Source organism: Leptopilina boulardi, unplaced genomic scaffold, assembly GCF_019393585.1.
Source record: "Leptopilina boulardi isolate dan_hultmark-lab unplaced genomic scaffold, ZJU_Lbou_2.1 LbouV2_310, whole genome shotgun sequence".
In the NCBI taxonomy this organism is placed as follows: domain Eukaryota; kingdom Metazoa; phylum Arthropoda; class Insecta; order Hymenoptera; family Figitidae; genus Leptopilina; species Leptopilina boulardi.
Window position 1 is genome coordinate 3,952 of NW_026137875.1, and position 131,322 is coordinate 135,273.

At 28.4% G+C, this 131,322-nt stretch overlaps 14 protein-coding genes across 26 annotated transcripts; 9 read left to right on the forward strand and 5 right to left on the reverse strand.

Moving 5' to 3' along the window:
- Positions 1-15,608: 15,608 nt before the first annotated feature.
- On the forward strand, positions 15,609-16,034 carry LOC127283703 (uncharacterized). The gene has a single exon (XM_051308723.1). The coding sequence runs from the start codon at positions 15,609-15,611 to the stop codon at positions 16,032-16,034; it is 426 nt and encodes a 141-aa protein (XP_051164680.1).
- A 1,868-nt stretch (positions 16,035-17,902) lies between these two features.
- On the forward strand, positions 17,903-19,637 carry LOC127283836 (glycine-rich protein 3-like). Of its 3 annotated transcripts, none has more exons than XM_051308943.1 (4): positions 17,903-18,041; positions 18,162-18,206; positions 18,243-18,395; positions 19,450-19,637. In XM_051308943.1, the coding sequence occupies exons 1-4, from the start codon at positions 17,978-17,980 to the stop codon at positions 19,461-19,463; spliced, it is 276 nt and encodes a 91-aa protein (XP_051164900.1). In that variant the 5' UTR covers positions 17,903-17,977; the 3' UTR covers positions 19,464-19,637. The 3 variants fall into 3 exon arrangements, with proteins under 3 accessions (XP_051164900.1, XP_051164901.1, XP_051164899.1); XM_051308944.1 differs by having other exon boundaries at positions 18,255-18,395; XM_051308942.1 differs by having other exon boundaries at positions 18,162-18,395.
- A 3,308-nt stretch (positions 19,638-22,945) lies between these two features.
- Positions 22,946-25,235, forward strand: LOC127283795 (protein starmaker-like). Its single transcript, XM_051308891.1, has 3 exons — positions 22,946-23,078; positions 23,360-25,168; positions 25,225-25,235. Exons 1-3 carry the CDS (start codon positions 23,006-23,008, stop codon positions 25,233-25,235), a joined length of 1,893 nt encoding a protein of 630 aa, XP_051164848.1. The 5' UTR covers positions 22,946-23,005.
- Positions 25,236-25,635: 400 nt separating this feature from the next.
- LOC127283796 (cell surface glycoprotein 1-like) lies at positions 25,636-31,410 on the forward strand. The gene is made up of 6 exons (XM_051308892.1): positions 25,636-27,853; positions 28,430-29,398; positions 29,494-29,622; positions 29,706-30,152; positions 30,842-30,928; positions 31,045-31,410. The coding sequence occupies exons 1-6, from the start codon at positions 25,636-25,638 to the stop codon at positions 31,086-31,088; spliced, it is 3,894 nt and encodes a 1,297-aa protein (XP_051164849.1). The 3' UTR covers positions 31,089-31,410.
- Positions 31,411-36,230: 4,820 nt separating this feature from the next.
- On the forward strand, positions 36,231-37,662 carry LOC127283619 (neuropeptide-like protein 31). Its single transcript, XM_051308607.1, has 3 exons — positions 36,231-36,397; positions 36,509-36,706; positions 37,521-37,662. Exons 1-3 carry the CDS (start codon positions 36,334-36,336, stop codon positions 37,532-37,534), a joined length of 276 nt encoding a protein of 91 aa, XP_051164564.1. The 5' UTR covers positions 36,231-36,333; the 3' UTR covers positions 37,535-37,662.
- Positions 37,663-41,441: 3,779 nt separating this feature from the next.
- LOC127283797 (uncharacterized) lies at positions 41,442-45,781 on the forward strand. Its single transcript, XM_051308893.1, has 5 exons — positions 41,442-41,824; positions 41,984-42,392; positions 43,223-43,323; positions 43,490-43,699; positions 45,637-45,781. Exons 1-5 carry the CDS (start codon positions 41,485-41,487, stop codon positions 45,648-45,650), a joined length of 1,074 nt encoding a protein of 357 aa, XP_051164850.1. The 5' UTR covers positions 41,442-41,484; the 3' UTR covers positions 45,651-45,781.
- A 241-nt stretch (positions 45,782-46,022) lies between these two features.
- Positions 46,023-46,936, forward strand: LOC127283618 (heterogeneous nuclear ribonucleoprotein A3-like). The gene is made up of 3 exons (XM_051308606.1): positions 46,023-46,121; positions 46,324-46,458; positions 46,822-46,936. The coding sequence occupies exons 1-3, from the start codon at positions 46,049-46,051 to the stop codon at positions 46,845-46,847; spliced, it is 234 nt and encodes a 77-aa protein (XP_051164563.1). The 5' UTR covers positions 46,023-46,048; the 3' UTR covers positions 46,848-46,936.
- Positions 46,937-48,605: 1,669 nt separating this feature from the next.
- LOC127283700 (circumsporozoite protein-like) lies at positions 48,606-52,268 on the forward strand. Its single transcript, XM_051308721.1, has 3 exons — positions 48,606-48,966; positions 49,164-49,242; positions 50,711-52,268. The coding sequence occupies exons 1-3, from the start codon at positions 48,915-48,917 to the stop codon at positions 51,516-51,518; spliced, it is 939 nt and encodes a 312-aa protein (XP_051164678.1). The 5' UTR covers positions 48,606-48,914; the 3' UTR covers positions 51,519-52,268.
- Positions 52,269-54,509: 2,241 nt separating this feature from the next.
- Positions 54,510-120,509, reverse strand: LOC127283830 (uncharacterized). Of its 11 annotated transcripts, none has more exons than XM_051308936.1 (8): positions 120,369-120,509; positions 114,950-115,141; positions 109,887-110,210; positions 108,761-108,781; positions 108,647-108,712; positions 108,411-108,494; positions 107,855-108,239; positions 54,510-55,024 (listed from the first exon to the last, which is right to left on the reverse strand). In XM_051308936.1, the coding sequence occupies exons 1-8, from the start codon at positions 120,505-120,507 to the stop codon at positions 54,733-54,735; spliced, it is 1,503 nt and encodes a 500-aa protein (XP_051164893.1). In that variant the 5' UTR covers positions 120,508-120,509; the 3' UTR covers positions 54,510-54,732. The 11 variants fall into 11 exon arrangements, with proteins under 11 accessions (XP_051164893.1, XP_051164885.1, XP_051164884.1 ...); XM_051308928.1 differs by having other exon boundaries at positions 109,728-110,210; XM_051308927.1 differs by having other exon boundaries at positions 107,855-107,933; positions 107,970-108,239; positions 108,647-108,781; positions 109,728-110,210.
- On the reverse strand, positions 77,849-86,358 carry LOC127283832 (uncharacterized protein DDB_G0283357-like). Its single transcript, XM_051308937.1, has 5 exons — positions 86,218-86,358; positions 84,698-85,135; positions 82,480-82,512; positions 79,830-79,896; positions 77,849-79,596 (listed from the first exon to the last, which is right to left on the reverse strand). The coding sequence occupies exons 1-5, from the start codon at positions 86,273-86,275 to the stop codon at positions 79,443-79,445; spliced, it is 750 nt and encodes a 249-aa protein (XP_051164894.1). The 5' UTR covers positions 86,276-86,358; the 3' UTR covers positions 77,849-79,442.
- LOC127283835 (circumsporozoite protein-like) lies at positions 87,080-88,295 on the reverse strand. The gene is made up of 2 exons (XM_051308941.1): positions 88,183-88,295; positions 87,080-87,823 (listed from the first exon to the last, which is right to left on the reverse strand). Exons 1-2 carry the CDS (start codon positions 88,250-88,252, stop codon positions 87,561-87,563), a joined length of 333 nt encoding a protein of 110 aa, XP_051164898.1. The 5' UTR covers positions 88,253-88,295; the 3' UTR covers positions 87,080-87,560.
- LOC127283833 (keratin, type I cytoskeletal 10-like) lies at positions 92,251-97,023 on the reverse strand. Its single transcript, XM_051308938.1, has 4 exons — positions 96,900-97,023; positions 96,300-96,452; positions 93,019-93,382; positions 92,251-92,894 (listed from the first exon to the last, which is right to left on the reverse strand). Exons 1-4 carry the CDS (start codon positions 96,961-96,963, stop codon positions 92,744-92,746), a joined length of 732 nt encoding a protein of 243 aa, XP_051164895.1. The 5' UTR covers positions 96,964-97,023; the 3' UTR covers positions 92,251-92,743.
- Positions 100,470-102,833, forward strand: LOC127283834 (keratin, type I cytoskeletal 9-like). Its single transcript, XM_051308940.1, has 3 exons — positions 100,470-100,785; positions 100,974-101,052; positions 102,298-102,833. Exons 1-3 carry the CDS (start codon positions 100,734-100,736, stop codon positions 102,794-102,796), a joined length of 630 nt encoding a protein of 209 aa, XP_051164897.1. The 5' UTR covers positions 100,470-100,733; the 3' UTR covers positions 102,797-102,833.
- A 3,590-nt stretch (positions 120,510-124,099) lies between the features above and the next one.
- Positions 124,100-128,932, reverse strand: LOC127283702 (uncharacterized). Its single transcript, XM_051308722.1, has 2 exons — positions 128,776-128,932; positions 124,100-127,392 (listed from the first exon to the last, which is right to left on the reverse strand). The coding sequence occupies exons 1-2, from the start codon at positions 128,831-128,833 to the stop codon at positions 125,807-125,809; spliced, it is 1,644 nt and encodes a 547-aa protein (XP_051164679.1). The 5' UTR covers positions 128,834-128,932; the 3' UTR covers positions 124,100-125,806.
- Between the last annotated feature and the right edge of the window lie 2,390 nt (positions 128,933-131,322).

Here is a 131,322-nt window from a genome sequence, read left to right on the forward strand (position 1 = left end):
AAAAAAAAATTTCCAAAAAAATTCAATTTTTCTTAGGCAGACGATTTTATTGCATATTCTTGCACAAAATACACCTAAAAGTGTAGAAAAAAATCGACAGCCAAATCCGAGTAGAGGAAGACCTCTATTACCACCAAAAAGTCATCCAGGTCCAAAAAAAAATTTCCAAAAAAATTCAATTTTTCTTAGGCAGACGATTTTATTGCATATTCTTGCACAAAATACACCTAAAAGTGTAGAAAAAAATCGACAGCCAAATCCGAGTAGAGGAAGACCTCTATTACCACCAAAAAGTCATCCAGGTCCAAAAAAAAATTTCCAAAAAAATTCAATTTTTCTTAGGCAGACGATTTTATTGCATATTCTTGCACAAAATACACCTAAAAGTGTAGAAAAAAATCGACAGCCAAATCCGAGTAGAGGAAGACCTCTATTACCACCAAAAAGTCATCCAGGTCCAAAAAAAAATTTCCAAAAAAATTCAATTTTTCTTAGGCAGACGATTTTATTGCATATTCTTGCACAAAATACACCTAAAAGTGTAGAAAAAAATCGACAGCCAAATCCGAGTAGAGGAAGACCTCTATTACCACCAAAAAGTCATCCAGGTCCAAAAAAAAATTTCCAAAAAAATTCAATTTTTCTTAGGCAGACGATTTTATTGCATATTCTTGCACAAAATACACCTAAAAGTGTAGAAAAAAATCGACAGCCAAATCCGAGTAGAGGAAGACCTCTATTACCACCAAAAAGTCATCCAGGTCCAAAAAAAAATTTCCAAAAAAATTCAATTTTTCTTAGGCAGACGATTTTATTGCATATTCTTGCACAAAATACACCTAAAAGTGTAGAAAAAAATCGACAGCCAAATCCGAGTAGAGGAAGACCTCTATTACCACCAAAAAGTCATCCAGGTCCAAAAAAAAATTTCCAAAAAAATTCAATTTTTCTTAGGCAGACGATTTTATTGCATATTCTTGCACAAAATACACCTAAAAGTGTAGAAAAAAATCGACAGCCAAATCCGAGTAGAGGAAGACCTCTATTACCACCAAAAAGTCATCCAGGTCCAAAAAAAAATTTCCAAAAAAATTCAATTTTTCTTAGGCAGACGATTTTATTGAGACGATTTTATTGCATATTCTTGCACAAAATACACCAAAAAGTGTAGAAAAAAATCGACAGCCAAATCCGAGTAGAGGAAGACCTCTATTACCACCAAAAAGTCATCCAGGTCCAAAAAAAAATTTCCAAAAAAATTCAATTTTTCTTAGGCAGACGATTTTATTGCATATTCTTGCACAAAATACACCTAAAAGTGTAGAAAAAAATCGACAGCCAAATCCGAGTAGAGGAAGACCTCTATTACCACCAAAAAGTCATCCAGGTCCAAAAAAAAATTTCCAAAAAAATTCATTTTTTCTTAGGCAGACGATTTTATTGCATATTCTTGCACAAAATACACCTAAAAGTGTAGAAAAAAATCGACAGCCAAATCCGAGTAGAGGAAGACCTCTATTACCACCAAAAAGTCATCCAGGTCCAAAAAAAAATTTCCAAAAAAATTCAATTTTTCTTAGGCAGACGATTTTATTGCATATTCTTGCACAAAATACACCTAAAAGTGTAGGAAAAAATCGACAGCCAAATCCGAGTAGAGGAAGACCTCTATTACCACCAAAAAGTCATCCAGGTCCAAAAAAAAATTTCCAAAAAAATTCAATTTTTCTTAGGCAGACGATTTTATTGCATATTCTTGCACAAAATACACCTAAAAGTGTAGAAAAAAATCGACAGCCAAATCCGAGTAGAGGAAGACCTCTATTACCACCAAAAAGTCATCCAGGTCCAAAAAAAAATTTCCAAAAAAATTCAATTTTTCTTAGGCAGACGATTTTATTGCATATTCTTGCACAAAATACACCTAAAAGTGTAGAAAAAAATCGACAGCCAAATCCGAGTAGAGGAAAACCTCTATTACCACCAAAAAATCATCCAGGTCCAAAAAAAAATTTCCAAAAAAATTCAATTTTTCTTAGGCAGACGATTTTATTGCATATTCTTGCACAAAATACACCTAAAAGTGTAGAAAAAAATCGACAGCCAAATCCGAGTAGAGGAAGACCTCTATTACCACCAAAAAGTCATCCAGGTCCGAAAAAAAATTTCCAAAAAAATTCAATTTTTCTTAGGCAGACGATTTTATTGCATATTCTTGCACAAAATACACCTAAAAGTGTAGGAAAAAATCGACAGCCAAATCCGAGTAGAGGAAGACCTCTATTACCACCAAAAAGTCATCCAGGTCCAAAAAAAAATTTCCAAAAAAATTCAATTTTTCTTAGGCAGACGATTTTATTGCATATTCTTGCACAAAATACACCTAAAAGTGTAGAAAAAAATCGACAGCCAAATCCGAGTAGAGGAAGACCTCTATTACCACCAAAAAGTCATCCAGGTCCAAAAAAAAATTTCCAAAAAAATTCAATTTTTCTTAGGCAGACGATTTTATTGCATATTCTTGCACAAAATACACCTAAAAGTGTAGAAAAAAATCGACAGCCAAATCCGAGTAGAGGAAGACCTCTATTACCACCAAAAAGTCATCCAGGTCCAAAAAAAAATTTCCAAAAAAATTCAATTTTTCTTAGGCAGACGATTTTATTGCATATTCTTGCACAAAATACACCTAAAAGTGTAGAAAAAAATCGACAGCCAAATCCGAGTAGAGGAAGACCTCTATTACCACCAAAAAGTCATCCAGGTCCAAAAAAAAATTTCCAAAAAAATTCAATTTTTCTTAGGCAGACGATTTTATTGCATATTCTTGCACAAAATACACCTAAAAGTGTAGAAAAAAATCGACAGCCAAATCCGAGTAGAGGAAGACCTCTATTACCACCAAAAAGTCATCCAGGTCCAAAAAAAAATTTCCAAAAAAATTCAATTTTTCTTAGGCAGACGATTTTATTGCATATTCTTGCACAAAATACACCTAAAAGTGTAGAAAAAAATCGACAGCCAAATCCGAGTAGAGGAAGACCTCTATTACCACCAAAAAGTCATCCAGGTCCAAAAAAAAATTTCCAAAAAAATTCAATTTTTCTTAGGCAGACGATTTTATTGCATATTCTTGCACAAAATACACCTAAAAGTGTAGAAAAAAATCGACAGCCAAATCCGAGTAGAGGAAGACCTCTATTACCACCAAAAAGTCATCCAGGTCCAAAAAAAAATTTCCAAAAAAATTCAATTTTTCTTAGGCAGACGATTTTATTGCATATTCTTGCACAAAATACACCTAAAAGTGTAGAAAAAAATCGACAGCCAAATCCGAGTAGAGGAAGGCCTCTATTACCACCAAAAAGTCATCCAGGTCCAAAAAAAAATTTCCAAAAAAATTCAATTTTTCTTAGGCAGACGATTTTATTGCATATTCTTGCACAAAATACACCTAAAAGTGTAGAAAAAAATCGACAGCCAAATCCGAGTAGAGGAAGACCTCTATTACCACCAAAAAGTCATCCAGGTCCAAAAAAAAATTTCCAAAAAAATTCAATTTTTCTTAGGCAGACGATTTTATTGCATATTCTTGCACAAAATACACCTAAAAGTGTAGAAAAAAATCGACAGCCAAATCCGAGTAGAGGAAGACCTCTATTACCACCAAAAAGTCATCCAGGTCCAAAAAAAAATTTCCAAAAAAATTCAATTTTTCTTAGGCAGACGATTTTATTGCATATTCTTGCACAAAATACACCTAAAAGTGTAGAAAAAAATCGACAGCCAAATCCGAGTAGAGGAAGACCTCTATTACCACCAAAAAGTCATCCAGGTCCAAAAAAAAATTTCCAAAAAAATTCAATTTTTCTTAGGCAGACGATTTTATTGCATATTCTTGCACAAAATACACCTAAAAGTGTAGAAAAAAATCGACAGCCAAATCCGAGTAGAGGAAGACCTCTATTACCACCAAAAAGTCATCCAGGTCCAAAAAAAAATTTACAAAAAAATTCAATTTTTCTTAGGCAGACGATTTTATTGCATATTCTTGCACAAAATACACCTAAAAGTGTAGAAAAAATCGACAGCCAAATCCGAGTAGAGGAAGACCTTTATTACCACCAAAAAGTCATCCAGGTCCAAAAAAAAATTTCCAAAAAAATTCAATTTTTCTTAGGCAGACGATTTTATTGCATATTCTTGCACAAAATACACCTAAAAGTGTAGGAAAAAATCGACAGCCAAATCCGAGTAGAGGAAGACCTCTATTACCACCAAAAAGTCATCCAGGTCCAAAAAAAAATTTCCAAAAAAATTCAATTTTTCTTAGGCAGACGATTTTATTGCATATTCTTGCACAAAATACACCTAAAAGTGTAGAAAAAAATCGACAGCCAAATCCGAGTAGAGGAAGACCTCTATTACCACCAAAAAGTCATCCAGGTCCAAAAAAAAATTTCCAAAAAAATTCAATTTTTCTTAGGCAGACGATTTTATTGCATATTCTTGCACAAAATACACCTAAAAGTGTAGAAAAAAATCGACAGCCAAATCCGAGTAGAGGAAGACCTCTATTACCACCAAAAAGTCATCCAGGTCCAAAAAAAAATTTCCAAAAAAATTCAATTTTTCTTAGGCAGACGATTTTATTGCATATTCTTGCACAAAATACACCTAAAAGTGTAGAAAAAAATCGACAGCCAAATCCGAGTAGAGGAAGACCTCTATTACCACCAAAAAGTCATCCAGGTCCAAAAAAAAATTTCCAAAAAAATTCAATTTTTCTTAGGCAGACGATTTTATTGCATATTCTTGCACAAAATACACCTAAAAGTGTAGAAAAAAATCGACAGCCAAATCCGAGTAGAGGAAGACCTCTATTACCACCAAAAAGTCATCCAGGTCCAAAAAAAAATTTCCAAAAAAATTCAATTTTTCTTAGGCAGACGATTTTATTGCATATTCTTGCACAAAATACACCTAAAAGTGTAGAAAAAAATCGACAGCCAAATCCGAGTAGAGGAAGACCTCTATTACCACCAAAAAGTCATCCAGGTCCAAAAAAAAATTTCCAAAAAAATTCAATTTTTCTTAGGCAGACGATTTTATTGCATATTCTTGCACAAAATACACCTAAAAGTGTAGAAAAAAATCGACAGCTAAATCCAAGTAGAGGAAGACCTCTATTACCACCAAAAAGTCATCCAGGTCCAAAAAAAAATTTCCAAAAAAATTCAATTTTTCTTAGGCAGACGATTTTATTGCATATTCTTGCACAAAATACACCTAAAAGTGTAGAAAAAAATCGACAGCCAAATCCGAGTAGAGGAAGGCCTCTATTACCACCAAAAAGTCATCCAGGTCCAAAAAAAAATTTCCAAAAAAATTCAATTTTTCTTAGGCAGACGATTTTATTGCATATTCTTGCACAAAATACACCTAAAAGTGTAGAAAAAAATCGACAGCCAAATCCGAGTAGAGGAAGACCTCTATTACCACCAAAAAGTCATCCAGGTCCAAAAAAAAATTTCCAAAAAAATTCAATTTTTCTTAGGCAGACGATTTTATTGCATATTCTTGCACAAAATACACCTAAAAGTGTAGAAAAAAATCGACAGCCAAATCCGAGTAGAGGAAGACCTCTATTACCACCAAAAAGTCATCCAGGTCCAAAAAAAAATTTCCAAAAAAATTCAATTTTTCTTAGGCAGACGATTTTATTGCATATTCTTGCACAAAATACACCTAAAAGTGTAGAAAAAAATCGACAGCCAAATCCGAGTAGAGGAAGACCTCTATTACCACCAAAAAGTCATCCAGGTCCAAAAAAAAATTTCCAAAAAAATTCAATTTTTCTTAGGCAGACGATTTTATTGCATATTCTTGCACAAAATACACCTAAAAGTGTAGAAAAAAATCGACAGCCAAATCCGAGTAGAGGAAGACCTCTATTACCACCAAAAAGTCATCCAGGTCCAAAAAAAAATTTCCAAAAAAATTCAATTTTTCTTAGGCAGACGATTTTATTGCATATTCTTGCACAAAATACACCTAAAAGTGTAGAAAAAAATCGACAGCCAAATCCGAGTAGAGGAAGACCTTTATTACCACCAAAAAGTCATCCAGGTCCAAAAAAAAATTTCCAAAAAAATTCAATTTTTCTTAGGCAGACGATTTTATTGCATATTCTTGCACAAAATACACCTAAAAGTGTAGGAAAAAATCGACAGCCAAATCCGAGTAGAGGAAGACCTCTATTACCACCAAAAAGTCATCCAGGTCCAAAAAAAAATTTCCAAAAAAATTCAATTTTTCTTAGGCAGACGATTTTATTGCATATTCTTGCACAAAATACACCTAAAAGTGTAGAAAAAAATCGACAGCCAAATCCGAGTAGAGGAAGACCTCTATTACCACCAAAAAGTCATCCAGGTCCAAAAAAAAATTTCCAAAAAAATTCAATTTTTCTTAGGCAGACGATTTTATTGCATATTCTTGCACAAAATACACCTAAAAGTGTAGAAAAAAATCGACAGCCAAATCCGAGTAGAGGAAGACCTCTATTACCACCAAAAAGTCATCCAGGTCCAAAAAAAAATTTCCAAAAAAATTCAATTTTTCTTAGGCAGACGATTTTATTGCATATTCTTGCACAAAATACACCTAAAAGTGTAGAAAAAAATCGACAGCCAAATCCGAGTAGAGGAAGACCTCTATTACCACCAAAAAGTCATCCAGGTCCAAAAAAAAATTTCCAAAAAAATTCAATTTTTCTTAGGCAGACGATTTTATTGCATATTCTTGCACAAAATACACCTAAAAGTGTAGAAAAAAATCGACAGCCAAATCCGAGTAGAGGAAGACCTCTATTACCACCAAAAAGTCATCCAGGTCCAAAAAAAAATTTCCAAAAAAATTCAATTTTTCTTAGGTAGACGATTTTATTGCATATTCTTGCACAAAATACACCTAAAAGTGTAGAAAAAAATCGACAGCCAAATCCGAGTAGAGGAAAACCTCTATTACCACCAAAAAGTCATCCAGGTCCAAAAAAAAATTTCCAAAAAAATTCAATTTTTCTTAGGCAGACGATTTTATTGCATATTCTTGCACAAAATACACCTAAAAGTGTAGAAAAAAATCGACAGCCAAATCCGAGTAGAGGAAGACCTCTATTACCACCAAAAAGTCATCCAGGTCCAAAAAAAAATTTCCAAAAAAATTCAATTTTTCTTAGGCAGACGATTTTATTGCATATTCTTGCACAAAATACACCTAAAAGTGTAGGAAAAAATCGACAGCCAAATCCGAGTAGAGGAAGACCTCTATTACCACCAAAAAGTCATCCAGGTCCAAAAAAAAATTTCCAAAAAAATTCAATTTTTCTTAGGCAGACGATTTTATTGCATATTCTTGCACAAAATACACCTAAAAGTGTAGAAAAAAATCGACAGCCAAATCCGAGTAGAGGAAGACCTCTATTACCACCAAAAAGTCATCCAGGTCCAAAAAAAAATTTCCAAAAAAATTCAATTTTTCTTAGGCAGACGATTTTATTGCATATTCTTGCACAAAATACACCTAAAAGTGTAGAAAAAAATCGACAGCCAAATCCGAGTAGAGGAAGACCTCTATTACCACCAAAAAGTCATCCAGGTCCAAAAAAAAATTTCCAAAAAAATTCAATTTTTCTTAGGCAGACGATTTTATTGCATATTCTTGCACAAAATACACCTAAAAGTGTAGAAAAAAATCGACAGCCAAATCCGAGTAGAGGAAGACCTCTATTACCACCAAAAAGTCATCCAGGTCCAAAAAAAAATTTCCAAAAAAATTCAATTTTTCTTAGGCAGACGATTTTATTGCATATTCTTGCACAAAATACACCTAAAAGTGTAGAAAAAAATCGACAGCCAAATCCGAGTAGAGGAAGACCTCTATTACCACCAAAAAGTCATCCAGGTCCAAAAAAAAATTTCCAAAAAAATTCAATTTTTCTTAGGCAGACGATTTTATTGCATATTCTTGCACAAAATACACCTAAAAGTGTAGAAAAAAATCGACAGCCAAATCCGAGTAGAGGAAGACCTCTATTACCACCAAAAAGTCATCCAGGTCCAAAAAAAAATTTCCAAAAAAATTCAATTTTTCTTAGGCAGACGATTTTATTGCATATTCTTGCACAAAATACACCTAAAAGTGTAGAAAAAAATCGACAGCCAAATCCGAGTAGAGGAAGACCTCTATTACCACCAAAAAGTCATCCAGGTCCAAAAAAAAATTTCCAAAAAAATTCAATTTTTCTTAGGCAGACGATTTTATTGCATATTCTTGCACAAAATACACCTAAAAGTGTAGAAAAAAATCGACAGCCAAATCCGAGTAGAGGAAGACCTCTATTACCACCAAAAAGTCATCCAGGTCCAAAAAAAAATTTCCAAAAAAATTCAATTTTTCTTAGGCAGACGATTTTATTGCATATTCTTGCACAAAATACACCTAAAAGTGTAGAAAAAAATCGACAGCCAAATCCGAGTAGAGGAAGACCTCTATTACCACCAAAAAGTCATCCAGGTCCAAAAAAAAATTTCCAAAAAAATTCAATTTTTCTTAGGCAGACGATTTTATTGCATATTCTTGCACAAAATACACCTAAAAGTGTAGAAAAAAATCGACAGCCAAATCCGAGTAGAGGAAGACCTCTATTACCACCAAAAAGTCATCCAGGTCCAAAAAAAAATTTCCAAAAAAATTCAATTTTTCTTAGGCAGACGATTTTATTGCATATTCTTGCACAAAATACACCTAAAAGTGTAGAAAAAAATCGACAGCCAAATCCGAGTAGAGGAAGACCTCTATTACCACCAAAAAGTCATCCAGGTCCAAAAAAAAATTTCCAAAAAAATTCAATTTTTCTTAGGCAGACGATTTTATTGCATATTCTTGCACAAAATACACCTAAAAGTGTAGAAAAAAATCGACAGCCAAATCCGAGTAGAGGAAGACCTCTATTACCACCAAAAAGTCATCCAGGTCCAAAAAAAAATTTCCAAAAAAATTCAATTTTTCTTAGGCAGACGATTTTATTGCATATTCTTGCACAAAATACACCTAAAAGTGTAGAAAAAAATCGACAGCCAAATCCGAGTAGAGGAAGACCTCTATTACCACCAAAAAGTCATCCAGGTCCAAAAAAAAATTTCCAAAAAAATTCAATTTTTCTTAGGCAGACGATTTTATTGCATATTCTTGCACAAAATACACCTAAAAGTGTAGAAAAAAATCGACAGCCAAATCCGAGTAGAGGAAGACCTCTATTACCACCAAAAAGTCATCCAGGTCCAAAAAAAAATTTCCAAAAAAATTCAATTTTTCTTAGGCAGACGATTTTATTGCATATTCTTGCACAAAATACACCTAAAAGTGTAGAAAAAAATCGACAGCCAAATCCGAGTAGAGGAAGACCTCTATTACCACCAAAAAGTCATCCAGGTCCAAAAAAAAATTTCCAAAAAAATTCAATTTTTCTTAGGCAGACGATTTTATTGCATATTCTTGCACAAAATACACCTAAAAGTGTAGAAAAAAATCGACAGCCAAATCCGAGTAGAGGAAGACCTCTATTACCACCAAAAAGTCATCCAGGTCCAAAAAAAAATTTCCAAAAAAATTCAATTTTTCTTAGGCAGACGATTTTATTGCATATTCTTGCACAAAATACACCTAAAAGTGTAGAAAAAAATCGACAGCCAAATCCGAGTAGAGGAAGACCTCTATTACCACCAAAAAGTCATCCAGGTCCAAAAAAAAATTTCCAAAAAAATTCATTTTTTCTTAGGCAGACGATTTTATTGCATATTCTTGCACAAAATACACCTAAAAGTGTAGAAAAAAATCGACAGCCAAATCCGAGTAGAGGAAGACCTCTATTACCACCAAAAAGTCATCCAGGTCCAAAAAAAAATTTCCAAAAAAATTCAATTTTTCTTAGGCAGACGATTTTATTGCATATTCTTGCACAAAATACACCTAAAAGTGTAGAAAAAAATCGACAGCCAAATCCGAGTAGAGGAAGACCTCTATTACCACCAAAAAGTCATCCAGGTCCAAAAAAAAATTTCCAAAAAAATTCAATTTTTCTTAGGCAGACGATTTTATTGCATATTCTTGCACAAAATACACCTAAAAGTGTAGGAAAAAATCGACAGCCAAATCCGAGTAGAGGAAGACCTCTATTACCACCAAAAAGTCATCCAGGTCCAAAAAAAAATTTCCAAAAAAATTCAATTTTTCTTAGGCAGACGATTTTATTGCATATTCTTGCACAAAATACACCTAAAAGTGTAGAAAAAAATCGACAGCCAAATCCGAGTAGAGGAAAACCTCTATTACCACCAAAAAGTCATCCAGGTCCAAAAAAAAATTTCCAAAAAAATTCAATTTTTCTTAGGCAGACGATTTTATTGCATATTCTTGCACAAAATACACCAAAAAGTGTAGAAAAAAATCGACAGCCAAATCCGAGTAGAGGAAGACCTCTATTACCACCAAAAAGTCATCCAGGCCAAAAAAAAATTTCCAAAAAAATTCAATTTTTCTTAGGCAGACGATTTTATTGCATATTCTTGCACAAAATACACCTAAAAGTGTAGAAAAAAATCGACAGCCAAATCCGAGTAGAGGAAGACCTCTATTACCACCAAAAAGTCATCCAGGTCCAAAAAAAAATTTCCAAAAAAATTCAATTTTTCTTAGGCAGACGATTTTATTGCATATTCTTGCACAAAATACACCAAAAAGTGTAGAAAAAAATCGACAGCCAAATCCGAGGAGAGGAAGACCTCTATTACCACCAAAAAGTCATCCAGGTCCAAAAAAAAATTTCCAAAAAAATTCAATTTTTCTTAGGCAGACGATTTTATTGCATATTCTTGCACAAAATACACCTAAAAGTGTAGAAAAAAATCGACAGCCAAATCCGAGTAGAGGAAGACCTCTATTACCACCAAAAAGTCATCCAGGTCCAAAAAAAAATTTCCAAAAAAATTCATTTTTTCTTAGGCAGACGATTTTATTGCATATTCTTGCACAAAATACACCTAAAAGTGTAGAAAAAAATCGACAGCCAAATCCGAGTAGAGGAAGACCTCTATTACCACCAAAAAGTCATCCAGGTCCAAAAAAAAATTTCCAAAAAAATTCATTTTTTCTTAGGCAGACGATTTTATTGCATATTCTTGCACAAAATACACCTAAAAGTGTAGAAAAAAATCGACAGCCAAATCCGAGTAGAGGAAGACCTCTATTACCACCAAAAAGTCATCCAGGTCCAAAAAAAAATTTCCAAAAAAATTCAATTTTTCTTAGGCAGACGATTTTATTGCATATTCTTGCACAAAATACACCTAAAAGTGTAGGAAAAAATCGACAGCCAAATCCGAGTAGAGGAAGACCTCTATTACCACCAAAAAGTCATCCAGGTCCAAAAAAAAATTTCCAAAAAAATTCAATTTTTCTTAGGCAGACGATTTTATTGCATATTCTTGCACAAAATACACCTAAAAGTGTAGAAAAAAATCGACAGCCAAATCCGAGTAGAGGAAGACCTCTATTACCACCAAAAAGTCATCCAGGTTCAAAAAAAAATTTCCAAAAAAATTCAATTTTTCTTAGGCAGACGATTTTATTGCATATTCTTGCACAAAATACACCTAAAAGTGTAGAAAAAAATCGACAGCCAAATCCGAGTAGAGGAAAACCTCTATTACCACCAAAAAATCATCCAGGTCCAAAAAAAAATTTCCAAAAAAATTCAATTTTTCTTAGGCAGACGATTTTATTGCATATTCTTGCACAAAATACACCTAAAAGTGTAGAAAAAAATCGACAGCCAAATCCGAGTAGAGGAAGACCTCTATTACCACCAAAAAGTCATCCAGGTCCAAAAAAAAATTTCCAAAAAAATTCAATTTTTCTTAGGCAGACGATTTTATTGCATATTCTTGCACAAAATACACCTAAAAGTGTAGGAAAAAATCGACAGCCAAATCCGAGTAGATGAAGACCTCTATTACCACCAAAAAGTCATCCAGGTCCAAAAAAAAATTTCCAAAAAAATTCAATTTTTCTTAGGCAGACGATTTTATTGCATATTCTTGCACAAAATACACCTAAAAGTGTAGAAAAAAATCGACAGCCAAATCCGAGTAGAGGAAGACCTCTATTACCACCAAAAAGTCATCCAGGTCCAAAAAAAAATTTCCAAAAAAATTCAATTTTTCTTAGGCAGACGATTTTATTGCATATTCTTGCACAAAATACACCTAAAAGTGTAGAAAAAAATCGACAGCCAAATCCGAGTAGAGGAAAACCTCTATTACCACCAAAAAATCATCCAGGTCCAAAAAAAAATTTCCAAAAAAATTCAATTTTTCTTAGGCAGACGATTTTATTGCATATTCTTGCACAAAATACACCTAAAAGTGTAGAAAAAAATCGACAGCCAAATCCGAGTAGAGGAAGACCTCTATTACCACCAAAAAGTCATCCAGGTCCAAAAAAAAATTTCCAAAAAAATTCAATTTTTCTTAGGCAGACGATTTTATTGCATATTCTTGCACAAAATACACCTAAAAGTGTAGGAAAAAATCGACAGCCAAATCCGAGTAGAGGAAGACCTCTATTACCACCAAAAAGTCATCCAGGTCCAAAAAAAAATTTCCAAAAAAATTCAATTTTTCTTAGGCAGACGATTTTATTGCATATTCTTGCACAAAATACACCTAAAAGTGTAGAAAAAAATCGACAGCCAAATCCGAGTAGAGGAAGACCTCTATTACCACCAAAAAGTCATCCAGGTCCAAAAAAAAATTTCCAAAAAAATTCAATTTTTCTTAGGCAGACGATTTTATTGCATATTCTTGCACAAAATACACCTAAAAGTGTAGAAAAAAATCGACAGCCAAATCCGAGTAGAGGAAAACCTCTATTACCACCAAAAAATCATCCAGGTCCAAAAAAAAATTTCCAAAAAAATTCAATTTTTCTTAGGCAGACGATTTTATTGCATATTCTTGCACAAAATACACCTAAAAGTGTGGAAAAAAATCGACAGCCAAATCCGAGTAGAGGAAGACCTCTATTACCACCAAAAAGTCATCCAGGTCCAAAAAAAAATTTCCAAAAAAATTCAATTTTTCTTAGGCAGACGATTTTATTGCATATTCTTGCACAAAATACACCTAAAAGTGTAGGAAAAAATCGACAGCCAAATCCGAGTAGAGGAAGACCTCTATTACCACCAAAAAGTCATCCAGGTCCAAAAAAAAATTTCCAAAAAAATTCAATTTTTCTTAGGCAGACGATTTTATTGCATATTCTTGCACAAAATACACCTAAAAGTGTAGAAAAAAATCGACAGCCAAATCCGAGTAGAGGAAGACCTCTATTACCACCAAAAAGTCATCCAGGTCCAAAAAAAAATTTCCAAAAAAATTTAATTTTTCTTAGGCAGACGATTTCATTGCATATTCTTGCACAAAATACACCTAAAAGTGTAGAAAAAAATCGACAGCCAAATCCGAGTAGAGGAAGACCTCTATTACCACCAAAAAGTCATCCAGGTCCAAAAAAAAATTTCCAAAAAAATTCAATTTTTCTTAGGCAGACGATTTTATTGCATATTCTTGCACAAAATACACCTAAAAGTGTAGAAAAAAATCGACAGCCAAATCCGAGTAGAGGAAGACCTCTATTACCACCAAAAAGTCATCCAGGTCCAAAAAAAAATTTCCAAAAAAATTCAATTTTTCTTAGGCAGACAATTTTATTGCATATTCTTGCACAAAATACACCTTAAAGTGTAGAAAAAAATCGACAGCCAAATCCGAGTAGAGGAAGACCTCTATTACCACCAAAAAGTCATCCAGGTCCAAAAAAAAATTTACAAAAAAATTCAATTTTTCTTAGGCAGACGATTTTATTGCATATTCTTGCACAAAATACACCTAAAAGTGTAGAAAAAAATCGACAGCCAAATCCGAGTAGAGGAAAACCTCTATTACCACCAAAAAGTCATCCAGGTCCAAAAAAAAATTTCCAAAAAAATTCAATTTTTCTTAGGCAGACGATTTTATTGCATATTCTTGCACAAAATACACCTAAAAGTGTAGAAAAAAATCGACAGCCAAATCCGAGTAGAGGAAGACCTCTATTACCACCAAAAAGTCATCCAGGTCCAAAAAAAAATTTCCAAAAAAATTCAATTTTTCTTAGGCAGACGATTTTATTGCATATTCTTGCACAAAATACACCTAAAAGTGTAGAAAAAAATCGACAGCCAAATCCGAGTAGAGGAAGACCTCTATTACCACCAAAAAGTCATCCAGGTCCAAAAAAAAATTTCCAAAAAAATTCAATTTTTCTTAGGCAGACGATTTTATTGCATATTCTTGCACAAAATACACCTAAAAGTGTAGGAAAAAATCGACAGCCAAATCCGAGTAGAGGAAGACCTCTATTACCACCAAAAAGTCATCCAGGTCCAAAAAAAAATTTCCAAAAAAATTCAATTTTTCTTAGGCAGACGATTTTATTGCATATTCTTGCACAAAATACACCTAAAAGTGTAGAAAAAAATCGACAGCCAAATCCGAGTAGAGGAAGACCTCTATTACCACCAAAAAGTCATCCAGGTCCAAAAAAAAATTTCCAAAAAAATTCAATTTTTCTTAGGCAGACGATTTTATTGCATATTCTTGCACAAAAACACCTAAAAGTGTAGAAAAAATCGACAGCCAAATCCGAGTAGAGGAAGACCTCTATTACCACCAAAAAGTCATCCAGGTCCAAAAAAAAATTTCCAAAAAAATTCAATTTTTCGTAGGCAGACGATTTTATTGCATATTCTTGCACAAAATACACCTAAAAGTGTAGGAAAAAATCGACAGCCAAATCCGAGTAGAGGAAGACCTCTATTACCACCAAAAAGTCATCCAGGTCCAAAAAAAAATTTCCAAAAAAATTCAATTTTTCTTAGGCAGACGATTTTATTGCATATTCTTGCACAAAATACACCTAAAAGTGTAGAAAAAAATCGACAGCCAAATCCGAGTAGAGGAAGACCTCTATTACCACCAAAAAGTCATCCAGGTCCAAAAAAAAATTTCCAAAAAAATTCAATTTTTCTTAGGCAGACGATTTTATTGCATATTCTTGCACAAAATACACCTAAAAGTGTAGAAAAAAATCGACAGCCAAATCCAAGTAGAGGAAGGCACCTTTTGCCACCCTTAAGCCAATCCATAAAATAAAAAAAATTGCTAAAAAAATTCAGTTTTTCTTAGGCTGACGATTTTATTGCAAATTTTTGCATAAAATACTCCAAAAAGTGATTATGATCTGATGATCTGAAGTAGATCTGACGATGATATGATAATCTAATGATGATCTGATGATGATATGATGATGATCTGAAGTTGATCTGACGATGATATGATAATCTAATGATGATCTGATGATGATCTGATGATGATCTGATGATGATCTGATGATGATCTGATGATGATCTGATGATGATCTGATGATGACCTGATGATGAGCTGATGATGATCAGATCACCTTCAGATCTTCAGATCAGCATCAGATCATCAGATCATCATCAGATTTCCTTCAGATCTTCAGATCATCATCAGATTATCATCAAATCATCATCAGATCATCTTCAGATCATCTTCAAATCACCTTCAGATCATCATCAGATCATGATCAAATTATCTTCAGATCATCAGATCTTCAGATCAACTTTAGATCTGATGATCATCAGATCATCTTCAGATCATCATCAGATCATCATCAGATCATCATCAGATCATCATCAGATCATCATCAGATCATCATCAGATCATCATCAGATCATCATCAGATCATCATCAGATCATCATCAGATCATCATCAGATCATCATCAGATCATCATCAGATCATCATCAGATCATCATCAGATCATCATCAGATCATCATCAGATCATCATAAGATCATTAAAACCCCAAATAGTTTATTCCATATATGGCCTTGTCAAAGGGCCTTTTTAGTTTTCCTGGTTTATAAAAAATTGAAACTAATTAAGTTTTTAAACTTAACATTTCGCAAAAATGTTATTTTACATTAGTCTAATGATTTCGATTTTAAATAATAATTTATTTCTTATTACTAAATTTTCTTATGGGTTCCTTTTAAATTTCCTAAGTATGAAACTCCCCATTGTTACCACGGTATTGTCACATTTTTCAGAATGATGGCACAAAAAAAAATTTTATGTAAAGTTTGAGAAGTATTAATTAAAAGAAGATAATAACTATTAAAAGTAGTAAATTTGACTACATTGGATAGTAAAATTAACTTTATAGTGACAAAAATGTCCTCAAATATCATGCAAGCCATCTTAGCGTGCGTGTGTGGTTAGATGGTTAAGTTGCCGGCTTGCGAATGTTAGGTTCGTGCGTTCAATCCTCAGCGTTTAGTGATTTTTCTCTGTTAGGTATATAAAAATTTAATTATTATAAGGAAAATGTAAACGAAAGTAGTAGGGGAGAGAATGAAAAAATGGATCTCAATACTAATATTAATAATAATAATTTTACTACTTTGAATAGTTTTTCTTACTAATTTTTACAGTTAATCTGACAATTTTTATATAGTTGTTTCTACTACTGTTTGTTATAGGCGCCTCCTGGAAGTAGGAGAAATGTAGTCAATGGCAATTAGATGCATGAATTAAATGTAGTGAAATTTACCAAGAATTTTTTTGAGTTTATATAATATAAAAAATAGGGTATTCGTATGGATAACTTTTAAGACCCTTACTAGTTTTCCTTACATGGGGCATTGGTGAGAAAAATCATTACACCCTTGTGAGGCTCTGATCCGTTTTCCCGACAAGGCCCTTATTAGAGATCGGGAAAACTGGTAAGTACCTCATGAGACCCACATCACGATTTCTTCACGGTTATGCTTAAATATAGGTAATTTTTTTGGCAGAAGGAATTTATGAAATATACGTCTCTGAAATTCACCGAGAGGAGAAATTTATTCGAAGCAAGGTACTCGAGTTTTATGGTCTCAAAAATTTCCGAAGAATGCACCCTACGCGGGAACTTACTATATATTGCGATTAATAGGAATTTATAAGTTTCTTTTTTTATTACTAAAAAATGATAAAATTGGTGTAAAACTATTCTTTTTAAAATTAAATAACCATATTTGTTTCTACAGCAACTAAACTATATAACAATATTAAATTTTATATCTAAACGTCAAATTTGCAGGTGGTCTTGAATAAAAGTTACATAATAATATTGTAAAATTGAATTTTCAATTTTCCATTCATCATTTACTTACATAAATTATTGTTTAAAAGTCTACTTACAATGTACTATGATTCTGAGTAATAGATTTAAAACTTAATTGTACATACTTACATAAAAATAATATTCAATAATTGTTTTTCTGAAGGAATTATTCTAAGAATTGTGACTATGACATATATATTTATCCATTAAGCTTTATGCGGTATCAATATTTAAAATGTTCGAAAAATTATTTTGTAAAACACGCATTATAATGTTATAAACTGAAAATCATGAGTAAATATTTTTTAATAGTGGTCAGAAATAATTTTATTTAAAAAATTTGAAGCAAAATTAAAATCTAAAATTTTTATTTCCATTATGTATATATATATATATATATATATATATATTCAAAAAGCAATTGAATTTGTAAGGAAAAATTATTTTTATAATTTTTATACTAGAATTTTTAATGATGATTAATTGTGATTCTTCGGTTCTTCCTCTGACAGTTTCAAGGTAATTATTATTTCTTGAAATAATTATTTTAAAAGACCTTTGTTGGTATATAAAAAGACTTCAATTTACTTTTGCTAATAGTTGTCGGCAACAATTTCACATTTAATAATGAAGTTCTTTTATGTTTTGCTTGTCATATTCGCTGCACTTGTCAGCTGTAGTTTAGTGCAGGGTATAATTTTTTTTTTTTTTAGTAATATACCAAAAAAAAAATAAACCACACTTTTTAATATTTTTAAATTTTGTTATTGATTATTGTCAATAAAATAATATATCAATTGTTTTTATACAGGCTATGGTGGTTATGGTGGTGGATATGGTGGAGGATATGGTGGAGGTTACGGTGGAGGATATGGTGGAGGATACGGTGGAGGATATGGTGGAGGATATGGTGGAGGATACGGTGGAGGATATGGTAGATATGGTGGAGGATATGGTAGACATGGTGGAGGTTATGGAGGATATGGTGGAGGAGGACGTGGAGGATATCGTGGTGGATTCATTGGAATTATTGGTTTCGGAAAAGGTTCGTATTTCTAGCTTCTCAATTAAAAACTTATACTTTAATTAAAAAACTTTTTTCTCTTTAAATTTTTTTACTGTTAATTATTAGATTTGCAAAAAAAAAAAAAAAATAATAAAATTACATATGATGCTTTCGACTCAAATTTTTTTAGGAAGCCGTTTACGAGATATGAATTTTTCAAAATAATAATGATTTTATATTTTTGAATGCTCAATAAAACTTTTGTGAAAATAAATATGAATTACTAAATCGTATATAGTAAAATTTTACTAAAAATTTGTGAAAATTTACAAAATTTTAATTACTGTATACGATTTTTCACTAATTTATACTTAGAAAGATATTAACCCTTAACTTGCACCATGGGTCCAGTATACCCGAGTATTTTTTCAAGCTCAAATTAATTGAATTTGTAGTTTTTTAATATTTTTTATATTTTAATATAATAGTTTGACATATTCTTAGTAATTTTTTTAAGTTTTTTGATACAACTAATTCGATACAAAAGAATAAATTAGCTTTAATCATTAATAATTAAAATTTTTTAATTTTAACCTAAAAAGTCACATTTGAATAAATGTACACATTCATATTTTTTTTGCAAAAAAAATAGTCCTGCTGTTGTGATAAATTTTTTCTTAAAGAATAATACATCATAACCTTACATTTTTAAATCATAATATTAAAATTTAAATAACTCATATATGAATTTTCAAGTAAAAACACGCAATTTTTCTTTTTTATTTTTCACAATTTTTTTTAACTACCTTAAAATAAATTAATCCCTGTAAAACTAATTATATTTTAAATACACATTATAAGCTAAATCAGATTAAATTTTTATGCAAAAATATTCAATACCGGCTGTACAATACACGTTTGAATACGTCGGGTCCAGCAGACCCGTTGTGTCATTTACGTTCGAACACGGAGTTGTGCCAGTTGAGGGTTAAATATTTAAAATATTACATTTTTTAATAACAAAATAAAGATTATAAATATATTGCACATTAACTATTACAATTAATTAATAATAACTAATTTTTTATTTCAGGTGGATATTATTAAAAATCATGAAATAAAAAATAAGGATATTTTCGCTAAACAGAATATCATCAAAACAAAGTATAATATTCACTACTATAAAAATACTCTTAAACTTTTACTAATAAGTTATTAATAGTAATATAGTATGTGTATTTTTATTATATTCAAATTATACAATAAATATTTTAACTTGAACAGTTTTTTTATGCAATAATTAATCCTTTGAGACAATTTATGCTACACAAGTTTCTGCACACAATCATACTCGGCAAACATGTTGTAACATGTATAATAGCAATTTTCTAGCAAACTTGCTTCAAAGCTATATGGGTAAGACGACTCCGTCAGAAAATAAGCGATTTGTGAGTGGTCTTCCGATTTTTTAGAAACTAGGGGAAATAATAGTCTTATAGGTAAGATATATTTTTAACCCCAAAATTATTTTGAAAAAAATTTTTAAATCAGTGCAGTATTTTATTAAAAAGTATATTTCCGAAACGTTGAGATCAAAATTCAAAATTTTGACCCAAAAAAATTTTTTAAATTTATAAAATTATTTTTTAATGGATTTGGTCCGTTTTTACTCCCTTTGAAGTCTAGTAGAAAAAGCGTTTGTGGGCCCAAAACGGTCCAAAATAAAAGTTTCCAAAAAAATATCATATCATCGTATTAAAAGTTTTTGGGGTCGCTGAATCCAAATTTGAGGTCAGATTTAAAACATTCAAAATGCCGGACCCAATATGGCAAAAAAATTTAAAATTGATTTAGCAAAACCGAAAACCCCCGAGTACCGAATTTGGAACAAATCAAATCAATTTAAAAATTTTCCACCATATTGGGTCGCCATATTAAGTCCGACATTTTGAATTTTTTAAATCTGACCTCAAATTTGGACCCGAAAAACCATAAAGTAACCATTTTTATGCAAAAAAAAAATTATTTATTAATCAGAAAGTAGAGTTTTTACAATTAATTAACGATACAAATAATTATTTCAAAAAATATTTTAAAAGACTGACTAATTATGTAATTGTAAAATTTAAGTCAGAAATGTTTATTTATTTACAAAAATCTATAAATATTACGATTGTTGGAAAAATATTTTGAATGTTTATAATAAAAATACTTATTACGAAGACTATATTTTAAGTGACTGACTAACTATGCAATTATAGAATATAAGTCAGAAAATGTTTATTTGTATTTACTAAAATGTAGAAATCTTAAGATTGTTCCTAAAAATCCTAATGCAATAGTAAATTATATATATGTCAATAATTATTTTATTTCTTACGCGTAACATCATTTGCTTCAACTGAAACAACTAAAAAAAATCTGAGCGGCACAACCGACCTCGGCGTCGGCACAACTCTCCTCAGCGCGGAGTTCAACGTGCCGTGTTGCCTCGCTGTACAAAATCAGTTTTTACAAAAAAAAAAACTGTTCAAAATTATCAAAAAGTAATAATGGATTTAAACACTACATTAAATTAAAAAAAAAATAGATAGACTATAGATTAAAACAAAAAGTTCTTATTTTACTAGCATTTTATTTAGTTTTCTCAAAATCGACACTTTCAGCCCCGGTCTCCCCTACTTATTTATTGTTATTTTTTTAATTTTCCGACATTGATGACATAATTACACGCAAATAAATGTATTGCATAAATTACTACTTTATTTAAACCAAAAATAATTATCATAAATTATTTTCTAATTTTAGAGAAAATAATTAATTTCTGAAATCTCTCATGTATAAGCCAGTTGAAATTTGACGGCACGGTGGTAATTGGTCTTCTTTCTGTGAAATTACCATCTGGGGTGACGTCCCGTTAGACATCTCTGTATATATGGACGATCTCTTACGTAGTTTTAGAAATTCTAATGAATTTAAATTTGTTTTAAATATTTAATATCTTCTATACCGACGTAAGATTTTCTAAAAATATTTATCTTCATGTGATAAAAGACTGTAAAAATCATAATTATCGACATACGATCATAAATTAATAAAGTTTCATTGTTATTCAAAGTTATTAAAATTAAAAAAAAATTGATGAATGTTAATTATAAATTTTCTCTCTATGTTTGAAAATGAAATTCATAAATACGCAAAACAAAATATTTATTTCTACCATTGATGTAATTTTAGAATTCCTTGACATATGCATATAATTTTTATATTAAATCCATGTTAAAATAGATAACGCATTTTCTTATCACAAACATTTTTAATTCAACAACTTTAATAAGCAGAAATACTTTTTAATTCATAATTAAATAATAAAGTTGAAATAAAGAAAAAATGCATTTGAATATTAAAAAATTATCTTTTTAGAAAAAGTGTCAAACTTAATTTAATTGTTCATTGTTTAGGAAATTTGTTTTTGTTGTTGTTGTTGTTCTTCTTCTTAGACTTATCAAACTCCTATTTCAAAATGACTAATAATATATTCCTGAATTACGTGCTGGAAATTTTAATTGGCAATATAATAGTAGGAGGATACTTGAATAAATTAAATAAAAGCTATTAATGCAAGATGCACTGTAATTGTTCATGTATCTTATTGTTAGGATCAGAAGGTGCCAGACAGCTAAAACCTCTTTGAAGCCTCATCGACACAAACGTCCGCCTCAACGATCTTATCAGGGCATTCGTCGTCGGAAAAGTCGTAATTGTTAGAAATATTGGTGTAAAGGTCACATTCTGAAAATTACACCACCTTGATGAATCATTTTCCAGATTAACTTGAATGACGTAATTTTCTTTTGATTTAACCCCACTGATTTTAATCTTGTTTTTTTAATATGAAAATAACAATAATTACAATAATAATCAGTCATACAAAATATTAGCGCTTTTCATATGATAATAATGAATAAATGAAATTAAAATTTTCAAAAAATTATAATCATTTGAAAAATCTTTATTAAAATTATTTGTATATATAATTAATCTACTATTATTGTTATTATTAATTATTATCTAATTATATTTCATTACTAATCATATAGTTATATAATAATAAACCCAATAAATAATAAAATTAATAATAAAAAAGTAATAAAATAATTTCATTTTAAACATTGATTCCTATAGATTAAAAAAATTAATAATGTTAATTAATAATGTTACAGCAGTGTCATATGAAGAAATAAATTTTATAAACCTGCAATCATGATTATTTTTTTCAATGACTTCTGCATTGTATATAATTTATTACAAAATTCATTTCTGATTGAACCCGCGGACAGTAAATCTTTCAAAGTTGCGTACTCACACTAATAGTAATTACAAGAAAACTAACAAACTGTTAGTAATAGCTGAAGTCATTGGTCTAGAGTAAGATTTTTTTAAATAAATTTATTCCAGTTTTCCAGAATCATCATTAAAGATCCTTTACCTGACGATGAAACAATCGCTATCTTCTTCCCGGATTTCATCAGTGGGGGAATTACGATATAAGCATTAAGTTTAGAAACGATTACGCATTAGTGAAGAAATTTTAATCAAATAAGATCCTTTATAAAATAACAAGACACATTGAAAAGTTAAATAATAAAATGGGCCGAATTATCAGGCCTTGTCTAACGTTCATTCTATTAGCTTTAATTTTTTCGACTTACGCCCGTCCAGGTATTGGATTTTTTAAAAATTTTAATTCATTATTTATGTGTTTTTCAGAAATTATTATTACTAACGGTAATGTTTTTTTCAGTTTGTAACTTTGTATTGAATAATAACAAGCAGTTGCAAATTATGCAGTTATCTTAATTATCATTTTCTTACAATTTGAAATTATTATTTAAAGTCACTACATAAAAACATTCATTTTTATTATTAAAAATAAATAACTGAAAATTTAATAAGCACAAAAATTTTTTTAATAAAAAATAATAGAAATATTTTTTCTTTAGCCAATTCACCGGATTCAAATGAAAGTCAGAGTCCAATAAAATTAAATTCTGATAACGTAAAACATAATGTAAAAACAAGCCCAAGAAAATCAGGATTATCAGGAAAACAAAAAGAACAGGAAAAAAATTCGTCTCCATTTGAAGGTTGTCTTGTGTGGGCTGACGGAAAAGCACCACATTTCAAAGATGTGCCTCGAGTTTCGGGAAAACCGTTTAAGGATAATAACAGTGGTGATAAAAAAAGTGATAACAGTGATAATCATAATAAACCTAGTGATAACAGTGATGATAATGAACACAATGACAGTGATAATGGTGAATATCCTGAAAATACGGATGGTGACGATGGAGAATATCATCCAGATCCCAACTTTGATGATGGAGAATATCATCCAGATAATAATTTTGATAAGGGAGAATATAATCCAGATTCTAAATTCGATGATGGAGAATATCATCCAGATTCAAATTTTGATGATGGAGAATATCATCCAGATCCTAATTTCAATACAGGAGAATATGACGAAAATCCAAAACAAAAGAACAATAGAAATAATGATAGAAAACCTAAATCAAAACCAAACAAACAAGATAATAATGATGAAGATACTGACAAACCAGAAGATCAGTCAGATGAAAATAATGACGACAATGATGATCCACTGAATCCGGAAATTTCTAAGCCTAAAGAAAAGAAACCCAAAGCTCAAAAACCAGCAGATGATAAAAAAGATCAGTCTGATGATGAAGATACTGACAAACCAGAGGATGAGCCGGAAGAGAAGAATGACGACAAAGATAGTCCACAGAAACCAGAAAACTCTAAGCCCAAGGAGAAGAAGCCCAAACCTCAAAAGCCAACAGATGATAAAAAGGATCAGCCTGATGATCAGGATACTGACAAACCAGAGGATGAGCCGGAAGAGAAGAATGACGACAAAGAAAGTCCACATAAACCAGAAAACTCTAAACCCAAGGAGAAGAAGCCTAAGCCTCAAAAACCAACAGATGATAAAAAAGATCAGCCTGATGATGAAGATACTGAGAAAGCGGAGGTTGAGCCGGAAGAGATGAATGACGACAAAGAGAGTCCACAGAAACCAGAAAACCCTAAGCCTAAAGAAATGAAACCTAAACCTCAAAAACCAACAGATGATAAAATGGATCAGCCTGATGATGAAGATACTGACAAACCGGAGGATAAGCCGGAAAAGGAGAATGATGACAAAGAGAGTCCACAGAAACCAGAAAACTCTAAGCCCAAGGAGAAGAAGCCCAAACCTCAAAAGCCAACAGATGATAAAAAGGATCAGCCTGATGATCAGGATACTGACAAACCAGAGGATGAGCCGGAAGAGAAGAATGACGACAAAGAAAGTCCACATAAACCAGAAAACTCTAAACCCAAGGAGAAGAAGCCTAAGCCTCAAAAACCAACAGATGATAAAAAAGATCAGCCTGATGATGAAGATACTGACAAAGCGGAGGATGAGCCGGAAGAGATGAATGACGACAAAGAGAGTCCACAGAAACCAGAAAACCCTAAGCCTAAAGAAATGAAACCTAAACCTCAAAAACCAACAGATGATAAAAAGGATCAGCCTGATGATGAAGATACTGACAAACCGGAGGATAAGCCAGAAGAGAAGAATAATGACAAAGAGAGTCCACAGAAACCAGAAAACACTAAGCCTAAAGAAATGAAACCGAAGCCTCAAAAACCAACAGATGATAAAAAGGATCTGCCTGATGATGAAGATACTGACAAACCGGAGGATAAGCCGGAAGAGAAGCATGATGACAAAGAGAGTCCACAGAAACCAGAAAACACTAAGCCTAAAGAAATGAAACCTAAACCTCAAAAGCCAACAGATGATAAAAAGGATCGGCCTGATGATGATGATACTGACAAACCGGAGGATGAGCCGGAAGAGAAGAATGATGACAAAGATAGTCCACAGAAACCAGAAAACTCTAAGCCCAAGGAGAAGAAGCCGAAACCTCAAAAGCCAACAGATGATAAAAAGGATCAGCCTGATGATGAAGATACTGACAAACCGGAAGACAAGCCGGAAAAGGAGAATGATGACAAAGAGAGTCCACAGAAACCAGAAAACACTAAGCCTAAAGAAATGAAACCTAAACCTCAAAAACCAACAGATGATAACAAGGATCAGCCTGATGAAGAAGATACTGACAAATCGGAGGATGAGCCGGAAGAGAAGAATGATGACAAAGAGAGTCCACAGAAACCAGAAAACACTAAGCCTAAAGAAATGAAACCTAAACCTCAAAAACCAACAGATGATAAAAATGATCAGCCTGATGAAGAAGATACTGACAAACCGGAGGATGAGCCGGAAGAGAAGAATGATGACAAAGATAGTCCACAGAAACCAGAAAACTCTGAGCCCAAGGAGAAGAAGCCCAAACCTCAAAAACCAACAGATGATAAAAAGGATCAGCCTGATGATGAAGATACTGACAAACCGGAAGACAAGCCGGAAGAAAAGAATGATGAAAAAGAAAGTCCACAGAAACCAGAAAAGCCTAAGCCTAAAGAAATGAAACCTAAACCTCAAAAACCAACAGATGACAAAGAGGATCAGCCTGATAATGAAGATACTGACAAAGCGGAGGATGAGCCGGAAGAGATGAATGACGACAAAGAGAGTCCACAGAAACCAGAAAACCCTAAGCCTAAAGAAATGAAACCTAAACCTCAAAAACCAACAGATGATAAAAAGGATCAGCCTGATGATGAAGATACTGACAAACCGGAGGATAAGCCAGAAGAGAAGAATAATGACAAAGAGAGTCCACAGAAACCAGAAAACACTGAGCCTAAAGAAATGAAACCGAAGCCTCAAAAACCAACAGATGATAAAAAGGATCTGCCTGATGATGAAGATACTGACAAACCGGAGGATAAGCCGGAAGAGAAGAATGATGACAAAGATAGTCCACAGAAACCAGAAAACTCTAAGCCCAAGGAGAAGAAGCCCAAACCTCAAAAGCCAACAGATGATAAAAAGGATCAGCCTGATGATGAAGATACTGACAAACCGGAAGACAAGCCGGAAAAGGAGAATGATGACAAAGAGAGTCCACAGAAACCAGAAAACACTAAGCCTAAAGAAATGAAACCTAAACCTCAAAAACCAACAGATGATAACAAGGATCAGCCTGATGAAGAAGATACTGACAAATCGGAGGATGAGCCGGAAGAGAAGAATGATGACAAAGAGAGTCCACAGAAACCAGAAAACACTAAGCCTAAAGAAATGAAACCTAAACCTCAAAAACCAACAGATGATAAAAATGATCAGCCTGATGAAGAAGATACTGACAAACCGGAGGATGAGCCGGAAGAGAAGAATGATGACAAAGATAGTCCACAGAAACCAGAAAACTCTGAGCCCAAGGAGAAGAAGCCCAAACCTCAAAAGCCAACAGATGATAAAAAGGATCAGCCTGATGATGAAGATACTGACAAACCGGAAGACAAGCCGGAAAAGGAGAATGATGACAAAGAGAGTTCACAGAAACCAAAAAACTCTAAGCCTAAAGGAATGAAACCTAAACCTCAAAAACCGACAGATGATAAAAAGGATCATCCTGATGATGAAGATACTGACAAACCGGAGGATAAGCCGGAAGAAAAGAATGATGAAAAAGAAAGTCCACAGAAACCAGAAAAGCCTAAGCCTAAAGAAATGAAACCTAAACCTCAAAAACCAACAGATGACAAAGAGGATCAGCCTGATAATGAAGATACTGACAAACCGGAGGATGAGCCGGAAGAGAAGTATAACGACAATGATAGTCCACAGAAACCAGAAAACTCTAAGCCCCAGGAGAAGAAGCCCAAACCTCAAAAGCCAACAGATGATAAAAAGGATCAGCCTGATGATGAAGATACTGACAAACCGGAGGATGAGCCGGAAGAGAAGAATGATGACAAAGATAGTCCACAGAAACCAGAAAACACTAAGCCTAAAGAAATGAAACCTAAACCTCAAAAACCAACAGATGATAAAAAAGATCAGCCTGATGATAAAGATACTAACAAACCGGAAGACAAGCCGGAAAAAAAGAATGATGACAAAGAGAGTCCACAGAAACCAGAAAACACTAAGCCTACAGAAATGAAACCTAAACCTCAAAAACCAACAGATGACAAAGAGGATCAGCCTGATGATAAAGATACTGACAAACCAGAGGATGAGCCGGAAGAGAAGAATGACGACAAAGATAGTCCACAGAAACCAGAAAACTCTAAGCCCAAGGAGAAGAAACCTAAACCTCAAAAGCCAACAGATGATAAAAAGGATCAGCCTGATGATGATGATACTGACAAACCGGAGGATGAGCCGGAAGAGAAGAATGATGACAAAGATAGTCCACAGAAACCAGAAAACTCTAAGCCCAAGGAGAAGAAGCCCAAACCTCAAAAGCCAACAGATGATAAAAAGGATCAGCCTGATGATGAAGGTACTGACAAACCGGAAGACAAGCCGGAAAAGGAGAATGATGACAAAGGTAGTCCACAGAAACCAGAAAACTCTAAGCCCAAGGAGAAGAAGCCCAAGCCTCAAAAACCAACAGATGACAAAGAGGATCAGCCTGATGATGAAGATACTGACAAACCGGAGGATGAGCCGGAAGATAAGAATGACGACAAAGATAGTCCACAAAAACCAGAAAACTCTAAACCCAAGGAGAAGAAGCCCAAACCTCAAAAGCCAACAGATGATAAAAAGGATCAGCCTGATGATGAAGATACTGACAAACCGGAGGATGAGCCGGAAGAGAAGAATGACGACAAAGATAGTCCACAGAAACCAGAAAACTCTGAGCCTAAAGAAATGAAACCTAAACCTCAAAAACCAACAGATGATAAAGAGGATCAGCCTGATGATGAAGATACTGACAAACCAGAGGATGAGCTGGAAGAGAAGAATGACGACAAAGATAGTCCACAGAAACCAGAAAACTCTAAGCCCAAGGAGAAGAAGCCTAAGCCTCAAAAACCAACAGATGACAAAAAGGATCAGCCTGATGATAAAGATACTGACAAACCGGAGGATAAGCCGGAAGAGAAGAATGACGACAAAGATAGTCCACAGAAACCAGAAAACTCAAAGCCAAAGGAGAAGAAGCCCAAACCTCAAAAGCCAACAGATGATAAAAAGGATCAGCCTGATGATGAAGATACTGACAAACCAGAGGATGAGCCGGAAGAGAAGAATGATGACAAAGGTAGTCCACAGAAACCAGAAAACTCTAAGCCCAAGGAGAAGAAGCCCAAGCCTCAAAAACCAACAGATGACAAAGAGGATCAGCCTGATGATGAAGATACTGACAAACCGGAGGATGAGCCGGAAGATAAGAATGACGACAAAGATAGTCCACAAAAACCAGAAAACTCTAAGCCTAAAGAAAAGAAACCTAAACCTCAAAAGCCAACAGATGAAAAAGAGGATCAGCCTGACAATGAGGATACTGACAAACCAGAGGATAAGGCGGAAAATAATAATGACGACAAATATGATTCGCAGCTTCCGGATAATTCTCAACTAGACGAAAGTAATAGAAAACCTAAAATGGAAGATAAGAAGGAGAATTTACCACAGGAGACTGATGAATTAAATCCGGAAGGTATGAGTGAAAAGCCTGATATGTTAAATGATCCTCTGAATGAAAAGGAGAAACCCGATATCGTATTTCCGGATGATAGGCAGGTACAAACTCCTTCTACTTATGATGATGACACGAACAATCCAGAATCATTTCCTTCAAAAAATGGGGCACCTTTTGATACTCGGAATAATATTCCCAAAGATGATAAAGATTTAAATGAAGAAGATGATAACTGTTCAGAGGATCCTTCTCAATCTGAAAACAGTGTTCCGTCAGATTTTGATTTTCAGAATCCAAATCTTCAACCAAATAATAATCAACAACCTCAACCTTACCCTTTTAATCCTAATAATCCTTTTCTTAATTCTGCTTTTGGAGGGAAACCACCAAATCAAGGTACAGTAAACTATCTTTCATTGTTATTTTGTTACTGGTTAATTTACCTTTCTTTAAAAAAATTAATTTTACGTTATTTATATGTAACATTTTAGAAAACCGAAACAATTTTGAGCCTGAAGTTTTTCATGGAGTTGGAGGATATAGAGGAGATGTCGAAAAAAATGGAGGAGAAAAGCCACCAAGATATCCAGATACACCATCAAATAGTCTTAATTCTGAAGGTACATGGTTATTTTTTGATAAATTTAAAGTCGTCGACTATAAACATGCAATACAAAAGTATTTGATTTTAATATTTTTTTAGGAGATCCTAAAAAGTCAAATGCTCCTTCTCCATCTGAAAATCCATATATGAATGGTCCACCTCCTGGAAATCCATTTCTTTCTGGATTATTTGGAAAAGGAAATAACAATTCGCCACCACCATCAGCACCTGAAAATAAAGGCAATTTTGATAATAATCCATCCGGAAAAACTCTTCCCAATATACCATTCTATCCTGGAAGTAATAGAAAAGTTGGAGAAGGAAATCCTTTCTTTTCCACATTTTTTAATAGAGGAAATGATGGGAATTCTCAAAATCGAATGGCTCGAAATGGTTTTTCTTCGTCAGAAGATAATAAAACTCCTAAAAATAATTTTGATCAACAAAGAAATGAGCCACTCAATAACTTTCCAACAATTGCAACATTTGGACCATTTAATATTGGAAGACCAACATCACCTCCAAATTTTGATCAATTAATACAAGGTAAAACAATAATATATAATAAATATTTTAATTTTGATCATTAGAGTGATAAAAAATTTTCTCCATTTAAAAAAAGTTTATCATACAAAAATTTTTATTCCTTTTATCAATGTAAAATGAATGTATACAATTAACTATATTATTGCACAACTATAAAATGAGAGTTCGGGAAAAATTATGTTTCCTTAAAGATAATTTTTTAATCGTGTTTATTTAAATTAAAATAAACATAATAAACTACATTTCTCCAAAGTTTCAATTTCAATAAAATAGTTTTTTATTGAAAATCTCATGGGGGATTCTAGAATATTTTACTAATTTAAAAAAGTTCTCATTATTTACATTGACAATAGAATAAAAAAATGATTGATGAACAATAGCAATTTAGAAGCATTGAGAAAATATTTCTAAAACGCCCCACAAGAGAAGAGACCTTACGTCAAAAAAAAATTTTAAGTTATGTTTGTGATTTTTTTAAGTGAAAATTATCAAAAATATCACTAAACATAACTTAAAATAAAATTATTCGGTTCTGTTTCCACCCGCTTTGATTCTTATATTTTCCTCGAATTTTCTTTTCGTTCCCCGCGAACTGGTCACATCGATTATTTTAAGGTGGCATATTATTACAATATAATACATATAATATAAATTTATTTATACCCAGGATTAATAATTTAATGTTCTAGATAATCAAGCTTATGATCAAATTGTTGGAGATTTTTCGTGGCCTGTAAACACTCATATTTATCCAAATTCACCACCACAAGTTGATAGTAAGCTATTAACTTTTGAATATTAATAAATATTTATACATATAATATAAATAATACATAATATAAAAATAATAATAAAAATGTTATCTGAAAAAATAAAAAAAAATTGATTTCAGGTTCCTGGCCGGAAATTTTTCACCTTACTTTGAAGAAACGGTAATGCAACAAAAACAGTATCATTGAAACTTGGAACCATTTTCAAAAATGACATTTACCTCTATAATTTATGTAATAATTTATATAATAGATGTAATATAATAATTTATAAAACTTCGATTAGTTAATATATTTACTTTTTTGTTATTCTACATTTAAATAGATATTATATTATAAGTAAAATAATTAAATAATTTTATTCGTTATTAAAACGAACACAAAATAATTTTTTGAAAGAAATATATTTTCAATAATAAATAAATATATATATGTATATATATATATATATTTACATGTATTTAATAATAAACATACACTTTGTGAGACTTGTATTTTTATACTGAAATATTTATTTTGAATCATACAATAAAATATTAAGAAAGAAAAAATGTTATTTTATCATATATGTGACAGTCCCCGAGAGAAGGGACCTTAGCTCACCAAAACGAATTTCACAGGGCAAGCGTCTGAAGAAGAAGCAGAAACGCGGAACTCGAAGAGTGGGGCGGAACTTCTGAAAAGTCCCCCCACCACACTAACACAACGTTGTGTTTCTGTATACGTGAGCTTCGTCTACTTCGTGTATCTTCGGGTCTCAGTCAGCACGAATCGAGCGAAGCTCACGTACGCGAGACTATAGTTGTGTAAGTAAAGTAGTGGGGCTGATTTCTTGAGTGCCACAATCCGCCTCGAAATGCGCTTGACATACCCATCTTCAAAATGTTATTGTGTCAAAAGCAATTATCCTAATCAGTTTTTGACTTTTGCATGTGAAAAAGCAATTCAAAATCTATCATTTACCATATAAAACTCAATATTGACCTCTGGTGAGCTAAGGTCCCTTCTCTCGGGGACTGTCACATATACAGAAACAAAAATGTCTCTTTTAGATAGCAGACGACAAAGGGAATAAAGCCATTCATTTTTTTCCGCATGGTAGAAGATGAGCCAAAAGTTTTAAACGTTTATATGAACGAAATTTTTTTTGCAACTTCTTTAAGTAGGAATTTTATCACAAAATATTGTTTAAAATATCTAAAAAGAAGTTATTAATTTAATAATTAATTAATTCACTGTTTTATTTTACATGTTCATCATAATTTTTAATAATTTATACATTAAAAAAAAAAATTTCGTTCATATATGAACGTTCAGAACTTTCGGCTCATGGTAGAAGTCCGAAAGTGTCATATATTGTTTATTCCCATTTTTTCATAAGTGGCTGGAGAATTGAAATAATTTATTGAGATTGAAATATAATTGAATAAAAAAATTAAATAATTACTTACCTAAATGTCAATAATTTTAATTTTAAAACACTTTAACTGGTTCCTGAGTTTAGAAAGAATTGTACAGAAATATTTTAGATAAATTTTCTAATTTGTAAATATGAAGAAGAATATTACGAAACATTTTATATCAATATCATATTGTAAAATGTAAAAAAACAGAATATAACCTAAAAATTATAGACACTTCAATAAATAATAATATATTAATAAAATATGCATTCACTTCAATTCAATTCGTTTAAAATTCAATACTTAGAGATCTTTGGGGTCGCTGAATCCAAATATGAGGTCAAATTTAAAAAATCAAAATGGCGGACCTAATATGGCGACCCAATATGGCAGAAAATTTTTTAATTGATTTGATTCGTTCAAAATTCGTTACTCGGGAGTTTTTGAGATCTATGAATCCAAATTTTGAATTTTTTAAATCTGACTTCAAATTTGGATTCAGTGACCCCAAAAACCCCCTGGTAATAAATTTTGAACGAATCGAAATTTTGTAAATCTGACATCAAATTGGGATTCAGCGACTCCAAAAACCTTAGTATACCCATTGTCATTCAAATCGAATTATGTTTTTTTTCTAAGATGGACATATACTTATTGAAGCATTATTAACTCTCACACCGGGGATATATACTATTATACGTGTTTATGTTTACCTTCTTATCAATCTAGGCCTTAATTTGCTTCGGTTCTGAGAAATTAATAAGTTCAAATATGTGGTTGAATGACCGTAAACATAAATGTTTAGATGGTGATCACCCACATTACGTAAGTTAACACAAAAGAAAGAATGGCTATTGTCTAAATTTAAAGGGACATTGTATTTTCAAATTTAATTATTTGATACAATGGACACGTGCCAGCTAAGTCAACAGATATGATTGTAATAAAATAATAGAATTATTTAAATTATATCAATTTTTAAATTTATTATTTCTATAGATATATTTGAAAGAAAATATTTATTTTGTTTTTAGAAAACTTGTTGCTTGTTTACCAAATTAGAGGAATCTTTCCTATAATTATTCGGTAGATCAGCTATTTATTTTCTTATTCACTTCTACTTTTATATATGAATAAACGTCATATATCGTTTCGAAGTTGAATATTTTTACTTTACAAAAAAAATAAATATTACCTAATTATTAATAGAAAAAATAAAATATACAATCAATCATTTAATATAATTATTTATTATTTAAGTTTGAATAATTAATTGTGAGTTCGTTCTGAATGAAATTAAATGAAATAATTTTATTAATTAACTTAAATTTTTCACCTTTTATTTGACTTCTTTTTAACAAATTCGCTTTTCCTCAATCGAAACTCAAAATTATTTCGTAGGTTTATCTCTATAAAAAAATAAAATTTCAATGAAATAAAAGAAACCTGTCAATTCCTAACGACTATCAAGGTCAAGTTCTCTATTCCCTGAATTAGTTAATCTATTATAAGTAAATTAATTTTGCATGTATTTTCCTTAGACTCAGATTTATTTGATATGTTATTTATTTTACAACACACCAAAATGATCAAAGTCAAATGGAAAATAAATGAATACCCGGATCAAATATGTCGACCGACGCTCGGACGAACGCTCTATTACCAGTCAAGTAGCAGTGACAGCCTGTGGGCGGCTCACTGCTACCCGACTACCATTAGAGCGTGCGTCCGAGCGTCGGTCGACATATTTGATCCGGGTATTCAAATGAAAAAGTCATTTACCTCTCTGAAAACTTGCTAAATAAATAATTTAAGTAAATTATTTATTTCCTAAATTAACTAATTGGTTGGAGGGCAGGGATTCATAATCAATTGAATCTTACACATTAACAAATTGATCGCCTATTGCAATGAATTTGAGATATATGTATGTATCTTCAAGAGACTTACGATTTGCTTTTGTTACCACTTAAGGATCCAGATAATGAGGTGGTACTCCGAGTTATCAGAAACCCCTCAAGTCCTTCACCATGGCATGACTTTGTAGATTGTATGGTTTGTGTTAAAGTGATTATTCACTTTTCGTTTCTTCTACTTGCCTAATCTTGACTTTAAATTTATAATTTGTTGAAAATATTTATTTCTTATATAATTCTGAGTTGGAACGGTTGTTAACCCAGCCTCTCAGATAATATATAAGATTTTAAAAAAAAATAAATAAAAAATATAAATAATAAAAAAAATGATATTTTAAATAATAAAGAGATTCTATATTGAGCACTTGTTCTTAATTTTCTTTGAACTTACTTTTATAATGTAAAATCCAATCACAAAATTTTAATCACTCTACACAAAAAAAACTATCTGTCAAAAAATTCAGTATGTGAATGATATATATTTGCTCGCTTGAATAAATTTCAGAGAATGTCCAAAATTGGGTCTGCTTCTCTATTTATTGACTCGAGAATTCGCTTCATCCCCCAAATTTCTCTCTATCTTCTATCTCTCTTTATTATTTCTGAAATTCTATTTCTCTAGATTTAAGTTTATTTCTTAATATTTCTTTTCTTTGATTTTTATAAATAATTTATAACTTTTCTTTAAATAATTAATTATTTTTTTATAATAATTTTACAATAAGATGTAATGTGGAAAAATGGTATCTTCCATCTTAAAAAAAGATATTTTGTAAAGTATCTTATTAATATTTAAGATGCTTTTTGCATTTTAACAAGAATTAAAATATTTCTTCCATCTTAAAATGTAAGTTACTTCGGTAAGTTTCTATACGAGGGGGAATTTACTAGTTAAAAACGTGTACACTTGACTACCGGTATTACACCTCATATTACCCTTATTACTAAGTATTACACGTTATCACAGAGTATTACATATATTATTACAGAGATATTACAGAGTTTTTTGCGTTATTGCAGCACTGTAATAATGCATTATTACACGGTATTACACGTTATTACACAAGTATTACAGGAAGTGTGTACACTTGACTACCTGAGTCAATTCCCCCTCGTTTCTATAAGTAACTTGAAATAAGATATTTGTGGGGTCATAAGATGTTTAGAAAAAAGATGCTTGTAAATTCTAAGATACGTCAGAATTTGAAGTTACTAAAATATAAAATACATTAAGCATCTTACATAAGAGGCCATAGTTAACCTTAAAATTTTTTTTTATCAAAAATATGTGAAGCACTTTGGCAAAGATATTATTAACATTTTAAACTAAGATATTTTAAATAACTTAAAAGTTACTACCAAAACATCTTATATTAAGATACTTCTTTTTACAGTGTAACATTCAAATTTAAGATACGTTCTATGTTTTTAATAGTTTTTTTTATAGTTTAAATAATATTTAAATTTTATATCTTTGATTTTCCATTTATCGTTTACTTACATAAATTATTGTTAAAAAGTGTAAATACAAAGTTTTTGAATTCTGTGTAATAGATTGAAAGCTTATAATTATAATATACCTGCATAAAAATAATATTTAATAATTGCTTTTCTGAATGAATTATTCTAGGAATTGTGACTAACATACATTTGCGATTCCATTGAGCAAAATTTATGCAGAATCAACATTTAAAATGTGTGAAAATATAGTTTTTGAAAAAATATGCTTTAGAAACTGAAAATGATAATTAATATTCTTCATAAAACATATATATATATATATATATATATATATATATATATATATATATATATATATATTAATTGTAAATACTTATTTTTCATTTCATCAAATGCAAAAAAGGAAAAATAAACAATAAAATTTCTAAGGAAAAATTGTTTTTTCTTTAATTTTATACTGGAATTTTTTATGATGATTAATTGTGATTCTTAGGTTCTTCCCCTGACAGTTTAAAGGTATGTAATTATTATTTCCTACGATAATTATTTTAAGAGATCTTTGCTAGGCATATATAAAAAGATCTCGATTTACTTTAGCTAACAGTTGTCGGCAATAATTTCACATTAAATCATGAAGTTCTTATATGTCTTGTTTGTCGTATTTGCTGCTCTTGTCAGCTGTAGTCTAGTACAAGGTATAACTTTTTTTATTAATACCAAAAAAAAACATAAACCACAAATTTTAATATTTTTAAATTTTGTTATTGATTATTACCAAAATAATATATTAATTGTTTTTTTTACAGGCTATGGTGGTTATGGAGGATACGGTGGATATGGTGGAGGACGTGGGGGATATGGTGGAGGACGTGGTGGTTACGGAGGATATGGTGGGTACGGTGGATACGGTGGAGGACGTGGTGGATACGGAGGATATGGTGGAGGACGTGGTGGATACGGTGGATATGGTAGAGGACGAGGTGGATACGGTGGATATGGAGGATGTACGTATTTCTAGTTTCCCAATTAAAATTTTATATGTATTTATATTGTTGCTTAATAAATTAGATATCCAACTCAAAATTAGGTAGTTCATGTTGTGTGGGGGGGGGAATTCAAGATGGCCGTAAGGCAGTGTATAAACATTAGGAATCTCGCTTAAATAAAATTTTGGAATCTAAGTATATTAGGATTTTAGTTTCTATTTTTAATGGCCTATTTAATACAATAATAAAATTAATGTAAGAAATAAAATCGTTTTTTATTATTGTATTAAATAATAAAATTAATAAAAAAAATAAAATCATTATTTATTAATATATTAAATAGACCATCAAAAATAGAAACTAAAATCCTAATATACCTACTTAGGTTCCAAAATTTCATTTAAGCGACCCAAAAATAAAATCAAAGTGAAAAAATTTTTATAAACAAAATATTTAAACAAAAAGATTCATCAGGTTCACTTTAGAACTTTTTGTAAACTAGTATTAATCAAAAAGAAAATCTATTTGAGCCAGTACTGGCTCAATATCAGCTCAGTACTTGTTTTCCAGTATTGGGAGGGTGGTACTGCAACAGTATTGATACAATAAAAATACCAGTACTGGTTCAGTACAGACTGATTATTTTTTACTCTAATTTTTTTGTTTCGTTTCGAATTTCGTACATATTTCCAACTCCCTAAATTTGAATTACTAAAAAAATTTCTACTAATTCTTAGTCATTTTTACCAAATTTTAATTTTACTTAAAAATTAATGAAAATTGTTAATTTGAATTATTAATTTTATTTAATAATAAATATATTTTATTTCAGATGGATATATTTAAACATATCACCAAATATACGAGATGAAGATATTTTTGCTGAAAAAAATATCAGTATATATGGCAGAAATTATAATGTTGACTGTGTCATAAAAACTTTGTAAAAATTAAATAATAATTTATTAATATAATATGTGTAGTTTTTATAATATTGTATATACCTAATAAACTTTTATTTGGTTATAATTCATGAAATTAATTGTGGTCTAGCACACGGTAGAAAATATTTTAATAATCAGACAAGTTTTTGGAAAAAAAAAACATATATTTCCACGACATACTTTTTTTAGTAAGTTTTCAGTAGAGGAAACTCAAAATACAATCAGATTGGCCAACAAATCGATGTTTTTTAAAATTTAAGGGTATGTGGGCAAAGGACGTTTTTTTGTGGTTTAAAACTTTCTTTGAAATAAAAAATGATTTCGGGTTAAAATTTTGGAGAAATGATTTTGTTTGGTACAAGGAATTTCGCTGTTCTACTCATTTACCACAACTTAACGCAAAAATAATAAAACTAAAGTAATAAACAGTAAAATAATGTATTATATCATAGTTTATTCAGCGGCCACTTGCTCGAATTGGCTCTGTTTACTGGAGCACTGAAAACTCAAGCAACGTCTGTGTGTGCGCCGCCATCTTTGTTTTCATTTTCGTTTAAAAATGCCACTTTTTAAACATCATTTTTTAATAATTTTACTCAAAATTATGTATTTTTCGGAGAACAGCGAGATTCCTTGTACCCTAATCTATCATCCCTCAAAATTTTAGACAAAAATCTTTTCTCATTTTAGAGTGAAACACATTTTCCCATACTAAGTCACGTGGGAGGTTCCAACATAACCTAAAGATAATATTAAATTTAAATTTCATTAGTAAAGTTTTTATTTCACAAGATATTTTTTTAACGTGAGTCAGACGCCAAAGAAAAATTTAAAAAATTGTTCTGCTTTCTACTTTTGCCTCAAATAAATCTTCTCCAGTTTAAATGGAGTAAATACTTGGATACTGCGAAACTAAACTGTCAAATATCATTATATCCCAATCAAAAATTTACTAATGGCGCAGTACTTGCACCCAGTATTGGCGCCAGAGTTGGCGTAACTTTGGGATGATAACATTTTACCAGTATTGACTACCAGAGTTGGCACCAGTATTGGTAACCACTACTGGCTCAGTACTGGCCGAGTACTGGCACTTTTGTAATTTATTGTATACGAAAAGAAAGCTTTAACTGCAACAGAGATAAGTTTCACTCCAGGTAATACTTTTTTGGTATACTTAGGAAAAAGTGTCTGAAATTTCTAGTAACCCAACACAAATATTTAATTTGTGTTGGGTTACTAAAAATTACTAAAGTTTAATATTATCTTATTATCTTATTATCTAAAAATTAGTCATCTAACTAATTAATATTTTATTATATAAAATCGAAAACACAAAGAATATTTTCATTCCGTCTTATAATATATATTGCAAATTAATATTTTAAAAAATCAAAAAATAAATATAAAAATATGTTTATTATAAAACCAAAGTTTTTATAATATATAAAAACAGTTAAGTAAAAATAGAAATGTTTATTAAAATAATTATAATGTATATAATTATGCAATTGACTATTTAATTATTTTATTATTCACTTTAATTTATCAATTATTATATCAAATATAAATAAATTAACATTGAATTCAATTCAATTTACATAAAACAAAATTAGTTTACAAATTAACTCATCACAAATATAATGATTTAATAAATAATGAATACTAAATTCCTGAAATTAGGTAATTATAAAAAAAATTATCTAAATTATTTTTAAATTTAACATGAAATTTTTGTTTATAATTCACTTTTTGGGAAAAAAAACTAAAGAATAACATCCAGAAACAAATTACAGTAATTTTATTGACCATTGAAATATATAAGTTTGTAGGTTTAACTATTTTTTATAATTTCTATTAAGAAAGATTAATTATATCCCGTGTGGAAAAAGCCACGATCTTGCCCTCAAGAGTTCGGGGCCCCCGGCGGGGGCCCATGAGGGCTGATCCATATGGCGAATCCATGAGGGGCACCGTAAGGGCCCCGCATGGATCGCCCTCATGATCGATTAGCAAAATTTTCTAAGTCCAAAAATCAAATATTTTTTTATCACCAAAAAATTAATGTTTATAATGATTCAGAACAACAAAAAACGCGTTTTTAATAAAAATATATTTACACTTTTTTGAAAATAACACTCACACTTATGGCAAAATAGATGAGGGCCATCGTAGGGGCCCGCATGGATCGCCCTCATGATCGATTAGCAAAATTTTCTAAGTCCAAAAATCAAATATTTTTTTATCAACAAAAAATGAATGTTTCCAATGATTCAAAACAACGAAAAACGCGTTTTTAATAAAAATATATTTACACTTTTTTGAAAATTCACCTGAGATGATTCATGATAATAATCATAAAGCATATAATTAATTATATTTTATAAATTGCATTTGATTGGAAAATATAATTTAATATCTTAACTTTAACTAAATGATGTTAAGCACTTTTCTTTGTTAGGTATTTTTGAAGTTTAAATAGCATCAAAAAGTTAGCATTCGTTTTGAAGTAGCGTGCGTAGCGTAGTTGTTAAAGCGTTAGACTCGTAGTCCGTAGGTCGTAGGTTCGATTCCCCCCATGCGTTAGATTTATTTATTTCTCAGGTTTGCGTTTAATCATTAATTCTATGTATGAATTAATTGAAAAATGAAAATATCCGTTAATAGTATGCATAAATTACATATTTTTTAATTAATTAATTTATTATTACTTTTAATTATATCCGACAGTTAATTAATTAGAACGTTAATTAATAAATTCAATTTGAGTAAGAATTTAATTTAAAATTGAATAATTATTAAATAAATATGTTATTTATTCCTAACTTAAGCTTATTTATTATTAATTAACTTTTATTATTAATATTATTGATTAAAAAACATTATGGCAAACTTGATTCATCGGGTTCACTCTAGAACTTTTTGTAAACTAGTATTAATCAAAAAGAAAATCTATTTGAGCCAATACTGGCTCAATATCGGCTCAGTACTGGTTTGCCAGTACTGGTAGGGTGGTACTGCACCAGTACGGATACAATGAAAATATCAGTACTGGTTCAGTACAGACTGCCCAGCCTCGGCAGCCAATACTGAATCAGTACTGCGGCAGTTGTCAACTCTGGTATAATATTGAAATTAAAGGAAAATAAAGATTAACTATTATTTTTTTGCATTTGAAAATTTTTTTAAATCGTTTTTTGCCCATAACTTTAAAAAAATGTTAAGACACCTATAAATGATTTTCATTAATTTTGTTGAGTTTTTCAAGACACATCTATTGAGCTATTAGCGAATATCCTACTGTTATTTTATCCAGATTTATTAACATTTTCAAATTGAAAAATTTTGAAAAACCTGCCTTTTTTTATTATTTATTTAAAAAAATCTTTATATGTGACGATTCATGGTTAAAGGGTGCTTAGTTGCTGAAAATTTTAGGTTATTTTCATGGTAGTTTTTGCTTTATTAAAGATTTATTTTTGATTATTTAACATCAAAAGCATTTTTTGAGGAAAATATTGCATCTAATAAAATAATTAAATAATAATAGTTTGTACCAAAGGTAGGGGGACACTTTTCCCAATCCGTGTTTCCCAACGCCTTTTTTCCCAATGTCCATTTTTCCCAATGAAAATATTTCCCAATGGTCATTTTTCCCAAAATTTATTTCCCAATGGACATTTTTCCCAATGAAATTTTTTTTCAAATTTTTTGTCCCAATGGACAATTGCAATCGTTTCCAAGATATGCCCGACTAACTTCATTGTTATTAATAATAAAAAAGTCATTTGTTATTTATAACCATTGGCATAACTTTAAATCAAAATTTCAAGTAAAAAAATCAAGTTCATTATGGCTCAAGAAAATTTAGAAGTAATTCCTACAAATAAAAGTGTCAGACTCAGTATTTCTGGATTTTTATATTATAAGCATTCAACAAATTATAAACTCAGTCGTATTTATTGGAATTGTAAAAAGAAGGATGAATGCCACGCACGAGCAACAACGTCTATCGATTTGGAAAATATTACACTTTTCAAGGGGCCTAAACAGTCTCCACACAACCATGCTCCAAACCGAGACGCTGTCAATGCTGAGCGAATTGAAAGTAGAGTCAAGAGAGTTGCAGAAGATCATGCGGAGTTACTTCCAGCGCAAATTATGCGTAGAGAGCTGAAAAATGTCCCATCAGGTAGATTTTCAGTAATAGCATTAATGATTAAACAAAAACCAGTTATTTAAATTATGCAATTAATAAATATTAATAAATATTAATATAAATTAATAAATATTAAAGACTAAAATTTCAATTTTAAGTGAAAAAATTCACTTTAACTATGTTTATATATAGAAATCCTGGCACAGTTACCTGACCGGCCAAATCTTAGGAAACAAATTTCTCGTGCTCGCTTACGACAAATGCCCAGTAACCCTATTCGTATCGCTGATTTAGAAGAAATTCCAGAACAATTTAGTCAAACTCTCGGTGGAAATAACTTTCTTTTATACGATTCTTATCACGACGATAAAGACGATGAGGATTGTGGGAGAATTATAATTTTTTCTTCTTCAGAGAATTTGACACAACTGTTCATGTGTGATGTTTGGTTTGTGGATGGAACTTTTAAAACTGCTCCTTCTCTATTTTTCCAGTTATTTTCAATACTCGGTGCTGTTACTCAAATTGGTGTTAATCGAAAACCACAGACTGTTGGATTACCTTTCGTCCATGCTCTTTTGGAAAATAAACGGCAATGTTCGTATTTGAAAGTTTTCAATATAGTTATAAGAGAAGGCAGAAAACTTATACTCCAAAATTTGAAAATGCCAACATATGTAATGACTGATCGTTTGTTGTCCTAACCAAAATTTGGTTTCGACAACCAAATAATTTGATTCGCTCTAAGCTTACAGCTTAAGAGGACAGTTAGTTTAAATCTCTCACAAGGATGGGTAGTCCAGTGTGGTCAGAGCTCCCGACCTTCAGTTTTAGAACAGAGGTTTCAATTTCCAGAATTTTTGTTATGCCAACAAAATACACTCAACCAAATTTTTTGGTTGACTCAATCAAATAGATTGCTTGCTTAAATACCAACAAAACTTTCTTGTTGGCCCAACAAAATTTTGGTTGCTCTGACTAAACATTTTTTTTTAGTGTATTTAAAAACGAATATCAATTGATCTAGTATTAAACTTTTAATTATAAAATATTAAAAAGTTATTGACGTTAAAACTCTATATCTCAGTAACCGCCCAAAAAATATAACTTAACACCATTTTAAAATTATTATAATACTAAATAAGTTACCATATATATTGATCACAAAAAATCTCAATGAGGAAGCAAAGTGTTCATGAAATGAAAAAAAAAATGTTTATACTTAAACTTGGCAGCGGTTTTTTTTATGCAATTAATACTTAATCTTTGCATAATAGAGTATTCCTAGAAACAATGTATAAAATTTTGTTTCACTCATTAAAAAAAAAAAATATTATTTTTTTTTTTTGAATTATGAGACAATTGATCAATTATTTTAATAATCCTATGAGAGATGTATAAAAGGAAACTTCATCATGTACTTATTTACAGTTGTTACTTGTATTGCCTTATTAAAAACATGAAAGAAATATTTTTGTACGCTTTTCTATTAATATTTTTGATTTTTGTCAACTTCAATGAAGCACAATATGGTAAGAAATTACTTAAATATTTTTTATAGAGTCATTCCATTATATTTCGACTAAAGTTGTTGCCGACTAATTTTAAAGAATTATAATTCTATGGAGGATTGATTTTAATGGAATCAAGATCAGGAATTTATGTCAATAAAATAATGTATCAATTGACTTTATATAGACTATGGTGGTTATGCAGGATATGGTGGAGGACGTGGGGGATATGGTGGAGGACCAGGAGGATACGGTGGATTTGGTGGAGGACCAGGTGGAAACGGTGGATATGGTGGAGGACCTGGTGGGAGTGGTGGATATGGAGGATTTGGTGGAGGACCAGGAGGATACGGTGGATATGGTGGAGGACCTGGTGGGAATGGTGGATATGGAGGAAGTACGTATTTCTAGTTTCTCAATTAAAAATTTATATTCATATATAAATTCAAGCGAAAAATATTTTTTTCTTTCATTCATTCATTCATTCATTATAATTCATTCATTCATTCATTTCATTCATTATAATGAATTCAAGTATGAAAAGTTTTTAAAAAAAACATGAACTCATTTTTGTTGCAATTCATTTTGAGTTGGATATCGAATTGATTAAGCGACAAACTTTAAGTTACTCAAAATAATCCTGACCGGAATTTTAGATTTCTAGATTGGCATCATTTGCGCACAGTGATTTTGAATTACTATTATTTTTTTCTAATATTTCAACAATATCAGAAATATTTTCTTTATCAGTACAAATATTTAGTAATTTTTAAGTAAAAACTAATTAATTATTATTTATTTGAATAATAATTAATTTCATAAGTTTTGAAATTTATTACCGCTAATTATGTATTTAAGTTGGCAGTATACCGTTCCTGCTTTAAAAACAGATGTTATTAATTTTTTAATCTAAAAACATATATTTCATTTAATTACGTTATTACAAATAGTTTTCAATCGAATATAATAAGTCTCTGCGTAATTTAAATCTTAAAAATAGTAGGGAAGAGTCAGGGCGCACTCACACCTTTTGGCTGCCTGCCTGCCTGCAGGAGTTGTCATGGCAACGTGTAGGAGTAACAGAGAGAGAAAATTCAAATTTGAATTTACTATCTCTGTTACTCCTTCACGTTGCCATGACAACTCCTGCAGGCAGGCAGGCAGCCAAAAGGTGTGAGTGCGCCCTCAGCATGGTTGGGCCAGATTTTGACTTGTGCCCATAACTTCCGTTTTAGTGTAAATTTTAAATTCTCTCGTATATATGGTTGGAAAAATACACTAAAGTGGAATGTTTCTTCTGAACATCAGAAAATGATTGGGTCAAAAGTGTAAAAGTTACAGGCATTTAAAAAAAAAATTTTTTTGTCGTGTAGGTTGGGCCACTGTATAGTAAATCAATATGAAATGAAAGAAATTGTCCAAAAAGGACCCGCAAATGGCAGAAAAATACTTAAATTGAGCTGAAAATGCGATAAAATAAAATCTGAAATTAAAATAAAATTAGCCGCCTGAACCAAAATCCGATTATTCGCGAAATTGGTCTAAAAAGTTAAAAAATAGTACCAAAATTTATTAAAACCAATTTTTTTTTAATGGAAATAGCATCTTTGACTCTTTTTTTCTATAAAAAATTGATGTTTCGATGTTTGGACGTATGATAATATTTCAAAATTGGTGGGTGGCCCAACCATGAAGAACGGCGTTGTAAACAAAAACATGTTAAACAAACGTAATAACAATAACAATAACGCTAAATAATGCTTAAAACTTTTAAATTTTGGATTGTCATTTTAGCACTTATTTTGGTTCTCTTGAAAAATTAAATGTTTATTGTAATTGCATTTTACTGTAACTGACGTAAAGAGTTAGTTGCCATCACTAGCAAGTATTTGCATAATAAAATAGAGGGCGCCAGTGTGCTAGAGCCATAAACACAGGTGTAGCCCAACCGTAAAGGTAGCCCAACCATGCTAACTCCCCTCTAATAGTTTTATTGAATTTTTAAAATTTTCAAAACAAGGAAAAAATTTTATTTTAAAATCAATCAAGCACTACAGTGAAAGTAATACATATATCGAGAAACTTTCCTTTCATAAATAAAATAATCTGTAAATATTATATTATTTCATTGTTTTTGAGTGTTTCGTTTCGAATTTCGTATACATTATTAATTCCAACTCCCTTTTGAATTAGTAAAAAAAATATCTATTACTTTTTAGTCATTTTCACTAAAACTTAGGAAAAGAAATTTTAATTTTATTACTTAATAATTAGTAAAAATTCTTAATTTGAATTATATTAATTTTATTTAATAATAAATATGCGTTATTTCAGTTGGATACAATTAAACACATCACCAAATATACGAGATGAGGATATTTTTGCTGAAAAAAATATCAGTATATATGGCAGAAATTATAATGTTGACTATGTGTCATAAAAACTCTGTAAAAAAATAAATAATAATTTATTAATATAATATGTGTATTTTTTAATTATATATACCTATAATAAACTTTTATTAATATTTTTTATGCAATTAATAATCATTGCATAATATGGTATTCCTAGAAAAAAATGTATAAACTTTTGTTTCTTTCATTCAAAAAAAAAAAAATTTATTTTGTTTTGAGAATTATAATGAAACAATTGGTCAATTAGTTTAATTATCGTATGAGAGATGTATAAAAGGATACTTCAACGTGTACTTATTTACAGTTGTTACTCGTATTGACATATTAAAAACATGAAAGAAATATTTTTTTACGCTTTCCTATTAATATTTTTGATTTTTGTCAACTTCAATGAAGCGCAATATGGTAAGAAATTACTTAAATTTTTTTTTATATTAAATATAAAAATTTAATAAAAAATAATGGTGTATAAAAATATTTTTTAACTAATTTTTTCCTTTGCTTAGTTTATAAAGAAAAATATATTCGTTTATTATATTTATACGACCAAAATTTCTTTAACAAATATATGAAAACATATGAAAACTTTGGTTAAATTTATTTTTAGGAAGAGGAAGGGGTGGTTACAATAGAGGAGGATATTATGAAGGGAATTATGGTTATAATAATAATTACAATGATTATGGTCGATACAATGGACGTAATGATGCTGATGTCTTTATAAGAAGTCCCATTGGAAATGGTCAGTTTTTTAAAAATATTTATTTTATTTCTTACATTTTTTTCCGATTTTTTATAAAAAAAAATATGATTTTTAATTTAAACAATAAAAATGTTATTCACTAGTTTTTTTTTCAAATACACCATGAATTGTTGATTAATAAATATTTTTTACATCACAAAAAAGAGGTTTCGAGAAATCATTTTAGGGGGCTGCATATGGATTTGCCATATAAAAATCAATACTTAGAATTTTCATTTTAAATTAGTTTTTTTATGGGAAATTCATAAATATTTGAAATTAAAAAAAAAAATTAGTATTTGTTAATTTTATAAAAAAATAATTGTATTTTTATATTAAATTTAAAAATTTCTGTTTTTACAGGTGAATTTAATTTATTTAGAAGATGATGACTATAAAAGTGATTTTTCTGTAATAATATGAAATTACATTATGTATTAATTTTATCAATAAATTTTTAATATCTGTCTATCTAAGAAAATTTTAATTAAAAATATTTTATTATTATATTCCCGTTATCTAAAGTATATTATATTTTTTGTACAGAATATTTACAGAAAGAAATTCTGTAAATTAAACTGAAAAATAAATGGAATTGAAAAAAAAATTAAAATGAATTCCATATAAACAGAATCACTTTTCATTTATGTCGATATAATGCAGAATAGCAGAGTTTCAGAAGTAATTAATTAGGATTAAAAAAATTCTAAAAATGTTTTTTCTTCAACGGAATTTATAATTTACAAATATTTTTGAAATTAAAAGTTTATACGAAATATATTCGCCTAATGAAATACGAGTTGAATTTGAAATAAAAATGAATTAAATTTTTCATAATTCTTTCTATTTTTTTAGGGTATTTAAAAAATTGAGTGAATTTCATAAATTATATTTTATTATTAATAAATTCATAATTTTATCGAATATTAGTTCTTAATTTTTTTCAGTTCAAGCCTTTTTACCGAGATGTAAATTATAATTTCTATGATTCTTCTAATATCGATTCAAGGTTGCACTTCTATTTTTTTTGGTAATTCCCAAGCCTTCAGAGTTTGAAGTGTTAAACAAACGGGTTTCCAATTCGTCAAGGATAAGGTTATATTATTACAGTAGAACAAATAAAGAAAGCTACCTTGTTATCAGTATTTTGAAATTTTTTTATAAAAAAAATAGAGGAGAGTTTAAAAATAGAAAAAAAACTCAATCAGTTTAATTAACTTAATTAAGATAATTAGTTTAAGTATACTTTAATTAAATTATTTAATTTATTAAACAATCCAAGTAACTAAATAAATTATCATTTAATTTACTAATCTAATGCCCAACTACATGTTCTACTACTACGGCTTTCGAAATACCATGTCCAACTTCTGCTGCAAATGAACAATTTCATCATTTTATTTAATTAAAACATCTATTCTGATTAATTTTGTCTATAATTAGTATCCTTAAAAAGATAAATAAAACGAAAATACAAACATTTTATCAATTATATTGAATTATCTTAATACAAAATACCGATCGTTCAGGTATTGGTGCTTTTATGTTAAACAATGTGAAAATTTTAAGGACTTGACGTCAATCGCAGCATTGGGAGTAAAATTTTTGAAGTTAAAAGTCAGCTACAAAAAAATATTAACACCCTAACCATCAACTTTAAAAGTCGATGAGATTTTTATAGAATTTTGTTAGGAATTAAAATTTAACTTTCTTTTTTTAAATTGTAAAAAAAAATTTAAATTTAAACACCGTAATATATATGTTTTTTATAAGATTCAATGACAAATAATAATATAGGGGAACAAAGTAAAATGATAAAACGTTTTAGAGGGGGAGTGACGTCAAGTATTTGAAAAACCCCAAAAAAAAATTAATTTAAGAGAATTATCTATTTAATTTGATTTAAGTTCATTCCAAGAACATGTTCTCTATATAATGATAGTTCTAAGAATAAAATTGATAGTTACGACACTGTTTTCAAGCGAGGTATAGTTTATACAGATTAGTCAGAAAAATCTATTCAGATATTCACGTTGAGAAATTCCCACAAAGTCTATGAAGCACATATAATATTTCGTTTTAGTTATAAAGGTGGAGGACCTTATTTCTGTATCAGTTAAAAGTCAACTGCAAGATCAAGTATAAAAATTTTTTTTAGAAACTTTTTTTTTGCAAATATTTTTTAAAAATATTTTCTAAATATTCTTTTTATTTTTTTATAGTTGTTATAGAATTTAAATTTTAATATTCTAAACATTAATGTTAAAACAAGAAAAACTAAATTTTGAAAAAAAAATATTAACAATCCATTGTTTTCTTAGTAAATCTTTATTATAATCAAGATTTTAAATCAATCATAGTGACGTATGATAAATTGTTTTTAAAATAAGAGAAAACCAGTTTTGTTTGTTGTGTATATAGTAAAAAGAGGAAAAGACTATACTGTTATTTTATTAATGTACAAAATGGAGAAACTTATTCTGGGTTTATTTTTAATTATAAGTTATGGTAAGTCTTTCAATTTTATTAGAAAATTTTATTAACTTTTTTTATCTTTTCACTTATTGTTAATACTTATTTTTAAATTGTTGATAATAATGTTTTAGATTATATTGTATAAACATATGTTGTAACAGTAAAAGAAAAAGATTATCAAGTAATATTTGCTTTTTTTAATTTATATTTGATTTTTGTTTTTTTGGTAGTTGCAGCCAATGGCAGTGATTTTATCTTTCCTGATGATGTGTCATCACGATTTGAAGGACAAACTAAAAATCATAATCGGTAAATAAATAATAATCATATCAATGTTATTTTGTGTTTAATATATAATTAGTACAAAATATTAAGTTTTTAAATAACTAAAAAATATTTTATTTATCGAAGTTTTTTTTTAATATAACACAGCCCTACAGAAAAAGGTTGGAAATTCGAGGATAGTACGAATTTCTTTTAAACTTTAATAGATTTAAAATAATATTTAGAATCTAAGGTATATATTTAAATCTGAAGTCGAATTTTTAGAATTGAAAATGGCTAATCCAATTTGTCGGGCAAATTTTTTCCCCATATTGGATCCATCATTTTCAGTTTTTAAAATCTTACTTCAGTTTTGTAATTAGCGACCCTAAAAACCCCTAGGTACCAATTTTGAATATTTGACTTAAGACCAGGTCCAAGTGAGGCAGCGCCATCTACATTGAAACTAAAATTTTGGAAAATTTTCAACAGCCTTTTCTTGAAAACAAGATGGTAAAATGCTTTTTCCTTTATGGATAATTGATTATTGGCAAGATATACACCAGCTAAAACTTTAAAATAATAAAAAAAAATTTCAAGTCAATAAATTAAATATGAGCACTTTCTTCACAAAAACTGTAACAGTACTTTCTCAGAAATTACAATCAAAAATGCAATTTCCATTTGGAAAATTAATAAACGCTAAAAAATACACGACCTAAGATTTACCAATCACGAAAATAACAAAAAAAAAATTTTATTAAATATTTAACATATTGATACTGCTTTACTGATTGTGACAGCCCTTTGGTAGATTATGTATTTCAGGTGGTTAGCAACAGCGCCAATCTCCCCCTTTCGGCAAAACCGCGAAACGTCTGGTGACATATATAACCTGCCAAACGGCTGTCATAATGAGTAAAATATGTTATGTTAAAATACTTTTTTTTTTCTTATTTTCGTGATTGGTAAATCTTAGGTCGTGTATTTTTTAGCGTTTATTAATTTTCCAAATGGAAATTGCATTTTTGTTTGTGATTTCTGAGAAAGTACTGTTACAGTTTTTGTGAAAAAAGTGCTCATATTTAATTTATTGACATGAAATTTTTTTTATTATTTTAACTCAAAAAAAGTTTTAGCTGGTGTATATCTTGCCAATAATCAATTATCCATAAAGGAAAAAGCATTTTACCTTCTTGTTTTCAAGAAAAGGCTGTTGAAAATTTTCCAAAATTTTAGTTTCAATGTAGATGGCGCTGCCTCACTTGGACCTGGCCTTAAGATTCGTACTCAGCAATCCCAAGTTACTCTAAATAATATAAGTTTTGTGTAAATCCATTAATGTTTTAAAAAATTTGTATAAATGGTGTTATTATGATACTCTGATCTCTGAATCCCTACACTTTTTTGTTGGGTTCTGTTATATTAACGAAATTAAATAACAAAATTTTAGTCTTTTTTTTAAACTAATAAATTTAAAGTTATTTACAAATAAATTTTGTTTTTTATTTAGTCCAATAACATTCCCGTCGTACAACTCTAATGCGAATGCTGAAGCAAATGCAAATTCTCATGGATATGGACATACCAATGCCAATGCAAATGCAAATGCAAATTCCAACGGAAATGGATACGGAAGTGCTAATTCTAATGCAAATGCTAATTCTAATGGAAATGGATATGGAAACAACCATGCAAATTCAAACGCAAAATCCAATGTGAACACTAATGGAAATGGATATGGAAATGCTAATTCTAATGCGAATGCAAATTCCAATGGAAATGGATATGGAAATGCTAATTCTAATGCTAACGCAAATTCCAATGTCAACAGTTATGGAAATGGATATGGAAATGCTAATTCTAATGCAAATGCAAATTCTAATGGAAATGGAATTTCCAATGCCAATGCCAATTCACAAGCATCGTTTCAAAATAATCCATATTCGAATAATTATTCTAATGGAATAGCAAGTTCTCTTTCCAATGCTCAATCAATTAATGGCAATTCAGCAAGCGCTGCAAGTGCTGGTTCAGCTGTAGGAGTTTCTTTTGTTAATGGAATTCCATACGTAAGTGCTGCAGCCGCTGCAGCAGCTGCTTCTTCTGGCGATGGAAAATCATCATCATCATCATCATCATCATCTTCTTCTAATAGTAACAGTAATTTTGATTATGGAAGTCAACAATATCCTAATTGGTATTTTGGTAGTAGAATAGGCACTGGTGATGATAGTGCGAATAAAACTAGTACTGAAACTACTGAAACTACTTTAACTACTTTAACTACTGTAACTACTACTGAAAAAAAAGAAATGTAAATTAAGAATGTAATAAAAAGAATTTATTTTTCTAAACAAAATTTTAATATAAATATTTCCTAGTAAGAAAAAAGGTTTATTTGAGGTAGCTATCTGCTCAAAAATCTAACTGACGTATGGATAAATGGACTGGTTGCTCAATCATCTAATATATTATGCTCTAGTCTTTCTCCTCAACTAAAAAATGAAAAAAACAATTTAACTGTTTAGAAAACTTAATAAAAAGTAGATAATAATAGATTCTGCTATGGCATCCGATTTAGTAAAAATACGCAGTGTTTTTTTTCTATTATTATAAATTTTTCACTCCTGTCTATATTTTGCCAAATAAATAAAGGGACGCATGAATCTTCTACAAATCCAATTTAATCTAATGACAATTAATCGAAATTCACTAAGCCGAATCACCAGTTATGCCATAAGTTATATTAGTTAGGACTATTTTTTAAATTAATTTTCGTTTTATCGATGATTAATTTGCTCTAATTTTTATTTTTCATATATGTTATTTAACCGAAATTTCATTTCATCGAAATCTCATTCGTTATAATTAACATTGTCTCGAATTAATATATTTAACAGTATTAACTTTTTACCTAATTGGCATATAAACCTAATGATCATTTAACAGAAATTCACTTACCTCGAAATTCCATTAAGGCGTATGTTCATTTGGCCTAAAGATTATTTAAACTAAATTTTGTTTTGCCTATAAATATTGTTTCACCTAATTTTAAATTGTCCTATTAATTATTTAATATAAATCTCTTTTGCACGAATCGTCGTTATACAGAATTAGAGTAAATCAGAATTAACACATTCCCTAATTCCCATATGACAAAAATCCCATTTGGCCTAAAATTAGGCTCATCAATATTATCATTTGGCCTAATTTTAGGCCAAATGGGATTTTTGTCATATGGGAATTAGGGAATGTGTTAATTTTGATTTACTCTAATTCTGTATAACGACGATTCGTGCAAAAGAGATTTATATTAAATAATTAATAGGACAATTTAAAATTAGGTGAAACAATATTTATAGGCAAAACAAAATTTAGTTTAAATAATCTTTAGGCCAAATGAACATTCGCCTTAATGGAATTTCGAGGTAAGTGAATTTCTGTTAAATGAACATTAGGTTTATATGCCAATTAGGTAAAAAGTTAATACTGTTAAATATATTAATTCGAGACAATGTTAATTATAACGAATGAGACTTAGATGAAATGAAATTTCGGTTAAATAACATATATGAAAAATAAAAATTAGAGCAAATTAATCATCGATAAAACGAAAATTAGTTTTAAAAATAGTCCCAACTAATATAACTTATGGCATAACTGGTGATTCGGCTAAGTGAATTTCGATTAATTGTCATTAGATTAAATTGGATTTGTAGAAGATTCATGCCACCCGTTAACATGAAACATATTATTTTTTATATTTACTTTATGTTTGACTGAATTTTTTGGAAATACTGCTGTAACATGATTATTATAATGTATATAATACGTCAGCAATACCGCAATTTTGTCTTTTATAAATATTGTATGACCTTGTCGCTGTGTGTAAGTACCGTATAAGAAAGTAATATTCATAAACAATCAGATAGTTTAAATCTTTAATTGAGTGATAAGTATAAATTGTACACATATTAGGCTAAGTATATTTGTATATATACACTGTTAAAAAAATCTGTATTAGATTTAATAGACATGCGTATGAAGCGAATATGCACTACAGGTATTGAAATCTAAGATACATGTATATTAAATTTAATGTGCCAACATGGCGGCTGTAGATACCTATTTCACAAAACGGTCATTATTTCCTTGATATTGAAAATTTATTTCAAATTGAAATAACAGTGCTTAATTCTTTAATTAATATGTTGTTCGTGTCAAACAAATAATGTTTCATTAGGGAAAATTTTTTCAAAAAATCATTCTAAATACCAGAATTTTAATGGTCATATGTGACATTTAGGTTAAGCACTCTAAATGCATTATGACAATGTAAATTGATTTAAACTTGAAATTATTTTGCTTTATTAATAAAAACTTATTTTGTACACAAGAACATGTATAAATTGAGTAAAATGCAATTTTTTAATTCTGATTCCTATGGGTAATGAAATTTAATATATACTTTATATATAAATTCGCTTTAATATACGCAGTTTCTTAAATTTAAGTACTTTATGTATATTAAAACTACGAATATTTTTAACAGTGTATATATATATATATCAAAAAATGTGTGTAAAGAATAAACTTATAACTTAATATAGTAAAAGATATGTTTTTATATGACCTTGTCTATATTGAAGACGCGTATCTATTGAGAGGAGAGAGCAACTGTTGCTTATACCCCCTCCTTCCAGGAATCTTAATTTTACATCAGCTAGACAGAGATATCAATATATAACTTCGAATTCCCTTCGCACTAAACTCTCATTATCTATAGTCGGATGTTTTTAAATTGAATTTGTGGTAATAATATACCCAGTAGGCATCGGGACGAGTAAAAAATACGTATTTATTTCTTCGCCTACATCCTGCGGGACAATGATGACAATGTCTCGGAGATATTATAAAGACAATCAAAGAACGTCCAAAAAGACATCTAAAAGACGACTTTAGAATATTCTTCAGACATTTTAAATATGTTTTCTTCATTATATTTTTTAAGTTCAAACGCAGTAATTATATTATATTTTAGTATTAACATATAAATTTTTTACGCTTAAGTTTGTTTTTAGTTTTATTTAGATATTTATAAAAATATGTTCTTTAATAACATAGAAGAAACCTAGTCTCATTTTTGTTGCAACTTAAAATGAATCAATGCTAAACGACATAAAAAGTGGCGCCACGAAACCAGGCTCACTTTTGTTGCACATAAAAATGAGCCGTCTAAACGACTCATTTTGAGACCAGGTTTTTTCTGTGAATTTTGTCTAATACTTAAAGTAAATATGCCAAGTAAATATTTTACAATTTTTTTTTTTAATTTTATTGGAAATTTTGTAATTACAATATTTAACTTATGTCATAACGAAGATATTTATGTGTGTATACAAAATGATCCTCATATTTTCTTATTTATATATTGGAAAAAAACTTGGAATCGTAAAGATTTATTACTAGAACTGTCTTATATAAAATTATAAAAAAATAGTTTTGCGTTCTTTTAATTTTTATTGTCATAATTTACGGGATTTTACCCGCTTTAATACTGTATGTTCCTTTTCCATCAGGGCCAACTGCGACAGAACTGCTACTAAAAACTCCTTTACCTCCTTCCAAATTTCCACTCTTATTCACTTCTTTGACATTTCCTTCACCTTCACCGATTTTACCCGCTTTAATACTGTATGTTCCTTTTCCATCAGGGCCAACTTCGACCGAACTGCTACTGAAAACTCCTTTACCTCCTTCCAAATTTCCACTCTCATTCACATCTTTGACATCATCTTCACCTTCACCGAACCGAGAGAAGATACTGAAATATTTTATGTAATTTTTAAAAATACTAAATACAATAAAATGTGTACTAATAGTAGTTGAAAACAATATATATATATATATATATATGCATTGAATAAAAGAATAAAATTTGATAAACTCACTTAAATCCATTAGAATTAGCATTGGCTTGGGCATTGGAAGAACCGAGACCACCATATCCCTGTAAGGTAGGAATGGATGGAGGGAATCCAAATCCTCCATTGTAACCTCCTCCAAACCCACCAGCATTACTTCCGGCTGATGCGTAAGAATTTGCCCCTCCAAACCCACCAGCATTACTTCCGGCAGATGCGTAAGAATTTGCCCCTCCAAACCCACCAACATTACTTCCGGCTAATGCGTAAGAATTTGACCCTCCAAACCCACCAGCATTACTTCCGGCTGATGCGTAAGAATTTGACCCTCCAAACCCACCAGCATTACTTCCGGTTGATGCGTAACTATTTGCTCCTCCAAACCCACCAGCGTTACTTCCGGCTGATGCGTAACTATTTGCTCCTCCAGAATAAAATCCTGGTAGAAACGGATATCCTGTTTGAAAAAATAATTTTTAAAATAAAATTTTCCTTAGTAAAAAATGAACTATTTTAGAAAGTACTTTCTGGTTTCAATTAAAATAATTTGAAAATTTATAATAAAGATTATAGAGATTAATAATGGACCTAAAGCAAAATAATTATATATTATGTTTACAAAGATTGCAATGAAATAAATAAAACTAATCTCAACTTTGGATAAAAGATTCAGAATTTTGGTTAAATCGCAATTAGAATTTTAATTAATATTAATAAAAATGTTGGTTGTTTAAATAAAAATGAATAATGAAAATTTTTAAAATGCAAACTTTTCAATTAGACCACATGCAAATAGTAAAAATACTGTCTATTTACCTTGTGTGTAAACTTGTGCGACAGTAGCCAAAATGGCTAAAAGTCCAATGAAAACTTGATGCTTTGACATGTTTGACTGTGTCGATTTTAGAGTTACGTGAATCTTAAATAGTAGAAACTCCCACCGATAATCCTCGTTTCTGTAATGTCATAAAATTTCTGGGATATTCCAAAACGTTTAAAAGGGAGAAGTAGTAAACTAGAAAAATAATTCTAATTTCATAGTTGATTATGCGTATATGTCTTCATCAAATTAATATACTAACTGCTTCTTGACATCAAATTTCGAAATATACGGTTTTTCCAAAACATTTTATATGGAAATCTTATATATGGGTCTTTATATGGGACTATAAATCTTTCTATTTAGCATAAAACGAATGTATTTAACAGCACGTAAATATTTTAGCGGAACTGAGGTTTGACACAAACATGAAGTAGTATAAGGATCACTCACTGCTTGTTAAGCATATAGGCCGCCTGCATGAGAATTGAATCCGAAATTACATATCTTCGATTATGTTGCCTGTAGCGAAAAAGTGGTATAATTAGAAGTTTTCAAAATATGGCTGCGCCTAGTGACAACTGTTCTCATATAGTAAATAGTGTAAAGTGATATATAATAATTTCAGAAAAAGTGTAAAGAAAGAAAAAAGTTACACACAAGAATTTAATATTTAACGAAGATTTTATTTACTAGAATTAAAGATACAGAAATTTTTGTAATGTCCTTGTATTACACCGTCCGACAAAATTCAACTTTTTTTTTCACACATGAAAAAATCAATGATTTTCAGAAACTAGGACCAAAAAAAAAATACCCGTGTCTCGCCGTTTTGCTAGATCAGGTCATTTTTTGCTTTTAGGGGTAAAAACAACCCTTAAATGAAAGGTGATAGGAAATCTTGTACAAATTAATAATTTTTTATGAAACCTGGTATCTCGAGGTTTTCCGGGTCGCTGATTACAAATCTGATGTCAGATTTTCAAAATTCAAAATGGCGGATCCAATATGGCGGTCGAAATTTATAAAAAATCACCAGTTCATTTGAAAGTTGTTACTTAGAGGTTTTTGGGGTCGCTGATAACGAATATGATGTCAGAATTGAAAATTCAAAATGGCGGATCCAATATGGCGGTCGAAATTTATAAATATTAATTATTTTTTATAAAACTTGGTATCTGGGGGTTTTTGGGGTCGCTGAGTACGAATCTGAAGTCAGATTTTTAAAATTCAAAGTAGATCTAATAATGTGGAAGATTAGACAGTTGTTTATATGTTCGTTTTCAGTTGCATAGTTAGTACATAAAACAAATGACAATTGTAGACTTTTTTACTTTGCACAGCAATTTTAAACAATCACTTTACATCTTTAAATTCATCTTACTTGAGCTTATTACTGTTATCTAATAAAAATATTCTTACTTACTACAAATAAGCCTGTTTTGTCATTAAAAAAGTGTCCAATATACAAAAAACACATATGTGGAAATTTTTATTTTTTATATATTGTTTTCTAATCTTCCACATTATTAAATCTATTTTGAATTTTAAAAATCTGACTTCTGATTCGTACTCAGCGATCCCCAAAAACCCCTAGATACCAAGTTTTATAAAAAATAATTAATATTTATAAATTTCGACCGCCATATTGGATCCGCCATTTTGAATTTTAAAAATCTGACTTCAGATTCGTAATCAGCGACCCGGAAAACCCCGAGATACCAGGTTTCATAAAAAATTATTAATTTGTACAAGATTTCCTATCACCTTTCATTTAAGGGTTGTTTTTACCCCTAAAAGCAAAAAATGACCTGATCTAGCAAAACGGCCAGACACGGGTATCTTTTTTTTGGTCCTAGTTTCTGAAAATCATTGATTTTTTCGTGTGTGAAAAATCGTTACGGACGGTGTTATTAAATAATATTATTGAGCAGCACTTTATATATACACTGAGAGACCTTTTGCACCGCATCAGAATTACGTGTGTGACTGCAGCGCCACTATAGGTTTTGGTTCAAAATTATTTTTTTTACATACCACTTTGAGGTATACATTCTTTCACAAAGCAGTGATTCATTTTTTACATTTTACATTCTCATGATAATGAGAAGGTATTATACATTTGGGCGATTTTGAGCATTCTCTAATTCCAGTGAATCTCGACGTTTTGAGACTTTCTGATGCCGAAAAAGTGGGTCTTAAAAAAATGTTTGTCTGTATGTATGTATGTCTATAGACAAATTTTGTCCGACGATAACTCGAACAAATATTAATGAATCGACTTCAAATTTGGTATACACTTTAAGTGTATCAAAATATCGCCTGAGTTCGTTGGCCAGATGATTTCGTCAAAAATCAACAAAATTATTCAAATTTTGAGTTTTTAAAAGTTTCAAAAATTCGCATTTTTAAAAAAAAAATTTTTTCATGTTTTTTTCGAAAAATACGAATAAAAATAAACACTTTTTTCCTCTGACAATTTTTAATAGCGATGAAAACAAAAAAGTTATACCTCTTTTTTTTAAAAAAGGACAAAAACGGATGAAAAATGGGTAAAATGCAGGGCAAAATTACTTTATTTTGAGAAAATATGAGCCACTATGTATTATCTCTGTTTAAACCACCTTAAATTAACACAAATAACAGTAACTTACTCATAAAATTCCAAATTTTTTTTTTTTATAAGTCCAACCATTGTTTTCCATTTGCAAACATTGCAATTGTTTTCAAAAATTCCTCTATTTTAAAATAGTTTATATTGCGCTGTTTATACCACAATTTCGTATTTTTTCAATTATTTACTTTTGAATTGGTTTAAATTCATTTATTTGTAGATTTTTTAAATTCTCAGCATAAATGAGAAAGTATTCGTTTTAGTCGATTTTGACTTTTTTCAAATTTTAGTGAATCTGTACTTTTTGAGACCTCTTGATGCCAAAAAAGTATGTTTTGAAAACCTGTCCGTCTGTTTGTCGTCTGTAGTCTGTCTGTAAATTCATTTTGTCCCCACGATAACTTGAACAAATCTTAACGAATCGCTTTGATATTTGGTCCACGCTTTCAACATGTAAAAATGAAACCTGAGTTCGTTAGACAGACTAATCTGCTTAAAAATTCAAAAATTATTCAAATTTTGAATTTTAAAAAAATTAAATTCTTCTCGAAAATTTTTTTTTTTTAATTTTCTCTTAAAATACTTCCAAAAGTAAACTTTTTTTTCTTTAACACTTTTCGGTGCAGATTAAAACAAAAAAGTTAAAAAAGTTATGTTCTATAACGTTTAAGGTAACAAAAATTTTTAATTATTTTCGATGTGTTATTTTACTCATTAATTTTTTGCGGCGTTTTAACCTATTTTTACACCTTTTATTTTAGCAACTTTCCTCTCTAGATTTAAAGTTTTTGATGCAGTATTCATAAAACATTTTTTCCACTATAACGAAAGTATATATATATATATTTGTATATATATTCGGTATTTGTATATGGGTGATTTGCAAATAACTGTCATTTTTGAAGCGAGATTTTGTCCCGTCAAAAAAGGGAACCAAATTTGACTTTTATTACATAGTTTAGTTCATTTTGGTTATTATAGTTTATGTTTAAAAGGAATCTACAATATCTCAAATACTTTGAGAGTTACAATAAAAAATAAAAAAATAACATACCACGGTCCTGACAGTTGCACCAGGGTTCTGAGAAATAATTGAAACTCATCAAATTTATTGCTTACAATATTAATTTATTAATAAAATTAACTTCTTTGAATTATAATTAACATTGGTTATGTAATTAATCTTTGGAAACAATATTTTTAAATAATTGAGGTAAATATAATATGAAGCGTTAATCATTTCTTCAGATTTCTGGCACTTCTTCTGACTGCCTGTGTCGAAATTTTCTTTACTTTTTTTGGATTACTGTTTGTAATTTCTGATTTCCTTTTAATTGATCCTGACTTTTTATTAGAAGAGAAATTCAATGATCCTTGAGAGTAGTGTGAACAGATGCTTCCTGGACTGCATGTAGCACAACTGAGAAAATTAAACTGTATCACAAAAGAGTTTTCTTTCTTCCAAGTATATTGATGAACTTTCCTAGTACCAACAAAATTTGGTATTTTATCAGGTAATATCGAATCGATTTCTTCAATATTGTTCAACTCCACGTGAGAAACATGTACACTTTTTACGCTCCTTTTAAGAGCTGATAATAGAGTCGAAAAATTAGAGACGTCTTGACCTCTTTTGACTTCGTTATCCGCGATTCTTTTTAGAGTGCCTCCGATACCATCAGCAGGACTCTTGCCGTGGCCTGATTCAAAAAAATTGTACGTAATTTTCTCAATCTGGGGATAACACGAAGGTAGATATTGTGAGATTAAGTAAAACATAGTTCTATTTTTATATTGGGTCGTTGGACCATCGCTTATGAAATAAACATGATCAATTAAAGGAAACTGAGGTAAATAAAAATTAAATATTTCTTTTAAATGAGCAATTACAGCAGGTGAATCATGACGTAAACATTCTGATGCAGTAGAAAATCCTTGACTTAATGTTGATGTATATATCATTCCAGTATGTAACGTTATTTGTTGTCTACTAGCTCCAAAATGAACTGAGTGCACTTCCGTAGAATATTTGCATGAATAATTTTCACTGAAATCCATTATTATTAGACATTCGTTTTCTTTCAAAGACGTTCGCAGGTGGTTGAAATATTTATATTGATGAATGAAATTATATTGATGACTCATGAAAAAATCAAACTCTTTATCAAAATAAATTTTCATTTCTAATCCAATGATTGATTTTTTTTCTTTTTCGGTAATTTGCACTGTTCCCTTCTAGAAAAAATCGATTGAAAACGATTGAAAACAATAGGAAAGAAATTTCTATTGTCCCCAATCGTGTTTCTTAATCGTGTTCTTACAATTGAAGACGATTGACTTTCTTATTATATTCAATCGTTTTCAATCGTGTTCTATAGATTGTATTCCATGCACTATTGCTTGGTGGGAGTTTTTGAAAATTTTAAAAAATGCAACTAATTAAACAATCTAGAAATATATAATTATTTCAAAGATTATTTTCCGAACTAAAAAATTAAAATATTTATCAATGTATTTGTCACCACAGAAGAAAATCATATATTTTATCAAAAATTAATTAAAAGTTATTTTTTAATTTATCTTTGAATGAAACTGCACAAGACGAAATGTTTTTCGTTTATAATTTATCGAAAAAATGTTTAAAAAATAATTTTTGACAGATACATCAAGTATTGTTTTAAATTGAATTACTGATATTTTTTTTTAATTTCAGTCAATATTGAATTTTTTTAAATAATCGAATATTGGAAGATCTACAATAATTATAAGATTCATTAGAAATAATTAAATTTCTGGTGATTTTAAATTGAAAATTTTGAAAATATTTTAATGAATGAAAAACTTTATACAAATGTAACGGCTTTAACATCCGTTTCTAGCACAAAATAAGTTTGTAAAGAATTTTAATTTAAAATTTTTAGATAAAATTTATATTTCGAAGAGTTGCAATCAAAGTTTTTAATAAAAAATATTTTTTTTTAAATTTATGATAAAATTTGCAAAAAGTATTAGTTAACATTTTTTATAAATAAAATAATTATAGAATTTAATAGAAGTAATTCAATTTTGGAAGTGTTAGAATTGAAAGGTTTTGACTTATTATTTTTGAATAATTGAAATTTTGTAAAATTTAATTGAAAACAATTGAACTTTTTAAAGAATTTGATTACAATTTTTGAAAATATTTAATTGAAAAATTATGGTTTTTTGTTGTTGGAAGGAGTTTAGGTGAACTTCGAACAAAAATAACAAAATTTATACGGAATAATTTTTATGCTAAATTTTTTTGAAAAGCTGCTGGACACATAAAGTTTAAAAAAACTAAAAATTTTGTTCTAAAAAAAAATTAAAAACTGAAATTATTTTAAAATGCAAGAAATAGAATTTTTTCTTATATTTATTTTTATATGTACCTAATTATTTTTTTAATTTCTGTTTATATGTATTTTTTTACGTACCCATTTATTTATTTTTATTTTTTTGAGGTTATGTATTAACAACTCAAAGATTGTCATATTTATAATTTGTTCATGTATAGGAGAAGTAAACATATTGACATTATCCATATCACTAGAAATTTTACTTTAGATTTTAAATATTTGACACATATGCACGAACAGAACAAACTATATATTACAAAAGACTTATAAGAAAAACATCTTTCCTGTTTGATTCAACACTTTTCTTATTCTTATAATTAACTATTTGCGCATGTGCGTATATCGTTCTCCCGATAGCACCCGATTAAAAACAATTGAAAAAGTTTAACTTATTTTACACGATTGAAAACAATTCGAATCAATTGAAAAAATATATACTCCAATTGAAAACAATTCAAAACGATTAAAAAATTTTTGTACCCTATCGTTCTGAATCGTGTTTAATTGATTTTTTCTAGAAGGGTTATGAGCTTCTTAGTTTTCTGGTTAATCCTTTCTTCCTTTTTGGAAACCCATTTAGTATAAGTGACTTCTGGTAATTCGTTCAAGATAACAGTGTTTAATTTTAGTTTTTTTAGTGAACAGCCTTCACATTTCCTTGAAAAACATTCGGTCGAGCTTCTTTCACATAATAAACTTGCGAACACCTTATCTATAGAATTCTCTTGCAGAATATTTTGTGCGTGTAGTGACTTAATTAGCAACGAAAAATTTTCGTGGATAAAACAAGCACAAGTTTCGCGAGCAGTTACATTTTTCTCAATACAGTAACACGGACGGTATCTTGTAAATGTTGCGTAGCTTACTCGAAATGATTTTTCTGAAGTGAATTTGTTATGTAAGTCAATTATACTAGCATTCAAATAACGCTTTTGAATTTTTTCTTCACCTACTATTTTAAAACTTTTTTTCCCTGGATCAATGGTAGAATTCTCCTCATAAAATTGTTTGATTTCATTCTTAACATGTTTTAGCTTTAGTTGATTTCACGAATTTGAGCAAGCTTTTAGATTGAGGTAATCTACTTCGGACGACAGGTGCAACATGTTTTTTGACATAAGTTAATACTCGATATTTTCTTATGACCTTACCAGATAGAATCCTTCCTAATACTTGCTTAACCTTGTTACTTTTACTGTTTTTATAACTATCTTTTATCTCTTCCATTAAAGCCATACCTGCTACAGTATTTATCTCATTATTATTATTATTATTATTATCCGTAATGTTATTAATTTTTTTTCTATTAGATAATTTATTTTTAAGACGCTTTACTTTCTTAGACATTAGTTTCATTTTTTCCCTTAAATTGGTGTTCACTTGTCTCAATTTAGTGTTAACTGCGTAGCATTTATTTCTACATTTCTTTTTCTTTATCTCACCTGCCGATTGTTCAATTAATGGGGTTAAAGATGATTCTACATTTTTTTTCCGAAGACGTGAAGCTCTTTGCCATTCGTTTTGTTGTTTCCGCCTAACACGTTTTTCTCGAGGTGTTAATTTATCAACTGTTTTACGCTTTCCTTCTGCAAACCTTTTTTTATTTCTATTTTTTTCGCGCTTACGATATGCTTCATATTTTACAGGATCATTCTTAATATTTTGTCTCCTTTTTCTTTCTGCATCTCTTTTTTTCTGAAGTCGTTCTGCTCTTTTTTCTTTACTTTCTACCTAAATTTGAAATAAAAATATTCAGAATTTTTATTGTAATTTGGGACATATTAACTGCGTATTAGAAACCAATTTAAAGTGATATCTCATTTTATCAAATTACTTGAAGACTTAGTTTCAAATTATTTACCTTTTTCAAAGGCTTAAACCTTTTTTTTCTTTCTTTCTTTTTTTCTTCATTCCTGGAAACTGAACTTCTGGTTTTTATTTTTTTGTTTCGAGACATTTTTAATAGAAAAAACAGGTGGTAAAAGTCTTGCTATTCTTCTTGATAATGTGGCTAAGAAAAGATCTGGTGAAAAGTGAGGTTAGATGAGGTTAGGTTGGAACTATACGCACGCTCGTGATTGGTTCGTCTTCTATCACTGGAAATATTACCCCTGTAACCAGTGTTGGGTAAGTAATTTACCTCTGGCATATTACCTGTGAAGTTAAAACTTACTTAAATAAGTTTAAAGACGTATATTGTTAAAATAGCCACGGTCCTGACAAACTGACTTTACATTAGTCTATTTTCATTAATATTGAAAATTTTCAGAATTCCAAACGTACGTTATTAATATTTAATATATACAACTTTTCTATGCAAATAATTTAAAAAAATATTTGTTTACCTCCAAGTAATAAATTGCCACGGTCCTGACCATAAGTTTCTTTTCAACAGAAAGCACTTAAAAACTACAGAATTTCAATAAATCAGTTTTAAATTTTTCCTTCAATAATCGTTGATAATTTGTTTTTAACATTCCTGCTTCAAGATTGTTTTGATAAAAGACAATTAAAAATTAAATTAAGTAGTAAAATATTTACTTTTGTAAACACGTGTACAAAATTGTTGAAATTGGGGACATGAAACAAAGTGCTCATACATATAGAATACCATTATATTAAAATTGTTTTTATATGTAAAACATCTAGTTATATTTGTACTTTAAAATAGGCAAAGTGTAGTTTTAATATTTGATCGCATTGAAATTTTGTCAGAACGTAAACTCAAAATTTTAAAAAGGGGCATGCCACGGTCCTGACATTTTAGGCCTATTTTCCTAATTTTAACTATTAAAATGTTTACTTAGTGAGCTAAATATGAAGTATCTTTGAAAACAGGGTGCCATTACTTGGTATTCAAGGTAATTAACACACAAAAAAATGTTTAAAGTAAATTATCACTGGGGACATGTAAAATGACAGTTATTTGCAAATCACCCATATATATGTATATTAGGGTGGTCGTTAATATGTACTTTTTTCAATCGAATTCATTCCACCCCCTAGTTTGGAAGGAAAAAAATTTTAAAAAATTTTTGTTATAAATTAAAACTCTTTATCTCAATGTTAAGGGGTGCCTCTGGAGCTCGACATTTTTGCATTAAATTTACATGGGTTTTTTCTACATTTTGAAAAATTAAATTTTTTGGCATCTGCTTAATGATTTAAAAATTCAAAAACCGCACAAATCTTTTGTACTTATATGTAACTATGTGGAAAAAAATTGTCAACCTTCAAAAAAATTTTTTTGTGTTGGCAATCATGGCTTAACTTAAGCAAGTACTTAAAAATTCGCTAATACAGCATCGGGAAAGAATTTCAGTTTCTTCCTTTTAGCCCCTCTCTTTCCCACCCCCACCCCCCTCTCACTCTCAAGCGCTTAATCAAAAAGAATAATAAAATTTTTTGATATTTTACAATAAAATGTCACACAAATTCAAATGTACGAAAAAGTAAATTTTTCAACAATTCTTATTCTCAGAGTTAATTATTTTTCAAACTAAATTCAAAATGCACATCAAGTTATGGAATAGTAATTTAAATTTTCGCGGCTTAATGAAATTTAGTGAAAACTTACTTTCTAGTAACTTTCTAGTTACTTATGTTCGATTACAGCGCCTCTATCGTTCCGGCTCATCTACTCGAGTGTTAGTTAGGAAAGTTTCATGTATAAAAATCATATGGTATTGCACTATTCAAGGTTAATACTAACAGAACAAACAGTTAATAAAGTAAATTTTATAATACAAATACATTAGATTAGAATGTGGTGAAATGCGTGAGACTGTTGTATTTCATTTACTGTCAATTTGACGTTTACTGATATTCTTTTTACAATAGTAAATCTCATAATGGATGAAAAATCAAGTTTGACTTATTTACGACAGAACATTTTTTTAATTGGTGATATGGACACTCAAATCGATGGAAATAAATTGCCATCTAAATTGCAAGTTCTCAAGCTGTTATTTTTTAATATTCGTGAAATAAAATTAAATGTTCGGGAAGCTGCTATTTTAGTTGCCAAAGAAGTAATTATTATTTTTTGGGATAAAGCCCTATTGCCAACTAAAACAATCTATCGGAGTGCAGATATGATGGAAGCTTTATACGAAGAGTGGAGAAAGTTGCAAAGAAATAAAGGAAAATTACACAATGTTCCAAAAGAAGAAGAATTTGCTTCCGAATTAAAAAATTTATTTGATATTTCTTCTGAAAATATATTGGAAAATACACTGTGCAACAGATTTTCATTTTATTTTTATTTCTGAGACCGCATAGAGTGATTCTTATAGGTTTTTCGACGCTGAACACGAATCCGTAATCAGAATTGCTCCATCACTCTAGGTTTTCGAGAAATTTGACATTGAAAATTGAAAAAATGCCGTTTTTAGGGTACTTTTTGTTTTTTTATTACAGTACAAAAATTTTTTCTGAGGTTTTCATGATATGCATATGAAAGCTGATATCCTCCTTAACATTTTCCAATTTTGATCTTTAAAAAATATCTTTTTTTGGATGAGTTATCCTGATTTGAAATTCGCGTTGCAACGTGAATCGGGATCACAGTGCAGGAGGCGTATAAAAAAATGGTCCAAAAATCAAATGTATTTTAAATGGTCTGAAACTTGTTACTTGGGGGTTTTCGGGGTCGCTGATTACGAATTCGAGGTCCGTTTTTGAAAATTCAAAATGGCGGATCCAATATGGCGGACGACTTTTTCTAAACTCGATCGAAATGGCCTGTAACTTGTTACTCGGGGGTTTTTGGGGTCGCTGATTACGAATTCGGGGCAAGCAAAGCAGTAAGTCCGGACTGTTAAAATATTCATTGTCTTTTAGAAATCTTGGCAAAATATTAAAAAAAAAAAAAAAATTAACATTAACATTCTCCAAGTTTGATACTTTGAATTACTTTTCAAAGTCGACTCCAACTTTCCTTTCGAAAAAATTGATTTCCACATAATGAAGTTAAAATCACAAAAAATATTTTCAAAATTTCAAATTTTCCAAAAATATTAATACAAAAAATAGAAATTTGTTCAAGACCATAAAAAATTTGTAATAAATAAAAAAAAATTAAATTGAAAATTAAATTATTATTATTTTTTTTTATTAAATTTATTAAATTTCAAATATTTTATAAATTGAACTTGAACTTTTTCAAGGTGAATTCGTACAGTTGGAGTCAAGTGATGAAGGAACATCTGGAAAATTAAGTCAAGAAAGTATTGGAACCTATTCCAATTTGTCATTATAAAATCTTAAATCTGCCTTTTCTAACGTCGATCCAACCGAAGGTGGTCCATTTGCTCCAAAAAAATTGCGCGGGACTGTAAATGTGATAAATGAGAAAGTTGTAGCAGTTTTGGATCAGTGTCAATTAAGTGGTAGAAGAGCTGTACATTTAATTATTGCTATTGCTCAATCTTTAGGAAATAATGTCAATACTTTAGTGGATAATAAAACATCTATACGTTATTACAGAGAACGATTGCGTGAAATTAAAGCGAAGAATATATTAAACAATTGTTCCAAGATATCCAGTTAAATGCTACAATTTTACATTGGAATGGGAAACTGCTTCCCAATTTAGTAAAGCGAGAAATATTGGACAGGCTACCAGTGGTTATCACCGATGGTGATAAAGAAAAACTGTTAGGAATACCAGAATTGGAGTCGGGAACGGGAGCGGCCCAAGCGGACGCTATTTTCGAAGTTCTTGGTGATTGGGGGCTTTGTGATTCAATAAAAGCCGTTTGCTGCGACACTACAGCGTCAAATCTTGGTCAATGGAATGGTGCAAGTGTTTTGCTAGAGAAAAAATTAGGAAGAGAACTTTTGTGGCTTCCTTGTCGTCATCATATTTTGGAATTAGCTTTAAGGTGCGTTTACGAAGGTAAAATGCCCCCAACTAGCGGACCGAACGTTCCTCTGTTTAAAAGGTTCAAAGAGTCGTGGCCAAAATTAAATCATTCGCAATTTAAAATTGGGCTTGAAGATGAAAAAGTGAGGAAAATCTTAGAAAATCGCGCAGAAAGCATCAATTCTTTTGCTAAAGAAACAATTGAACACACTCAACCCAGAGAAGACTATAAAGAGTTTTTGGAATTAAGTCAAATATTTCTAGGGTTTCCTCCAGCCTCTGGTATTAAGCTGCGTTTTCCTGGAGGTGACCATCATGCTCGTTGGATGAGCAAAGCGATTTATTCCTTAAAGATATATTTTTTTAGAGAGCAGTTCAAATTATCTGCCGGGGACAAAAAATCTCTTGCTGAAATTTGCGTTTTTATTTTGGACGTATACTTGGAAGCATGGTTTACGCAGTCCCTTCAGCCTCAAGAGCTCCGTACCACGACTTGCAATTTATAAAGAAGCTCAATGGATTTGCATCCATTGATAAAAGTGTTTCTCAGATTACACTAAAAAAAATTTTGTATCACTTGTGGTACTTAAGCCCAGAAGCAGCAGCCCTGGCATTTTTTGATAACACACTTTCAGATGATATAAAACGAAAGATGGTTTTCGAGATGAATAATGATGTAGATGACATCAATGACAGTTGCCCCAAGCAATTTCAAATTAAACCAAAAGAAATTGTCACGATATGTAACAAATAGATGGACCATTTCATAACACCACAATCTTTGAAATTTTTTGACCGATTTGAAATAAATAAAAAGTTTCTGGAAGTTGACACTTCACTTTGGAGTAAGGATGAAAATTTTCAACGTGGTCTTAATATAGTACAAAACCTAAAAGTTGTAAATAATTGTGCGGAAAGAGCAGTTTGTCTCATTGAACAGTATAACAACATTCTGACTAAAAACGAAGAACAAAAGCAGTTCATACTGCAGGTGGTTACAGATTATCGTAAACAATTTCCTGATTCTAAAAAATCCACTCTTATTAAAGTTTTTAAATAAGCAATATTCGGAAACCGAGTGATTTTGTATTAGTACTAAATAAAGTAACTCAAGCTTGTAAAATAAAAGTTCCCTAAAATTTATTTATAAAAAAACTCTTATATATATAGAGAGAGAGAGAGAAAGAAAGAGAGAGAAGGGGGGAGCGGGGACTAAAAGTAATGCAATTGAAACTTGCAAACTAAAAGTTACGAGTACTCTTATAGCGAATTTTTAAGTACTTGCTTAAGTTAAGCCATGATTACCAGATTAAAAATTTTTTTTGAAGGTTGACAATTTTTTCCACATAGTAACATATAAGGACAAAAGATTTGTGCGGTTTTTGAATTTATAAATCATTAAGCAGATGCCATAACATTTAATTTACTAAAACGTAGAAAAAACTCATGTAAATTTAATGCAAAAATGTCGACCTCCAGAGGCACCCCTTAATATTGCGATAAAGGGTTTTAATTTATGCCAAAAAATTTTTTTTTTCCTTCCAAACTAGGGGGTGGAATGAATTCGATTCCAAAATGACCATATTAACGGCCACCCTAATATATATATATATATATATCAAAAAATGTGTGTAAAGAATAAACTTATAACTTAATATAGTAAAAGATATGTTTTTATATGACCTTGTCTATATTGAAGACGCGTATCTATTGAGAGGAGAGAGCAACTGTTGCTTATACCCCCTCCTTCCAGGAATCTTAATTTTACATCAGCTAGACAGAGATATCAATATATAACTTCGAATTCCCTTCGCACTAAACTCTCATTATCTAGTCGGATGTTTTTAAATTGAATTTGTGGTAATAATATACCCAGTAGGCATCGGGACGAGTAAAAAATACGTATTTATTTCTTCGCCTACATCCTGCGGGACAATGATGACAATGTCTCGGAGATATTATAAAGACAATCAAAGAACGTCCAAAAAGACATCTAAAAGACGACTTTAGAATATTCTTCAGACATTTTAAATATGTTTTCTTCACTATATTTTTTAAGTTCAAACGCAGTAATTATATTATATTTTAGTATTAACATATAAATTTTTAAGCCAAGTTTGTTTTTAGTTTTATTTAGATATTTATAAAAATATGTTCTTTAATAACATAGAAGAAACCTAGTCTCATTTTTGTTGCAATTCAAAATGAATCAATGCTAAACGACAAAAAGTGGCGCCACCAACCAGGCTCACTTTTGTTGCACATAAAAATGAGCCGCCTAAACGACTCATTTTGAGACCAGGTTTTTTCTGTGAATTTTGTCTAATACTTAAAGTAAATATGCCAAGTAAATATTTTACAATTTTTTTTTTTTAATTTTATTGGAAATTTTGTAATTACAATATTTAACTTATGTCATAACGAAGATATTTATGTGTGTATACAAAATGATCCTCATATTTTCTTATTTATATATTGGAAAAAAAAATTCGAATCGTAAAGATTTATTACTAGAACTGTCTTATATAAAATTATAAAAAAATAGTTTTGCGTTCTTTTAATTTTTATTGTCATAATTTACGGGATTTTACCCGCTTTAATACTGTATGTTCCTTTTCCATCAGGGCCAACTTCGACAGAACTGCTACTGAAAACTCCTTGACCTCCTTCAAAATTTCCACTCTTATTCACTTCTTTGACATCTCCTTCACCTTCACCGAACCGAGAGAAGATACTGAAATATTTTATGTAATTTTTAAAAATACTAAATACAATATGATGTATACTAATAGAAGTTGAAAACAATATATATATATATTTTAAATTTATTGAATAAAAGAATAAAATTTGATAAACTCACTTAAATCCATTAGAATTGGCATTGGCTTGAGCATTGGCTTGGGCATTGGAAGAACCGAGACCACCATATCCATGAGGGTAAGGAACGAAAGGAGGGAATCCAAATCCTCCATTGTAACCTCCTCCAAAACCACCAGGATTACCTCCGGCTGATGCGTAGGCATTAGCGTTTGCTGAACTGCCAGCATTACCTCCTCCAAAGCCACCAAAATTACCATTTGGAAAACTGCCAGCATTACCTCCTCCATAGGCACCAGCATTAGCCTTTGCTGAACCACCAGCATTACCTCTTCCATAGGCACCAGCATTAGCGTTTGCGAAACTACCAGCATTACCTCCTCCATTGCCAAAATTATTATTATAACCATTATTTAAATTTCCATGATTAAATCCAGGGTTATTTAGATATCCATTTCCTAAAATGCACAAAAAAAATCAAAATAAAATTTCACTTAGTAAAAAATGAACTGTTTTAAAAAGAGACAGAGAGTAGAAAGCAATGCCAATTAAATATTTACTAGCAAAATTACACGCGAGCGTCCAAATTTGAATGCAATGGTTGTTTTAAAATAATAATAATATTAATAATTCTGCATCAGTGGAGTAATAAATTAATAATAATATTAATAATAATAATAATTCTGCATCAGTGGAGTAATAAATTAATAATAGGTATATTTCTAATTTTCACATTATCATTTATTTATACACAGAAAAAAATGAGTTTGATGTTATATAAATAGTGATTGTTTAGTTATGCCAGCTCATAATTAGTTAAAACCCAAGAAAAAACCTATCGAAAAAGTGATGATAAGAAAAACATAAATTAAAACCAACAGTAACAATTGGGGGTGTAAATGTTGATAAATCAATTCTAGTATCGCCAACATAATCGCCGCCACTTGAAATGCCGAGAAAAATTAATTATGTTGTGTCAATTATGATTAAAATATTCTTTGTCACTTATGTATACTGTATACAAAAAGGCAGAGATTGTTGGGATAAAAGATATTACTGACGAATGGATTTTCTTATTGACAGAATGTATATAACGAGTAAGATCATTTTTTTTGTGAATTGATAGTAAAAAAAAATAAGATTTTTAAGTAAAAATTTTAAAATATAAATATTAAAATTTTAGAAATAAATATTTTTGATAAAGTCAATGTTCGATGATTTTTTATAATCTTTGACAATACAAAAAATTAGTTTTGCTAAATATTTTTTTGTATTTTCTATAAATATTTCGTTCCAAATGAAAATGTTTAATTTCTGTTTTTTTTTTAAATTTAATTAATTGATAATTAATAAATATTAAAAAATTATGTAATCAAAAAGAAAATTAAATTAACTGAAAATTATTAATTATATTTTAAAAAGTATTAAGCAATTAAAAAATATTTAAAAATTAAAAAAAAATAAAATCTAAAAAAAACTTTGTAATGTTTTAAACTTTAAACTTAAATTAAAATCAAATTGAAAATTTTTTAAAAAGGCAAACTATTTTTATATTGTTTACAGATAAAAAAATATAACAATTTAATAATTAATAATAAAAACAAATTAATAATAATAAATTTATGATTAATAATATATAATAAATAATAATGAATAATGGAAAAAAAATGAAAGAAATAATAATTATAAGTTAAAATATTCTAATTATCTGTAATAATCATTATATAAAAAAATGTATATATAATATAATAAATTTATAAATAATAATAAAAATTATATTATAATTGAAAGTTTTTTTTCTATAAATACCAAGTGGGAAATATACTGGTGCTGCAGACAATGAACAATATTTTTTTTTTTACTTTAAACTGTCACTTAGTATATATGACTTAATTAATGACGATGAATAAAAATATCCGTCGCGTTAACCATAAAATATTACGAAATCAAGAATTGTCAAAATTTTAGAAAAACAAAAGGAATAAAATACGACTACCCAGATAGCACGCAAGTTTGCTGCCAACTTGCAGCCGACTTGCGTTGCAAGTTTTGCAAGTTTGCTGCAAGCTTGCAATGTCCCACCGTAGCTTGCAAAGCAAGTGTGCAGCAAGTCTGCTGCAAGTCTGCTGCAAGTCTGCTGCAAGTCTGCTGCAAACTTGCATTGGAAGATTATTAATTTATTATTTAACGTATTAATTAATTAAGTATTAATTTAATTTAAGATACAAATTCCCTTTACTATGTATTTAGCACTATAGCTGGGAGGTAAAAAAAATTTACTGCGCAGCCCTATGTGCTATAGAATTGAACTGCGCATTGTTTTTTTGTTTATTTAAAATATAGTTTTTTGCAAAATATAATGTAGTATTTGCAAACTTGCAGCAAACTTGCTGTAAACTTGCAGCAGACTTGCTGCAAACTTGCTGCAGACTTGCTGCAAACTTGCTTTGCAAGCTACGGTGGGACATTGCAAGCTTGCAGCAAACTTGCAGCAAGCTTGCAGTGCAAACTTGCAAAACTTGCAGTGCAAACTTGCAACGCAAGTCGGCTGCAAGTTGGCAGCAAACTTGCGTGCTATCTGGGTAACTTCAAGTGTGGACAGACAGAATGAATGAATGAATGAATGAATACGGAAATTATTATAGTTAAATAAATAATAAAGTTTTGTAGGCTAACGGATTTTTCATTGCGACTAGACTTTTGGGTCAATAGTGATCCAATATTCCGCCAATCGTATTTTTCCCACTGGATTATGTTTGCAACGATTGTAATGAAAATACAAACAGAGAATAATCAATTTTTGAATTTTGTTAATCTGATTAAACTAATCAGATACTTTGGTAAATAGTCAGAATTTTAGTTAAATTATTCCAAATATTGGTTAAATTGCAATCAGAATATTAATTAAACTAATAAAAGGGATCTAAGAAGAAATTAACGAATTATAGGTTATGTTATTATGATAATTTTATATTGATTAAAAGTTTCTTTTCATTTATTGTAAAATAAAAATCAATTCTAAGATATTTTGAATGTAATGAGGTTGTTTCCACAATAGGCAAAATCGTACCGTCCTGAAGACGATTTTCAAAACAAAACGATTGGCAACAATAGAAAAAGCATGCGCGCGCATCGTTTTGGCATGAATTGTTTTCAAAATTGCACATCACGTAAAAATTTAATATTTTCTTAACATATTGAAAAACATTTGAACATCTTTGAGTACACATATTACTAAAAATTTATTTATAACAAATATAGCTATATGTAAACAATCTTTATAATATTTAATATTTATTTTGGGTATAAAATATTTTATGTAATATAACTTAATTAATTTAATATTTAATAATAAATAAATTAATTATCAAGTAAAATAATTAATAATTTAATTAAATTAATATTAAACTTGTGGAAAGCTGGTTATATTTAATGCACAGAGCCGTATGACGCGCTATCGTGCCGCACGCGCTTTCTTAAAACTTCAATATTTTCCAAAGTTTTCAATGAATCGGCTTAAAATTTTCCAAAAAACTTCCTTATATAGTAATAAACAAATGTCTCACTGGAAGTTATCTCAACTGTAAACTTCCCTGCAGACTTTTTGTCGCCGAATGTAAGAAAACGTGATTTCCGACAGGTCTCTATTTATATTAAAAATTTAATAAACAATTAGTGATTTTTTAATTTTTCACTATATTGTCGTCTTCAGTAGACCCTTGAGCGTGTGTATACTAATTTTTAATCAAATCCGTTAATAATTGTAAAAGATACGATGATTTATGTTTTAAAACTTAATGAAATTTGTGAATCAAGATTTCTTAGTTTTTTGGATTTATTATTTAAAATATTCGTTTTTCTAAAAAATGTCAAAGGAAAAAAAGATGCGCCTATTTATTTCCTACAAGGTAATACTTTTCAAAAATCAAAATTTTGAATTTTAATTTTCTTACTCTTTCTGTAGATTTGACTGGCTTGAGAGCGTACAGCCGAGCGTAGCGCGAGTTATTATATCCAGGTGCTCATATATAATCCCACAGTTTTTTTTTATAAGTTTAATAATTTAAAAAAAAATTATTTTTCATATTTTTATAGTTAAATTCTTTAATTTCTTTTATTACCTCCGTAGTAACCACCATTAGCAGTTGCAGTTGCATCGGCAGTCCCATCTCCAGTTGTATAAGTAATTGTTTTTGTTTTACCTCCTCCAGAGGAACTTGAACTGCTACTGCTGCTACTGCTACTACTGCCATAAGCAAATCGCTTTTGCCTTCTTAAATCATCTGAAAAAATTATCATATTATTTATAAGGTCGCTGCGATTATAAATTTAACATGAGATTTTATATAGTGTTTTTATCAATACTCATCTTTTGACTTACACCCAGAAAAAAAAATTTCTTTGTCCAATGTGTCCAATTTTTATTTGATACAAAGAAAATTTATTTGTTTCAAAACAAATTATTTTTGATCTATAAAAAAATATCTTTATTTCAAAGAAATTTTTTATTTAATTAAAATAAATGTTTCTTTGACTCCATATATCCGTATTAGAATTTCTTTGATTTAATGCACAAAGAAATTTTCTTTGAAACTAATAAGGTTTTTTTTGTTTCAAAGAAAATTTTATTTTGAATAAAAGAAAACAAGTCAAATAAATATTGGTTTATTTAAATCAAAGATATTTTTTTTTCTGGATGTATTAGCGAATATTCTAGCTGCAATTTTATCGAGAGTTATTGGCATTTTAAAAATCGTCAATTTTGAAAAATCTGATTTTTTTGCATTATTTAAAAAAAAAAATTTATTTTAACTATAAAATTATTATAACCAACTTAGAGAATATTTAAAAACAAATCAATTCATCTATTTATAAATATTTTTACTATATAAAAAATTAACAAGTTATTGATGTTTCAAAATTAAAAAATATTTAAAAACATGACTTTTGATGTTGATTTGTTGTTGAATTTTCATGTTTAAATTTTAATATATATTACACTTATTTTATTGACATATCTCCATGAGGAAGCAAAGTTTTTACGAAATGTATATAAAAAAATTATACTTAAATTTTATTTTTTTAAAAAATTAAATATTTCTATTAATTCTATAAATAAGACTACAATGACAATTTTAATGTAATTAAGTTAATTTATAATTAAATAATTTTAATTGAGTTAATATTTAGATAATGTTAAAATACCATTAAAATGATTTTTTAATTTGTTCTTTAAAATAATAAAAAAAAAATGAATAAATTAACAAGAAATGTTTTTTAAATAAAAACATATTTCAATTAGAACAAATGCAAATAGAAAAATATTCTTTATTTACCTTTTGCGTAAACTGTAATAGCCAAAAGGGCTAAAAGTCCGATGAAAACTTGATGCTTCGTCATTTTTGACTGTGGCGATCTTAGAGTTAAGTGAATCTTAAATAGTAGAAACTCCCACCAATGACCCCTTTCCTTCCATTATTAAAATGACGGAGTTTTGATGTTCCAAGATGAAAATCAAAATTAAATCAAGGCTGCTGTAATAACATAGAATTTCTGGGATATCCCAAAACGTCTAAAAAGGAGAAGTAGTAGCCTAGACAAATAATTCTAATTTTATAGTTGAATATATATATATATATATATATATATATATATATATATATGTCTTCATAAAATTAATATACTAACTGTTTCTTGACGTCAAATTTTGAAATACCAATTCTGTTTTTTCCCAAACTTTTTTTTATAGAAATTAAATGTATGGGTGATTTCACGTGAAGTGATCAAATATGCGTAATCAAATACAAAACTATAAATAAATAAATGGGAAAAATGCCTTTTTTCTTGTAATTATTTTTTCTCTCTTAATTATTGAAATCAAAAAACTTTTATTAATATCAGTTGCAAAAGCTTTTTTGATGCTTTTTTGATTGGTAATTATGAATTTTTTTGAAAAAATAATTTTTTGACCAAAAAAAAATGAAACTCAAAAATAATTTTTTTTTTTTCAAAAATGATTATTGTACCAATCGAAAGAGTATCAAAAAAACCTTTGGAAACTGATATTATTAAAAAAAATTTTATTGTAATATTTAAAAATAAAATTATTAAAGTATCCGGTGTACCGTAAACCCAAAAAATTGTCACCCCCTCCCCATCGGAAATTTTTGATCAGAGAAAAAAATTTTCATTTTTTTTTTTTAACTTTCAAAATGTGTTAAATGACAAAAAATTAACTATTTTTTTATGGAAAAATTAATTTTTTTTAACTTTAGCATCCATTTTTTCGTACTTTTTCTTATCTGGATTCTTTACTCATATAGAAAAGCAAACAAAAAATATTTTGTTTTAAAAAATAAAAGAAAATGAATAAAATACATTTTTTTTACAAATTTTTTAAACAAAAAGTCCAATCTAAAATTTTTTAATATAATTTTCTTTGTATACTTGTAGGTATATAAAAATAAAAAAAGTAAAAAAAAAATTAATTTGTTTATAAAAATTTGATAGAAAAACCTTTTTGTTTGAATTATTTTGTTTCGCAAAAACAATTGTACCGCTATTTTATTATTTTTTAAGTAAAAAAAAAATTTTTTTTTTTTTGACTGTTTAAAGTAAAGGATTGCCTGTCGACCGAGGGGGAATTTACTAAGGTAGTCAAGTGTACACTCTTCCTGTAATACTTGTGTAATAACGTGTAATACCGTGTAATAATTCGTTATTACGGTGCTGTAATAACGCAAAAAAATCTGTAATATCTCTGTAATAATGTGTAATACTCTGTAATAACGTGTAATAACTTAGTAATAAGGGTAATATGAGGTGTAATACCGGTAGTCAAGTGTACACGTTTTTAACTAGTAAATTCCCCCTCGCTGTCGACCAAAAAAATTTTTATTAAAAACAAATAAATAAGGCCCACTTTTAAAACTTTTTTCCTAGTTTTTTTATTATTTATAGATATTAATTAATTAAAAAATTAAATAAATAACGACCCGAAAAAAATTAATTTGTTATATAATATATATGTATATATATATTTTTTTTAATAAAAAGAGAGTAAATGATTACTATGTATATTTTGTGAAACACTAATTACTCAAAGATAAATTTTTCTTTTATAATTAATTATATTTAACAACAAAGAAAGATATTATTGTCAAGGATTATAAATGTATTTATCAGCGGGGAAAAAAAAATTTATGTGGGCCAAATATAAATAAAATATTTTACAACATCATTTAATTTATTTTTTTCTTAATTTACATTTATTATCTTACACAAAAAAACTTATTTCCATTTTTGAAATCTTTTTCATTATTATTCTTATAGATGCTATAAGGGAGACAGGGGTTGTTTGGCGCAGGGGTTGCTTGGCGCACTTGAGTTTATTCAAAAGTGTTAAGTTACATTAAGGCCAGGTCCAAGCGAAGCAGCGCCATCTACATTGATACTAAAATTTTGGAAAATTTTCAACAGCCTTTTCTTGAAAACAAAATGGTAAAATGCTTTTTCCTTTATGGATAATTGATTATTGGCAAGATATACACCAGCTAAAACTTTTTTTGAGTTAAAATAATGAAAAAAATTTCATGTCGATAAATTAAATATGAGCACTTTTTTCACAAAAACTGTAACAGTACTTTCTCAGAAATTACAATCAAAAATGCAATTTCCATTTGGAAAATTAATAAACTCAAAAAAAGTTTTAGCTGGTGTATATCTTGTCAATAATCAATTATCCATAAAGAAAAAAGCATTTTACCTTCTTGTTTTCAAAAAAAGGCTGTTGAAAATTTTCCAAAATTTTAGTTTCAATGTAGATGGCGCTGCCGCACTTGGACCTGGCCTTAATTTTTCTCTTTATTCTGCTTAAAGTACTTGATGAACTGTAAGTTTGTACAAAATTTCATTAATATTCATTAATTATTTTGGAGTATAGATTAAAATAACTGATTTTGGCACTCCTATAAAGTGATTTTTTAACCTCTTCATTTTTTTGTGATATTTCTTTAAAAAATTAATTTTAGAAGAGCTCAAATATTTAGTTTTGAGCTCTATACATTTGTTATTAAGAAACAAAAAATTTTTTTTTATTTATATTAACAGTTTTTATAAAAAATTAATAAATATTTCAAAAGTACATTCGGGGTTAGGTGGCGCGGTTATCTGAAAATTTCGTTAAATATGAATAAAATGTAGTTGATTATATGAAATTTACACATTAATAAGCACCAATAATAATCCTATTCAAAAAATTTAACCCAATAATGGTTTTTAGATATTCACAGCGTTATTATCAAAAAAAAAAATATTTTTTGGTAATTTTATACGATTTCATTTAAATCAAATTTCATTTAATTTAAATGAAATTTTCTAATTTTTAAATTTAAAATAATTTTATTGTAAAATTACAGTACAAGACTTATTTTGTTAAGTCTTATATTATTTAAACTTTAAATCATATAATTTAATTTTAATTTCACTCCTGCGTCGGGGTTGCTTGGCGCGCTTTGCACAGCTTCAAATAAAGTGGTATAAAAATGAGTGAATTACACAACAAAGAGTAAAAAGTGCGCCAAGTAACCCTGGCCCCCCTAAAGGAAAAAACAAGAATGAAATATTCTGAAAACAAAGAAATTGGTATATTAAAATTTTTTTTTTTTTTTTTGTTATCCTCTTGGAGAATTAGATTCCTATTTAATAAATATGTTAAAATAATAATTTGTTTTTCCTTAAATTGAAGAGCAAAAAAAAAAATGGAAATATAGTGAATTATTCTTATTATAAATTATCGCATATAGAAAGGTCAATGTTTCAATTAGGTAGTAATTTTAGTAGCTGATACTTCAAAGGAACCAGATCCATCAGGAAAAGATTGGGCAGAACTGCTACTGGAAATACCTCTTGAAGGTCCTTTTTCGAAAGTACCACTTTCATGAATTCCATTTGATCCAAAACGTGTGTCAATAATGCTATGTAAAAAATTCTAAAATTTCTCATTGTTTCCAATTTTGAAAAAAATAATTATATCCACTATTCAGAATTTATAATGAATAAAAAAAATGTTGCAATATATAAAAAAAATACATTTTTTTGAATTAATAAAAATAAAATAATAATAATAATAATAAATAATAATTAAATAATAACAATAATATTAATAATAAATAATAATAATAATAACAATACTACTCTTCACTCTTACTTAATTCCTGCGTTGGAGTCAGCGTTACTTTTGTTATTAGTATCAGTTTTTTCAAATGGCTTGATTCCTGTTTACAAAAATTAATTTAATTAAATAATCTTTTTTTTTATTAATTTTTTTTTAAATTTATGAAAAATATAAGTATTTAAATAATTACATTAAAAATAAAAACCAATTTTCTATATTTTATGAAAGAACAATTTCTGCTTTATATTATTGACAAAGAGAAACCAGAAAATGAATTACATAATATAGTCAAATTATGATGTTGTGATTATCATAAAAACATTTGTCTTTTATATGGGAGGCTAAAACGAATTGTAAAAGGTCAAATAACTACATAATTAATAGAATAGAATAGAAATACATAATTTATAGAGAATAATAAAATTCTCTATTATCTCTCAAAAGGTAAATAATAATCGATAATAATAATAATAATAATAATTATTATTATTATTATTATTATTATTATTATTATTATTATTATTATTCTCTGACAAAATTTAATTTTCAAAAAAAAACTTACAAATTACTAAAAATATTCGGAGTCGTGATTTACTTTGGCATAAATCTCATCAAAAACATTCGATTTCCATAAAAACGTGTAAACATTTATTATCGAATTGTTATAAAAGTTGGAATAATCAAAAAATAGAATTTATTGTTAAAAAATTTTAATTACCAAATAATTGAATTTAAAAAAAATCGAATTATTAAAAATTTGAATTATCACAAAATAGAATTTTTAAAAGTTTGAATTCTACAACCCAGGTGCGAGTTGGCGGTCGACAGCCACAGTTGGGCCAACTTGGGCTGCCATAGTCGGCCCAACTAGGGCGGCCATGGTTGGTCCAACTGTGGCTGTCGACCGTCGTTCCAGATGGTCGGCCCGAGTCATGCCGACCATTATCCCCCACAGTCGGCCCAACTATGGGAACCATAGTTGGTCCAACTAGGGCTGCCGACGTTGGTAGCCATAGTCGGGCCACCTTTGGGTGACAATATTTACCATGGTCGGCCCAACTAGGGCGGCCGACTCTCGTGCAGCCCTAGTTGGGCCAAACAACCATCTCTGGCGGCCGACCGAAATTCGCACCTGGGAAGGATCGAATTTTTAAAAATACGAATTTCTAAAAGTTAGAATTTCTAGAAGTTCGAATTATAAAAAATCAAATTTTTAGAAATCCGAATTATTAAAAGTTCGAATTTTTTGGTAATTCGATCTCTTGATAATTCGAATTTCTAAAAATTCGATAATAAAATGATTATTAGACTTTAGATGGAATTCGATTTTTTGAGATTTAGGCCAAAATAAGGTGACTCAATATTCCGTACTAGTAAAGTAATTTGAATTTTTAATGATATTTTAAGTTTGTCGCTTAATCAATATTCAATACCCAACTATTAAAATGAGTTGAAACAAAAATTTATTCAACTTTTTTCTGTAAATAAATAAAAACAAAGATTGAAATCTATATTAATAAAATTAGACTTTTGTCTGTACATTGCTTAGAACTTAAAAATTCATGTATAATTTTTCGTTTCAAGTCATAAGGATTCTAAAAATAGCATTAAAAAAAATTCTGTCTGTCTGTCTGCACAATATTTTGTTCGCCAATCACGCATAAACGGCTTGACCAATTTAAGTGAAACTTGGCAGTCTTTTAGGTATTAGACTAACTTAAAATCTTAGCCATACCCTATTAAAAAATATTAACTTGAACGGAAGTTATGGCACTTTTTGTAAAAATCGAAATTTTAAAATTTTTTATTTTTTCGCTTATTTTTACTATAGACTTTTTTTTAGAAGTTTTTTGAGGTTAATTAATCGCATTTTTACCTTAAAATTGAGAAAATAACTTATATAGATTTAAAATTGTGAAGAAAAATTCCAAAAATCAAATTTTTTAAATTTAATTTCTGTTATATTTTACTAAACCTTTTTTAGCTATGTTTTTGAGTCCAATTAATGAAATTTTAAGTTTAGAATTAAAAAAACATGACAAATATAAAGAAATGAAAAAATGTTTTTTTAGTAACAACCTTTTTATAATAATTATTGTTTTCGGGTTATAGATTTTTATTTTAATATTATAGTTTAAATAATATTAAAAGATTTTAAGTTGTAAAAAAAGTATAAGAAAATAAAATTTGAAAATTGGCTAAATACCATTCTATTTATATATATATAGCTTAGAACATAAAACTTCTTAAATAATGTTTCTTTTTAAGAAATAAAGAATCTAAAAATGGAAAAAGGTAATAGAATAATGATGCTGTTTGAAAAATTTGGTTCGAGAATTATCAAAACAAGGCTTAAACGAAATCAAATTAATCATGGTAATCTATTAGAGATTCAAAACATTTGAAATCATTAATTACGAAGTTGATAAAGAAAAATAAAAGGTTAGTATATTTTTAGTATGTGTTTTTTAGATTTAAAATTTTCAACAATTTTAAAATTTAACAAATTTATGAAATTATTAGTTCAAGTTTTTAATAACTATCAACTATCTATACAAAAAATTATTTGCACGCAAATACCTACTGTTGGGCTCCCGCCGAAGGCGGGTACGAAAGCTAGTAAATAAATAATATTAATAATTTTTTTTTAAATGTTTATCTAGAAAATAACAATTAAACTGACCTTGACAAATACAATTGCAATTCTGACCAAAACCTGAAAGAAAAATGAAATTAGTATATAATTTATATATTATTTACATGCATAGAAAAATTTTGCTGTGGCAGCGAATTATTAGCTGTCACAGCAAATTACGTTAGCTAATATAGTGACAGCGGACAAATTTACTGTTGGGTCAAAAAAGTTTGCTGTGACAGTAAATTTTTAAAAATCAACACTGATATTGTTTATTACAGCAAACTTTTTCGTTGTCATGGAAAAAAATTTAGCTGTGGTTACTAATTTTAATAGATCCGATAGCAAACATCAGTTAGCATCTGTAAGCAATTCCCTCTTTTTTCCGTGTAGACAATATTGTCAAAAATTATGTAAAAAAAAATAATATATAGGCTCATTTGGGGAAAATGTAAGCAGTAAATATTTTACTTTTAATTTACAGTTTCCAAAGTAAGTACGACGTTGAAATTTTTAATCCATCATAAGGTTCCAATCGAGATCTGCGTCAAGGAAGCTATATACTATAACTCATCTTAATCTCAATTTTATTTATGACAGGTGCTGATTAATATTTGTATTTGTATACGCGGGTAAAAATACAGTAAAATTTAATACACACAGAGAATGAAGTTGAACTTCAAATGATTTTTTCGAACTATACACAAAAAATAATTTTTTATATTATGAATTTTGTAAAAATCTTATTGACAATAAACATAAAATAATGAGTGAAAAATTCAAAATGTGGCACTTTGCAGGGAATGGTAGCTTTTTTTCTAAACATAGTGAGAAACTAGAATAGATAAATGCAAGGTGAAGCAGGTGTGTCAAAAAACTAAAGATATATGTATATGGTATATATTTCGAACGTTCGACTGGAACTCAAGTGGAAATTTTAATTTTTTTATGCTTGGTAATTTTTTGAGATTTTGTTTTTTAAAACTTCCTGCTATCATTAAGTTGGACATATTGTCAAATGACCATCAAGATAGAACTTGAGTTGTATTGGTTATGTTAAATGTTTATAATCTGTCATTTACTGAGGTAACTTCAAAATATTCGTTCTAACAATAACTCTTTGTGTATATAACATTTAAGTAAGTACAATTATATTAACCTCATTAGATCCCAATTAATTTCACAGTAAACTTGGTTTTACCTTTTTCTATTGCAACGTTTTCATACACATAAGTTATATCAAAAAGAGATCGTTTTGTGTATCATTTTTAGAAATGATACACGAAACGGTCTCATTTTTTGATGCAAAAAATTTAATCAATTTATATCAATCATGGCCGAATTGAATCGACTCAAAATTAAATGAATTTTTTTCAGATATTTTGGTAATAGTACAATTGCGGAGATACTATTTCACTATTTAATTTGAAAATGAAAATAACAGAAAATCAAAGACAATGTGCAATTCGATAATTAAAAAGTGACAGCTTATAAACATAACCTAAAATGCATGAGAAAAAATTTGTCGATAAAATCAATATAGCCGAGCTTTTTAGAAGGTAGATGGCAGTTTTGCTTTTTATAAAAACGATTCAGAAAAAATTTAAAGAAAGAAAATAGATGAGTGCTGCCATCTACCTTCTAAAAAGCTCGGCTATATTGATTTTATCGACAATTTTTTTCTCATGCATTTTAGGTTATGTTTATATAAGCTGTCACTTTTTAATTATCGAATTGCACATTGTCTTTGATTTTCTGTTATTTTTATTTTCAAATTAAATAGTGAAATGGTCTCCGCATTTGTACTATTACCAAAATATCTGAAAAAAATTCGTTTAATTTTGAGTCGATTCAATTCGTCCATGATTGATATAAATTGATTAAATTTTTTGCATCAAAAAATGAGATCGTTTCGTGTATCATTTCTAAAAATGATACACAAAACGATCTTTTTTTGATATAACTTATGTGCATCAAAACGTTGCAAAGATTTGATGCAATTTTTGGTCTTAATTTGATACTTTTAGGAAAACTGTGTTCCAACAAATGTTTCGTAAAGGCCAAGCATCACATATGAAAACCCAGGGCCCGAATTTTTTCCGTTTTCCCCGCAAGAACCCTATATATGACGCAGAGCAATATAGCGAGACCTCTATCAGAATCTAGTTCAAATTTCTACACGGGATATTGATGAAAATTGGATTTTCTGTTTACATATAACTCAACTGATTCTAATTTTTTTTAGATATTTTCTTTTGAAATCTACCTCCTTCCAAGAAATTATTTTCAGCTTTATTTTGACCACCGTTATTCGTTTGGAATCCACTTTGTTTTTGTTGTTGTGTTTGTTCCTTATTTTGACAACTGTCTTGATTTTTTCCCTCTACTTTATCATTGAAAATTCCATTATTGTTATTATTATTATTGACATCACCAGAAAGTCCTCCACGATTTGCACCGAAAAAACCATTAGTTTGAAAAGCACCATTCAAACCAAATCCTTCATTTATTTGTGCATTGGCATTGGCAGAAGCACTGCCGCTCACTTGAGTTTTAGTGATTGTCTCAGGATGACCGTTAATAATACTGCTGGAAGATTTAGAAATACTACTTGAACCAAAGCCACGCAATGCATTTGGTATTGGTGGAAATAATCGAAAATTCGATGAATAAGTTCTCCCTTGTCTAAAGGGCAAATTATCACCTGAAAACAAAATAAAATTCATTTTTAATTATTTTATTTGTCAAAAAATTTGATCAGGGGAGCAATTATAGGTAATTTAATTTAAGTTCCACATCGAAATTGACTATCATAATGAATTTCACTTACACTTAGACTTTTATTTTGACCTTGATTTTCACTTTCACTTTTAATGAAATACAATTTTTCATTGAATTTCAGTAAAAGTAAAAGTAAATGTCGTGGTCGCTGATTACGAATTCGATGTCAGATTTTCAAAATTCAAAATGGCGGATAAATTTTTAAAAATTCATTGTATTTGCTTGAAACTCGTTACTCGGGGGTTTTTGTGGTCGCTAATTACGAATTCGATGTCAAATTTTCAAAATTCAAAATGGCGGACAAATTTTTAAAAATTCATTGTATTCGCTTAAAACTCGTTACTCGGGGGTTTTTGTGGTCACTGATTACGAATTCGATGTTAGATTTTCAAAATTCATAATGACGGATCCAATATGGCAAACGCCTATTTCAAAAATTGATTGAATTCTCTTGAAACTTGTTAATCGGGAGTTTTTGGGGTCGCTGATTAAGAATCCGAGGTTAGATTAAAAAAATTCAAAATGTCAGATCCAATATGTCTGACATATTTTTTTTAAAATTCATTGGATTTGACTATTATTTGTAAATTAAATAACTTTTAAAGATACACAGAACTACACAATTTAAGCTATCTTTTACGATATTTTTAAATATTTTAAAAATGGTCAAACTGTATGGAAAATTAGTTTTCAATTTGTTTTTAAATTTTTGTAGTTAAAATTAATCTAATCTTTATAATTAATAACAAAATGTAAAATAATATTAAATTTACTAGAAAATACACATCTATTTTCATTAAATTATAATGGATTTTTAATAAAATTGTAATATTTAAATGTAATATGGAAAAACAAACATAAATCGGGGTTGTCCGCTTTACATATAGATTGCATCATATTTCAAATTACAGTAAAAAGTAAAAAGTCAATTTTTCAAAACTCAAATATTATTTTAAATATACAATAAAAAATTTATTTAATTTGATAATTAGTAATTTTTCTTACCAGCAACAAATGCAGTGAGAAGAATTGTAGAAAAACAAAATACTCTAAGTCCGTTCATAATTAAATATTTTATATCCAGTAAACAATTTAGTACGATCTTTTATATTGATTTTCTCATTGCATCATTCATCAATAGATTCTATTCAAATGATGATTTTTGTCATTTCAAAATAAGAATAAATTAAAGAAGTAATTCATTTTTTAAGTGCATGTGTATTTAAAAAAATCTGATTAACAATTAAAACACTTGTTTATACATATATATTATTAAAATCATTTATACAAAAATTGTTAAATGTTTGAGAAAATAAAAAGGCTTATTAAAAAAATCAAATATTTTGTTTATTCGTTATAAATTTTTCACTGATTCTATAAAACAGATTTATATTAAAATTCTCAAAAGATATGAAATACTATACAGTTTTTAGTTTATATATATACATACATACAAATATATAATACCATATATAAATGCGTGTTAATATTTCTTTGCAAAAAAGAACGAAATAATTAAATAGCGGGTTTTTAAAAAGAAATTAAGAACTTGCGTCATTGCTGATAATATGAAATTTGCGTAAATATAGTTAATTTTTCAAGATTTTTTTGCAATTCACACAACTACTTAAGACAATATTACAAATTTCAATGTTTATGATAAAAATAAAATATTATTTTTGCCTGAACAATAATTTTATTTTGTTGATTTGTGCAACTAATTTTTTTTTTAACTGACCAACAAAATTATTGTTTGTCTTAACCAAATTTTGATTTATTTATCTTATATTTTACTTGCTCTCAACAAAAATTTAATAATAATACCTATATTTAGTTTATTTTGCAATTTTAATTACAAACAACAAAATTCTTTTGACATAAAATCAAAATTTTATTGAAACAACGTACATAGTTTTTTAGATTACTTGCAGGAATGGAAAAATATTTATTTTTTATCTGGAAATTAGGAAACGTTCACAAATCACGTCTTTATCCCTAATGGTAATAGGTGTGACATCATTTATTATGTCAATGTTCCCTTAAAATTAACATTTTGAATTTTCGTAAATTTGTTTAGTTTCGAAAAAAGCATATTATAGTGAACAACAAAAAAAATTAAGAAATTTAGGTAATGTGATATCACATATGTTTATATTCTTCGCAAATTTTCACGCAAAATAAATTGATTTAAAATTTTGGGGAGAACTCAAAAATAGTATTCCGGCAGTGCGATTTTTGTTATTGCCACAAATGATGGAATTGCAACAATGACATAAGTGAAAATTATTATTATTATTTACAGGACTTTGATACTGTATGTTCCTTTTCTATCAGGGCCAATATCCTCTTTAGGCAAAAACAGGTCCAAATCCTCCATAATAACCACCTCCAAACCCACCAGCATTACTTCCGGCTGATGCGTAAGAATTTGACCCTCCAAACCCACCAGCGTTACTTCCGGCTGATGCGTAACTATTTGCTCCTCCAAACCCACCAGCGTTACTTCCGGCTGATGCGTAACTGTTTGCTCCTCCAAACCCACCAGCATTACTTCCGGCTGATGCGTAACTATTCGCTCCTCCAAAATAAAATCCTGGTAGAAACGGATATCCTGTTTGAAAAAATAATTTTTAAAATAAAATTTTCCTTAGTAAAAAATGAACTATTTTAGAAAGTACTTTCTGGTTTCAATTAAAATAATTTGAAAATTTATAATAAAGATTATAGAGATTAATAATGGACCTGAAGCAAAATAATTATATATTATGTTTACAAAGATTGCAATGAAATAAATAAAAGTAATCTCAACTTTGGATAAACGATTCAGAATTTTGGTTAAATCGCAATTAGAATTTTAATTAATATTAATAAAAATGTTGGTTGTTTAAATAAAAATGAATAATGAAAATTTTTAAAATGCAAACTTTTCAATTAGACCACATGCAAATAGTAAAAATACTGTCTATTTACCTTGTGTGTAAACTTGTGCGACAGTAGCCAAAATGGCTAAAAGTCCAATGAAAACTTGATGCTTTGACATGTTTGACTGTGGCGATTTTAGAGTTAAGTGAATCTTAAATAGTAGAAACTCCCACCGATAATCCCCGTTTCTGTAAAATCATAAAATTTCTGGGATATTCCAAAACGTCTAAAAGGGAGAAGTAGTAAACTAGAAAAATAATTCTAATTTCATAGTTGATTATGCGTATATGTCTTCATCAAATTAATATACTAACTGCTTCTAGACATCAAATTTCGAAATATACGGTTTTTCCAAAACATTTTATATGGAAATCTTATATATGGGTCTTTATATGGGACTATAAATCTTTCTATTTAGCATGAAACGAATGTATTTAACAGCACGTAAATATTTTAGCGGAACTGAGGTTTGAGACAAACATGAAGTAGTATAAGGATCACTCACTGCTTGTTAAGCATATAGGCCGCCTGCATGAGAATTGAATCCGAAATTACATATCTTCGATTATGTTGCCTGTAGCGAAAAAGTGGTATAATTAGAAGTTTTCAAAATATGGCTGCGCCTAGTGACAACTGTTCTCATATAGTAAATAGTGTAAAGTGATATATAATAATTTCAGAAAAAGTGTAAAGAAAGAAAAAAGTTACACACAAGAATTTAATATTTAACGAAGATTTTATTTACTAGAATTAAAGATACAGAAATTTTTGTAATGTCCTTGTATTATTAAATAATATTATCGAGCAGCACTTTATATATACACTGAGAGACCTTTTGCACTGCATCAGAACTACGTGTGTGACTGAAGCTCCACTATAGGTTTTGGTTCAAAATTATTTTTTTTACATACCACTTTGAGGTACACCCTTTCACAAAGCAGTGATTCATTTTTTACTTTTTTTACTTCTAATTGTACAAAATGAACTTGCATCAAACACATTTCAAAAAAAAAAAAACGCCAACTGACAATTACACACAAATACATATATAACAATGTACCATGTGACCTGTAATTAGTAGCTTTTCCGCTAGGGTTGTTAGTATCGGGGAAATGTAAATGCTTCTATTAAATCTGGAAAGGGTATGAGTGTCCGGACGGAACTTGTTCCGGCACTCACATGCATTTACCATTGATTTTGTTCTATTTTTGATATGTTCTGACATCAAGTTTTAGTTCCATTTTTAGTTAAATTCTGTGCAGTGAATTCACATGATTTGTTCTGCTTTTGAAAGCAACATAATAAGTTTTTAAAAAGTATCGAACAAAAAATGTATGGCACACTTTTTGATAGGTCCAGTGGATGCTGAGCTAAACTAGAAAACAAATTCGTAAAAAATACTGAAAAATTAAATTTACGAGATAATAGTTCCGGAATAACGCCAAAAAAATAGTCAATAAGTTTGGAACAAAAAATGTATGGCGTACTTTTTGATTGATCCAGTGGATGCTGAGCTACACTCAAAATAATTTCGGCAAAATTTTCGAAAAATTAAATTCGCCAGATAATCGTTCAGGAATAGAGCCAAAGTAGTAAGAAGAAAGTTCTGAACAAAAAATGTATGGCGCACTTTTTGATTGGTCCAGCGGATGCTGAGCTACACTAAAAAACAAATTTGGAAAAAATTTAGAAAAATTAAATTTGCGAGATAATCGCTCCGGAATACCACCAATAAAATAGGGAAAAAGTTTAGAACAAAAAATGTATGGCGCACTTTTGGATTGGTCCAGCGGATGCTGAGCTGCAATAGAAAAAGAAATTTGGAAAAAATTTAGAAAAATTAAATTTTCTAGATAATCGTTCGGGAATACAGCCAAAGTCTTTAGAAAAAAGTAGCGAACAAAAAATGTATGGCGCAGTTTTTGATTGGTCCAGCGGATGCTGAGCTACACTAGAAAACAAATTTGGAAAAAATTTAGAAATATTTAATTTGCGAGATAACTGCACCGGAATACCACCAGTAAAATAGACAAAAAGTTTCGAACAAAAAATGTATGGCGCACTTTTTGATTGGTCCAGCGGATGCTGAGCTACACTAAAAAACAAATTTGGAAAAAATTTAGAAAAATTAAATTTGCGAGATAATCGCTCCGGAATACCACCAATAAAATAGGGAAAAAGTTTAGAACAAAAAATGTATGGCGCACTTTTGGATTGGTCCAGCGGATGCTGAGCTGCAATAGAAAAAGAAATTTGGAAAAAATTTAGAAAAATTAAATTTTCTAGATAATCGTTCGGGAATACAGCCAAAGTCTTTAGAAAAAAGTAGCGAACAAAAAATGTATGGCGCAGTTTTTGATTGGTCCAGCGGATGCTGAGCTACACTAGAAAACAAATTTGGAAAAAATTTAGAAATATTTAATTTGCGAGATAACTGCACCGGAATACCACCAGTAAAATAGACAAAAAGTTTCGAACAAAAAATGTATGGCGCACTTTTTGATTGGTCCAGCGGATGCTGAGCTACACTAAAAACCATTGTGGAAAAATTTTCAAAAAATAAAATTTGCGAGATAATCGTTCCGGAATACAACCAATAAAATGAGCAAAAAGTTTGGAACAGAAAATGTATGGCGCACTTTTTGATTGGTAAAGCGGATGCTGAGCTACACTAAAAAACATTGTTGAAAAATTTTCAAAAAAGTAAATTTGCGAGATAATCGCTCGGGAATACCATCAAAAAAATAGTCAAAAAGTTTGAGCTACACTAAAAAAAATTGTGGAAAAATTTTGAAAACGAAAGCGAAGCGCGTGATGAGAATGTGGCTGTCCCCGCAGGGGGCTGCCGGATTTTTTATTATGTACACATTTTAATAATCCTACCTACGCTTATAATCGAATATTTACGCACCGTAAATTTTCTTGGATCAAGAAAATTAGGAAATGGTTTTCTTGATTCAATACTATTTTTTTCAGTGAACTGATAATGGGAATTATAATATAATAATTATTGTTGAGATCCGCAAGTCGGATCCACCGCACACGGAAAAACTTTGTTCAAGAATCATTCCTGAATTTTTTCAGGAACTGAGGATATGAGAAAAATTCTGAAAAATTTACAGAAAAATACAAAAATCATTCAAGAAAATACTTGTATTTTTATTATGACATTGGAAGACTTCTTGTTAATGCCGCGATCGGAATATCTCAGTCACTGGGCGTTGAAAGTTTCTTGAACTGTTTTAGAAGACACAGTACAGTAACCAAGCACTAGGCAGGGATTGGTTGCGTCAAATATGTTTCCAATACATAATACCATAAGCTGCTAAGGTAGCTGAGAGATGTAAAGCGGAGTTTTTGGACTCTCGAGGACGTGGGATCGAGTCCTCCGAGAGTAAATTTTTTTTCTCGCAAACGTAAAAATTTATTCTAAAACAAGTTCAAGACTTTCTGTAGTGAGTTTAGGAAGTTGTCTTGAATTTCTCTACAATTCTTATAGAAATACTGCTTAGAATTTTTCAAAGAAAATATAAATAAGATTTCTTAAATTATTCTCATATCCTCAGTTCCTGAACAAATTTAGTAATGATTCTTGCACAAAGTTTTTCCGTGCAGTACCAAGCCAGTACAAACCTAACGTCCGGCATTCTTTCGACGCCCCGTAGAAAAATGAGATCCGCAGGCGGAACAAATCCGGTACCGCGCCAGTACTGACGATTGTACGAAGGCGGATCCGAAAGTCGGAGCTGAATTTGTACCGCGCCGTTTGTATTTTGGGATCCGAATCGGTACAGACCATCGGTAGTGGCGGTCTGTACGGGTGCGGTTCCCAGCCGGTTGTAAACTCCGACATTCGTCCGACTTTTCCGCCTGGGGGATAGAATATCATTTTGAGCTAATAGCTCAAAAGATGCGTCTTAAAAAAACTCTACAAAATTAAAGAAAAATATTCATAGGTGTCTTAACATTTTTTTAAAGTTATGGGTAAAAAACGATTTTTCAAAAATTTTTAAATTAAAAAAAATAATAGTTAATCTTTATTAATATGGCTCAAAGTAGCCTGTGAGACATACAATTAAAAAAAAAAAATTATCCCTATAGCTCTTATATATAGTATACGAGATATTTATGAAAATGTAGTGTTACACACACATTTTTTTAAAATGTGATTTTTGTATTTCTGGGGTCAAAAAACATAAAGATACATAAAAAAATTGAATTTGAAAAATTTCGGTCTTTTTTGGGAATTTTACAATTACAATATTTCATCTTTGTCATATCGAAGATTTTTATCGGTTTACTGGATATCCGCACAGAAAATGATTCAAATGTTTTCTTATTTGTATATTGGAAAAAAACTTAAAATCGTAAAGATTCAACAATAGAACTGTCTTACATTGACAAATAATTAATCACAAATTTTTTTAGTGAATGAAACTTGTAATTAGATGCATGCAAGGCAAACAGTTATTTCAACATTAAATTTGTTGAATCACCTGTGTGCGGTGGATATCCGGTAGTATGACGATTAATAAATAAAAATAATGTTTTATATAAAATTATAAAAAATATAGTTTTGCGTTGTTTTAATCAATATTATTGTCATAATTTACGGGAAATTTCCTGTTTTGATACTGTATGTTCCTTTTCCATCAGGGCCAATATTGATAGAACTGCTACTGAAAACACCTCTACCGCCTTCAAAATTTCCACTCTTACTCACTTCCATGATATCTCCATCACCGAACCGAGAGAAGACACTGAAATATTTTATGTAATGTTTAGAAATACTAAATACAATAAAATGTGTACTAATAGAAGTTGAAAACAATATATATATATTTTAAATTTATTGAATAAAAGAATGAAATTTGATAAACTCACTTAAACCCATTAGAATTGACATTGGCTTGAGCATTGGAAGAACCAAGCCCACCATATCCATTTCCATAAGGAACGGCAGGAGCAAATTCAAAACCTCCATTGTATCCTCCTCCGAATCCACCAGGATTACCACCGGTTGATGCGTAAGCATTAGCGTTTGCTGAACTGCCAACATTTCCTCCTCCAAAGCCACCAAAATTACCATTTGGTGAAATGCCAACATTACCTCCTCCAAAGCCACCAAAATTACCATTTGCTAAATTGCCAGCATAACCTCCTCCAAACACACCAGCATTACTTCCGGCTGATGCGTAACTATTTGCTACTGGGCCAAACGGATTTACTGGTTGTACAGGGTAGTTTACTAAAATGAATAAAAAAATAATTTTCAAAATAAAATTTCACTCAGTAAAAAATAGACAGTTTTAGAAAGTACATTTTGATTCTAATTAAAATAATGTAAAAATAAGTGAAAAAGAAATAGTAAATTTCGAAAAGGACTCAACACCGAAAAGCGTAAGTATCATTTTTTTATAACAATCGATAGTGAAAATGATTCTTATGGTTTTCAGAGTTGCGCCCTTTTCGAAATTTACGATTCTATATATTATGTTTACAAAGATGAGAATGAAAATACAAACGAAGGATAAATTATCAATTCTTGAAATTTTGATTAAATCGCAATCAAAATTTTAATTAAACTAATAAAAATTTTGATTAACTCTAATCATAATAATTTGGTTAATCTATCTATATGGAGATTATTATTAATTATTTAATTAAAAATTAATTTATTATTACTATTTAAATTCTCTTATTTTTTAAAAAATTATTTTATGTCCAAATCATTGATATTTCGCAAATGAATTGGGATTGATAAACTTTGTATTGCGAAATAATACGAACAAAAAGTAATCATCAATTCTGTCAAATGTGGGTTTTCGATATACAGAAAATTGACACATTTCTTGAGGAATTAGGAAATAAAACAAAATTATAATAATAACTCAGGTTGTTGAACCGATCCCGCCACTACACTGAAAAAAAACTAGTAGGTTTTACTACTTTAAGTAGTAGATTTTACTACTTAAAATAGAAAAATAAAATTATTTATTACTTATAATTGTTTATTATCAGTAGAATTGTCTTTTTCATCCTCTCTCCTATACTGATGCTTATTTTATGCCCTAACGATTATGTACCTAACAGAGAAAATTTCTTACCGACGGGAATTGAACCCTCGACCCTAACGCTCGCTATCCGATACCTTAACCGACTAACCACGCACGCTCGCTACGACAGTCTGCAAAATACTCGAAGACTACTTTCTGCTTGTCCAATTGGTAATTTAACTATTTAAAGTAGTCATTTTTACTACTTTTATTAGTTGCTATAACTATCCTTTTTAAGTTTTGACTTGTGAATTTTTCATCTTTTAATTACATTATAAGTTGTTTAATTGCATAGTGCAGTAAAATCTACTACTTAAAGTGATAGTTTTAATTGCAAAGGAGTTTTTAATTCTACGACATAAATGTTCTTAAAGCCTATTGAACTACTTTTTAAGTAGTAAAAGCTACAACTGAAAGTATTAGTTTTAATTGGAAACGATTTGTAAATTTTACATCAAAAACGTTTTTCAAGCTTATTGAATTAATTAAAATAGTAAAAAATTACCACTTAAAGTAGTAGTTTTAATCACAAAGGATTTGTTAATTCTACAACAAAAATGTTCTTAAGGCCAGGTCCAAGTGAGGCAGCGCCATCTACAATGAAACTAAAATTTTTGAAAATTTTCAACAATCTTTTCTTGAAAACAAGAAGGTAAAATGCTTTTTCCTTTATGGATAATTGATTATTGGCAAGATATACACCAGCTAAAACTTTTTTTGAGTTAAAATAATAAAAAAATTTTATGTCAATAAATTAAATATGAGCACTTTTTTCACAAAAACTGTAACAGTACTTTCTCAGAAATTACAATCAAAAATGCAATTTCCATTTGGAAAATTAATAAACGCTAAAAAATACACGACCTAAGATTTACCAATCACGAAAATAACAAAAAAAATTTTTATTAAATATTTAACATATTGATACTGCTTTACTGATTGTGACAGCCCTTTGGTAGATTATGTATTTCAGGTGGTTAGCAACAGCGCCAATCTCCTCCTTTCGGCAAAACTGCGAAACGTCTGGTAACATAAATAACCTGCCAAACGGCTGTCATAATGAGTAAAATATGTTATATTAAAATACTTTTTTTTTGTTATTTTCGTGATTGGTAAATCTTAGGTCGTGTATTTTTTAGCGTTTATTAATTTTCCAAATGGAAATTGCATTTTTGATTGTAATTTCTGAGAAAGTACTGTTACAGTTTTTGTGAAAATAGTGCTCATATTTAATTTATTGACATGAAATTTTTTTCATTATTTTAACTAAAAAAAAGTTTTAGCTGGTGTATATCTTGCCAATAATCAATTATCCATAAAGGAAAAAGCATTTTACCTTCTTGTTTTCAAGAAAAGGCTGTTGAAAATTTTCCAAAATTTTAGTATCAATGTAGATGGCGCTGCCTCACTTGGACCTGGCCTTAAAGCCTATTGAACCACTTAAAGTAGTAGTTTTAACTGGAAACGATTTGTAAATTCTACATCAAAAATCTTCTTTAAGTTTATCGAATTAATTAAAATAGTAAAAATCTACTACTTAAAGTAGTAGTTTTAATTACAGACGACTTGTTAATTCTACAACAAGAATTTTATTGAAGCCTATAAAATCATAAAAATTAATAAAAAATTTACTACTCAAAAAGCAGTTATATTAATTAAAGAAAATAATTCCTTTTACTACATTTCATATAACTGATGAATAGTAGTTGGATTTACTACTCTTAAAATTTTGAGTTGATTACAATTCCACTTGTTTTCATTACCTTAAGAAAGTTAATTTTACAACCGAGCTGTAGTTGTACTTTAACTACATATTTACGTAAAATCAACTATTACTTATTAACTTCTTGAAAATAGTTACATTAACTACATGAACATGATTAGATTAACTAAAAAAGTAGTTATTTTAACTACTTTCTAGTCAACTACCCAATGGTAGTTGAATTTCTCGGCAACATTTTTTTCAGTGTAATAAAAATATTTTAAATATTTTTGTGAATTAAATTTTTGTTCATCAACTTCTGTCTTTAACGGTCTCTAATAAATGCGTCCTAAGAAGCAAAAGAATGATAGATTTTTATAGTTAAATTCTTTAATTTATTGTATTACCTCCGTAACCACTATCAGCAATTGCTTGTGCATTAGCGGTCGCATCTCCGAATGTATAAGTATTTGTTCTTATTTTAGTCCCTCCAAAGGAACTTGAACTTGAACTGCTGCTACTACTGCTGTAAACATATCGCTTTTGCCTTCCAAAATCATCTGAAAAAAATTATTGAAAAATTTTTAAGGTCTCATTTTACATGAGATTTTGAAAATAAAAAATGAAGTTATTTAGTATTGGAAGAATATTTAAAAATTGAACTTTTGAAATTCGTTACTTGAAGCTTTTCGGGATCGCTAATTATGAATACGATTTGTTTTAAAATTCAAAATGGCAAGTACAATAGAAGAGATTTTGAAAACAAGTCCTTCATAACAGTACTATAACGTTCGTATTATAAACATTATTTAAAAATCTTCATATGCCGAATCAAAAATTTCAGAAAAAAAATAAAATTTTTAACTATATAATTTTAATTCATCAGTTAATTTAGATATATGTTGAAATACAATTAAAATGATTTCCTTAATATGTTATAATATAAGAAAAGTTTCTGAAATGCAAACATATTTCAATTAGAACACATGCAAATATTCTTTATTTACCTTCTGCATAAATTGTTACAGCCAAAAGTGTTAAAAGTCCTATGAAAATTTGATTCTTCGTCATTTTTGACTGTGGCGATTTTAGAATTAAGTGAATCTCAATCCTCAATCTGTAGAAACTCTGTCATTGTCAATATTCAACACCGTCATGTTTATACATTAAATAATTATTTTTTCGCAGCCTGACCATGCATATAGTCTTTTGGCTAATTACAATATTATTTTTTTGTTCTTGGCTTTAAAAAGAAAACTCGCCAGAAGGAATAACTTATAATTTCTGTAGGAAATGAGAGACGCATGAATTTTCTCCAATTTTCAAATGGCCTAAAACTTAATTGACCTAAATTCAATTGGCCTGAAAGTCGTATAAACTAATTATTATACTTGGGCTAATCTGTATATATGACCTAATTATTATTTATCCTAATCTTAATTCAATCTAATCCTCATTTGTACTAAAATCATCATTTGACCTACTTCTCATTTGGCATAATCTTAATTTAACCTAATTCTTATTTAAATTTATCTGTCCTAAATCTCACTTGGCCTAAATTTTCTGTAACCTAATACTTTTTTAGCCTAATTTTTATTTTGATCTAATTTTTATTTGGCCTAAACGCAAATTTCCCATAATTATCATTTGCAATAATCTTCATCTGGCCTAATTATATCATTTGGACTAAACGCTGCTTAAACTAATTTTCATTTGATCTAATCTTTATAAAACCTAATTCTTATTTGGTCTAATCATACTGAAACCTAATTGTTATTTGTTCTAATATTTATCTGACCTAATTCTCATTTGGCCTAATTTTACATTATCCTAATTTTTAATTCTTCTAATATTAATCTAACATAATTCTAAACTGGCCTAATCAAAAATATGTTTTGTCATTTTTTCTCTTATGCTTGAAGTTCATGAGCGAGTGATAAATGAAAAGGCCAAGTGAGAATTAGATCAAATGTGGATTCGGCCAGTTTAGAATTATCCCAAGTAGAAATATCCGTAGCTCGCCGTAATTAAACACCGGCATGGTACTGATCCAATACTGGCTGTCGGTATTGACTTTCAGTACTGTCAGTGTACTGACTAATACACCGAATCAGTACTATGTCGGAGGTAAAAAAATATTAAAACCAGTACTGGCAGTACACTGTCATTCACACCGAATCAGTACTATGTCGGTGATAAAAAACATTAAATGAAAAAGTCTTTAAATTATTCCAATAGGTAGAAAACGATGATTTTTTATTTAAAAAAATGTATATTAATTTCTTTCGAATACTTTCCCTCAAAATTTTGGATGTAATTGTAATGTATTATTATATACCTATATAAAATATATTTATGTTTTTTTAGTTATTTTAGTACTTATTGAAATATGTGCATTAAGTTATTTATCATGCATACAATAACAATAAGTTGAGAATTTTTTTCTAAAAGTTTTAAAAATAAAGCAAATGTAATTTTTTCACTGTAATTTTTAAATATTATTAATAATTAAATATTAAATTTAAAAAATTTTTTACCATTCATATTTTACAGTCGTCTTTTATTAACTTATTTTTAATTATGTAATTCATCAATCATTTTTGTCTGTTTTAATATTATTTACGGTAAAAATAATTTATTAAAAATATTTAACTGAAATTGATATCCAGTTTTATTTCATTAAATCTTTGTAAAAATTGAAAAAATTTTGTGAGTTTAAAAAATTTAAGAATAAATTCATTTTATTTTCGTGATCAATAGATAATACAAACTTTGAAATCAAAACTTTTGTATTAGGTGAACTACTTCAAGTCAGCACTTCAAGCCAGCGCGGCTGTGCGGTATGCGTATCTGACTTGCGTTCTAAGGGTTTAGGGTTCGATCCCCCATGCGTGCGAGATTTTTCGTTCTTAGTTTTAAGTGTTATAAGTACAATATTTCTTCATGTGTAATATCAATTATTAAATAATTATTAAATTAAGTATAAGTGCAAAGTAAAAAAAAATTAAATATTATGAATTTAAAACAATAAAAAAATTTACAACACAAATTACTTTTTGTAAAATAATTTATTAAAAATAAAATAATTTAATTAATATAAATGATAATTATTATTTTAATTATTTATTGTTAATAATATTTTATATATTCTAAATAACATTAACTATTATTGGCTTCACATTACCTGTTCGTGGTAAAAATGGGAGTAATAAGCTAATAAGGATGAAATTTGCATTGGAAAGCGTGCTTTAGCATTTTGTAAAAAAGTGAGATTTTAAGTCCGGATGAGTACTTTGCCAGTATTATTCTAGTACTACGTTAGTACTGGTGAGCGGGACAAAATCAGTACTGGACAGCGTTACCAGCCAGGGTTGGTCCACTACTGGCCCAGTACGGCAGTCAGTACTGTTATACTGACTGGCAGTGTTGGGTCAGTACTATGCCAGTGGCACATTTCTACTTGGGATGTTAGATTAATATTATTAATATATTAGAACAAGTAAAAATTAGGATAATGTAAAATTAGGCCAAATGAGAATTAGGTCAGATAAATATTAGAACAAATAACAATTAGGTTTCAGTATGATTAGACCAAATAAGAATTAGGTTTTATAAAGATTAGATCAAATGAAAATTAGTTTAAGCAGCGTTTAGTCCAAATGATATAATTAGGCCAGATGAAGATTATTGCAAATGATAATTATGGGAAATTTGCGTTTAGGCCAAGTAAAAATTAGATCAACTAAAAATTAGGCTAAAAAAGTATTAGGTTACAGAAAAATTAGTCCAAGTGAAATTTAGGGAAGTTAAATACTACGTTTAATAAGAATTAGGTTAAATTAAGATTATGCCAATATGAGAATTGGCTCAAATGACATAAGAATTAGGTCAAATGACGATTAGTACAAATGTGGATTAGATTGAATAATGAGATTGCAAACTTTTAAAAATTAGACTTAGAATCGTTTATATTTACAAAATTCAAAAATGAATTTAATTCAAAAAATTAATTATTTATTAAATCTGTTACGCTATTTATAATACTCTCATCGTTTACTATGTAATTACAATATTTCCTCCATGAGGAAGCAATAAAACTACATAAAATTTAATAAGCTAGCTGTAAAATGTATAATATATTTTAATAAAATTCAATGTCAATTTTAATTTTTTTCGGGACTTTTTTGAAAATTTTTAACGTCACTCTCTTTCTCTATGTGAAACATTTTGTTTGTCAATATTACCATTGATAAGAGGGAGACAAGACGAAATGTTTCATATAGAGAAAGAGAGTGACGTCAAAGCAATATAGAAAAAGTCCCAAAAAAAAATTAATTCAAATATTAGTGAGAACTATATTTATTTAATTTGATTTTCAAAAACAGGTGCTCTCCTATTATGATAATTCTAAGAATAAAATTAATAATTACGACACATTCTTGGAGAGAGGTATATTTTATACAAATTAGTCAAAAAAAAAAATCTATACACAGACATTCGCATTGAGAAATTCCCACAAATAAAGTCTTTGAAGCACATGTAGTTTGGTCTAGCTATAAAGGTGGAGGACCTTCTTTCTATAACATCAGTTTAAAGTCAACCACAAGATCAATAACCACATAATCAAGTTTCTTAGAGAATTTTTTTTTTAAATTAAGCGTTTTTAAAAAATTTTTTTCTTATTTTTTTTCTTATAGTTTAGAAATTTTGATTTTCGAAAACTTTACTATAATCAAGATTTTAAATCAATTATAGTGACTAAATTGTTTTTTATTTAAGAAAAAATTAGTTTTGTTTGCTTTATATAGTGAAAAAGAGGAAAAGACTACAGTTTTTTTTTAATGTGCAAAATGGTGAAACTTATTCTGGGTTTATTTTTAATTATATGCTATGGTAAGTCTTTAATTTTATTGTAAAATTTTATTAATTTTTTATCATTTTTATTTATTTTTTATTTTCAAATTAATAACTGAAGTTTATTAATGAATTAAAATTGTAAATATGTTGTAATAATAAAAAATAAAGATCAAGGAATGATTCTTTTTTTTACTTAATATCGATTTCTTGTTTTTTCTTGCTAGTTGCAGTCAATGGGAGCGATTTTACCTTCCCTGGTAATGCACCATCAAGATTTGTACGACAAGCTAGATATTATAATAGGTAAGTAAATATTGTCAACTTTTTTAATTACTTTTTTTTAAACTTTTGTTATGCATTTTTTTTATAATTTTAAAAAAATTCTATTTATTCTCTTTAAATTTATTAAATATTTTCGTATTAGAATATGAAAATGCATTTTTTTTCATATACTTAAGGGCATGTGAATTGTAGGTCACTTTTGGTACAAATACACTGAAAAAATTTTCATTTTTAAAATCTAATTGAAATAGAATTGTAAAAATAAACAAACATGTAAATATTCTTTACAGGTTTTCATGCAAAATATTTGATAGATTGAGCTAAAATTTTATGAAGAACTCGAAAATAGTAATAAAGAAACACTAAAATATTAAATATTTTATTAAAACAATTATTTTTAAAAATTTGCATGTTTGAAGAAAATTTAATAGGGTAAATGCACTAATTAGGGCGCGATTCGAGTCAAAACATTTTTGAAGTAGAAAATTAGACATTTCTATTTTTTAAAAAGTCAATTTAAGACTTATTAAACTAAAAGCTAATGTTATTTAGATATTTAAAAAAATTAAACTTTATAAAAATCGATTATTTAAATAAATATGAGAAATTAAAACTATAATATCATAATTTTCTATTACGGCGCGTTTGTATCAGTTTCGGTGTATCAATTGCGATGACCAAAATTATGTGTATTTTGAATCTTAAAAATGTTTCAATTACAGCGAGGGAAAAAAATTTGATCTCAAATAATTAGATTAATAATTGTTTAAATGTGCATCTTTATTAGTAATTGTATCAAAAAAAGAATAAAATAATTTTTTTAAATTATTTTGCAACAGTTATAATAAATATAATAGTAATAATAGATATTTTTTATAAACACGCCGTAATTGGTTGCACTTACCCTAAAATTTTCGCCCTTTCTCCAAATATAAAAATTATTGTGAATACATTTTTTGAGAAAATATTAATATTTTTGAGTTTTCCACAAAATTTTAATTAAATCTGTCAAGTATTTTGCGAAAAAAAAACTGCGGAGAACATTTACATTTGAAATTACAAAAATCACATGTCCTTAACCAACATTACAGGAAATATTTCGATTATATCATGGAGTATAGGCAACGAATTCCCATAAGAACCAATATTGTTACGTTAAAAAGAATTTTAATTATAATTCTAATGAATTAATTCTCTTTACGATAGAACCTCCTTAAACTAATAAATTTAAAATTATTTTCAAATGTCGTCTATTTTTTTGTTTAGACCATTTGGATACTCGTCGCCTTACTATTCAAATGCGAATGCTAATGCAAATGCAAATTCTCAATTCTACAATAATGGAAATGGATTTAGCGGTGGAAGTTCTATTGCCAATGCTGCATCAAGCAATGGAAATTCAGCAAGCTCTGCGAGTGCGGGTACAGCAATTTCTTTCGTAAATGGAATTCCATATGTAAGTGCTGGAGCGGCAGCAGCAGCTGCTTCTGCTGGCTTTGGAGGATCATCTTCCGCCTCTTCTTCTGCTTCTTCCTCTTCTTTCAATGGGAACAATTTTGGTTATGGAGGCAGAGGAGGTTATAATGGTTATGGAGGCAGAGGAGGTTATAGAGGTTATGGAGGATATGGAGGTTATGGAGGTCCTAATTTGTTTTTTAGTAGAGTTGGGGATGATGATGATAGCAATAATGAAACTAATACTGAAACAACTGAATTTGCTGAAAATATTGAAACTACAGTAACTACTCTAACTGATAATGAATAAAGTGAATTTAATAAAAGTTTATTTTTTGTAAAAAAATTGACAATGTTTATTATTTTAAATTTCTTTCAAACTGTTTTTATTATAAATTTGTTAATGATGTTTAGAGGCCTTTTACAGTTAAGATGTTTATTTATTGGTTGACATAACGTTGTTACTACATGTTTCGGCTATTTAGCCCTCACTCTTTAAATCTGAATTAGTAAAAAATTAACTAATTCATTTAGTAAATTAAATTTCAACTAATGAATTAGTTATTTTTGGAAGTTTTACTAATAAAATAGTAAAAAATTAGTATTTGAACATTACTAATTTAAAATAGTAATCAAATTAACTAATTCTATTAGTTATTACACCCGAGTTACTAATTGAATTAGTCAGTTGAACGTAACCTCTATTATTTTTATGACGTATGTCATCTTCCATGGGTTTTTTTTTTAAATATTTTTTTGTTTTTTTAGTATTATGTGAAACTGTAGCTTGTACTCTATTCAAAATACTTTTTTTGATGCTTAAAATACTACTTTTGAAAGCATTTATTATTTTTAAATTATTGTTCTGTTCTTTTTAAGTATTATGTGATACTATAGCTTGTACTATGTTCAAAATATTTTTTTTGGTGCTTTAAATATTACTTTTGAAATTATTTATTTTTCAAAAAATTTTTTGATATAAACTAACCGTTAAAATTTTTTTATTAATTTTATTTCACCAAAAGTAACTATGTATGTGTATCTAAACTGTCTTTAAGTAAATTAATAAATTACTATAAAGTGAAAATTTTAATAAAATCTTTACTCAAAAAAAATCGGAAATAATATATCAAATGAACCACCAGAACTCCGTGTAGAAATCACCAACGTATGCCTAAAATGATTGTTGGCCCAACATTGGTCCTACCTTGGCAGCCACTGTTTATATATTCTAGACTGGTCCTAACTTGGACTTAGCTAGAACATCTAGTTAAGTGTTAGAAAATTTTTTATGAAAAAAAGTAATTGAATTTTGGATTTGTAAAATAATCTCAGATAATACTTAAATAATTAATTGATAATTATTTATATGGTTTTAATTATTTATTAATTTCTAATAAATATTTAAAGACAATTTTTCATAGTTATATTTGTTAATTTATTTAATTGTTATATATATTGCCAAATAATATATATCAAAATTATTTTGTTGAATTTTTATTTGTTTAAACAATTTATTGTTCATAATTTATAACTTTTTTAAATATCCATAGACAGTAGCACAATTTTATAAATTTGTTACCTTCTCTTATTAGTTATTAATTTAAAGGTTATAAATAAAATAAAATATAGAATTAAATTTTGCAACAACTATTATGTTAAATTGTTTGAACAAATAATTGTTTCTATTTATTAACATTTTTTATAATTTCCCTAGAAAAATGCAGTATTTTTTTCCTATTTTTGCAATTTATCAAACAAAATATAAAGTTATAATAGTTATTAATTAACTTTTTTTGTAGTACACCTAGAAAAATGCAGTTTTTTCTTAATTTTATAATTATCTAGTAGAATAATATAAACTTGATAAATTGTAAAATTAGGAAAAAGATGCATCTTTCTAGGTGCACTACAAAAAAGTTAATAAATAACAACAATAAATTGTTTAAACAATTGTTGAATTAATAATTTTACATCAAATCTATCTTTATATTCGATTTGGTAAATTGTAAAATTAGGAAAAAACTGCATCTTTCTAGGTGCACTACAAAAAAAGTTAATATAAATAACAATAAATTGTTTAAACAATTAAACAATGTAATATAATGTTTTAAATCCATTATTTGGCAACATAAAACACTTACAGTGAAAGTTCTGGATGATTTCAAGTATTTTTTGTAAAATAGAATTAAAAAAATATAGTGAAAATTTATATAGACAAATGAAATAAAAATATCTAATTAGGTTCGGTAGTCGCGGTCGTCAAAGCGTTCGTTAGGTCTCTTAGGTAATGCGTCTGGGGTTCGATTCCCGTAGGGTTCAAATTTTGATTTAACTCTCAGATTTTAATTTAAAACTTACAGGATATTCTTTCTAGAAAGTTAGTATTAATTGTGGTTAAAATTAATTTTTTAAATTATTTATTATTTATTATTAAAACTGGTTGACACTAGGCACCCAAGTTAGGACAAACCATTGTAATATAAAATATTTTTTATACAATCATGAAGAAACTACATGCGAAAAATTTTATCTTTGAAACTCGACTTTTCAAATTTAAAATTTTAGTATGAATAAGTTGATAAATTTTTATTGATTATTTACGATTTGGCGGTAAAATTGTTTAATGACTAATGAATTAGTAAACAATTAGTAGTTTTAACTAATCAATTAGTAATTTATGCCCCCGGGAGCCGCATTAAAAAGTTACTAATTGAATTAGTTAAACCAAAATAACTATTTGAATTAGTAAGTTTTTACTAATTATTAGTGACTCACTTTTTGCTTTTTGAATTAGTAAGATTCTGCTATTAATTAGTTATTTTTAACTAATTCAGATTTAGAGAGTAATTTTAAGGTTATGATAAAAAGTTAAAAAAAATCCCTGTATTATCATATATGTAAAATATTAATGTAACTTTAAAAGATTGATGATAAAATAGAGTCCTACATTAACCGCTATATGGAATTAATGTGGTAATTTTGAAAAATTTAGAAAAATTCTTAAAAAAAATTCTAAAAAATTATATTGGAGAATCTGTTATTATTGAAAAATATATTTTGCTTAAATTTTGTGTGTCTGTATTAAAATTTACATGGTTTAATTTATTACTTTGGATGTGTATCATTTCTAAAAATTTTCTTTTATAATTATTTTCTTCTGTTTCTAATACTTTGGGGAATTCAAAATCAAAATTCAAAAAATCAAAATTATAAATTCGTCAAAATTAAAAATTTTCTTCTTCTGACCATCTTATATGTTTTTAGGACACAAATGATGGAGGAAAAAATATACCTTCCTTTGACAATTTAAATTTAAGTGTGTCATAATATTAGGGGTGGTTTTAATTTGTTATTTTTTTTAATTTTAAATAATTTACAATTTTAATTAAAAGAAAAAGACAAATTTAAAAATTATAATATCTCAATAATTTTTTCTCCCATCTACATTCAATATTAAAAATAACAATGCGATCTAACGTTACGTTTTGAGTAATTTTTTTGAATTTTTAACATTAAAAAATTATATAGTTTTTATAAAAATGATTAGTTCAAATCTTATATTGTACATATATATATGTGTATATTATATTTTTTATTTGCGTCGTTTTTCATTTAATTTATGTATAATTGGATTTTTTTTAGAAATACCGCAGTCTTTAGAAATGTTGTGACCTTGTCGCTGTGAGTAAATATCGTAAAGGAAATTTATATTCATAAACAACAGTTTTAATCTTGAAGCATGAATTAAGTAATAAGTGTATTTTACATGTAATAAGACTGATTGTGAGTATATTTGTATATGTATATCAAAAAAAATTTACGTAATAAATATAAACTTATAACTGTGAAAAATATGTTTTTGTTTGACATTGTCGGTTGCAAAACGCTAATTTAGGGCCATTTAATTGACTGATATATATTTTATTTATAAAAATAAATTTTCTTAATCTAAATTAGTTAAAAAATTGTCTACTAATTTATAGTAAAATTTTATTTACTATTTAACTTTTTATTCTTCTTCCCGCACAGCATCTAAATTTGCATTAATATTCACAACATTGCCACAATTATCTAATATTGCAGCAACATTGTAGAAATAATGGCGATATTGCTGCAAATTTTTGATGACAATGCAACACAAGAAATACTAAATTTTTTAATTTTACTGTGACGTCATTTTTTCTACCAGGTGGTAATTTTACGTAGATATTTATTTTACCGACACATATAGAAATTAAGTGTTATTATTATATTTATATACACGTCGGTAAAATAAATATCTCTGCAAAATTACCACCTGATAGACAGGATGACGTCACATTAAAATACTTTATTAACAAAATTTGAAAAATATTGTAATAACTTATTTTAAGTGTCTTGTTTTCCTGAATTGAATGCTAAAAACCAAACTTAATATTATTTTTAACGGTTCATGGGAAAAGAAATTTTAAAAAAATGAAAAAACTAAAATTTGTAGAATTATTTTTTATTGATTGGCACTAATATTATCACAATAATGCAACTTATAATGTAATTTCTTATAGATATATACAAAACATATTATTTTCATTTCATTCTGTGACATTGTAAATAAATTTTTTTTTAAATCAATTTTAATTACGTTTTATTAAACTTTTTTTATTTTGAATACTTTAAGTTATCGATTTTATTATTATTTTTAGAAATAGTCATTTTTAAAAGTATATAATATACGTTAAAATAAATATTTTACAATTTTGTAAAAATTTTATTATAAATTTTCTAATTATAAATATTTGATAATTATAAATGGAGTTTTACATGAAATTATAAAAAAAATATTTTTGCGTTGTTCTTTTGTAAATAATATTATTATCATAATTTATGGGATTTTACCCGCTTGGACACTATATGTTCCTTTTCCATCAGGACCAACACTAACAGAACTGCTACTGAACACACCTTTTCCTCCTTCCACATTTCCACTCTGACTGACTTCTTTGGTTTCTCCTTCACCTTCACCGAATCGAGAGAAGATACTGAAATATTTATATATAATTTTTAGAAATAATAAATACAATATGATAATGTGAATTAATAGAATTTCAAAATTATATAAATATAAATGTGATGTTTGTTTAACCCCTTCGCTGTGTAGCAGAAATAAAGCTTCCGTGCCCCGTATGTGGTAAAAAAAATTTAAAAAAAAAAAACTTGATGTTACCATACCTAAGAATACCCATTGACAAGTTTATCGTATTGTGTCTACTTATTTTTTTCTAGATGCTACTATAGCGGTCATACACACACTGGTGGCACGATATTTTTATGCCTCTATAGAGGTCAATAACAGTGAAGGGGTTAAAAGAATAAAAGATAAACTCACTTAATTCCATTAGAATTAGCATTTGAACTGGCACTAGCACTGGCTTGAGCATTGGAAGAACCAGAACCACCATGTCCACCTCCAAGAGGACCGCCAAGTGATCCGCCATGACCACCTCCAAGAGATCCTCCATGACCACCTCCAAGGGATCCACCATGACCATCTCCATATCCTAATCCACCACCAAGACCTCCATTATATCCTCCTCCTAATCCACCACTTCCTCCATAGCCACCAGCATTACTTCCAGCTGATGCATCAGCCTTAGAATTTGCTGAACTACCAGCGTTACCTCCTCCAAAGTTATTATAACCTGTATTTAAATTTCCAGGATAAAAACCAGGGTCAACCTGATATCCCGGTTGTCCAGGTAATGGTCCATTTCCTAAAACACATAAAAAAATGATTTTCAAAATAAAATTTCACTTTTTAAAAAAGAACTTTATTAGAAAGTACTTTCTGATTCCAATAACGTAAAAATTTTTAATGGAGAATAATGTCAATACTTTTAATGGAGGAAAAAGTTATTAAATAAGCGAGAATATTATCATTTAACCTGGCGAAGGGAATAAATTTAAAGTTCCAGGTGCCATTCCAGGATCAAGCTGGTATCCTGGTTGTCCAGGTAATGGTTGTTGACCTGGAATAGAATTTGTTATGAAATTTGATGAAAGGAACCTCCTGAAAGTACTTTCAGTTACTATATTCAATGATAATAATTACTTAACAATTAATAATGATATAATTAAATTAACATGTAAGTTTAAAATTTTTTTATGTATTAGTAATTACCGAAACCTCCGTATCCTCCGTAACCTCCATATCCTCCAGTTTGACCTCCATGTCCTCCTCCAATACCTCCACCGCCATTAGCGAAACTACCTCCTCCATGTCCTCCTCCATAACCACCAGATCCTCCATATCCTCCTGTAAAAACATGTATTAACATTATTATACTAAGAGATAGTGGATTTTTATCTAAAAAAAATTAAAAGGATTTTATTTGAACTTATATTCTTCAGACTGAATTAATTTCGAATTCAACAGAAGTAATTATATACGCATTCACTGGTTGTGTATAATCAGATTAATTCCGTATTTACCAGGTCTCACAAATAATATTAACGGACTAATTCCAGATGTTAGAATTCTTACATATACATAATGCCGGATTATTTTAGACTCACTTCGGATTCAGATTTTTAAACGGAATTTTATCTAAATTATTGTTCGAAAACAGTCCAAAAACAATTTGAAGTAATCTAAAATTAGTACAGACATAAAGACAAATTTTTCGACTTGAATAAATACGAATTCGTTACTTAAAGATTTTTTACCAGATTAAATACGATTTAATGTGGACTAATACAGGATTTTTCACATAAAAATATCTAATTATTCCGTACCCATTTTGGATTCCGTTTTTTAATAGTACTAAATCCGTATTATTGTGTACTATTTACGGATAGTTTACATACAAATTCTAAATTATTTTGCACTCATTTTGGATTAAGTTTTGTGATCCTACTAAATTTAGATTGTTGCAGACTAATTGAGGATTAATTTCATGACAATTTTGGACTAATCCCGGATTTGTCTTTTCGTCCTGACTAATGTGAATAATTTTTGAATTGTTTTCATATAATTTGCAGACATGTAAATGCTCTCTTTTTTGGAGAATCGAATATTTATTGCTAAGATAGAAGTTAATTAATCACACGGAGAGAAGAGTTACAGTGATATTTAGTAAATCCCACTGTTAAATTAGTTCGTCGAAAATCTACTAAACGATATAGTCATCAGAAATGGCGCGACAGTCACCATCACTGTAAATTTCTCTCCGTGCATTAATTTAAAAATTGATATTTCTCACCACTTCCAGCGTGACTACCACCAAGTCCTCCTTTACCACCGCCTAAGCCTCCATTGAAACCACCACCAGCGTGGCTACCCCCTAGTGAACCGCCTTGATTATAACCATAGTTACCGCCACCACCACCACCACCAGCGTGACTACCACCTAAGGAACCACCTTGATTATAACCATAGGAGCCACCTCCAGCGTGACTGCCACCAAGTCCTCCACCATGACCACCGCCTCCATTGTATCCTCCATTGTAACCACCACCAGCGTGGCTACCACCAAGTGATCCTCCATTGTAACCACCACCAGCATGGCTACCACCTAGTGATCCTCCATTGTAACCACCGCCAGCGTGGCTACCACCGAGCGATCCTCCATGACCACCTCCTAATCCTCCTGTATAACCACCTCCTCCCAATACTCCTCCATTGCCAACTAATCCTGAACCACCTAGTCCGCCTCCATAGCCACCACCTCCGAGATTTCCATAACCTTAATAGAAAAAATTAAAATTTCTTAATACAATTAACATTATTTCTAAAAAGAAAAATTCTGCTTGAAATAATCAGAATACTAATTAGGGTTTATTCTTCCGTACAAAGTAAAAAGAACTTCAGTGATATTTCGGTCGAACGGAGAAATTAAAAAAAAAAAAAAACGTTTGTATCTAGAACTTCAATATAGAACAAAAAATGTTGTAACAGGAAATATTCACGGTGCGCCAGAAGGTGGTTTAAATAAAAATGAATTGGCATTTAAAAATTCTTTTTGATTATGATTCTTAGATGAATAACAAACATTTCTCAACAGTTTTTAGAATCAGTTTACGTGCTCGATTTAAATAAAATTGAGTTTTTATATAAAAACAGTGTTTTATGGGGAATCAGAATTTATTTAATCTAATAAATACTGTAATAAATGATAAAATAATTACTTATTTTCAATTTTACATATAAATAATTATATTGCTGTAGTGTTTGTATCCGATTTTAAAAAATTAAATTATAATGTTGAAAGAACGATTTTAAGAGTGACAAAATATATTTAAGAGAGTCGAATGATCTCTGAAATTTTTTGGCAAGAAGAGACCTTTAATTATCGCTCTATAAAAACGGCACTAAACGTGAAAATGATAAAAATTGATTTTAAAATACTTTCTTCTCGAAAGACGGACACTTTTTACAAAAGCAGCTATAGATCCTTATCTTATATAAATTTCCTAAATCCGAAAGATTATACGAATCCATACAAAAACACGATTTCAAAACGAAAAGTAATATAATGAGGGGTTCATTACTTCCTGCCGCCGTCAGATGGCAGCAGCATGCAGGGCGCACAAAGTCGCAGCTGTTATTAGATTACTTTTCTACTTTTTGTTTTGCAACCATGTTTTTCTATGAATTCGTACAGTCTTTTGGATTTAGGAAATTTATAAGATGAGGATTTTGGCTGATTTTGTTAAAAGTGTTTGTGTTTCGAGAAAAAAGTATTTTAAAATCAATACTATTTCACGTTCAGAGCGATAATTAAAGCTCTCTTCTTGACAAAGAATTTCAAATACCATTCGACACTCTTAATGCATAAATATAAAAACGAAACAAGAAAATAACTTCATTTGTTAATAAATTTATATGAACCCAAATCTAAAACATCTATTATCTATGCGCATATAAGTATACATTAAATAAATTCTGGTATAAATAGTATTTTATGAGGATCCTCATAAAATACTATTTTTAAATATTTAAAACTCAATTTGTTTTAAATTGGGCACGTAAGCTGATTTTAAAACCTATCGAGAAAAGTTTTTTATTATAGAACCATAATCAAAAAGAATTTTTAATTTCCAATTCATTTTGCTTCCTCGTGGAGGAAGCTATGTAGTCCTTTCGTTTATAAAATTTTTAAAAATGGTGAAAACAAATTTTCCTCTATATAGAAACATGTTATATGAGATCCTGATCAATTGTCCGGATGTATGTATGTGTGTGTGTATGTGTGTGTGGATAGTTTTTGTGAACACGATATCTTTAACAGGTTTTAATGGATTTGGATAAAATTTGGTAGGCTTATTTAACACATTAATCTCTCAAAAATGACGAGAGGATTTTTAAAAATACCCCCAAAAAAAAATTTTAGCGTCTTTTTTCCAAAAAAATTTTTTTAATTGAAAAAATTTTTAAATCGAAAAATTTAAGGTAATATATAATATAATCGTCTTCTTTATGTCAAGATGAATCGATTGATATATATAAAGTATAGATTTGATTGAAATTTAAAGAATTAAAGAAAGTTAAAAAATCAAAAATTCTCATTTTAGCTAAAAAATGATGTGTTTATTTAAATTCATGTTTATATATGAAATAAATTTATTCCCTGCATTGAAACAAATTGGTTGGTATATATAAAATATAGATTTGATTTAAAATTTGAGAATTAATAAAAATTGAAAAATCGAAAATTCATAGTTTAGCTAAAAAATTTTGTTTTTTTAAAATTCAACTCTCTAAATTTGAATCAGCGATAAGTATACCACTGGTACCAATCAGCGGATATACACTGAAAAATCAGTGAAATTCCACTAATTCATCAGTGCATATGAGCTGATTAGAATCAGTGGTATACTTATAGCTGAGAATCAGCAAGATTCCGCTGATTCAAATTTAGAGAGAAGTTGATGAATAAAATAATTGTATTCCTTGCATTAAAACGAATCGATTCGTATATATAAAGTTTATGTTACACTCAAAATTAATTAAAATTTTCTTTATTTTTCAAAAAATTTAATTAATTTAAAACATTTTTAACTGGAAATGTTTTAAATCAATCAATTGAATTGGACAAATTTATTGCTTCCTTCACGAGGAAGCGAATTTTTTGCTTCACACAATGAGGAAGCATAATGTTTATGAAATAAACATAAAGGACCCCCTCCTTGTTTATTTAAATCTCCTTCTGGCGTACCGTGATATTATTTTAAAATATTAAACAAAAATTTTCCTATAGTCTACTAAAATTAAAAGATTGGGACGAATTTTGTTAAGGCCAGGTCCAAGTGAGGCAGCGCCATCTACATTGATACTGAAATTTTGGAAAATTTTCAACAGCCTTTTCTTGAAAACAAAAAGGTAAAATGCTTTTTCCTTTATGGATAATTGATTATTGGCAAGATATACACCAGCTAAAACTTTTTTTCAGTTAAAATAATAAAAAAAATTTCATGTCAATAAATTAAATATGAGCACTTTTTTCACAAAAACTGTAACAGTACTTTCTCAGAAATTACAATCAAAAATGCAATTTCCATTTGGAAAATTAATAAACGCTAAAAAATACACGACCTAAGATTTACCAATCACGAAAATAACAAAAAAAATTTTATTAAATATTTAACATATTGATACTGCTTTACTGATTGTGACAGCCCTTTGGTAGATTATGTATTTCAGGTGGTTAGCAACAGCGCCAATCTCCTCCTTTCGGCAAAACTGCGAAACATCTGGTGACATATATAACCTGCCAAACGGATGTCATAATAAGTAAAATATGTTATGTTAAAATACTTTTTTTTTTGTTATTTTCGTGATTGGTAAATCTTAGGTCGTGTATTTTTTAGCGTTTATTAATTTTCCAAATGGAAATTGCATTTTTGATTGTAATTTCTGAGAAAGTACTGTTACAGTTTTTGTGAAAAAAGTGCTCATATTTAATTTATTGACATGAAATTTTTTTTATTATTTTAACTCAAAAAAAGTTTTAGCTGGTGTATATCTTGCCAATAATAAATTATCCATAAAGGAAAAAGCATTTTACCATCTTGTTTTCAAGAAAAGGCTGTTTAAAATTTTCCAAAATTTTAGTTTCAATGTAGATGGCGCTGCCTCACTTGGACCTGGCCTTAAGGGTTTGATGGAAAAATCATTCTTGAATCAACCATTGTAAAGAGTTTCGACTATCGATAAATCTATATAATTTATATTATAATTGTATGAGTGTTCGTTGTTGTGGAGGTACCTCATCGTTTGGATAGAGAATTTGACGACGTATACTGTAAGTAAATTTCCGATTATTAAAACCAATTATCGATAACTCTCAATTCTTATTATATTTGAATTTTTCCCTTTTACCCTCCCCCCTTATCTTGTTAAAATACTAAAGTAAATTTTAAAAATCAATTTTATTTAAAATAATTAAATGTCGACTGGCGCCGGGCAAAATATTTATTTATTTTATAAATAATATCTATTTTATAAATTTAATCATTGATTTTAACCGGCACTGGAATTAACCTGATGACTACGTGTGGTGAGATAATTTTCTTGTAATGTAACTCCAGTAAAAATTACTCATTTCAATGTAATTAATGTAAGATCAGTTTTTAGGTAAAATCGAGTTGCTGATTCATATTTTTCAAAAAGAAATTAATTTTTTAAAGAATCTCATGTAAAAATGAACTTGCAAAGATTGAAAATGGCAAATACGCCAGAAATCCAAGTCCCAAATGCCGTTCGTGCGAGTGAGTTAATTAATTAAATAAATTTAATGTTAATTTTTTCATACATTTAGATGCAGATTCTTTTTACTGAATCTAACGATATCAAAAACTTAATTTCGACAAAAATGCCAATTATGTTCTTTTTGCAATGCAACATTTTAGTAAATTTAATTATATTCCGTTTCGAATTCAAACAAATAATATACGCAGATTTCAATATTTTAGTCAATTGGTTATATATGGGTTAACATTTTAAAGTTAAAAATCCATTTCAAAAATGAATTAACCTTAAATTAATTTTCTCTTAGCATTAACTTCTTAGGCATTAAATTAACTCCTTTAGCACCAACTCCCGTTGGTTCAATAGAATGGAATTTTTATAGAGTCCCGTTGAGAATTATAAAATCTAACTCCCATTTAAACTAAAATCAGAACTTTGGTTAAACTGTTTATAATTTTAAGTAAACTTTTCCTAATTTTTACTAAACTAATTAATATTTTGGTTAAATTATTTTGAATTTTGATTATTCCAAAGAGAATTTTGGTTAAACCAATCAGAATTTTTGTTAAAATCATCAAAATCTTGATTATTCCAATCAGAATATTTTGGTTATTTTGTTTAATCTATAGAGCTTGATTAAACTATAATTATAGACTATTTTTTTGTCAGTTTAGTAATGAAAAAAAAAATTAATTTCCATATTTTTATATACTTAAATCATTTAATAATTATTACCTCCATGACCTCCGTGACTACCATCAGCTGTTGCTCCAGCTTTGGCATCGGCAGACGCTCCTCCAGTTGCATGAGAGTTTGTCAACGTTTGAGTCCCTCCTCCAGAGGAACTTGAACTTGAACTGCTGCTACTACTACTACCAACACCACCGCCACTGCTGTAAGCATATCGCTTATGCCTTACAAAATCATCTAAAAAAAAATTAATTCTTTGTTTTATTAAGTCTTATATTTTTCTTTTTTAATTTGTCTATATCCGAAAAAAAAACCTAACAACGTTCAAATATAAATTCGAGAGATAACAAATATGTTAAATCAATATTGATAAATTTGGGCGTTACAATAGCTTAAAACTCATTACTCAAACATTTTCAAGGTCACTGATTACAATTCTTACATTAGATTTAAAAATTTCTAAACGACGAAACTAATATTGCGAAAGAATGTTTAAAAATTGATATTAGTTTCACTTGTAATCTGTATAACCTCGAAAGACCTTATAAGTATAAAAATTTTCAAGCGAAATCGATAAGTTTTTTTTATGAAAAATTTTTCATAATAAATTTTTGAGAAAAACGATTTTTTAGATATTACAAAATTTTAGATTACAAAATATGTAATAAATCATTAAAATTACAATACAATTATTAAATAAGAAGCAGATACAATTAATAATTAAAATAGTCTCTAATTATAACTATAAATAAATATTTGTTCGATATTATAAAATTTAACGAATTTTAAACTTTGAATCAATTATCACTATACAGTTTTTTTTATAAAACTGAATAAAAACCATTATAAAGTTACTAAAAAGCTGAAGTTTCTATTGTACTCTTTAAAAAAAGACGAAAAATGTTTAGATGACGGTCTGAAAGACCGCTATAGTAGTTTAAAGGTTAATTTAGGGACAACAATTAAACTTGTGGTGTTTCAATTCATGATTTTTTTTTTCACCTCACAACTAACTTTTTACCAGTTCTAACAAACATTTTAGTTGCTCTAGCAAATATTTTCTTAGAATCTGTAGCTAATTCACTCTTTTCCGTGTATAAAAATTCTTTTTTTACACTGAAAAAAAAAATTTATTTGGATCAAATAAAAAGTACTTGATTCAAATACATCATTTACTTGTCTATTATCCAATAAATATGTATTTGAACCAAATACACATTTACTAAACCTAAGTATTTTATTTTATCGTATCAAATAAATAGTTATTTTAATCAAATACAAAATATTCAAATCAAATAACTGGAATATTCAAAGCTAATAAATAATTATTTAAATTAATTGCGGCAATTATTATTTTATTTGATCCAAATACATAATTTATTTGCATAAAATGTAAGAATTTTTTTATTCAAATCACAGAAAATTAAAAGGCATTAAAATAAGCTGCAACGCTTATTATTTTAATCCAATTTTGCTTATTTTAATCTATTTTGGTATTAAAATAAGCAAAATTGGATTAAAATAAGAAGCGTTGCAGCTTATTTTAATGCCTTTTAATTTTCTGTGATAAATCAAAATTTGAATTGAATAAATAACATATTTATTTACTAATACTTCAATTTCTAAATTAAATTCTTACTCAAATAAATAAATTAAAAAATATGTAATTTCAACATACTATGATCGGATATTTTCATTTTTCAACTAATTCATTCATATAGAATTAATGATTAAACGCAAACCTGAGAAATAAATAAATCTAACGCATGGGGGGAATCGAACCTACGGCCTACGGATTATGAGTCTAACGCATTATTTAGATTAAATAATTTAATTAATTAGAATTAATAAATTTATTGTATCAAATACTTTTTATTTGTATCAAAAAAATGAAATATTTGAGTGAAATAAATAAATTCACAGAAAATTAAAAGGCATTAAAATAAGCTGCAACGCTTCTTATTTTAATCCAATTTTGCTTATTTTAATCCATTTTGGTATTAAAATAAGCAAAATTGGATTAAAATAAGAAGCGTTGCAGCTTATTTTAATGCCTTTTAATTTTCTGTGTTAATAGTTACAAGTAACTCATTATTTTCGTTTCAAATAAACATTTAATTGATTAAAATATTTTTTTATTTATCTTGATAAAATAGTGTATTAGTATTAAATAATTTAGTTGACTTAAATCAGTTAAATAAAGTTATTGCGTAAATCATTGTTATCGTTTCAAATAAATATTTAATTGATTGAAATATTTTTTTATTTGTCTTGATGAAATAGTGTATTAGGATTAAATAATGAATTATTTGTATTAAATAATTCAGTTTATTTGAATCAATTACATAAATTTATTGTGTCAAATACTTTTAATTTGTTTCAATAAAACAAAATATTTGAGTGAAATAAATAAATTAATTGTTTCAAAGTAACTCATTATTTATATTGAATAAATTCATTTATTTAATTCAATTATAATTATTTAATTGAACCAAATACGATTTATATTTGGTTCAAATAATTCAAGTTATTTGAATCAAATACGCATATTTTTTTGATCCAAATAAAAAGTATTTGAACCAATTAAATATTTTTCAAATAATTTGAAGTATTTGAATCAAATAAATTTTTTTTTCAGTGTATATATATATAAATATTATCTCTATACATATATATTTAGTATAACGGCATAAAAAATTTTGTCGAGAAAAAAATTGTTACAGCTTACGAGATCGATAAGTTTTTCTATATAATTAAATTTTTTGTTTCTTTTTTTAGAAGAAATAGATTGTAATTGGAAGAAAACCATTTTATATATTATTATAAAAATTGAACACAATAACAATATAGTAATATAATGTCTACAATTTTAATTGACATCATCAGAGATATATATATGTTATGTATATATGCATTATACTATTCTTATATATTGGAAGGTTACTCGCGCGAATACAACTTTTAACTCTGTTTATTATCTGACTCAGCAAAAAAATAAAAAAGAAAAAAAAGAAGAAAAGGTACACGCTTTCAATGTCAAGTTAATTATCTACGAAAATCAATGTGAAGCTTATTAAGAACTATATTTAAATTTCATTAATGCAAAACTTAAAAAAAAAAGAAGTTTCACAAATGACTCATAGTTTACTTTTAGCTTACGCGTTATACTTATATGCTTATTTCAATTATGCGTGATTTTATTGCAAATTTATAATACTGTCCAACTGAATCAAAATTCCATTATTTAGTTAAAAAATGTTATACAATAATAATAATAATAATAGTTTTTATATTTTATATATTATTATTATAAATTGTAGGTATAATATGTTTTATATTTTTTTTAATAATGATGTTATAAAATTGTATTGCAACTCGTGCAGTTATGTTATATTTGATGAAACAAGTTCATTAAAAGTTCTTGTTGATAAACAGTGTTACACCACATTTATCATTAATATTATTATCACTGCTCATTTATCTCAATGCGGTCAAAATTCTTTTAAGCCAATATATAATATGTAAATGTTATTTAATCCAAAAAAGACAAGACTCATCAGTTAAATGTTAAAAATCTAAGAGATTTGTTTAACTTCTTGAACCTGAATAACGAAACACATATACTCATATTTATATAGAAGAAGACGCATTGTATACATGTTATCTCACATGTGCAAAACGAGTTGTGAATGGCATTTTTTGAAGACGGGGAAAACCCAAAGACAAGGTCAAGCATGCGACCATCGATTAAGAGATGAAAAAAAAAAACCTATCATAAATTGACCAAAGTACGTACTATATATAGATAAAATGAAAATTATGGAAAAGGTCAAGTTTCTTGTTACTTTCTTGATATAAAAATAGGTCGTTTCATTTCCTTAATGTTGCGTATTTTTTAGTTATTATCATATTTCTATGCGCCTATATTATCCAATTTTTGTTTACAAGTATATTCATTTATATATTCATTTATATATTATATTATATTATATTATATTATATTATATTATATTATATTATATTATATTATATTATATTATATTATATTACATTACATTATAGTATATTATATTATTTTTTTATTTTTTATTTTTTTTTTTTTTTTGCTTAGGGACTATTGGGATTATTTAATAAGAATTATTTCTTTACAAAACTTTCGTAAAATTATTCAAAAAAATTAACAAAAAAGTTAAAATATTAAAAAAAAAATTCTCGACAATAATATAAAAACTGGAAATTTAATTTATATTCTTCCTTCGCGAATAAATTATGATTTGTATCAAAAACTTTAAATTCTAAATACTAAAATTCAAATTTGCATATTCATTTGTAATTAATTGTCGGCTATTGATTTATTACATTACTTCAAATTCATGCATCATAAAAAATAGTTATTTTTTAAACTTTTTTTTTCTATTCACAAAATCAAAATTTATCTATATTTAATTTTTTACAAAAAAACAAATAAATTTATGCTCAAAAACTTTTTTATTAAAATTAAAAGTTTGATATTTTTAAGTATTACTACTATATAGTTTATTAATTTTAATGAATTCAATACACTAAAAAAAAAAAATTTATTTCATTCAAATAATCGGTTACTTGACTATTATCAATTAAATATTTCAAATAATTATTATTTCTATTAAAAATTATTACTTGTATTAAATAATTATTATTTAAGTCAATTAAACAATATATTTGTTTCAAATACAAAAATTATTTATTTAAATACACACTCAATTAATGTTTCTTTGAATCACAGAAGTATTTCTTTGATATAAAGAAATTGTTTTCTTTAATTTCAAGAAAATTTATTTTGAATTAAAATTTTTTTTTTTTTAATTTTTTTATTTTAAATAAAACTTTGAAATTGAAAAATAATTTCCTCGAATTTCCTTAAATTAAAAATTTTGTTTAATGAAATAAATTTTCTTTAAATTAAAGAAAACTTTTCAATGAACCTATATATATGACAAATAAATACTTCTTTGAATCAAAGAAATATATATTTTTTTTTTGATGTAATTTTTTTAATTCAAATAAAATTTAATTTGTTTCATATAAATATTTATTTCATAATAGTCAAGTAATTGAATATTTATAAATCAAAGTTTTTTTCAGTGTATTAAACAAAATTTTTAAAGGAGAAAAATTTAGCAAAAGCTTGTATCAATATATTAATAAAAAAATATTGTATTTAAAAATGACTAATGATTTTAAAATTTATTAACATAATTTTTAATTAGTTAATTTTAATTTTTAATTTAGATATTTTAAAGGATTTTTTTTTTTAATTAAAGAGACAATCACAATTAAAAAAAATTTAATGATTAAATAAGAAAATTAATAACTTTAAATTGTAAATAAAATATATAGAAAAATGAATGTTATGATGAAATATTTATGAAGTAAAAACAATTTAATTAGAGTACATGAAAATGGAAAAATTTTGTTTATTTACCTTTTGCATAAACTGTAACAGCCAAAAGGACTAAAAGTCCGATGAAAACTTGATGCATCGTCATCTTTGACTGTGGCGATCTTAGAGTTAAGTGAATCTTAAATACTAGAAACTCCCACCGATGACCCCTTCTTTCCATTGAAATGACGGCATTTGGATATTCCAAGATGAAAAAATAACTGCATTTTTGCATTTTCAATTTTTTGAACCAATTTAACCAGAAAACATAAAATAATGAATCTAGTCCAGGATTTTTTTTTTTTTTTTAATATATACTTACAGAATTTTTTAATAATGAAATATAAAAAAATCCCATTATAATATTTGTATTCAACACTAAATTTTACTTTAAAAAAAAATGTATTTCTATATAACAAAATTTTGATTTAAAACAGATAAATATTTATTTAGCCATGTTATATTTATATTTAATTCAAGAAAAAAAAAATTTGTACCAAAAAAATGTCTATATGTGTAAATACTATGTACTTTAATATAAAAATTATTTAATATTACTTTAAATATAATAAATAATAATATAAAAAATAATAATTATAAATAATTGTTTAAGAAAAAACAATTTAATTTTGTCGTTGAAAATAAAATATATATATGGTACATGAAGAGTAAATTCACGTTATGTGAGTTATAAATTTTAGCATAGTTGTAATAAACGACACATTTGCAATTATTTTTAACAACAACACGTAGGTCAATAATTTTTACTAATTCCAACATAGTTTTTACATATATATATAAAGAATAACTATATTACTATAATGTATTATTTGTGAAACACTTCCTTTAGCAATAATATTCTGCATAAATTTATGTCAGATTGACAAAGATAAATTTTTCTTTTATAATTATATTTAACAACGAAGAAGGATATTAATTTTCAAGGATTATAAATGTATTATCATAGTGAAAAAAAATATTTATAAGGGACAAATATAAATACAATATTATACAATATCCTTTAATTTATTTAATTATTTTTTTATTAACATTTAACATTTATCTTACACAAGAAGCTTATTCCCATATTTGAAATCTCTTTCATTATTATTCTTCGTTATAAAGAAAAACCAGAAAATGAGATAAACTGAAAACAATGAAATTGTTGAAAAAAATAATTTTTTTTTACACTCTATTTCTATTTTGTAAATATTTTCGCAAATAATTTGTTTTTCCTTTAAATTAAAATGGAAAAAATGAAAATAAGATAAATTCTTATTTGTAATTTACTGCATATGGATAAGGCCAAAGTTACAATTAGACTGTAATTTTTAGTAACTGATACATCAAAAGAACCAGATTCATCAGAACAAGATTGGACAGAAATTCTTCTGAAATTGAAGGTTCTTTCTCGAAAGTATACCACACACATAAATTCGATTCAAAACGAGTATCATAAATGCAAAAAAAAAAAAATTAATTTTTTCTGTTTTGAGAAAAAATAATGTATCAGTTCTTGAAAATCTTTAACGAATAAAAAAAATATTGCCAATCGTTTTATATGTCAAAAAAAAAACCATTTTCCTCAATTAATCATAAAATCATTCATAATAATAATAATAATTCTCCTCATTCTTACTTAATTCCTCCGTTGAAGTCAGCGATACTTTTGTTATAATATATAGTATCAGTTTTTACAAATAGCTTGATTCCTGTTTACAAAAATACATTTAGTTAAAATTATCTTTTTAATTTTCATTGTTTTATTAATTTAATTTTTTTTTTGATAATTTATGAAAAATATAAATATTTAAATAATTATTTTAAAAATAAATCTATATTTCTATATTTTGTGGGAAAAAAAAATTTGTCTTTTTAACATACATTGACATAGAGAAAACATTAAAAGTGTTACACAATGAAGTCAAATTTGTTCTGGTTTATCATAAAAATATGTGTCTTTTCTAAAGAAGGCTAAAACGAATTGTAAAAGGTCAAATAACTATCATTACGCAAGATATTCTCTATCTCTCAAAAGGAAAATAATAATAAATATTGTCTGACAAAATTTGGTAATCATATTTCAAAATTTGGCAAAATTATTTCTAAAATTCTTTAAAATCATATTTTTCTATCTCACTTCTCGAATCCACAATAGAAAATAGAAAAAAAAATGTTTATCACATTATCCATTACATAAAAAATAAAAACAGTTATTTTACTAAATCGGATGCTGTAGCACGTGTGATAATTTTAGTAATTTAATATGGAGCAACAGTCGTTTTTTGATACAATCAAAAATATCGTCGAAAAAAATAACAAAAATAAACACAAAATTTGTAAAGAAAAAAAGCCATTTTTCATAAGAAATAATGTATCTTTTAAACAAATTAATTTTTTTCAAGAATTCGAGATTTGTAAAGCTGAATATATAGATGTACTTGAAGGTCTAATAAGCGTTTTTTGAAATTAAAAAAAAAATTATTATTGCAACCCTTGAATTTTAAATAAAATGAGAAGAAATTTCAGGTTGAAATTTTGAGGAATGATAAAAAAGTGTTGAAGGAATTAGGCTGTTCTACTTATTTACTGTAATTGAATGCGAAATAATTTTAAACAAGGAGGGGGTCCTTTATGTTTATTTCATAAACATTATGCTTCCTCATTGTTTGAAGCAAAAAATTCGCTTCCTCGTGAAGGAAGCAATGAATTTGTCCAATTCAATTGATTGATTTAAAAAATTTCGAGTTAAAAATGTTTTAAATTAATTAAATTTTTTGAAAAATAAAGAAAATTTTAATTAATTTTGAGTGTAACATAAACTTTATATATACGAATCGATTCGTTTTTATGCAGGGAATAAAATTATTTCATATATAAACATGAATTTAAATAAACACATCATTTTTTAGCTAAAATGAGAATTTTTGATTTTTTAACTTTCATTAATTCTTTAAATTTCAATCAAATCTATACTTTATATATATCAATCGATTCATCTTGACATAAAGAAGACGATTATATTATATATTACCTTAAACTTTTCGATTTAAAAATTTTTTCAATTAAAAAAAAATTTTTGGAAAAAAGACGATAAAATTTTTTTTTTGGGGTATTTTTAAAAATCCTCTCGTCATTTTTGAGAGATTAATGTGTTAAATAAGCCTACCAAATTTTATCCAAATCCATTAAAACCTGTTAAAGATATCGTGTTCACAAAAACGATCCACACACACATACACACACACATACATACATCCGGACAATTGATCAGGATCTCATATAACATGTTTCTATATAGAGGAAAATTTGTTTTCACCATTTTTAAAAATTTTATAAACGAAAGGACTACATAGCTTCCTCCACGAGGAAGCAAAAGTAATTAATAGTGGAGTTAATAGGTTTTTGTTATTTCTTTGAGCGGCCACTGACTCCAATTGGCGCTAGTTCCTAGACCACTGATAAATTCACGTGACGTCTGTGTGTACCCCCGCCATGTTGACTTCAACTTTCGTTCAAAAATGGGGGAATTTCCAAACTTTTATTTTTAATACTTAAACGCAAAATTGTGCTTCAAATCGAGAACAGCGCCATTCTGAATGCTATTTTCTATCATATTTTACAAATTTCAACCAAAAATTCTTTACCATTTTAGAGAAAACTTGGTAATACGATACCATGTTTTTTGCATGGGGGTCACGTGGGTATTTCCCACGTTAATAATTTTTATTCTGAATGGTCATAAAGTAGTATTAAATAAATTTTTTTACAAATTTTACGTTTCTGAATTAATTTTAATAACATTTTATAAATTAGTTGTCGAGCAAGTTTCACAAATGATAATTCTATGTTCTTGTCAGTACACTGCTCTTTCTGCAGTATTTTATACAATAATCTACAATATTCTACATAAAATCATGAAATAAATTTAAAATATTCAGTAATAATTATGTTCACTCGTGTAAAACAATTTTTAATTAATTACCACCAGTTATTATAAAAGTAAATAATCGCCACTAGCATAAAAATTGAAAGTTCGATAACTAAACTGAATTAAGGTTAGGATGCCGCCATGACAGTCAGTTAAGCTTACAGATACAGTGCCGTAATTTGAATTATCTCTGGGGTACTTTTGTACCCCAGTTGTATGTACTATCAAGTATTAAAAAAACTTGAAATATTAGAACAAATATTAACTCAGTACAAGGAGAAAATAAATTTTTAGTAGAAATATTTATTTCTTTCTTTTTATTACAATTTTACATTACTAAAAATTAAAGCGGTAGAAAGACAAAATATTACATCCCTATTGAAAAAAAACACGTATAATTGTACGTATAATAATACGTATTATTATACGTATAATTATACGTATAATTATACGTATTATTATACGTATAATTATACGTATAATAAGACATACGAATTTGAAACAAGAATTATACGTATAATTATACGTATAATAATACGTATAATTAATTATACGTATAATAATACGTATAATAATACGTATAATTATACGTATTATTATACGTATAATTATAATTCTATTAAAAATAGAATAATAGAATAGAATAATAATAGAATAATTAGTAGCAAAATTGCGCTGAAAATTTTTAGAAATTTTAAAATGCAAATTAAATTTCACGAAAAAAAATATCGTCTAATGTCAATTCAAGCAGTCACCCATCCAAGTACTAACCGCGTCCAACGTTGCTTAACTTCCGTGATCTGATGAGAACTTGTTCCTTCGCCTTGGTGTTTCCGCTGTCTTGTCTTGATTAATAACTTTGTCGTATAAGTATCACTAAAAGTGAGGTGCGATACAATACTTATACGACAAAGTTATTAATCAAGACAAGACAGCGGAAACACCAAGGCGAAAGAACAAGTTCTCATCAGATCACGGAAGTTAAGCAACGTTGGACGCGGTTAGTACTTGGATGGGTGACTGCTTGAATTGACATTCGACGATATTTTTTTTCGTGAAATTTAATTTGCATTTTAAAATTTCTAAAAATTTCCAGCGCAATTTTGCTACTAATTATTCTATTCTATTATTCTATTTTTAATAGAATTATAATTATACGTATAATAATACGTATAATTATACGTATTATCATACGTATAATTAATTATACGTATTATTATACGTATTATTATACGTATAATTATACGTATAATTCTTGTTTCAAATTCGTATGTCTTATTATACGTATAATTGTACATATAATAATACGTATAATTGTACGTATAATAATACGTATAATTATGCGTATAATTATACGTATAATTATACGTATAATTATACGTATAATAATACGTATAATTATACGTATTATTATACGTACAATTATACGTGTTTTTTTTCAATAGGGATTAACATTCTTTTTACACAGTGAACAATTAAAATTGAATTATTTATAAAAAGAAGAAATTGTAAAATTCTAAAATTTGAAAAAGTTTTTTTTTTTTTTAAATTAGAAACCTAATCCTAGTTGGAATCCACCTTGTTTAGATACACCTTGCTTAGATCCAATAGTGTGTTGACTTCCAAATCCAATTTGAAAACCGCCGCTAGATCCATGTTGATTGCCTCCTTGATGATTGCCTCCAAATCCCAATTGGAATCCTCCATTGGTTCCAACTTGAGAGCCATGATTAACATTGACTCCTCCCTGAGAACCTCCTTGATGATTACCTCCTAATTGTAAACCAGATCCATGTTGAACTCCAGTCTGATGGTTGCTATCAAGACCTACTTGAATTCCGCCTTGAGTTCCTTGTTGATGACCACTTCCAAATCCAAAATTAAATCCATGTTGACTGCCAACTCCAATTTGTATTCCACCCTTGGCTCCATGATCAACTTTAACTCCTCCTTGAGTTCCAGCTTCATGTTTACTTCCAACACCCACTTGAATTCCAGATCCATGTTGAACTCCAGCTTGATGATTGCTCTCCAAACCTACTTGAATTCCGCCTTGGGTTCCTTGTTGATGGCCACTTCCAAATCCAAAATTAAGTCCATTTTGTTTACCATGTTCAATCTGAACTCCACCCTTGGATCCATGATTCACATTAATTCCTCCTTGTTGATTACTTCCAAATCCTAATTGAAAACCAGATCCATGTTGAACACCTCCTTGATGATTGCCTCCAAATCCTAATTCAAAACCATGTTTACTTCCATGTTCAACTTGAGCACCACCATTGTAACCATGTTGTATTTGAATTCCTCCATTTGTTCCATGTTCTACATTAACACCACCTTGTGTTCCATGTTGAATTCCTCCCTGATGATTAGATTCAACTCCTACATTTAATCCATGATTAACTCCATGTTCAAGTTGTACACCACCTTTATTTTCATGTTCAACTTTAACACCAACTTGTATTCCATGTCCTTTATGATGATCAAGAATATTGTTAATTACCCCCTTCTTAACGTCAATAATATCTTTTGCAAGTCCCAATAATCCATTTGCCAAAATTCCACCTGTATGTTCCACACCTCCTTGTATGCTAACACTTCCTTTTGTTCCAACATTATGATCAACATTCAATGAACCACTACCACCTTTTTGAATGCCAACATTTGCTCCTCCAGTTTGACCATAATTACCTTGAACATTGATATCCTTGTGAATGCCTAAATTCACTTGACCTCCATGTCCAATATGTGTATCACCTTTCTTCTCCTGTTGTACATGAACTCCAATATTGTTCTCGTGCTGTACATTAACTCCACTATTGATACCATGATTAATTTGAATACCAGCGTGTTTATTTTTATTTGCTTCAACAATACTGTTTACGGCACTTTTTTCCGCGTCTAATATGTCCTTGGCGGCTCCCAAAATACCACTTGCTGATCCTAAAATTCCAACATTATGATTGAAACCGAAATTAATTCCACCTGATGCTTCAGCATTGTGATTAACATTAGCACCAGTACTTCCACCTAATTGGGCATTAATGTTGGCTTCAGTTTCACCTGCTGCACTTCCACCTGAAGAAATTTTTACTGATCCATGCTTTTTCTTATGGTGAGGAGCAGCGTCACCTTTTTCAACAAAAATAAAATATATATTTATATATAATTTGCAATTACACAATTTTAATTTTTTTTAAAATGATTCTTAACCCCTTGACAGTCATGCTAAAATACAAGAAACTGATCAAAAAATTGTTAATTTTAAAAATAGGTCGGATTCATTTGAAACTTATATTCGTTGATTACGAATTCGTTGTTTGTTTTCAAAATTTTAAATGGCGAATCTAATATGGCGGACTCTTTAAACAATTGTATTTGATTTACTTGAAATTTTTATTGGATCCTCAATTTTGAAAAACTAAAAACGGATTTGTAATGAGTGATACCAAAAACACTCGAGTAACCAGTTTGGAGCGATTTAATAAAGTAGAAATATGATTTTTGTCAAAGGCGTCACGTGACATATAAGGGGTTAAAAAAATACTAAATCTATAATTTGATATAAGTATCACAGAGTCAATTACGTAACTTTTTCCGGATCCCTCATTCCGTGTACCACATTTCGTATTCCACATTCCGTATTCCGGATCCCACATTCGAAATTTCGTATTTAAAATTCCGGATTTCACTTTCAAAATTCCGTATTCCAGATCCCACATTCTGAATCCCATATTCCGGATTCCACTTTCAAAATATGTGATGTGGAATCCGAAAAAGGGAATATGAAAAGTCGAATCTGGATAATGTGGAAAGTGCAATTACGTTTTGCGGATTCCACATTTCACATTCTGAAGTGGAATCCGAAATACGAAAAGTGGATCCGGAATTTTGAAAGTGGAATCCGGTATGTGGAATCCGAAATGTAGAATCCGGAATAGGAATCTGAAAAGTGGAATTCGGAATGTAAAATGTAGGATTTGGAATGAGGAAACCATAATGTAGAATCCGGAATTCGGAAATAGTTACGTAATTGACCCCCAGGGTGGGTATACTAAAGTTTTAGGGGTCGCTTGTTCCGAATTTGACACAAGATATACAAAATTCAAAATGTAAGACCCAATATGGCGACAAAAAATTTTTTTAATTCGACAGGATTCGCACGAAATTTATATTATTCAGCGGAATCCAAATTTGATGTTAGAATTAAAAAATTTTAAATGTCTGACGCAGTATGGCGTCCAAAAAGAAGCGGGAAATTTTAAAATTGATTAAATTCGATGAGAATTCGTTACTCGTGAATTTTTTTGGTTGTTGAATCCAAATCTGATATTATTAGATTTTAAACTTACAAAACAAAATTTACAGTAAAAGAATAAAAAAAAATTTTCAGCGATTTTTATTTATCTGAATTTTTTATGGATGTTTCATCTTTTAAGTTCATTAAAATAAACTTGTTAAATAATAAAATTCGATAATATAAATTATAAAATGTATAAATTATTTTTCACTTACCAACTACAAAAGCCGTTAGCAAAATTGCTGAAAAACAAAATACTCTAAATCTGTTCATCTTCTGTTCTGTGCTTTTTGAAAGTTTGGCAACATCTTTTATACCTCATTTTTCCACTTATGTATCAAATTTAAAAAAAAAAAAGCTTTTAAACAAATTAAACTTTGCTAATTATTTTCGTCATTTCATAATGAAAATAAAGTAAATTAATAATTCATACTTTTCAATAACGCATGTGTCTGCTTGCAAAATCAGAATAATATAATTATTTTCAATTTTTTCAATAAAACAACCACCTGCATACACAATGCCCAAAAACGTCATGTATATTTTTTATATTTATTTTTCATTTATATTATTAATGTTCTTTCAATATGTGATTAAAGTGGACTTTGTATTTCAATACATATTAGATATTTAATTTTGGATTTTGACTTAAAAATTGTATTTTACAATATATAGGTAATTATCCAAAGTCTTTTTGTGTTTAAGTCGGTACTAAGTGTTATCATTCTTTAAACTGAGAACCTTTAAATTCAGGTTTAATAAATGTGTTTATATTTATATAATTAATGTTTATTTTATTTGTCCTATTTCTATATAATATGATTTTTTTGTATTTATTTCGAAATCACAAAATTTTAATTTCAATATATTTAGTCAAATTTCGTGATGAAACTTTCACGAAATCTCAGTTTAAATATTTAGTTCCTAAATTTCGCGACAAAACTTTCACGAAAATTTAATTTAAATTTTCAATCAACTTTTAGGCGAAACATTTATTTAAGTAGGACATTAAAATTTTTAGACAATTCTCACTAAACTTTGCAATTAAATACTGCGAAGTTTGCAAGTAAATCTTTAATAAATTTTTAGGAAAAGTTTCGACGCTGTGTGGGATATCATCGAAATATCTCAAAAATATCATTTAAAGATCCCTTAACTATGAAACCTTATAAAAAACTATAATTTTTTTATATTCAGTGAAAAATAACATTTTACAGCTGAAAAAATATATTTATTTCATTATTAAATCCTCCTTTCTTAAAAAAGACAGTGCATGAAAGCACATGAAAATGTAACGAAATATCTCGATGGTCGAAAAAATCGAAAGTAAGAAAAAATGAACTTTGCTTTCCAGAGCATCTAAATGATCTAAATCAATATTAATTTTATGAAAATAATCTTAAATTATTGTTCCACATATATATATTTTGCATAACTTACTTAATTACAATAAATATACACTTGCAAAGCATTTATTTGTTGTAAATGTTTGCAGCTGTTATATGAATCAGAAACGAACATAACCTACATTTAGTTGAAATCACCTGATTGGCTCAAGACAAAATAACGCGCGCTTTTTTCAAATAATGAAATTTATTAAATTATAATAAAATAATTGTAATAAATTAAATTATTATGAAAATAATATTACCTTTGATAACAAAATATTTTCAGTTTAAAAAAAAATTATTTAACAATAATTATTATTTTCAAACAAATTTTACAAATATAAAAGATTATTATTTTTATGTTTGAAACTTTTTCTATATAATTACATATTGCCTTTTTGCATTTTGTTAACAATATTATTAAATATTTAATAAAATAATTGTAATAAATTATGAAACATAAATTGAAAATTAAATTGAATAGACAAAGAATGGAAGCAACGGAGACGGCCAAACGCCGTCGGAGGCGCTAGTAAATTAAAAAAAAAACACTGTGTATTTATATTTAATCGTATGCCGTAGCACGTGATAATTTTAGTATTTTAATAGATGCAACAATCAAAAACCTGTAAAAATTAAAAGATAATCACTACAAAACTTATTGCCAAGTATTTTTTTATTTTATTTAAATTACATATAGGAATGGATTTTGTACAAATTTCAGATGTCATAACCTAGCTGCCATCATCAATTCATCAGACATTTTATGAAGCAAGTTTTATTATATGTAAGCTTACTATGTATAAGCTTGGGTCAGGTGGGACATTTGAAGCTTGGCGCAAGCTTACGTACTATCTGGGTGATCACTTCAAGTGTAACTTTATTGAAGCCAATAAATAGAAATTGATAAAACAAAATCACTATGTACTCAGGGGTTATTCAAGGTCGCTAATTAAGAATCTGACATTGGAATCAGATTATTTTTTAATTCATCATATTCCCTTGAGATTCGTTACTGTCGATATGGGATAAATTTAACAAAAAGTTCCACCATATTTAATCCACCATTTTTGAATTTAATTTTTTTCATATCCAAGACCAAGTCTATGTAAAATGTGAAAATCCAAAAAACAATTTTTTTGGTAGTTGGTTTTCTCATTTCAGGTCACATCTGTTATTTTGTATGCCCGCACACACACACTCACACAATTAGAATTGCAAATGACATTTTCAGACGTAATCACTTATAATTAATTCAATTACTCAATCTTAATATTTGGCACATAAAGACTTGAATAGTATATAATATTAATTGAAGAAGAAACACTTTTTTTGAATTCTTTTACAACACTTTGATAATTTAGTATAAATTTT

What these genes read in the sequence shown, in the direction of transcription:
- LOC127283835 (XM_051308941.1), bottom strand. Translation starts at nt 88,252, where the DNA reads ATGTCAAAGCATCAAGTTTTCATTGGACTTTTAGCCATTTTGGCTACT. An exon ending in CGCACAAGTTTACACACAAG is followed by an intron (nt 87,824 to 88,182) that starts GTAAATAGACAG and finishes TTTTTCAAACAG; the next exon opens with GATATCCGTTTCTACCAGGA.
- LOC127283832 (XM_051308937.1), bottom strand. Translation starts at nt 86,275, where the DNA reads ATGAACGGACTTAGAGTATTTTGTTTTTCTACAATTCTTCTCACTGCA. An exon ending in TCTCACTGCATTTGTTGCTG is followed by an intron (nt 85,136 to 86,217) that starts GTAAGAAAAATT and finishes TTTTGTTTTCAG; the next exon opens with GTGATAATTTGCCCTTTAGA. An exon ending in GACTCCAACGCAGGAATTAA is followed by an intron (nt 79,597 to 79,829) that starts GTAAGAGTGAAG and finishes TTTTTTACATAG; the next exon opens with CATTATTGACACACGTTTTG.
- LOC127283702 (XM_051308722.1), bottom strand. Translation starts at nt 128,833, where the DNA reads ATGAACAGATTTAGAGTATTTTGTTTTTCAGCAATTTTGCTAACGGCT. An exon ending in GCTAACGGCTTTTGTAGTTG is followed by an intron (nt 127,393 to 128,775) that starts GTAAGTGAAAAA and finishes TTGTTGAAAAAG; the next exon opens with GTGACGCTGCTCCTCACCAT.
- LOC127283833 (XM_051308938.1), bottom strand. Translation starts at nt 96,963, where the DNA reads ATGACGAAGAATCAAATTTTCATAGGACTTTTAACACTTTTGGCTGTA. An exon ending in TGTAACAATTTATGCAGAAG is followed by an intron (nt 96,453 to 96,899) that starts GTAAATAAAGAA and finishes AATTTTTTTCAG; the next exon opens with ATGATTTTGGAAGGCAAAAG. An exon ending in GTCAATTCTAATGGGTTTAA is followed by an intron (nt 92,895 to 93,018) that starts GTGAGTTTATCA and finishes AAAATATTTCAG; the next exon opens with TGTCTTCTCTCGGTTCGGTG.
- LOC127283618 (XM_051308606.1), top strand. Translation starts at nt 46,049, where the DNA reads ATGAAAGAAATATTTTTTTACGCTTTCCTATTAATATTTTTGATTTTT. An exon ending in CTTCAATGAAGCGCAATATG is followed by an intron (nt 46,122 to 46,323) that starts GTAAGAAATTAC and finishes ATTTATTTTTAG; the next exon opens with GAAGAGGAAGGGGTGGTTAC. An exon ending in AAGAAGTCCCATTGGAAATG is followed by an intron (nt 46,459 to 46,821) that starts GTCAGTTTTTTA and finishes CTGTTTTTACAG; the next exon opens with GTGAATTTAATTTATTTAGA.
- LOC127283796 (XM_051308892.1), top strand. Translation starts at nt 25,636, where the DNA reads ATGAAACCTAAACCTCAAAAACCAACAGATGATAAAAATGATCAGCCT. An exon ending in GGATCAGCCTGATGATGAAG is followed by an intron (nt 27,854 to 28,429) that starts GTACTGACAAAC and finishes CTGATGATAAAG; the next exon opens with ATACTGACAAACCGGAGGAT. An exon ending in TTCACCACCACAAGTTGATA is followed by an intron (nt 30,929 to 31,044) that starts GTAAGCTATTAA and finishes AATTGATTTCAG; the next exon opens with GTTCCTGGCCGGAAATTTTT.
- LOC127283830 (XM_051308926.1), bottom strand. Translation starts at nt 120,507, where the DNA reads ATGGAAAGAAGGGGTCATCGGTGGGAGTTTCTAGTATTTAAGATTCAC. An exon ending in TGGTAGTCACGCTGGAAGTG is followed by an intron (nt 108,782 to 109,727) that starts GTGAGAAATATC and finishes ATGTTTTTACAG; the next exon opens with GAGGATATGGAGGATCTGGT. An exon ending in AAATTTATTCCCTTCGCCAG is followed by an intron (nt 108,240 to 108,410) that starts GTTAAATGATAA and finishes TATGTGTTTTAG; the next exon opens with GAAATGGACCATTACCTGGA.
- LOC127283834 (XM_051308940.1), top strand. Translation starts at nt 100,734, where the DNA reads ATGTGCAAAATGGTGAAACTTATTCTGGGTTTATTTTTAATTATATGC. An exon ending in ATTTTTAATTATATGCTATG is followed by an intron (nt 100,786 to 100,973) that starts GTAAGTCTTTAA and finishes TTTTCTTGCTAG; the next exon opens with TTGCAGTCAATGGGAGCGAT. An exon ending in CAAGCTAGATATTATAATAG is followed by an intron (nt 101,053 to 102,297) that starts GTAAGTAAATAT and finishes TTTTTTGTTTAG; the next exon opens with ACCATTTGGATACTCGTCGC.
- LOC127283703 (XM_051308723.1), top strand. Translation starts at nt 15,609, where the DNA reads ATGATCAGATCACCTTCAGATCTTCAGATCAGCATCAGATCATCAGAT.
- LOC127283797 (XM_051308893.1), top strand. Translation starts at nt 41,485, where the DNA reads ATGGCTCAAGAAAATTTAGAAGTAATTCCTACAAATAAAAGTGTCAGA. An exon ending in GCTGAAAAATGTCCCATCAG is followed by an intron (nt 41,825 to 41,983) that starts GTAGATTTTCAG and finishes GTTTATATATAG; the next exon opens with AAATCCTGGCACAGTTACCT. An exon ending in GAAAATAAACGGCAATGTTC is followed by an intron (nt 42,393 to 43,222) that starts GTATTTGAAAGT and finishes ACTTATTTACAG; the next exon opens with TTGTTACTTGTATTGCCTTA.
- LOC127283836 (XM_051308942.1), top strand. Translation starts at nt 17,978, where the DNA reads ATGAAGTTCTTTTATGTTTTGCTTGTCATATTCGCTGCACTTGTCAGC. An exon ending in CAGCTGTAGTTTAGTGCAGG is followed by an intron (nt 18,042 to 18,161) that starts GTATAATTTTTT and finishes GTTTTTATACAG; the next exon opens with GCTATGGTGGTTATGGTGGT.
- LOC127283619 (XM_051308607.1), top strand. Translation starts at nt 36,334, where the DNA reads ATGAAGTTCTTATATGTCTTGTTTGTCGTATTTGCTGCTCTTGTCAGC. An exon ending in CAGCTGTAGTCTAGTACAAG is followed by an intron (nt 36,398 to 36,508) that starts GTATAACTTTTT and finishes TTTTTTTTACAG; the next exon opens with GCTATGGTGGTTATGGAGGA.
- LOC127283795 (XM_051308891.1), top strand. Translation starts at nt 23,006, where the DNA reads ATGGGCCGAATTATCAGGCCTTGTCTAACGTTCATTCTATTAGCTTTA. An exon ending in TTCGACTTACGCCCGTCCAG is followed by an intron (nt 23,079 to 23,359) that starts GTATTGGATTTT and finishes TTTTTTCTTTAG; the next exon opens with CCAATTCACCGGATTCAAAT.
- LOC127283700 (XM_051308721.1), top strand. Translation starts at nt 48,915, where the DNA reads ATGTACAAAATGGAGAAACTTATTCTGGGTTTATTTTTAATTATAAGT. An exon ending in ATTTTTAATTATAAGTTATG is followed by an intron (nt 48,967 to 49,163) that starts GTAAGTCTTTCA and finishes TTTTTTTGGTAG; the next exon opens with TTGCAGCCAATGGCAGTGAT. An exon ending in CAAACTAAAAATCATAATCG is followed by an intron (nt 49,243 to 50,710) that starts GTAAATAAATAA and finishes TTTTTTATTTAG; the next exon opens with TCCAATAACATTCCCGTCGT.